We start from the raw sequence: 137,862 nt of genomic DNA, 5'->3' as shown, positions 1-137,862 counted from the left end.
TGACTACCGTAATCCAGAAAAACAGTGTGGAAAAAAAGCCTGAATATACTGTTGAATCTGTTAAATTAAATTGGTAGAAATTAACATTACGGTAAATTTGAACAACATCATATGAAAGGCACTTAGGAGATTATCCACACTATGTTTCCCCGGCCTTAATTTGAGGCCGGCCTTTATTTGAGGAATTACGTAATGTACGTATTGAGTAAACAGTTCTCCCTGCTCCCTGTTCCAAGTTTAGGGAATGTCGTAAGTGAATTTCTCTCAAAAAAATTCCTCCATTCGTTACACCCTGCAACGTCACCAACACAGATATTTAAATTTCAGTTTTCAATTTTATTTATAGTATCAAATCATAACAAAATTTACAGATAGAGTAGGTCTACACCTCACTCTTTAATTGACATGGACCCAACAATAAGTTCCCTTTTCTGGGATTAATAAAGTATACAGTATTACAGTATTTATCACTATTATTTACAAGATATCACTATCTATAAAGTGGCCTGAAGTTTCTCCTGTGGTAATTTCAATGTTTCCTGTCTGCAGACGACCAGCTCCAGAGCTGTTCTGGATCCCGTAGCAGAGGCAGGTTGTAGTCCAGTTTATCATCCAGACAGGGGACATTGGCTGCAAAAACAGTCAGAGAGCTGGTCAGTCTCGGTTAGCCTTTAGCTTAGCGAGAACATTAGCCTGGTGGTGTGAGAGGAAACATGAGTGAAGTGAGTGAAATCCGTGAGTGAAATCCGTGAGTGAAATCCGTGAGTGAAATCCGGCAACGAAGCAAAATGAAAAGTCAAGGATATAGACCATGGAAGGATTTATCCTGGAAATCTACTTCCGTGGATCCAGACTAACCTTCTGCTACACCTAGCCTAGACTGCGGTCCCAGTTCATGTTTCTGTCACCAGAGTCTCGATTCACAACATGTCATCACAAAGGGCTTTACGGCCATTCTCGTGGAATTATGAATAACGGCATTGGGATATGATGAATGATTGGCATGCTGCTAGTAAAATCCCCCATCTGGACAGAGAGAGGAGAGCTGAAGCAAGAGGTCTCACTCTACTACAAAATCCTTTTGAAATCTTAATGAAGTAAATAAACAAGGATATTATCGATGAACATTATCGATGAGATGTGGCACTGTATGCATTGCGGCAAGCAACAACATGCTAGCAATGCAAGTAATTGAAGAAGTTTGTATGATCACACACAAACACACACACACAAACACACACACACACCAAGTATTGATTTAGTTGTAGAAAACAGACGAGAGGATTCAGCAAAAAAAAGATACTGTACATGAAATATTCAGAAGCAGCCGTGAGTTAACCATCTATCAGAGAGGGACCTGGTTCTCCCATACTGTAGAAATGAGAGACAGAGAGAGAGAGGGAGAGAGAGAGAGAGAGAGAGAGGGAGAGAGAGAGAGAGAGCAAAAGCAAAAGAGGGAGACAGAACTGAAAATGAGTTAGGAAAGCGTGTGCTGAATGTGGTGGCGAGGTTGGAGACAGAAAGAAATTATTGATCAAGAAATTCACTTCCTGAGGACCCATTCCTGCTAAAAGCCATGGTGTGTGAGTGGGTGGGCTGTTTGTTCAGGTATAAGCCACGCCAAACACAAGCTGTGTGTCATCAGAAGGGGACGAGAGAAAACTACAAAAAACTCTCCCCACATCTCACCTAATTAAATTGGACGGGGATTTCTTTAGAGCTGCAGTGCTGGATCGGTGCATATTGTTAGGTGTGTGTGTGTATATGAACTTGTTTACTTTTACCTCTGTCCAACCTGTGTGTATGTGTGTGAGAGTGTGGGGGGGAACATTGGGTGGCTTTGTAGAGCTGTAGTCCAGAATTGTAAAAGGAAGCTTAGAGCTTCCTCATCAGCAACAGCATCCTGAGCTGAGGTGTGTGTGTGGTGTGTGTGTGTGTGTGTGTGTGTGTGTGTGTGTGTGTGTGTGTGTGTGCATATTGATTTACAAGTTCTGAGCCGACACGCAACTGTTTCCTGCAGGTCTGACAACAGTAAACCGGTAGAATGAGTAGCCTGATCTCACGATATGGCCAGTTTTTTTGAAGTCATTTTGCTTCATATTTCTATTTCTCGCTTTTGCTTTTTGCACATCATTTTACACCGTGTAACTGTGCCAGGCCTCTTAACTGTAAACCCATCCTGGTCAATTTTACACAGGTGATTACACAGGTCGCTGCAAAAAGCCCAGTTCAGCCCAATGATTCACCAGTTTCAGAGCGTACCGTCTCAGCTCGACTCCCACCGGCCGATGGTGTCGCTGTGACACAGCTGGTCTCCAGTGGCTGGTTTTTTGGTCAAGCGAGCTAGAGAGTGACTAAGAGAAGTAAAACCTCTCACTATCACTATCTTCATTCATATTCTAAGATGCTAAAACGCTACATAAATAAAGTCAATTTACATGTGCAGCAATGGCCACACATTAACTGTACTACATGAAACTGTAGTACAGTATGCCTAACTGAACAGAGATCTGTCTTCTAAAACCACAGAGATGCTCTCAAGGATATGTCTCCTTGTGAGCTGAATTTATGTATGTCAAGAGACACTGGAATTCTCCATGTCAATAAGCGTAATGATTCCTATCACTGCATGTCAATAAGATGAGCATCTCTGTGCAATCTGACAATCCAATAATAAAAACCAACTCATATGAAAGTGGTTCAAGGAGCAAACCACTTATTCTCATGAATGGTCCGTGAATGTAAATGGACTGTATTGATATAGAGCTTTTCTTTTTCTCAAAGCGCTTTCACATAGTACAGGAACGATTCCATGTACACACACATTTATAAACTGTGGTCGAGGCTGCCGTGCAAGGTGCCACCTACTCATCAGATAACGCTCACACACATTTACACATCGGGGGCAACTCAGGGTTCAGTGTCTTGCCCAAGGACACCACGACATGGGACTGCAGGGCCAGGGATCGAACGACTGCTCTACCACTGAGCCACAGCCGCCCATATTGTATGAAAATGTATGCACACCCAATCCTATGCTATCTAACGAAACTTGGTGACAGCCAGCTGGTCAGAGTGGCCGGCTACCAGCTCCCTGACACCGAGAGGCAGTTGCTAGTTGCTTTAAGCTGCTGCAGAGCTCTGCGACGCCGGCAACAGACATTCGTCACAGCTTGTTTGTATCAGCGTAGGTTAGTAGATGTGTTTAGCCGCTACAGAGCTCTGTGACGTTGGCGGTTGGGAGGGGAAAACGCTCCACTCCTGACACGCTCCTGGAGTGGTTGGTCGCATGGCGAATTGTGGAACAAAACCAAGGCGCAACCATCACACACATCATCCACGTCTGGTGGAACTATCAAGTAAACATGGGGTGTAGTACATGATGAGGAGCATCTTGCCCCATGTTACCAAAAACACAGTGAGGTGTGGATACTCTGCAGCACCACAGAAAGAAAGGATAGGTGCAGGTATTTGTTGTTGTGAAAGTTATACCTGAAGAATTTAACTTTGAGAGGTAAGCCGAACAGGCAAATGGAGCGGACTTGTCAAAGTGTTTATTCAAAAAAGCATTCCCTCTACTTTACCCCCGGCTCTCCCGAAACAAAAAATCATTTTGAGTTATTTATTCATGTGAAAAACATAATCTCACATCTACTCACAAACTCAGAGACAGAGCAGGATCCAGAGATTCTTTGTTTGAAAAGTTTACATTATGGATGCGCTTATTGGACTGAGAGTAAAGATCTTCTGTTGGCTTCTGTTATATCTGTTTTGCAGTTTCTAGCAGGAGAAAAACCAAACCTTCCACCATCTTCTTTTACATACTCTTACCTGATACTTGCAAGATCATAAGACATTATTATCTTGTAAAAATGGGAGATGTTTCCCCTCAGCTGGAGCAATATGTACATACTTTACCAATAGCATGCCCCTGCAAGTGTCTTGATGTGTTTCTATTTATCCCTATTTGTTCCATGGACTTTGGTACATCAGTCATTTGGTCTGTCTGTTGGCGGCCTGATTTCCATAAAATTTGGTTTGGAGAGTCATCGTCAGCAGAGGAGTCCTCCCAGACACCACTCAGGTATATTGGAAGGTATCTGAAATGTAAATTGAAGTTACTGAGAATATTTGTAAGGATAGGCCGACTTGTAATTAGCCCCTATCGAACAGTAGTAGCACGACGGTAGAGATGAGTGCGCTCATGCTGAGACTGTTGCTAAAGGGAAATACTTAGATTGGGCGTCTTTGACAGTGTAACGGTTTGAAATATCACCAGCCAATACTGGCTTGTTCTGATTGGCTATCAAATTGTATATATCCACTGGTAAATTGGCAATTGAAAGGATGATTTCCATTTTTCCTATGCCGCTACCAAGGCCATCTACCAGTAATTATGTATTTACGATAAATAACAATAATAATAATAATTTTAAGATTTGTTTAAATTCTAGTAGAGCAGCATGTCCACCTGCTTAGCCCCAATAATCTGCACGGGTGATGAGTGGATTTTAAATCAGTTTGCCGTCTCTTTTCCATGGTTCTCATGCTTTTCCATTCCCCAAATACCTGCTCACCAAATTTTGCTCAGCACTCCGTTAGAATAGTTAACCTTATGAATATGGATTCAGATTATGATATTAAAGATAATAATGTTAAAAGGAACATGATTTTAAAAAAGGGAGCCATTGTTGAATAGAGTACACATGCTATTAAATATATTTTTGCCTGGAAATAAATTGTGGTCTGCATTTCCTTCACTTACACACATCTTTTACATGTACAGCTCACAGAAAGCCTGTGTAATATCCTTAGTTAAAACCCACCATACCCCTAAATACAAGATGTACGTGACACCCCTCACCCCTCTCTTGGTGATCTTGAGTAACCACAGTTTGACCATATTCAAATCAATTCAATTCAATTTTATTCATAGTATTAATTCATCACAAGAGTTATCTCGAGACACTTTACAGATAGGGTAGGTCTAGACCAGACCACATCATTTACAAGGACTCAACACTCCACAAAACTGAACCCATTCAAGGGACATACAAGAACAACCTCAAGTGAAACTTGCACTTCATTGAGGGTAGGCCATATTTTCAAATTCCCAGCACCACCCTCAGGACAAAGCCAAACATATTGGACTACTGGGGAGGTTCTAGGCACAGCAAATTCATTGTTATTGTATGAAAGTAGCTGAGTCTCTAGGGACTTAACTCGGGGACCAGGTGGTTTAAGTCGTACACAGACCAAAGTAGGGACTGTGGACTGGTAGTCTACATCCACAAGGTTCCACTTCGGGGATTGCTCCGGTGTTGCCAGATATTCCACCGTCACCTTCTGCTTTCTTTGTCTTGAAAACTCACAGACATGCTCTCAAGGATGTGTCTCCTTGTGAGCTGAATTTATGTTTTAAGAGACATCGGAATCTTGCGTCAACATGCTGAATGATTCCTATCTCTGTGCATGGACGATCCATTTAAATCAGTTTCCGTTTGTTAACACAGCAATCCAAAATTGGCGCCTGATCACCATCAAAGGCTCAAGAACATTTCCATGCTGAAAAACCTCCTTTTTTAACACCTTTTCTGGGACTCATACAAGGATAGTCTATAGGAAAGACAGCACATTCACGGCTCAGATCTTGCATGTTTGATGTGACATTATTTCACCGACATTTACCAGAGTTTGTCCATATATAAAAATCAACTCAGACTTGACTTGTCTTCCGCTTTCTTTGTATTGACTTTGGCAATTTCTGAGGACTATAGTTAACTGCTCCTCAAATCTCTGCTAAATCCAGATAGATGTGAGCATGTGAAGCAAGGACAATTTGTATTTGCAGGATTTGAAGTGTTTTTGCAGTGCAATAATTATATTTAGGTGTTTTGCTCGATTTTATTGTTCCTATTGCATGCTTTTCTTTTTTTGCATGACCTGCTCACACAGCTAGCTAGACTAGACTATCTGTCCAATCTGAGTTTTCTGTTGACAACTTAAACTACTTTTGAACGTAAACGTTCCACCAAAATTAGTTCCTTCCCGAGGTTGTGTAGCAGAGGCACCGTGGCTCCATCAGGAGCTTAGCACCGCCCAAGACGATTGTGATATTTAAAGAAATATCAATAAACCAGAGCACGTGTTTCTCCCATCCCAGAATATTGTGTGGAGTAGCCAGACCTTCCTTTGCAGCACTGTGGAGGAAGTTCTGGCAATCCACCACTGAAGACATACAGCGGTTTTCTCAGGGTAAGTCATGTCCCCTTGACTAGTAAACAGATTTCTATGAGTCGTATTGGTGGAGGGCACTTTTAAGCCTAAAACTTACTGATCAATACTGCCACTTTGTGTCCACAGCTGAATACAACCCTTAAATTCCACATTCATAACTATATTTTACATTGCTTCCATAAGTAACTCTTCATGCACCTCTGCTCCTGAAGGTCGTCACAGAAAAGCCATAAAACCCAGCGCTGATGTCATGAAAACAGCAGAGGAACCATGCAGAAGCATATGGTAATACAACAGTTTAAAACAGCAACGCTTGTGCTTTAAACTTACTTGCCCATCTCTCTGTCTCTCCCTCTCTCTCACACACACACACACACACACACACACACACACACATACACACACACACAGACGCAGTCAGACTAATGTGTGTGACCTATGGTGCTAGCTTACGGCACTGGGAACATTAGTGGTTCAGATTGAAACAAATGAAGACAGCTCTTCACTTAGTCACAGTCAGATGGAGCCAGGCAATAATAACACAAAGAGGGAGTGTGTGTGTGTGTGTGTGTGTGGCCATACATATCCACATTTGTCTATGCAGGTATAAGCATTTACACATGCATACAGTTCCTGCTTAATATTTGTGTCTTATATTTGTATCCTTTTTATATGTGTATGTGCATTATTACTTATGGGAATGGTGTTAGTGTGCGTTTTGGTTGGTGCATGTGTGTGTCTGTTTGCATCTGTGTGTGTGTGTGTTTGTGCATCTGTTGGAATGCGGAGCATAGCTGTCTAATGTATGAGCGCTGTGTGAATGCAAACAGGCATGTTTATGCATGTAGGACGTGTGTGTGTATGTGTATGGTCTGTGCGTAGAAGCAGTGACGAATATATTGGGGTGGAGATGAGATGATGAGAACCTTCAGGGCTTTTCTGATGAGAGCCATGTGAATTAAAAACTGACAATACAAGTCTTACCCAAGACAAATGCCTTCTCTACGACTCTCATTATGTGGATTGCTCACGCACACACTTTTCTGTGGCGTTTGTGTGTGTGTGCGCGCACGCATGCTGCTAAGTGCTTTGCTGTTATTAAAATAACGCTATTAGTTGTGATCTATGATGTATTGGTGATTACGTTTTACATTGTTCTTCAAAACCATTTTACTGGCCATCAAACAGACCTGCAGGCATCATTCAGAGTCTGAATACTGTCGAGAGGAGAAACCCTGCTGGTAAATCACAGTAATACTGACATACTGCTACTGTACAATTCAAGCCCTTTCAGACATTCCCTTCATTATGTACGTGCAGTCATGTTCGATCAACACTGCAAAAAGGAACTAAAAGTGTCACAACCTAATCTTTCGCCATCCTTGGTTGCCATCGGACTGTCTATATGTTCTAATAAATGATAACCTTAATGAGAAAATGTATTGGAGAAACCCCAGGGCTGATTAGGCATTGAGATGTGAGGGCAAGTGACCCTCATGCTCCGGATGGCCATCCATTAAGCTCAGCTACTGCAACATAAGTTTGAAAATCAATCCCTTGATAATATTGCTCTCCATCTCACAGCTGCAGCAGGCCTACTGCTCCATCTGTCACACCATGTGCCAAATATGCATTTTAGCTCTATCCCCAATGGTCCTGCCATGTTGGAAAAAGCCATTACGGAACATTACAGGAACTTTGAATGCCAGCAAGCCATTACTTTAACAGTTTAAACCTAGTAAATAAATCTTCTTGCCATGGTGCCTCCTGTGATTGATTCTTGAACATGATAAGTGTTCATCCCCACAGCGTAGTAGTGTTCATTAATTTTAAAGATTATTTTTGGGGAATTTTTCTTTGACAGGACAGATGAAGACATGAAAGTGGAGATAGAGGGTGAATGACACGCAGCAAAGGGCCACAGGACGGAGTCAAACCCAGGCTCGCTGCACCGAGGAGTGGCGTCCGCTCTACCAACTGAGCCATCCGGGTGCCCAGAAAAAAAGAAATGTTCAGTGAAATTGTATTATACTGTGGCCTTATCTCACTTTTTGCCATGGATCCCACAGTTTTGCAAAATATTATCAAACTCAGTCATTGTAAGACCCAGCAGTTGGCCGAGTTGCTGTTAGCAGAATCCTGGGCACCGTCCATGTTTTGGCAGTTATGATCTCAAATAAAATAAGACAAGACTGAAAGTCCTTTAGCAGGAGGCTAGAGTAGTATTGGATGGAGCAAAGGACAGTATATCACGTTTCTGCTGAGAGCAGATTTAAGGCCGTAGGGTTGGGAAAATGAAAATCTGACAAATGGACTTACACATTTTTGTGCATAATTGGACATCTAGGCTTGATAGTGGAGAACTGGAAAATCAGAGGTTTGTCCAAAACGTTAGAATGTCCTTTAAAGGGATTTGGAGATTAGTTTTTTTTTTCTGGATTGTGGAGACGCTTCATTTCTTTTGCAGCGTATTGCAATTTGATGCATGTGGCCTGCACGTGTGATGAATGCATTTTTTGATTTCCAGTGCCCCTTCGAACAATCAGACATGCTATGGGTTTATGCTATAAAGAAATGGTTAAGTACGGATTCTGTTTGCTATTGCTCCTGGATAGGCACAGTTTGTCACTGTACACCCTGTATAATGGGCTACTGAGGGTGACGTGGGGCCAGAGGGGACTTGTTGTCTCTTCAAATGTTTGACAATCTCAGTTTGTGGACCAAAGTGCTGTCCACGAGTTTTTGCACTTGCAGTTGTGGTCATAAGGATGGCAGGAGGGGAGAACATAAGCTGGTGGGTGGACTTGTGATGGCTGTAAGAACTGCTGTGCTGAAGAGAAAACTCAAGAACGTATCGACTTCAGGAGGAGGACGGATCCGCAGCCTGTAAATGTCAAGGTAAAAGTGAAACGTGAGCTTGGTGGTGGCGAGTACAAACAAACCATGAATGTCAACATCGACAGCAGGCGAACTGAGGAGAGCAAAACGCTGTTTACAAGACTGGCAAGGTAAAAGTCTCTATCCGGAGGCCCCCAGATCCTTCAACGGTGTGCACAGGATGTTGTGAGACTTACCGGTGATGGTTGGCCATTGCCTGCTTCCTCTTCCAGCTGCTGGGGAGCAACATCTGGAGCCGGATAAAAACAGCGGTAAGCATAACCAATCCAGGAAGGCTGGCTCCGTGATGGCTATGCTGTAATGGACACATTTGAGCTTAGGTGGCAGAGGTCACTGAACAAACTGTTATCAATGAGGAAACCTGACCACCTTGCCCCACACTTGGCACCGAGGAGCGCTTCCTAAGCAGGTCCGAACTCGATGCCAGACGGACCGCCAGCTTGAAATCATTCAATCTCAAACTTAACTTTTAACTTTTCATTTACTGGTGGTTATGATGACTTTGGCCACGAATACTGCACTTAGCAAACTGGACTTTGGTTTATTTAAACTTTGCCTGTACATATTAATATAAAGTTGCCATTTGTTCCCATCGTTACATATTCTTAATATTGTTCTTTTACTTATTCGTATTTATTTATGTAATTAGTATTATATATTTTCCAAGTATTTCATTTACCTTATATTGGCTTTGTGATGATTTTTGCTGCTGTTACACAGGATTCCCATTTTTCTGGGATCAATAAACATCTATCTATCTATCTTCTATATTATTTATTTCTTCTTTTGTTCTTTTTGCGTGGTATGCCCTAATTGACATGGCATACTTTATCAAAATGTTACTACACCTGTGAAATAAAGACAGAGCCTAAACTAGTGGGAAGTGACAGTAGTAGGATGAAATCTGACAATTGTTGTGTATCTGTACAAAATGTGTTGGCAATGTGCTCAGTGGTTGTTGTGGACCAAAGGGCTGGCAGACATGTCTTGCCATTGTCACTGACGCTCACATTAGACTCTGAGTAGTAAACATAAAGGGCTGTGGTGGCACAGGCTCAATCCGCCTGCAGCCATGTGTCCTGCTGAAGAACTGCTGATAGACACTCAATCTGCTACAGGCTCAGTGCGAGTTGCTCCGAATAAGGAGATAAATGCCTGAAATGTCAAATGTCAAAAGTAACATCAATAGCTTGTGGCTGGCTGGCGAGGAAAACACAAACCAACAACAATAGAACACAACAAGTGACGGCAGTGAGTGAGAGCAGAGAAACGTTGTAAGTGGCAGGCTGGTCAAAAGGCTAAAATGGTTCTACTGCAGAGCAGAGTCCCCCCCAATCTTCCCCGGTTGTGGAACACACCGGTTGTGGAACGATTGGGGGTGACAGGAGTCTCTCATTACCAGACCTTCCTCTTGCACAGCGCTGTGAAGGAGAAAGGTCTGATAAAGGTCTGGAAAAACGTGCTCTGGTTTATTGGCATTTAACCAATCCCAATCATCTTGAGTGGCGCTAATGCTGTCAGTTTACTCTGTTGATCTTAATTTGCCACAAAAATTGAAATTTTAAATGTGGACAAACTCTTGTAAACTTAGCTGCTGGTGTGCACCAACCTTCGCCTCCGATGGAGCGGTACATCCACATTTCTACTCAATAGGCACGTAAATGACATCATCGCCATGCTTGCATTCTTCATACTTTCTAAACTTCTAAACTTCACTCAGTATTTTCATATTAGAAATGTGATTTATTGCATTGACAATAGCCCAGGGAAATATCATGACATTTAAAATGTTGGTGGCACTAGTAACCTTCTGCCTGTAACTAGTTAAAAAATATTATATGTCTATTAAAGTAAAAAGTGTATCCAAGTAATAGTACTTTTACTTTAAAGGTCCCATGACAAGGTGCTCTTTGGATGCTTTTATATAGACCTTAGTGGTTCCCTAATACTGTATCTAAACTATCTTTTATATAGACCTTAGTGGTCCCCTAATACTGTATCTGATGTCTCTTTATATAGACCTTAGTGGTCCCTAATACTGTATCTGAAGTCTCTTTTATATAGAACTTAGTGGTCCCTAATACTGTATCTGAAGTTTCTTTTATATAGACCTCAGTGGTCCCCTAATACTGTATCTGAAGTCTCTTTTATATAGACCTTAGTGGTCCCCTAATACTGTATCTGAAGTCTCTTTTATATAGACCTTAGTGGTCCCTAATACTGTATCTGAAGTCTCTTTTATATAGACCTTAGTGGTCCCCTAATACTGTATCTGATGTCTCTTTTATATAGACCTTAGTTGTCCCCTAATACTGTATCTGAAGCCTCTTTTATATAGACCTTAGTGGTCCCCTAATACTGTATCTGAAGTTTCTTTTATATAGACCTTAGTGGTCCCCTAATACTGTATCTGAAGTCTCTTTTATATAGACCTTAGTGGTCCCCTAATACTGTATCTGAAGTCTCTTTTAAATAGACCTTAGTGGTCCCCTAATACTGTGTCTGAAGTCTCTTTTATATGACCTTAGTGGTCCCCAAATACTGTATCTGAAGTCTCTTTCCCAAAATTGAGCCTTGGTGCCGAGTTACAGCCACTAGAGCCATTCCTAATGAGCTTTCTTTAGTACGTGCCATTTCTGTTCTGTAGCTTTTGGGGGGGGGGGGGGGGGGCAAGGTGGAGGCTAGGGATGCGGCCTTGACCTGTTGCCACTTTGCTCGTTTGAAAGCCATGATGCCTCTCTATCATGGGTGGCCCAAATTGTCTGGACGGGCAAAGCAGAGAAAGGGAGGTAATCTTAAACGGCCCATCTGAGCTTTCATTTTCTCAAAGGCAGATCGGGATACCCAGGGCTCGGTTTACACATATCTCCATTTCTAGACATGGGGGACCATAGGCAGGCTGGGGGAACTCATATTAACGTTAAAAACCTCATAAAGTGAAATTTTCATGCCATAGGACCTTTAAGTAGAATATTATTGTACTCTTTTCACTTCTGTTGACAACAACCTGCAAAAAAGGAATCCAAGAATCAATGATGGTAACCATGGTGAGGCAGCCTGCTATATACTGTACAGTAGTGAGGAGAAATATATATTTATCTCTGCTCATCATGAGGAAAAAAATGTTCTTCACTTTCAAATGAATCTTCCGAATTAAGACACATCAGTGGTTTACTTTGGTTTACTGTTCAGATGGAAATAAAATGCTATACTTTCACAGTTCTTTCATTATATATGTAGTAATGGTAATACACCATATTATCCACAAGGTTAGGTTTTACGTCTGGTATTGCATGGTGTTGGGTCTTTTCCGTATCAAATCATATTACAGGGAGTCTACAGCCGAGTGTGCAGCTGGTTCAGCCCACATTTCTGCTGCAGGGTTTGGAGCTCCCAACCAAGTGGCACCATTGCTCAGACCTTGGTCAGTAATGCCAGTAATTTAAATAGGAAGCAAGGTGTTTTTGCATTTGTGTGGCCAGTTCTACTTCAGGCATTTCACCAAGCAATTTTTGATACGGACATTGAGAACAACCTCTGAATATAAAATTGTGTCCGGTCTCTACCAGCACACAGAGCTCAGAAAAGTCTTTAGTACACTACATTTTCCACATAAAATGGAAAATAGTGTTTGGTTTGAAAAAGTTTAACATTTAACAGGCAAAGAGTCTCGTGCCATCAGGACCTGGTGGACCAAATCAAGGCTAATCAATGCCACTTTTAAAGAAGTGGCTACAAAGTTGTCCCCGAATGTTTCTGCTGGATGAATAGGAAGGGAATTATTCAACACAATGAACACCTTATATCATCATGGTTTTGGTGATTTGTTTTATTGTGGTGGTCTTTTTTGTATTTTGTTCTGTTTCCTGTTTAATTTTGACAGTCTAGTTTTCTATCTTGTCTTACTTCCTTAGGTGTTCTGCATCTCCAAGATGGCGGCCAGTCTAAGGTGTGCTCAGTGTCTCTCTCTGGATTGATTTCATTTAAATGTATTTTATAGTATTTATTTCTTCTAAGTTGAAGTTTTAAGTCGTATAAGTTATTTGCATGGAAATTTTATTTTGAACTTTTAAGAAGATTGTGGACTTCTGTGAGTTTAAAAATGACACTATACCTCTGCTGTGAGCCAATTTTGCTAACCTGAGCCTGATCCAACGGATCCTACTAGCTCAGGCTAAACAGAGCAAGGCAAACGGGCCTGAGCCTGCTACATTCTCCTGGAGCTTGGGCTAACCAGCCTGAGCCTGCTACATCCTCGTAAAGCCTGGCTAACCAACCTGAGCCTGCTACATCCACTTGGAACTTGGGCTAACCAGCCTGAGCTTGCTACACCTTCTTGGAGCTTGGGCTAATTAGCCTGAACTTGTTACATTCTTTTGGAGCCGGGGCTAACCAGCCTGGGCCTGTGAGCGGGCCTGGCTTGCTTCAACTTTTTGGAGCTTGGGCGGGCCGGCCTGGGTCTCACCCATCATCCTGGAGGCTAGGAAAACGGGCTTGGCCTACTACACTCTTCTGGAGCCTGGCCTAACAAGCCTAGGCCAGTAACATCATTTTGGAAGCTGGACTATACTCTACAAGATAACCTGGTACTGTTACTAGTTATTTTAAAGTTAGTAAATTAATGACAATGGCTTCTTTTTACATTTTAATTGTCTTGTACCTGTTGATCACTTGGAACTTGCAACTGGGCACCGATCCTAGGGTGAGTTGTTTTAATAATATGGTGGACATACAGGAAACCTACTATAGTGGCACAAAAAACAGTATTGACATGCACCAGGAACCATTACATTTTTGTTGGAACCTGGACTTCTGGATGGATTTGTATCGGGATTTGCCTAAACTGCAAAACTATAGATTACTATAGAATACTACAGTGAACTTTTACTGGCCGGGGACTTAACTTGGGACTGGCTAAATGTTGTTTTGATGAATTTAAATCTTTTTTGTGATCAGTCTTAGCCGGTTGGTAAATGTACCTACAAGGCCTTATCTCGAAATTCCTGACAAATCTACTTTAATCAATTTGATTCTAACAAATGTCCCTCATACATTTTTATCTATGGGTGTCTTTTGTAACAATCTGAGTGATCATTGTGTTATTGCTACTTTGAGAGGCAGTAAAATACCCAAATGTAAATTGCAAATTAATAGAAAGAGGAATGTGAAAAATTTTAGTAAACTGGCCTATCATCATGATTTATCTTTGATTAACTGGGGACAGCTAGGCCTGTTGTCTGACGTGGAACTTGCCTGGACACTTTTTGAGGAGAATTTTGAGAAAATTGTAAATAAGTATGCTCCTTGGACAAAGTATAGAGTGAAGGTACGGGAAAACCCTTGGTTTTCACCAGAGTTGTCAGACATTATTCATCAGCGAAATGTGGCATGGGCTAAAGCTGGAAATTGTGATTCTGCCACTGACTGGTCCATTTTCAGACAACTAAGAAACAAATGTATCTCTCTTATTAAAAAGGCTAAATCAGAATATTATTTATCAGTTACCAGTGAAAATCTCCATAATCCACAGAAATTTTGGAAAGTCATCAAGTCTCTCACCTGGACCAGATTTATTAGAGCTTTATTTTTTGAAAAAGGCGGCTGATTTCGTTGCTGAGCCCCTTACAATTATTTTTAATTTGTCAATTCAAAACAACGAAATACCATCAGTTTGGAAGTCAGCTTTTGTCACTCCATTGTTTAAAGGAGGTGATCCAGCAGTTTTAAATAACTATCGGCCTGTATCTAATTTATGTGTTTTGTCAAAAATTTTAGAATCCCTAGTTTCAGACATAATAAAAGAGTTTTTATATTCGAATGAACTTCTTTCTAAACTGCAATCAGGCTTCAGGATAAAGCACAGCACCATTACTGCTGTTACAAAAGTAACAAATTACATACTTGTCGCCCTTGATACAAAGCAATTCTGTGCATCACTTTTTCTTGATTTGTCAAAAGCATTTGACACAGTGGACCATGCTGTTTTAAAGCATAGGCTTCTTTGTCTGGAACTCTCTGATTGTGCAGTTTCCTGGTTCAGGAATTATCTGAGTGACAGGACTCAGTGTAAAAAATGTGACGGTCTATGTTCTGCATTAGTGAAGGTCCACTAAGGGGTGCCACAAGGTTCATTATCGGGTCCTCTTTTGTTTATTATGTATATAGAGGACCTGGGCCTAAATGTCTCGGCTGCTAATATGCATTTCTATGCTGATGACACGATTATTTATTGTTTTGGATTGTTCCCAGCTAAAGCGGTTGAGTCTCTGCAGAAAGCTTTTGATGTGGTTCAACACATGCTCATGCAGCTTAAACTGGTTCTCAATGCGGAGAAGAGTAAATCGATGTTGTTTAGTAACACTAAGAAGGTTTCTCAAGTTCTTCCTTCTGTGTTCACTTTGACTGGAAGTGTCAAAGAGGTGGTTCATTCTTATGAGTACCTTGGCATTTGGCTAGATGATGCCCTCTCTTTTAAGCTTCATATAGACAAGCTTGTGAAGAAACTTAAACTCAAATTGTCCATTTTCTTCGAAATGAATTCAGTTTTTCTTTTAAAGCAAGAAAGCAGCTAGTCACTGCAGCGTTTATATCTGTCTTAGATTATGGTGACATGGTGTATAGGACCACCTCAGCACAATGTCTGCATAAGATTGACACTGTGTACCATGCGTCTCTGAGATTTATTACAAATTGTAAAAATCTAACCCATCATTGCGAATTGTATTCCAGAGAGGGATGGCCATCGCTGTCAAACAAGAGATCAGGGCATTGGCATATGTTTATCTATAAGGCCATGCTAGGTGTGTTGCCATCCTACATCAGTAGTTTAATCACATGGAGAAGTGTTGGTTCCTATTTATTGCGATCAGATGATCACTTGCTGCTCTTTGTTCCATTTGCCCGTACAAATCTGGGAAAAAGGGCTTGTGTCTACTCCGCTCCTTTTGCATGGAACTCTTTGCAAAAAGACTTGCAATTATCTGGACTTATTTCCTTAAATGCTTTTAAATCCAGATTGAGAGAACCTGAAATGACCTGTTTACATTTAAAAAAAATGTAATTATCTGTGTTGTATAACTTTTATAAACGTATTTGATTGTGTTTTTGCCTGCCTCTTGGCCAGGACTCCCTTTAAAAAGAGGTTTTTTACCTCAATGGGACTTTCCTGGTTAAATAAAGGTTAAATAAAAAATAAAACTTCCTGTCTTTTGGTTTGTCTCGCGCTTGTGATTGCCTGATGTCGTTCACCTGTTTCCCAGCCCTTGTGTCACCTGTGACGTGTTACCTCGTTACCCTCTGTATGTAGTCTTTGTCTTCCCCTTGTCCTGTGTCACATCATTATTGGCTGTTCAGTTTGTTCTGGTTTGGCCATGCCAGTGGATTGCTTAGCCTGTTCCTTGAACACTACACCGACTGCTGTCTGTGGGTTGTGAGTCCATCACATTCTGTGGAAGACTGTGACACATATGGCCACTGTCTATCAAGGCTCTGAGCGGGCATTTTGTCTTTCTGACCTGTACCGCTCCAAAATCCATTAATACAGATTTAAAAGAACAACGACAGGAAAAGATAACAGAGCAGGGTTTGAGTAAGAGAACAGCTTTCATCAATATTCTGTGATACGTGTTCCAGAAGAGAACCTGTCTGCTCGCCCTCCCTCAGTGGCCAAGCTGAGCCATATCATTTGGACTCACAAACGCATAACATAGGGTCTTAAGACCGATTTGTTTTACATTAAACGTGACTACATAACAAAACTTGTTACATTGCCAACCCAAACCAAAGAGACATGTCCACTTCTGGGGTGCCTTATGGATTGTTTCAGTAAGGAAGATACATGCTGCCATGGACAGAGAGCCTGATCCATGTTCTGGATCTGGTTCATTCTCTTCATTGGTATTTCAATGAAAATGACTTTATTTAGGATAGACTACAGTGGAGACAGGGACAGCTTTACGCTGCAAGCAAAGAGGATATGAGTGCACATGTGATAGCGCCACTCTGCTGGCGACATGGAGGAGAGCTCTTGCTGCGATTTTTTTTTTTTTTTTTTTTTTTTTTTTTTTTTCTTGTTTGTCGTGGCGTCTGTTAACCCTTGTGTTGTCTTCCCGTCAACCTGCAACTTTTAGTTTTCTCAGTCTGAATTTTTAACGAAAAACCTTTATCGTTTAATCATATTGTCATCTTATTTTAGTATAGAAAATGGTCATTTGTAATCTGCAATTAGCACAGCTCTTTGAGTAGCCCATATGTTTTTTAATTGATTGAACAATAGTCTTTTAATTGTTTAACCCTGTGCTTATTGTTGTGTGTCTGTTGTAACTCTTGCAGAAATGTCACTCAGTGTCCAAAACAAATTTTTCCATAGGGAAACTAATAAAGATACTTGGACTTTGAGTCTCACCACTAAAAAAACAAGCTGTGGTTTGCAACACAAAACAGGAAATGACCTTTTTTTGCATAATTTTACTGATCAAAACCGACGTCATTGTTAACACTTTAACATGCTCAAACCGTATAAGACAGGCAAATGGATGTGCAATTTGCAAGTGACAGTCATTTGTGAAATACTCCCACCCTTTTGCAATCTGTGTGTCCACTGGAGACGGGAGGCAGACATGTCCTGTCTTACAGGGAAACCCTGGTAATCTACTTGTCAAGTAGGCCCCTCATCTGACCCCCAAAGCCCAAAGGTTTGTCATTTGTACATATCATGAGCTGCAATTTGCATATGGTTCATGATTCCCTGAAAGGGGTAACAGTCTCTGTAATAGACCTTAGCTGATATTGAATGAAGCATAAAGTAGAAAAGCGGAAGGGTTGTTGTTGTAAGCATTCATGGACACTTTGGATAAAGAGGAAAAGAGGATAGGAGACAGAAACTGTCAGCAGAGGAGACGAGAAGGAGCAGGATTTGTTTTGGAAATGTGAGTGAATGTATGACGTGCTGCAACTGGAGAGGCCAATTGTTGGTGTACTTTATTGAATGAAAGCTGAATTATGAGGGAAACAATATGAGTGTCTGGGTGTACGGCTTCCAAAGGATCTGTACTGGACATTCAGAACATTAATATAAAATCCAAGCAAACCAGAATTCATCACTACAAACCACACAAGAAAGTCCTCTTATCGGTCAGATGTGTCTGGGGGACGGGAGCAAGACAGTAAATACAGGAAGATGTCCTGAGTTCTGGAGTAGTGCATATTTCTCGTGTCTCCATCGTCAAACTAGCTCATTTTATTTAAATCATTATTCAGACATTGCTTTGCCAGCAACGTTACTACGCCTGCTCTGCTGGTGTGACAACTTCTACAAGTCCTCAAGTCTCCTCTAGTCTTAGTCCAGTTGTTTTGGTCCATTCCCCAGTGCCTTTTGCTGGGTTCACACCTGGCCAAACAAATATATGCAGGTTATGCGCCAATATTTAGTTCAATCCAAAAAATGACTTGACAACTAGAAATTGTATGTGTATTGTACTATTCCCTTTGGATGTATTCCAATCATCCCTATTTTTATTTTACTTTGTCTCTCTTTGGCAGTCTGTTAGCTGCATTACACCTTTGCTAATGTGAGGTCAGGACCCCTCTAACCTCTATAATCTATCAGTCTTGTTTGAAAAGAGTTTCTCTTGAGTTTCTCAGACAGACTTGCCCCCCTGTTGACCAGAGCTATTTCAAGGATTTTCAATTATCACCTCTCCCCTGACTTTGGTTTAATTTGCACCTTCACATACTGAAGTCTCCCTGCTAGAGCCTGAGCAGTAACTCCATCATGGTGATGCCTGGTCAGCTGATAGGGAAGATTAGGTCCTACTAGGTGGAAGGCTTGCTTCAGTGTAATGTGTCCATACCCAGACAAATGAAACATGCAACTAGTTGAGTTTTTGCAGACCACATTGTATAAATGTTTGCTTACATCAGCATCGCAACATACTCTGAGATCAAATCGTCATCATCATTGCATGATCTCCCCTTTACCCAACATTTCTCTCTTGCCTCCACTTGCAACAGTTTTTTATCTACATAAGAAGCTTCTTATCTTCTCAGCTCTTGTGAGGGATGGAGGTAGCCTAGCTGCGGCAAATGTAATATGAAGCCAGGGTCAGTCTGGCAACTCTCCGTTGGCTTGCAAGTTGGAAAAAACAAATTGTGGTCAGGCCAATCACATTGTGTATAGAGTCGGTGGGCGGGCTTAACATATTGACGGCAGAGTTGCGACGGTTCCACGTGAATTTCCTGCTACTTGGAAACAAAGGAGATGGCTGCTGCTGCTGGCTTTCCAATTGGATTTGGCAGCGGCTCTGCAAGACTTGGAGTTAAGCTCTGAAGTCCTTCCTAAAAAAGCAAGATGTGTTCATCGTAGCGTTATCCTATTGTGTTCAGAAGGAATTTAAAAGACAACTGTATCCCACCCCTCGGATTGAGCCCTGACAATTATGAGTTCCTGTTTTGGACAAGCCTTACTAGATTTAAATCATAACTTCAAAGGGAAAACATAAAAAAAACATTATTGTTGTATCTCAGGACCAAGAAGACATTTGAAAATGACCCAAGGAGTACAAACACCAAATGGTAGCACTGTCCTTCTGTGTACTGGCACTAATCACACAGTCAGTGGTAAAACTGGTTAATATTGGGCCACGTTAATGGATAGTTAATGGATGTTAAGATGATACACGTCTCAACGTCTCTCAAACATCCTATAGCTCTGGTAGTGTTATTGTCTTGCTTTGGAGAATGAAACTTGTAACCCTTAACTAAAGCAAATCTTTAAATCCAACCAACAGCAAGATATGAGGTTAGACTGCCCTTTATGCTCTGAGAAATGAGTGTCAGACATATTGTTGTCACCTTTCTTTATAGCATCGCGCATGGGAAAAGAATCTACTTGTCTATATACATATGTGTGTCAGAGTGAGGGTGTGTACTTAAAGCCCCCCACTATAAATCAATGTCAAATCACGATGAATGCTATAAATGACTTTGAGGTAATTATCACATAGGATGGACACCTATGTAGACGCATAGAGTGACTGAGAGTCAATTATCACTGTGTCACTGTTTAATTTTCACTCTTGGTCCGACCTAGCACCTGAAATTACACAACGTCGGGAGAAATCAAAAGGGAGCGACAGGAAGGGATGAAGTATTGAGGAAAGTTATCAAAATCAAAAGAACTTTTATTTTTCCTGTGGTCAAGCACATTCAAACACAACATACAACAATACATCATACCAGAGAATGAATAAATGCTAAGTACTAAAATAGTAAAAGAAACTAAAAACCCTGGGGGTAGGAGTGGAGGGGTGGGTAGGGAGAATAGGTCAAATCCTGGATTGATTGATGGGGGGGGGGGGGGTAATGTTTGTTCAACTGTCTGATGGATGCTGGCACAAAGGTGGACATGGCTCGTTTGTATCCAAGGGGAAAGGGAAGGGAATCTCGCCCCTGAAGGTAACAGATGGTGCTGGTTATTGAGATGTTGGGTGGGGTCCAACATGATGACTTTACTTTTCCTGATGGCCTGTTTGTCAAATATGGCTGTGAGAGCGTTTGGGGGTTGTCCAATGATCTTCCTGCTCATTTTTATGATTCTGTTAAAGGGACATTTGTTCAACTCAGTCAGCGAACCATACCACGCCAGTATGCTGACGGTGAGGGTGGACTGGATTCAACAGTTATTCCTTGTGTTTTTTTATGCAAATCTTCAAACTAATTTACACTTGATGTGTAAATTGCCCGCTTTAAAACTTAAAAATGTAATAAATGATCATCATGCTGCATTGATTGGTGATTGAGACCGTAAACTCATGAAAATCTTCCAGGCTAATTATCTCATTGACATGTACAGACAAATACTTAGTTTTGTAGCCAGTGGAGTCTCACCCTACGGGACATTAGATAGAATGCAGCTTAAAGGCACTTCCGCATTGGCTTCACTATCCAGGCCTGAAAGCTTTGTCCATATTTTTTTACAGGCTAAGCTTGCAATGCATAGCCCTCACACCTATCCCTCTTAATTCCCTTTGCTGTCTTGTAGCATAAAAAAATCACACACTGACTGCGGCTGACAGCATCTCCACCAACTGCAGCCGTTCAAAGAAGCCAACATAAGGAGTTGCCCGGTCTTTGTGAAATAAACAGAAAGAAAAAAAATAGTCCCTGTGACAAATCCATCATGGTTAGAGTGTGTGGAAATTTGTTTTCCCATAAATAATATAATATAAAATAATAAATAATAGAAATAATCAATTTCTCTCTGATTAGGAAACTGTAAAGAAATATCTAAATGCCTCCGTCAATTGTTTCATGTCTGTGAATCCTTTAAATATCCAGTTCGCAGTAGAATCCTATAGTAGGGTTTCTAATTCTAACAAGGCCAAGGGAGAGAAAGAGTGAGACAGAAAGGCAACACAATGAGGCCTGTCTGGGCAAAGACTGTTCTTGGAGATTCACACATGCGTGCGCACACACACACACACACACACACACAAACACACAGTTAGCTTGTCAGCAGTGGGATGAACAGGGCAACAGGGTTATTGATTTTTGCCTGTTGTTTGGAAGGCTAGCTTGTCGTAGCCGCTCTCCAGATGATGTCCAGATAGACGGCACACAGCAACAACACAAGTCATTTATTCTGGAGGGGATGAGGAGCAGATTCAAAGATAGAACACTCAAAGGCAACACTTTCAAAGGTTAAACCTACAGCTGGCCCCAGTGTAATCAGTAGTTCATTTTTCTTTTAGTTCAAATTGAAGCTTCTGTCGAATGTGCCCGAGAACGAAGACTGAAATCCCATTGGCTGTGGACAATTCAAATTCAAACACCTTAACCCTCTATTGCATGAATTATTTTTTAAACATGGTTAAAAATGTAAAAATGTCAATCGTAAAAAAAAAATTAAAGGGGGACGCATTTGTGGAAAGTGCCAGGAAATCCATTATTTGGTTAAAAATAAGCTTTTATTGAAAAAATTCCAAACAAAGTCAACTTATGTACCATAAGGCAACTAATTAATTTTAGCCTTTTACAGAACACTATAGCATTTTAACTGGTTTAAGTGGTTAAAATTAAAAGTGTACTTACCCCAGATAACAGATTATTTATTTATTTTTCAAAGAAATGCTTCTAAAATTAAGAAAAAATGAAAATTTTGGCTGATCCTGTAAATTGATCTTTAGTGTGATACATGCACGGAAAAGGGGCAGGGAAACAGGATTTCCTGGTTATGTAAAGTCATGAAATTAAAATACCTATTTACACAATTAAACAGAAAACAATGCATTTGTTTGCATTTTTGCCATATGGCAACACCATGCACTAGAGGGTTAATGCCAGGTGTAAAGTGGCTGCATATTTCTCATATATGATTTGATTGTTTTATACTTATTTATATTCCACCACTGGGACAACATCCTAGCGTGCTAGCTGGGCAAAACCTGTCCCAATGTCTTCCTTTGTCGTGTCTGTTCTTGCCCGTTCTGCTTTTCTTTGCTGCCTGTTTCAGTTTTTTCACCCTGTTCCAGACCTTTACCTCGGGTAGATTTCCCTTTATCTTACCATCTTTCCCTACGTGTATTTTTCTGCATTTTAGTCCTTCTCCTTTTCTTTCTGGAACTCACCGGACGTGACTGTCCAATCTGGCAGATTGACAAAGCAGGTGAGACATTTTTTGTGGACAATCAGTGTTTTATAATCTTCTACCAAAACATCTCCAGTAGAGAGCTGAAGGAAACAGCTTCATCACTCTAGCAGGTGACTTTCAAGGCATGGTTGGTGAAGGTGCTTTGATTGGCAGGGAAGTTAACCATCAATCCAGCCTCCTCTGCACCCCCGCCAGCTTGCCTCTAGCCTGAACCCCGGCCTGTGTGTTCTGATCTTGTATCTCCTGAACCCTATGGGCCCTCAACAGACCATCCTGATGTCTGGCAGCCATCTTTTATAGGCGTCTCCACTTGCCATTTCAAAGGGTGCCTCTCTTAAAATAAGACTGCCTTTTACCATCTCAAGAACATCTCCAGACTCCAACAGTGGCTTTCCAATTCTGTAGCTGAGACCCTCTTCCACTCCTTCATCACCTCCCGTCTTGATTACTGCAACGGTCTCCTTTTTGGTCTGCCTAGCAAATCTACTGACAGACTTCAGTACGTCCAGAACTCTGCGGCTAGGATGCTCACCCACACAAAACCTGGACTTCACATCACTCCCATCCTGAAGAAGCTACACTGGCTGCCAATTAAGTCCCGGATCAAATATAAAATTCTCGTACTGACATACAAATCTCTCCATGGACTTGCACCTCAGTACCTAACAGATCTGCTCCACCCATACTCTCAGTCACGGTCTCTGCGGTCCTCTGACAAGGACCTGCTTGCTGTCCCAAAATCCAGACTCCGGACATTTGGTGACAGAGCCTTCTGTGTCAGTGCACCATCACGCTGGAACCAGCTTCCTCTTGCTATTCGCTCTGCCTCCTCTATTATAACCTTTAAAACCCAGCTTAAAACACACCTCTTCTCTGAGGCTTATGGAATTTAATCTCTCCTGGCCACTTCTTAACCCCCCCCCCTTGTTTGTTAAGCGTCCTTGGGTTTGTGAAAGGCGCTACATAAGTCAAAATTATTATTATTATTATTATTATAAAATGGCTGTATGAGTCCCCATAGGAAGGTGTGGACCCCAAAAAGTACAAGCATTTTGGAAGAAAAAAAGGTTTAATCTCCCACAAAGTGCAACAGAGAATGTGACAAATGTTTATTACTCATAAAAGTCTCCTCTATGACGTGAGAAGAAAAATTCCTAAGAGATCCAAGTGGTGGAAAGTAATGAACAATGCGGACATTTTCCTTGCTCAATCCTGGACCAAAGATTTCAAATATTTCATGATTTGAAAAATGGTGGTTCACATTAGTCACTTAGACACCAATTCTTGGGGAAATAGGGGACACATTGAAAAATACCGAAACACATATTTAATTAGACAATGTCTCATTTGAATAAGTAAACATACGCATTCTGAAAATGTGTATTACAAAAAAATAATATCTTAATGTAAACAAATCAACTGCCAAAGTCTCAAGGTGATATCTGTTAGTTAAAATATTTTCCCTATTCCCCTAGTAGCTGGAGTGGCTCCCCTTAACATGGGCTGCAATGGGAAACTCTTTGATTCCAAGTATTTTCAATACTTCCTCCCACATGGATCTTGCAGGACTTTTTATATGATATGGAGGAGACTTTTATGAGACTCGTTGAAAGAGTTTCTGTTGCAATTTGTGTGAGGTCATGTTGCATAATGGCTGTACTAATAGCTCCCAAGGCCATTGGCTCTCTCTGCTGCCCAGCGCCACAGATTCTCAGCCCATCAGCTTCCTGATCCTCAGTCGGCGTCTCCGCAGACGCCCTGCAAGATCTTCCTGTCATTGTTGTGATTTTCTGTTATAGGTTTTCCTGTTTTATTGTGTTAATTCATTCCCTGTTTCGTGTTCTCTGTTGCGTTTTTATTTTGCAGTCTGGTTTTCTCCCGTCTCATGGTTAACTTCTTGCCTTGTGTTTTGAATGTCTGCCCCACCCTGATGTGTTTCACCTGTTCTTGAGCCCTCGTGTCACCTGTCCCTTGTTCCCCCCTCGTTACCTTGTGTCATCTCTGCATTATGGGTCCGTCATTTCACTAAATCCTCACACTTCCAGCTCTGAAACTAATCAATTCTTGCTTTTCTTTGTTGCCTGTTCCTGACCTGCTCACCTGTCGTACCTTCTTGAATTGATTGTTTTGACTGTCATTCAGTTGCCATTCTGAAAGCCTGTTCCTGACCTTTACCCTGACTACATCTTGTACAACGTGTATCTGTCTGCATTTGACTCATACCTCCATCTCTTGCTGTAAATTCTGTGGATGTGACAACAACAGTTTTGTCAGTTAAATGCTTTATTAACGGCGTTCATTTTTTGTAACGCGAGACTAACATTCTTATTTGCCTAGCAAACTTTGTAGTTCTTTCACATGCTGTCGCAATAACTACTAACATTAGAAAAACTACATCACATCGGATAACTGTGACATTAATGTGATTAATCACGATTAAATATTTTAATTGTTTGAAAGCACCTTACAAAAACTAAAATTAATGTCTAAATGTTTAAATGCATTAACCTTGATGTATAATATGCCTTCTGTTTCTAAATGCATCAGGGGATGTTTGTAGTTGCAATGTGTTTTTAGTGAACCGTTTCAATAAAAGGAAATAATTCATTCTGCTGGTATGGACTAGTGTTGACTTGCGTAATCTCTTTTGTATGTTTTTTCATGAATTGTTCTAAGGCTGATTTATACTCTGTGCACTCTCATGCCTCGGGCACCAATTGTTGCGATAAAGTTTGTGAACGCAGAATCTGCTGTATTTCAACTGTAATTACATGTGACATGAAATGTGATAAGATCTTCATTCAAGTCCTGAAACTAGATTAGAGGACCCAGTTTAACAAATAACAAAAACAAAATAGAATACTATAGGTGACTCTCTCTCTTGGGCAGGGCCCATTTGAAATAATACGAATGTGGGTCTTTACCATCAGTCTGGTCTTCACCAGACAGGTTTGTGGATGTGTGCCATGTCTCGATCAAAGGAGATTATTGTGGAGCTAAGACAAGAAGTTGTTAATGGTCCACAGGCTGAAAAAAACTTGCAAAACCATTTACAGAACAGTTTGGCCTTTACCGCTCTCATAGTCAGGCACATAGAGGGGCGGGTGGGGCTCAGTGGTAGAGCGGTTGCCTGCCAATCGGAAGGCTTGTGGTTCAATCCCTGGCCCTGCAGTCCTATGTCGAAGTGTCCTGGGGCAAGACTGAGTGTCTGAATGTTTATCTGATGAGCAGGTGGCACCTTGTACGGCAGCCTCGGCCACAGTGTATGAATGTGTGTGAACGGTAAATGGCTCCTGTACTATGTTAAAGCGCTTTGTGTGTGCGTGTTTATTTGTTTATTTGTTTATTTGAAAGGATCCCCATTAGCTGACGCCGAGACGACAGCTAGTCTTCCTGGGGTCCAAACAATACATCCAAAAGACAATAAATACAACCAAAATTACTCACAAATATATCATATATAAATTCACAAACAAAACTGACAATGCAAAAAGTACTAACGCACTAAATATAATAAAGAATAATATAGCACATGATACAACCTCACTCAACCAATCCAGACAATATTATGATATCAAAAACAAATGTAGTCTAAGTCTTTTTTTAAAACCAGTTTTTCCCTTGTTGTCCCCAATCCCAACTGGAAGATTGTTCCTATATACAATTGACCTATAAAACACAGTCCTCTTCATCCAGTCAGATTTAGGTAGTGGTAAAGAAATCTGTCGACTATTCACCCCTCTTGTATAATGTGAATGCATATCTGAGCAATAAGTTATATTATCATGAAGAAATTTAGGAATCCCAGTATTAATAATTCCATGAAAATATACTAACATATTAACAGATAGTCTATGCTTGACCTCCAACCAAGCATCTCTGCAACCCTAGTTCTCGAAGAACAACCAAGAACCCGTCTTGCAGCCTTATTTTGTGCAACTTGTAATTTTTTTAAATGACTGCTTGATGCCGCAGACCATACAACAGAACAATAATCCAAATGACACAAAACCAATGAACAAACAACACGCCTAAACAACTGTAATTTTAAAAACTGTGCACATTTACGAACAACTGCCACCGCTCTACCCATTTTAGTAACAACATTGTTAATATGATCCGACCATGACAATGTGGAATCAAGCCAAAGTCCCAAAAGCTTCACCTTTTTTACTTGCTGTACATTTGACCATTTACGTGTATATCAATTTTGGGATTATCAGATAATCTATACTTAGAACCGAATATTATACTCACAGTTTTTAAAATATTAAGGACAAGTTTATTTGTTTTGATCCAATTATACAATTTGCTAATCTCACTAGACAGAACCTGATTAATCTCTAAACATGTAGGGGCTGCATAATAAAGAGTAGAATCATCAGCAAACATAGTCAGTTTAGCCTTACTGAGTATAAAAGGCATATCATTTGTAAAAATTGAAAATAACAAAGGTCCAAGGCAACTTCCTTGAGGAACACCACAGTCCAGGGACTTGCTACTAGATAAAGCACCATTAAAATAAACTCTTTGCGACCTCTCAGACAAATAGCTCTTAAACCACTTGATTGCAAAGAAAGTAAAACCATAACTAATAAGTTTAGAAATCAAAATTTCCAGGTCAATCACATCAAAGGCAGCGCTGAAGTCTAGTAGTAGTGTACCCACAAGCATTGAGTTGTCAATAGATGTTAGCCAGCTATCCGACATTTGTGTCATTGCAGTGCAGGTGGAATGACCACGTCTATAAGCATGCTGAAACATCGTAGTCAAATCATTGTTCGAAAAGCGTGTGTGTGTGTGAGTGTGTGACCTTTGGGCAGCATGTTCATTGAAAGTGGCTTTCTGTCTTTGATCAGACTTAATAAAATAGAATAGAAGTATTTTGGTAGAAGTATCACTGCTCCATCATTTGATGAAACTATGAAAATATGTTTTAACATTAATCAACAATGATCATGAAATTGATCAATGTGAGATAACAATGGTATAGAGTAGAATGAAAGACCGCAACACCCACCATCTTTTACTAAACTTGACTATCCCATTCTTGTGCCGCACGTCAGTGAAACATACGTCCTGACCAAAAGCGTCCAAAGTGGCGTCAAGAGCCCCAATGCTACAAACAAACAAAGAAACACACTCTGATCATGAATCTATTAGTCTTCATCCACAAATTTGTATTATTTGGATTTCTGAGGAATATGGTTACCTGGTCCTCAGATCTCTGCAGGGTAAATCCAGACAGCTAGCTAGACTATCTGTCCAATCTGAGGACTATGGTTACCTGGTCCTCAGATCTCTGGAGGGTAAATCCAGACAGCTAGCTAGACTATCTGTCCTATCAGAGTTTACTGTTGCACAACTAAAAACAACTTGTGAGCGTACACATGTTCCACCAAAACAAGTTCTTTCCCGAGGCTATTTTGCACCGGCACTGTTGCTCCATCCTGCGCTAAGCAACGCCCAAGTCGCTTGTGATTGGTTTAAAGAAATGCCAATAAACCAGAGCATTTTTTTGTCCCATCCCAGGAGGCTGTGTGGACCAGCCACACCTTCCTCCACAGTGCTGAAGAAAGCTGAACTTACATGACCCTATTTGGTAAAACTTTATTACATCACACCATCTAGTGGTGTACGATATATCGGCCACTGATCTAATATCGGCCGATATGGTCAATTTTTTACACATCGGTATCGTTCTGATGTCAAAATACAGCCGATGTGAATGTGTATTTGATGTGTGTGTAGGCTTAGATGTAAGTGTGTGTGTGTGTGAGAATTTAGATCTAAATCTGACCTGTTAAGGGCAGTAATACGCTGAAATTTGAGTAGTTGTTAAGACTAGAAAAGCGCTGTACAAAATACAATACATTTACACAGTGCTGAATCTCCTCCATTTTTGCATTATCATTACGGTGGAGCTATCGTACAACAAGATTCCCTTATGAGCAAGGCGTGCAACACATTCTCTCTCTCCCATTGCCTAAAATACGGATGCTTGGTTATGTGCCTTAAAAGTCTCCTTTAGCATTGGGGCTCTTGACGCCACTTTGGACGCTTTTGGTCAGGACGTATGTTTCACTGACGTGCGGCACAAGAATGGGATGGTCAAGTTTAGGAAAAGATGGTGGGTGTTGCGGTCTTTCATATTACTCTATACCATTGTCTCACTTAATAATACGTCATCTTACAGTGCCACCGTGGCAATTTAGGGAGATTTTTGCGTGTTATCTGACATTGATCAATTTCATGATCATTGTTGATTAATGTTAAAACATATTTTTTCATCAAATGATGGAGCAGTGATACTTCTACCAAAATACTTTTATTCTATTTTATTAAGTCTGATTAAAGACAGAAAGCCACTTTCAATGAACATGCTGCCCAAAGGTCACACACACACACACACACACACCCACACACACACACATACACACACACACACACACATGACACTTTCTTTGTGGGGACCCTTCACTGACCTAAAGCATTCCCTATTCCCTAACCCTAACCTTATCCATAACAACTTAATGCCTAACCTTAACCCTTACCTTCACCCTAACCATGACCCAATTCTAACCCTAATCCTAAAACCAAGTCTTAACCCTCAAACAGCCCTTTAAAGTTGGGGGGTCCAGCATTTTGGCCCCACAAAGCTGTCTGGACCCCACAAGTATACTGAACTCCGGATTTTGGACTCCGCAAATCTAGTTAACCCTTGTGTTGTCTTCCAGTCAAAATGTGAAATTCAACACTTATGTTGACGCTTTTTATTGACATTTTTAACATTTTCTTATGTTTTTGTTCCTTTTTTCATCACTTTTGATGCTTTTTTTTCAATGTTTGTCATTTTATTTTTGACGTTTTCGACACTATCAATTTCAGTTTTACAGTTATTTTTGGAATATATGCTAATCTAATTTAAAGGAAATTATACCTACCGTTTGAGTTATAAAAGCAGAAATTATTTACACAAAAATTAAAGGACTGTATGTTGATGGATAATCACAGACTAGAATACGTCAACTTTTACTCAATACTCTTTCAAAACCACTTCAATGTTTCTTCCAAATGCTATAAAATTGAATAAGACGCCCCAAAATTAATGAAAGTAGAGATGTGTACTTGCCAAAGAGCGTTATATGGAATCAATCATGTTTTTTTAGGTAGTTAAAAAGAACATTGATATAGGAAAATGGGTCAATTTGACCCGAGGACAAACGAGACCACACACAAACACACCCACAAACACACCCACACACACATATGGAGCGTGGCACTATATTTGTGGGGACCCGTCATTGACGTAATGCATTCCCTGGCCCCTTAACCTAACTATTACAACTAAATGGCTAACCTTAACCCTTACCCTCACCCTAATCATAACTTAATTCTAACCCTAATCCTAAAACCAAGTCTTAATTTAACTGGACACTCAAAGCTTCCATCCATAAGGTTATTGCACATTAACAATCAATAATACTTTAATCCTCCACATCTCCACTGAGAGCTGTGCAGTGTGTGCATGTGTGTTTTTCATTTCCATGCCGTGAACTCTCTGCTCTACTCGCCAGGTCGTTTGCTTCTGTATTGACTCATCCGCTTAGACAAAGGTTACATGAAAAAGACAGGATTTCAGCGCGTAAACAGTCCTCCTGCACTTCCCTGGAAGACAATAAAGGGGTTTGAATTTTTAAACATGTTGGCATAACGATTTGTCAGGGTCTATGTACTGGAGTGTTTCATCATCGGGGTAGCTTACAGAGCTGTGGACCTAAGAGCGAGCAGAACGAAACACTCCGCACACACTGACAGCTGAGACTTTTGTAATTTAAACACTCATTTTTAATACAGGAAAGGGACATAACATGAGAAAACCACTGTCATATTTTGGTTATTAGCCATGAAGCATGGTTTCAAATGGGACTCAATCTAAAGTGTGTCTTTTCCAGATTGGATTACTGTAACCTGTAGTCAGACGTGTGCTTTCAGAGGTTGTGCATGCTTCCACTGTTTTTGTCAGCTAATCGGGACACACATGCCTCTAACATCCGAATAATACCGGAATATCTTTCAAGACAAGACCCACGCCGTCTTTGTGCACATCTTAAACATACCCACAGAAAAAAAGAAAACCTCAAAAGTCAACATAGTTGGGCATAACATTTGCAACGTATTTTATTTTGATAAATGGGTATCCATCCTTCCATTAAACTGACAAAAACAATATATGTTATTAAGCTGCTGTTTTTTAGTAGTAGATAGTAGGGGGTGCAGCGTTATCTTTATCCTCTATCGCAGTAAGCACAAGGCAAGCAGTAAAATGACTGTTCACGTCTGAACGTAGTCAGTATTCAGATGATGATGATGATGATTGAATCAAAAGTTGAGGCTGGTTTGAGCTCTCTGCTGGACGACGCTGTGTTTTTCCTGCTGGAACCCACTTTGTCAGTTCATTGGAGGAGCTGTGTATTTTTCTCACCCTGAGCCAATGTCAATCTGGCCTTGGCCTCATGCTTCATCACGGATGAAGCTGAGCTACAGTAAGAACAGAGTGAATCAGCCGGGCTCAGCCACGTTAACCCTGCCTATGAACAGGTTTGGCTGAAAGGAACGGTCCCAGTAACAGAACGAACAATCTATGACTTATCTAATCATACTCATATACTGCTCGAGCCTTCTCAAGTACCTACTTAAAAACTGCTTTGGTACATTTTTGTTCACCTACTGTTTTCATCAGCGTAGGGTGAAGCTGTCAGTAAGAGTGTTAAGGCAAAACACACAAACAAAGAAACACACTCTGATCATGAATCTATTAGTCTTCATCCACAAATTTGTATTCTTTGGATTTCTGAGGACTATGGTTACCTGGTCCTCAGATCTCTGCAGGCTAAATCCAGACAGCTATCTAGACTATCTGTCCAATCTGAGGACTATGGTTACCTGGTCCTCAGGTCTCTGCAGGGTAAATACAGACAGCTAGCTAGACTATCTGTCCAATCTGAGGACTATGGTTACCTGGTCCTCAGATCTCTGCAGGGTAAATCCAGACAGCTAGCTAGACTATCTGTCCAATCAGAGTTTTCTGTTGCACGACTAAAACTACTTTTTAGCGTCCACATGTTCCACCAAAACAAGTTCCTTCCAAAGGCTATTTTGCAGAAGCACCGTGGCTCCATCCTGCGCTAAGCAACGCCCAAGTCGCTTGTGATTGGTTTAAAGAAATGCCAATAAACCAGAGCATTTTTTGTCCCATCCCAGGAGGCTGTGTGGACCAGCCTCACCTTCCTCCACAGTGCTGAAGAAAGCTGAACTTACATGACCCTATTTGGTAAAACTTTATTACATCACACCATCTAGTGGTGTAGGATATATCGGCCACTGATCTAATATTGGCCTATATGGTCAATTTTTTACACATCGGTATCGTTCTGATGTCAAAATACGGCCGATGTGAATGTGTATTTGACGTGTGTGTAGGCTTAGATGTAAGTGTGTGTGTGAGAATTTAGATCAAAATCTGACGCTTTTAAGGGCAGTAATATGCTGAACAGCGTCTACACTGCCAATTATGGGGGCATAATCTAAAGAGAGCATTTGTGCCTCCTTGATAGACACAATTAACCCTCTGAGCCCGAGACACTCGCCCACGAGTTTAAAAGTACCTCTGATTCATAGTTTAATAACTTTTGAACCATACAAGCGATTTACTCACTTTCGGTTTCGTTTGAATCCTGACGTTTTCCGCTTTCCGGCGGTCTTTTCCGGGTCTTTCTAGCCTCTACAGGGGGTTTTCTATCCAGCCAGGAACTTCAGCCTCTTTGGGCTTTAAATCCATACTGTTATATCCAAGATTGATCCACTTTATATCCATAATTCATTGCGTTTTGGCTCATTTCTGCCACTGGCTCGCTCCTCCTCTCTCTCTCTGTCTGTCCCGTCTATTGTTTCAGGAAGTACATGCCCATAAATGGGAGATAAAGGCACCCCTCTTGTATGGAAGGCCAGAGGGGACAAAAATGCCTATATACTCTATGGAAGGCAAAATAATGCACTATTTAGACACACATTTGCTTGTATAACATTGCTGTGGGTGTAATATCAATAAATATGACATTATTATGTTATTATTGGCATAAGTAAATATCATGAGAGCAAAACATTCTTGACTTTTTTGGAAAAAATGTACGTATTTTGTCAACTGTATAAGTTATAATGATTATTTCTTCACAGTGTGACTCCCAAGACATATGAGAAGTGTTTTAGAATGGAAAATGACTTAGGTTTTACTTATATGTCTGTGATATCAATACCTATCTGGAAGATTAATTTATTTATTTATTTATTTATTTATCTTAAAGGCCCTACAACCATTTTTAACATGCAAGTGACCTCACTGCAACCCAAATATTCCAATAACCCAGTTTGTCCTAAAAAAATGATATCATAAGATAAATCATATCTTGACTGTAGACAACAGGGTTGATGTTTTACAAGCTATTTTATAAAATAAATCCAGACGGAAATTAAACTGTAAAAATGGCCTCAGGGCCCAGAGCGTTAAGGAAACATAACAAACATAATTTTCACATCGGTGTAACACTGTCATAACCTGTAAGTGACACGACCTCAACACAAAGTCTTTATGAATGTTTATGACTGTCACTGGCATTAAGTGTCATTCCAGAAATGATGACGCTTTTATTGCAAACTTAGCGTGGTTTGAGATGTTTTTGTTATGACAAATTGACATTATTGGGGCAAATGTTATTCCCCCTGGCAGATATGTTCGCTAAGAAACAGCAACGCATTCTCCCTACCCACCATGTAAAACACGGGCGCTTGGTCAGGTGTCAGTGGCATTGGTTTTGACGTTTCAGGTCTCCTTTCTAAATGCATTTGGTCGGGACTCAGGGCGTCACAGGGCGGACAAAGATGGTAGGTGGGGTTCCAAAATGGGACACAAATTCCCAATCTCCTGGGTGAAAGTCCTGTCACACCCACCCCCCCAGCCCAGCAACCTCGTTTCAGTCCTTCATACTACTCGCTACCGTCTCATTTAATACTACGTCATAGTAAAGTGCTACTTTGTTGTATCTGACGCTGAGAGACACTGACCAAGCGTCAGTGTTTCACGCGTTGGGAGTGAGAACTGGTTGGAAACAGATGTTTTTGTCTGAATTACATTACTTGCTATGTAGGACATTCATTGCAGTGTGTGCGTGTGTGTCCTGTTCCATCACTGTGTTCTTCATAATTTAGCAGTGCAGGTCCCCATGCCAGTGACCTGACAATGAATAAGACATGGTTGCCAGGACCTTTCTCTGCTTCATGCACCCACCCTCTGTCTCAATATATTCTCTCTGTAGCCTATTCACAGACCCTTCTTTGTTTTCTCATCTCTAGTCAAGTCTTCCATTTTTCATTTCTGTCTCTCCTTCAGCCTCTCGTTGTTCGTATAATTCTGTGAACAATGATGCCCACTAGCCCTTTAATGTCCTCACTAAACAACCAAGTCCGGGTCAAAGCTGAATCATTATTGATTTTATTACAAACCACTTGACTCATAGCCAAAGGAGATGCAAAAAAAATAAATTAATTTAACACAACTTCAGACATCTATTTCTGGTTCACACAGCATTTACGCATCAGATTGCCGACATTACAGCCACACACGCCTACGTCTGCTTACAGTCGGTAAGGTCTTTTACAAAGTAAGATCCAAACCTCCTGTATTGTAGGGTACAGAATACATCACATTCCAACCTGTATGAAAAAATATTATTTTTTCATTTAATGGATGGATTCATCTGAGGACAGATAAAGCTTGGACCGAGGAACAAATTGTGTTACTACTTTTGTTCAATGGTAGTAGTGTGTAGTGTCAGCTATTTTTATTTTTTTCTGGGTTGGTGGTGATAATGAAGGGCATGGGGGGGTGTTCATGCTGTGATTTATTTGTTTTGTATGTTGTTAAAAAATAAGAATTGTTAAATCACAAAAGAAAACGTGCCCCCGTAAGTTTGGTTATCGGCTGACCAACACAACACTGTGTTTCTGTGCGTTCTGTTTTACTTGCTGGTTCCCGGGACTCCTTTGGTTTTTTTTGGGTGCATTTTTGAGTTATACTATCCTCCGTTCATCCGCATATCTCCAGCCCTCCCTGACATCACGTTCGCTGTGATGAATAACCAAACGAATGCAAGATTCACGACTCTCACAGACAGCTGAATCATTTTTGCCAGGTTGTTTGCTAACCCTCCGTTTTCCTCGGGTCAAATTGGACCCATTTACAAAAAGAAATTCCACATCAGAACTATGACAATAGAACGTTGAAAAACGTGACAAATGTGGGGGAAAAAGCTACAAAAATGCAGGAAAAAATCAAAGAAAACATTCATTTTTCTAAATGCGGCATTTACCAAAGGTGACAACAACTTTTTAAAAAATGACAAAAAAATTGGAAAAAAAACACGTGAAAAAATGCAAAAAAATGGACAAAACATAGTTAACCCTCCTGTTGTCCTCCTTGTTTTCCTATATCCATGTACTTTTTAATTGCCCAAATTAACATGATTGATTCCACACAACGCTCTTTGGGGTGATTTTGATGGATAATTTTGGGGCGTCTTATTCAATTTCAAAGCATTTGAAACAGAAAACTTGAAGTGTTTTTGAAATAGTATTGAGTAAAAGTTGACATATTCCAGTCTGTGATTATCCATCAACATCCTTTCCTTTAATTTTAGTGGAAACAATTCTTAATTTCTGCTTTCATAACTCAAACGTGAGGTATAATTTCCTATAAGTTAGGTTTATTGACCATATATTCCAAAACTAATAATAATAACTGTAAAACTAAAATTGATAGTGTTGAAAACATCAGATATAAAATGACAAACATTGGAAAAAAAGCATCAAAACTGATGAAAAAGGAAAAAAAACGTAAGAAAAAGTTAAAAACGTCAATAACAAGCGTCAACATAAGTGTAAGTGTGATTTCTGCTTTTCTAACTCAAACATTAGGCATCATTTCCTTATTTATTGACGATAAATTCCAAAAAAACTGTTATACTAAAGTTCATAAGTTGGTGTTTAAAACGTCACAAATAAAAAACATTGAAAAAAAGGGTCAAAAGTGTTGAAAAAAGGGACAAAAGCGTAAGAAAATGCTGAAAACATTGGGGAAAAAAAGGGTCAACAAAAGTGTTGATTTTGAATTTTGACGGGAAGACAACACAAGGGTTAAAAAAACAAAAAAACACCAAAACAGTGAATAATTTTTTTTCAATAAAACCGACAAAAAAACTGAGAAAAACAACATGTTGAAATTTAGACAGAGAAAAACAGAAAGTTGCATGGTTGAGGGGAAGACCACACAAGGGTTAAATACTTCATCCCCAATAAGACTTTTTAAGTTCCTTATAAAAACAATTTTTTTCTAATTAATGACAATATGTGATTATGGCGGAACAGCGGGAGTGAAGGGTTTCTCTATGAGTGAAATAGAAATAACACATCATTTTCTTGACTTTCACGACTGAACCCTGTTTGTGTGTTTTGTGTATTTTGTTCCAAAATGACTTTTTTTGAATATGATGATGCAAAAAAGAATCCATCAATGCAAGTGAAATATAAATGTAATTGAATGATTGAATGTAGCTTCCGGAGCTGTCTGTCATCCAGAGCCCATCCATGATGCAAATGACTAAAATAAAATAATAAATGAGAGACGGCTGCTGCTGTGATTTGTGAATACTGATAAAGTTATTAATATAAATGCAGGAGCGCTATGCCATTCATTTCCTGTTATGGAAGGGATCGGGGCGGTGGACCCTGAAGTCGTGAGGCTGTGACACCGCCGAGGCGGGCGGACAGACTGATGGAGGGAGGGGGGGGGGCACAGCTGGCTGGAGAACAGAGGTGTTCAACAGGGGGTCCGGGACCCCTAGGAGGTCCTCAGAGTCACTGCAAATTATCATGAGTTATTGTTAATTAGGCTAAAATATCTCAACATGAATCCAACATATTATTAGCAAATCTAAATCAGAAAAAAAAATTGATGATAGGCTGACTGGCCTACATAAGTAACCTCGGCACTAAGTTAGCCATCCAAAGATAAAGTTATGATTTATGAAGTCATACTAATAATTATTATTTTAATTGCTCAGTATTTTGATGTACTGAAAAGCTATGTATGAAGCTTTAAGCCGCCCACATGTTATTGTAAGCCCAGTTTAACATGTAGGTTAATTTTATAAGATGTACAGTATGTAGTAGAGCAATGGTTCTCATTTTCTTTTCAATAATATCAATAAAATATTTTTTTTCCTAGTACACCCTAACACAGCATGTTTGGTGGAGAAAAAGCTTCATTACTGTAACTGGAACCACTTAAATGTTCCATTTACATGTCAAATGTGTCCTTGCAATTCATTGTTACAGTGTAATTATTTTAGGGATTTATGCATGATTGATATATTTTAAATTAACATTTCAAAAAGCAATCCCACATCCCCCCTGCAGTACTCCACAGGACCCCTAGGGGTACACGGACCCCCGTTTGAGAAACACTGTAGTATAGCACTTTAGTGGTTTTTTGCACCACGTTTGGAAATAATAATAATACCACTTGAACTGCGCTGCATTGTTCATAATATTTCCCTATCCAGATGTGACAGCATCATTTCATTACTTAATAATGTATGGCATTAAGTGTCCATCTCATTATAATGTTCACATTTATCATAATTATTTAAGCATGCATATGTATTGTAAGTTCCATTAAAGGGGGGAGGGGAGATCACATTTGAGCATTTGAACATTTACTGGAAAGTAACGCATTAGTTACTTTCTGAAGGAACTACTTACTTTCATCATTTGTAACTGAGCATCTAATTTAGTTACTTTTGGAAGAAGTAACTAGTAACTGTAACTAATTACTTTTTAAAAGTAACTTGCCCAACACTGGTAGGTAGGTAAGAAATAGACAGATGGATAGATGGATAGATAGATAGATAGATAGATAGATAGATAGATAGATCGATAGATAGATAGATGATAGTAGATAAAGAGATAGATAGATAGATAGATAGAAAAAGAGATAGATAGATAGATAGATAGAAAAAGAGGTGATAGATAGATAGATAGATAGATAGATAGATAGATAGATGATAGTTGATATATAGATGGATCAAGAGATAGATAGATAGATAGATAGATAGATAGATAGATAAAGATAGATAGATAGATAGATAGTAGATAGATAATAGATAGATAGATAGATAGATAGTAAAAGATAGATAGATAGAATAGAGATAGAATAAAGAGGTAGATAGATAGATAGATAGATAGATAGATAGATAGATAGATAGATAGATAGATAGATAGATAGATAGATAGTTTAGATAGATGATAGATTGATAGATAGATGGAATAAGAGTAGATGATAGATAGATAGATAGATAGATAATGATAGAAGATGATGGGATAGATAGTAGATAAGGATAGATAGATAGATAGAGGTAAAGGATAGTGATAGATTGTAGATGATGGATAAAGAGATAGATAGATAGATAAAGAGATAGATAGATAGACGATAGATAGATGGATAAAGAGAGATAGATAGATAGATAGATAGATAGATAGATAGATAGATAGATAAAGAGATAGATGATAGATTGATAGATAGATAGATAGATAGATAGATAGATAGATAGATAGATAGATAGATAAAGAGAGATGATAGATAGATAGATAGATAGATAGATAGATAAAGAGAGATGATAGATAGATGATAGATTGATAGATAGATAGATAGACTCTGAGAATCACATTGCTAACATAACAGAAAAGGCTCTGGCAGCTCCTGACATGGACAAAGTCCCGTAATTAAAAAAAAATTGAAATGATGTGTGTACCTCATATGAAATACAGAATTTGAAAAATCTTTACAAAAACAAAACACAGAAGTAGACAAAAAGCAACTAAAACACGGGAAACAGTGTCACAGAAGGTCTAAAGAAAAGTCACAAAAATGTGAAAAAAAAGAAAAAAACTCGAAATAATACATTTGTGGGGGGAAAAAAGATCAAAAATGTTGTAAAAAAGCGAGAAACGATAAAAAACAAAAAAACAAAAGTGAAAACGTGGACTTTTGTCTCCCAAAAACCAACAAAAGGTGGCGGAGCAGAAGGGATGCAGTTCCAAATACAAATGAAATGCAAGTACTATGGAAAATTTCTGTTGAAATACGCAGACATAAACAGATATTTCTTAGCTAGATGGAAAGATAGACAGAAGGACTCCTCATCTCCATGGGATCACCAGTGACCCGAAAGTTCTTCTGAAGGAGAAGAAGACAGCTTTTCAGGGCATGGGACAGACAGGAGCTTAGGGAAGTACAGCACCGACTGCGGGATAAACTGAGGGAGTGTAAAAAACACCTACAGGAGGAAGCTGGAGGCCAGTCTCAGCAGAACAACATGAGGGAGGTGTGGACAGGGATGAAGGAGATCACCGGTGTGGGAGAAGAAGAGGACAAACACCAGCAGCCGTGATAGAGCAAACGAGCTGAACTGTTACTTTAAAAGGTTTAGCTCACAGCATCCCCTGCCTCCTCCACCACACCACCACCACCCCCCACACCCCTCATTGTCTCCTCCCCCCACCCTCTTTTGTTCCAACATCTCCCTCCTCACTCTCAGCCCTCCTGCAGTCAGCCAACTCCCCCACACTACCACTACACCACATTTCTCCTCCCCCCACTGACACTTCAAGCTCCCCCCCTGCTTTGCATTCACACCTGGCCAGGTGAAGAGACAGCTGGAGAGGCTACACCAGCGCAAGGCTGCTGGCCGGATGGCATCAGCCCCAGGGTCCTGAAGACCTCGCCAGTCAGCTGTCTGGTTTCTCAGTACCTCTTCAACCTGAGCCTGAGCCTGCAGAGGGTGCCGCTGCTGTGGAAGACGTCCTGCCTTGTCCCGGTCCCCAAGAAGTTGACTCCATCTGGCCTTAAGGACTACCGCCCAGTGGCTCTCACATCTCATGTGATGAAGGTGCTGGAGAGGCTGGTCTTGGCCTACCTGAGGCCGCAGGTGAGTTCTTCTCTGGACCCTCTACAGTTTGCCTACCAGCCTTGTCTGGGAGTGGACGACGCTGTCATCTATCTTCTGCAGCGAGCTATTTGCACCTGGTGGATGGCGGTGGCGGCACTGTGAGAATCACATTTTTTGATTTCTCCAGTGCATTCAACACCATCCAGCCACTGCTATTAGGTGAGAAGCTGGCGGGTGATGGGTGTCGGTGCGTCCATAGTCTCCTGGATCATTGACTACCTGACAGACAGACCACAGTTCGTCCGCCTGGACCGTGTTCTGTCTGATGTGGTGGTGAGTGGTACGGGGGCCCAGAGGGACTGTGCTGTCTCCTTTCCTGTTTACCTTATACACCTCAGACTTTCAGTACAACTCGGAGTCATGTCACCTACAGAAGTTTCTGATGACTCTGCAGTTGTTGGGTGTATAAGGGATGGACAGGAGGGAGAGTACAGGGCACTGGTGGGTGACTTTGTGGAGTGGTCTGGTAAGAACTGCCTGCTGCTGAACGTAGATAAGACCAGAGAGATGGTGTCGACTTCAGGAGGAAGGGAACGGCTCCGCAGCCCCTTTGCATCCTGGGAAGTGACGTGGACATGGTGGAGGAGTACAGATACCTGGGTGTCAACATCGACAGCAGGCTGAACTGGAAGATCAACAGCACTGCTGTTTACAAGAAGGGGATGAGCAGACTCTATTTCCTGAGGAAGCTGAGATCCTTTAACGTGTGCAGCAGGATGTTGGAGATCTTCTACCAGTCTGTTGTGGCCAGCGCTCTGTTCTCCTCCGTCATCTGCTGGGGCAGCAGCATTGGAGCCAGCGATACAAACAGACTGAACAAACTGATCAGGAAGGCTGGCTCCGTGATCGGCTGCAAACTGGACACATTTGAAGCTGTGGTGGAGAGGAGGTCGCTGAACAAACTGTTATCTATCATGGATAACCCTGACCATCCTCTCCACCCCACACTGGTCCAACAGAGGAGCAGCTTCTCTAAGAGGCTCCGACAGCTTCGATGCCGCACGGACCGCTACAGGAAATCATTCATTCCACAAACAATAACACTTTTTAACACGTCATCACTGGGTGGTAGATGAGACTTTTGGACACCACACTACTGCACTAATGCAACCTGGACATTTGGTTTATTTAAATTTACATTTTAGCATATTATTTAAGCAGTTGCACATTTGTTGTCCCCATCCTGTACATATTCAAATATTTGTTCTTTTTACTTTATTCGTATATTATTTCATGTATATTGTATGTATGTATATTTTTCCAGTATTTCATTTACACTTATATTTGTGCTTTGTGACTGAGTTTTTGCTGCTGTTACACAGGAATTTCCCATTTTTCTTGGGATCAATAAACATCTATCTATCTATCTATCTATCTAACCGCTTGAGGTTCTTCTGATAATTGATTCATGATTAGCGATTGATAAATTCAAGCAGACGTGTCTCCTGTAAATCGCCTGCATCCATAAGAAAATATAAAAACCGGAGAATAAATGCCACATATAGTCCTACCTTATTCTTAGTTATTCTTCTTCTGCTAAATGAAAATAGAATGTACATACAGTATAAATTATGGAACAAAAATATATATATGGAACACTAATAATGTCTTGTAAGACAACACAGAGGCAACACAAATAATACCTCGGCCATGCTCGTCACCATGTCATCATATTCATAATTTTATGATTTAATAAACAGACACACAACTGCTGTTAAAGTCTGGGTTTCGTGGTTAGGAAGGATTGCTCCATGGCACATCCCAGTCATTAGTCAGTGTCCCATCTACTATAACTGTGAAAAAAAATGATGGTGTGTGATTAATTTTGTAATGTAAAAGTGTGTTGAGTGAGTCGTTACCACGGGTTACACCCAGCGAGGTAATATAATAATAATTATTTTTTTTTTCACTTCTCATTTGCGATGTAAACTGCGAGCTTTCACCAAGTGGATGTCAGAGGTGGGACTTTTGTCAGCCGGATGCAAAGATGCAGTGTCGAGAAGAAAAAAAATAAAAAAAATAAAAAAGATTCTGGATATTCCATATCCAGCGACTGTGTATTCCCACAAATCAATTATAGCATCTATCGTCTTTATATTTCTATCTGATAAATATATTCAGTCGGATCCTACGTCTGGAAGCGTGGCAAAAAGACCACGACGGACCTATTAATCCTGCACTCAGGTAGGAGTCTCAACTTATTTTATGTTTTTTGGGGTAAATTAATACTTGGTGATGTTGTAACCTTGGTTCTCTGAGTAGAGAGCTAGTCTCGCTACGATAGAGAAACACCGGGATTGATTGATTGATTGACAGGTGTTTCCGTCCTCCCGGCTAAAAAAAAACGCTGACACTTTTTTTCAGATTTCTTGAAGCATTTTTTGAGTTGTTCTGATGTTTTTCTTGTTCTGCCCTTTTGTCGAATTTTTCGGCTTTTTTTTGAACTTTCTGTTGCTCTTTTCAACGCTTTTTCTGACTATTGGCCTTTTCCAGTATATACACACCACTAACATCACATTATGATGACTAGTTTTACACTTATTCTTGGAATGCATGGTCAATAAACTTCATTTACATGAAATCATACAACATTTTTGAGTTTAAAAAGCACGAATACGCTATAATATTAAATAAAAAACCCACAATTTATTACAGTAGTGAACTGATCTGTATTTTTACTTGTGGCGAGTGTTGTGTGGAACCATCCATGTTGTTTTGGGGTAATATGGTTGAACGAAACCCATATTTCTGATATAGAAACTTTAAAAACAGGTCAGATTTGACAACATGAAGGACAAAGCTGTCCTATCCAATAAAGCCTAAAAAAATCGTTTTCAAAAAAGAACTGGAATTATAATATAGTAATATGCAAACTACAAACCCTGACCAGGCTGGTGGAATTGAAGTATTAGTACAAAATTCACACTCGTGTAATGCCACGAAGAATCTGGACATCCATTCAACACGGCGCGTGTGAGTGTGTGTGTGTGTGTGTATGTGTGGGGGGGGGGGGGGGGGGGGCAGTCAGCATGCCCAGAGGCAGCACTTATTTTCTCCAAACAGAATTTATTTTCATAATTCAATTCCTGGTGGCTACGTATGGCATCATTTTGAACTCCAGTATTTAATATTAACATTGAAAGCCCGGTTATATGGTATGTGTAGTAAAGTATAATTGGACTGGCTTGTTTCAGTAGAGTACTCGTTTGTTTGTGTTTTGATTACAAAAGTGGATTTGATGAGGACAAGAAAGCGCAGCTAAATAAAAACTCCACTCCTCCGTCCCTCACCACAGATGGTTTTGGCTGTGTGTATTAATGTTTCATATTAATGTGCAATATCTGCGCCTGTCTTTTCGGAGGACTCTTAGGATGCCATGTACTGGGGATCAACATGTGCACATAGAAATAATGTGTATAATTACTTTAGTTTATTTTGGCTAATATGGCTATTATTTTTTCATCTCAAGCCCGTAGACAGAGGGGTCTGAAATAATATCATAATATTCAATACAATAAAATAGAAGACATAGAACACACTGTCAAAGGTCTATAGTTGAAGTCCGATTTTGTTGTTGTTGTAGTCTCAAAAAGCGTGCCGGTTTAATGATACCAGCGTATTTGAACTTCCTAAAATACATACAAAATGAGAGAAAAACTACAAAAAGGTCCACTTAAAACGTTTAAAAAAATAAATAAATACCAGTATTATTTGTATATGGGAGTGGGTGATGGCGAGTTGTGAGACGCAGTTTTTGTGTTAAATTATTTTCTAAAAATTAAAAAAAAAAAAGATTTAAACAATAAAATTGATGTTAATCTCAAAAAATATATCTTCCCCGGTCTGGGAGGCCTGCTTTCAGATGCTGACCCTAGAACTGCAGCCGCAGATCTGTGTTTCATGTCCTCCTCCCTCTCTCTCCTCTCTCTCTCTCTCTCTCTCTCTCTCTCTCTCTCTCTCTCTCTCTCTCTCTCTCTCTGTCAGCTCCATAGCATCATGTAATACAGGCAGAAATGCCCCCCACGTCCTTTCACAAATAGTCAAAGAAAGACATGTAAATGACACCCATTAGAGTCAAATCAATTCACCATGCTGTAGGGCGCCCGGGTGGGTCAGCTGGTAGAGCGGGCGCCCGCCAGAGTGGCACCCTAAAAGACAGATTTACTCCTCGACGCGGCGGGCCTGGGTTCAACTCCAACCTGCTGCATGTCATCCCCCCCCCCTCCCCCTTTCCCCTTCCATGTCTTCAGCTGTCCTGTTGAATAAAGGCCTGAAATAAATACAAGGTCCGTAGAAATAGGGGCTAATATTGCATGTTATTATTTCTGTAATGAGTTTTCACGGATGGTTTTTCAGTATTTAGATTTTTTTTTATTGACAAAAAACATCGGAAAATGAGACGATTTAAGAATTGATTCTTGTCAGTAGAATCGCGACTGTTTTTCTTATTGTTTTGAACCAATGATCCACCTGAGTATGTTCTGTGTCCACGGCGACTACATCACATCCGTTTCTATGTTGTATTTAGTAAATAAATGTCTGTAGGACTGATGTGTGATGTGCATTCTTCTAAGAAATCAATCCGTTTTTTAGAAATGTCTCACGATATATTGTCTCTAGACGTGTATTATCCAACTTTTGTTTTGGTTCAAGAAGGAAAATAAGAAAATCCCAATTCTCCATACCGTCGAATCGCAATGACTGAAAATCGCAATAGAAATCCAACCAGCACCCATGGATCGGGACAGAATGGAATCGAGACTAAATTGTCCCAGCCAGGTAGCGAGAGACAAGTGAGCAGAAAAAGTGCAAGACGTTATTTTAGCAGAGACTCGATACCATGTGCACGGACTACTTCTGGCTTCATGACCTTGTGTGAAACGTGTAAGCGAACGCACCAAAGGTTGAGTGTGTAAAGGCAGCAGGAATAGAGCGTCAGTAAGGCTGCAAAGATCAAATATTTTGGTCTCTAAAATGTCCAAAATGCAAAAAAATGTGGATTATTGTTTTCCAAAAAGCCCAAAATGACGTCCCCAAATGTCTCGTTTTGTCCTCAACTCAAAAGATATTCACTTTACTGTCCCAGAGGAGAGAAGAAACTAGAAGATGTTCACATTTAACATGCTGACATTCACAAGTTTACCTGTTTTTCACAAATAAATGACTCAAAATTAATTAAATTAATTTAACAGTTGACAATAATGGATGAGTTGTTGCAGGTGGAGTTTTTAGGGGATTTCTTAAATCAAGGGGAAGGAAAGAAGAAAGGAAATGTGTAGGAAGGAGGGAGGGAAGAGAAGAAGAGGAGGGATAGAAGAGAATGATGGCAGGACGGTGAGGAAAGAAGGAAGAGGAAGAATAAATAAGAGAGGGGGGAACAGGGGAAGGAAGGAAAGAAGACGGAAGAAAGGAAGTGTGTATAAAAGGAGGAAGAGAAGGAAAGAAATGGAGAGGAGGAAGGAGGGATTCAGTTTCCCGTCCCAGAGGAAAGAGGAGACTAGAAACTATTCCCATTTAGCGAGCTGACATCACTCAGGTTTGACTGTTGTTTTTTCTTCATCCAAAAAAAGACTCAAACTGATTCATCGATTCTCCAAATAGTTAGGAGATTAACTTAGTTGTTGACAGCTCATCAATAAATGATAAATGATAAATGATAACCAGCATCAAACAGCGTTTAATAAATGACGAGGATGTTAAAACTTAAGAGCAAAGGTCAAAACCCAATTCCACTTTTTGCCACTTTGACAGTAAGCGTCACTTCAGTCACCCTTTCATCAACTGCGGGATGCCTGTCGCAGGTAACAGCTGGAGGAAACTTTGGCTCGGCAGCCCTCTGCCAGCTGTTCCTCAGCCAGATGTTTTGCCTCTGGAGCCGGCTGACCACAGCAGCCTGACCTGGAAGCTGCGACGCGGAGCTCTCCAATTAACGGCAGCCAATGGGAACCACACTTCCACATCCACTCACTGCAATTAAGCCGGGATGCCTCCACATCCGGACTCAGCGGACAACTTCTCACACGCGCGCGCGCACACACACACACACCCTCACACACACACTCTCCTCTCTCAGGAGCAAGCAGCCGAGGCTATTCATCCCCATAAAGTCCTCACCGTGAGCAGGGAGCCGGGCTCCTCTCCGCCGCGTCGCCGCTGCAGCCTGACACAGCTGCGCCTCCGGATCTGCCGCGCCGCTGCTTCTCCTCGGCCAGCAGGTGTGTGTGTGTGTGTGTGTGTGTGTGTTACCGGGGGCAACGCAAGCCTGTCGGTATCTGGATGTGGAGGATAACGGAGAAGGATGGTTGTGTCATTATGAAGGCTTCTCTCTCTCGCTCTCTCTCTCTCTCTCTCTCTCTCTCTCTCTCTCTCTCTCTCTCACTGTCTATCTTTATCTCTTTGTCTCTCTCTCCCCCCCTTCCCTCTCTGTCTCGCTCCCTCTTACTCTCTCTCTCTGTCCCCCCCCTTGAAATTGCTTTATTGGCATGAATGTCAGAAATAACAATATTATAGGATAATGAGATGAGAAGAAAAATACAGACAGACAATTCATTGAGTAAATAAAAATACATACATTTAACAACTAAAAAAAGAAAAACTAGAAAACAACAAAAGTATTTGAATATAAAATCCTGAGAAATCTAAAATCCAAATTTAAGAGTGGAAACAAAGACAAAAAAACACATTGAGTAGAGGTCTCTCTCTCTCTCTCTCTCTCTCTCTCTCTCTCTCTCTCTCTCTCTCTCTCTCTCTCTCTCTCACTGTTGACCAGAGAACAGTGCAGTCTGTCAGGGCTAAACATATGTCTGTTGATCAATATGTAAAATACTTAAAACTAGTAAGTAATATAAAAATAATGTAACGTGTGCAGACACCTTAATGTGTAAAGTAAATTGTAACTAAAGCTGTCATGTTTGCAGTAAAAAGTACAGTATTTCTCTCTGAAATGCAGGAATAAAAAACATAAAAAGTTGATTAAAAAGAGGAATAAAAAACATCTTTTGGAAAGTGATCTTAATGCCGTAATTAAAAAATAATAGGGAAATCCAAGCTTTTAATTCCAAAAGCCAAGGGAACTTTATTAGGATGCATGGTATCCCTGGATCCATGAAATTAAAAATAAAAAAAACAAAAATCTGCCTGCTTCTATGATAATTTAACATATGGGTGTGTATACTTATGCCCCCTGTATTTTATGAAAGAACATTTATTTGTTTACAATACAGAATTCATTCACAGAGACAATTGGTGTCCTTAAAGGTTGGCTTTTCCTATTTGTTTTGTAAAAGATGCTTTTTTTCTTCCTCTTTCAACTTTAGCACGGGTGTGTAAACTTATGCAAGCCACTGTGAAACGTGTGATTGACAGGCCTATATAGTAACTTGGTTCATATACCGCGTACTCCCATCCTCCAATGACTCGGTTTCTCTTTATGGTGAGGTGAGCCCAACATTTACAGCGATTTGCAATACAAAAGACAAGTAGATTATATTACAATGATTATAATAATATCCAAAGGATAAAGATAAACACTGAAAGCAATGAAAGGATGTGAAGACGCGTATCCCTCGTGTTGTCCTCCCTGGTCCTGGTCTAGTTTAGCACAGAAGAGTCTCATTAACAACAGTGATTCTCAGAGGCAGACTAGGACAAAAAATTCGGCCCAGGCAATTCAGTCCAACTCAAGTAATTAATTTCTCTTTTTAACGTGAAAGATGCGTGTATAACACCAGCCAGGGAAGTAGATCAAGGAGCGTCAGTAAGTCTCCAAGTTATTGTTCATTTTTGAAAGTTTTTTTCAGTCTTCAAGGCCCTGGACACCCACACAATGTTTTTCTGGCTGATCGGATCTCTTCCCAGGACTGTGTGGGTGCGTTTAAACTGATTGATTGACATCTCCCTGAGTCCCTTCAGTGGGCGCTGCTGCACCTGATAGGGCAGGACAAATGACAGCTTCATCATTCTCAATTTCTCAAATATCTGTAATGAATGTCCAAGAGGCACGTTCAAAATAAAGTATTCTCATTCTTATTAGTGGGTGCAATTTGTGATGGAATAAATTCCCATCAAAGCTCCGCCCACCTTTGACCTTAGCACTGGTCTAATAAGGGAAATCCCTTGTGTGGGTCTTCAGAGGCTAAAACATGAATTATGAGTAAATATAAATCCCCAGCTGATGATAGGTCATCCTGACGATTGACCGGGCCAATCAGGATTTATAAAAGCATGCCAGCAATCATAAGACTATTTGAATAGCTTAGTATTCTAGCACTAAACATGTACATGTTATTGTAGGCCTGGTTTAATATGCAACTTAATGTTATGCAATATATATTAGTGGGGGGGTCCCTGCTCCATCTCTCTTTCAGCTAAGGGGTCCTGCAAGAGCCCTGCGTTAGAGGGTTTACACTACAGAATTGTCATAATTGTTGGAGTTTTGTTGTAGTTTTCCATATTCTGTCATTTTGTAGTCTCTTCGTTCTCCCGTGTGTTGTCTTGTTTTACTTCCTGTCTTTTGGTTTTCCCTCCGTTGGGATTGTCAGCCCCCCCCCATGTCTTCCACCTGTTCCCAGCTCTTGTGTCACCTGTCCCTTGTCCACCGTCCTTTACTGGTCTCTGTGCTTTAATTGAAATTCTTTATTAGGAATAATCCCTTGAGATCTTGTTGAGGGGGTCCTTAAAGGCAACAAAAAAATACAGTACATTCACAATTAGACAAAACAGTTTGAGGGGACATAACTAAAAACACACACCCCAAACACACACACATACTGACAAACAAAAAACCAAAGCTCTCCATCACACCAAAACCACCCATATCCTCCCCATTCCAACCAATAAATATTAAACAATAAACAGTTAAGGTTATTAATCTAGACAGTTTGAGAAAAATGAATAAATAAAATAACAGTAAAAAAATAATAGTATGTACAAATACACACATACATACATACGTACGTACGTACATATACACAATTACTTACACACATATATTCATATATACACACATACATACATACTGTACGTGTTCATACATATACACACAAACAAACAAACAAAAAATAAAAAATACAAATAAAAAATCAAGTTTTCTGTCTGTTGTTGGTTTGTCGTGTGTGTTGTGTGTGAGTTCCTTCCAGCGTGAACTATATTTTGTCTTCTTTGTTTCCCCGTCCCTTCCTTGGCTTTTCTTTTCTTTGGACTTTACCAGTTTGCGTGTTTGGCAAGTTCTCTTTGTGTTATTATTATTATAATTAAATTAAATGCTAACCTGCTCGTATTTCTGCACTTGGATCCAAGCCAGATTAATGACAACATGTGCAACGACAATAAAGTCAAATCTAATCCAATGTAACTGGGAAAAAAGCCCAAACCAGAAGAAGTAATTAGTGTAATAAAGTTACTATTAGGATATAAAGACCGGGATGACCAATGTTAGAAAAGGGGTTACACCGCTGCAGAAGACAAGATGATCACTTTGGGTGCAGCTCTTTTTTTATACGGTGTACTATGTAATATTTGTCTTTTTGTTTAATGGTTTCAAAATGCGTTTTCCTTTAATGTAACAAAAAGAGGGTGTTAGGGAGTGGGTTGTGGGTTGGCTGGGGATCTGCTTACTTGTCTGTCACATACCATTAAAAGTAATAAAATAAATAGGGGAATACCCCATACCATACCAATACTGCTACTCACTCCTCGGTCCAAGCTTTATCTGTCCTCAGATTCATAGAAATCTATGTATTCTCTACCCTACAATACATGATTTTGGATCTTACTTTGTGATGCTGGCCCTCGGATGCATAAATACTGTGTGAACCAGAAACACATGTTCACATCTGAAGATGTGTTAAATCGGTCTTTTTTTCCCATCTCGTTTGGCAATGAGTCACAATTTATTTAGACGCAACAAACACAGACAGTAATGGATAACCTGCTCAGCATAAAAGGACAGGGGAGGCTGTGTGTGTGTGTGTGTGTGTGTGTGTGTTTTCTGGAATGAAATATGGACTCAGAGAGAGGTGAGCCTGGTTTAATTCACTCTAAAAACACACAGTCAAAGCAATGAGTTCATTATCTTTCAAATGAGGGTGATGAACATCATCATAAATAAAGATAAGTAAGACATGGAGCCAGAAAATAACTCATCTGTGGTATTATTAATTGTGGTTTGTATATATATATATATATATATATATATATATATGGCAACAACCTACGGATGGTATATTTTAGGTACACATATGTGCATGTTCATGTACATACAATAAAATGCATATGTACATAATACATATAAATAAACACAGTACATAAATTGTACATACACATATTGTGTAATTGTATGATAATGATGTGATGCATTCATGTTTTCCACCTGTAATAATTATATTTTATGATGTATGGATGGATAGTTGCGTAATAGTATTAGACATCTAACATAAAGTTTCCATTATTGAGTAGTATTGCATTTGAGTATTGCCACCTAATATTACAAAATAATAAAGATGTAATAGTGTTCATATTGGTGATTCTGATTCTGTACTGCAATGCTTATGATTGTGTGTTCTTTTTATGAATTCATTCATTTCTGTTCTATTTAAGTTGCAAAAAATTGACGCACTTCATGACAATGCAGTTTTAATAATTAATATGTTTATGTGTCAGAGGTATATCTCCAACAGAGTGGGATCTAATCGCAGTAGAGGGGTACTGCCTCTGATGCTTTTTTATTGTTTTTGTCACTTTTCTCAATGTTTTTTTTTTGTTTTTTATTCATGGTCAATAAACCTAATTTATCTGACATTATACCTAATTTTTGAGTTGAAAAACACAGAAGTTATGATTTTTTCAGACTAATAGTTAAAGATCAGAAGATGTTGAGTGAATCACAGACTGGTATATGTTAAAGTGATTTAGGATAACGTTTTAAAACCATTTTTTTTAAATTCTAAATGCTATGAAATGCAATAAACCCATGGAAATTCAATGGAAGTAATAATTCAATTTACCTGCAGAGGATATTATATTTTTTGGGCAGTTGGTTGTGAGAAGGACAACACAAGGGTTAAACTTCTGACTGTATCAATTCATCTCTTTTCTCTGCTTTACATCTTAATATCCAGACCCGGTTCAGCTTCTACTAAAAAAGCAATGCTCGTGTAAATGATAACATGTATTAACAATAATATTTGATATGATATGTGCAGTTTAAACAGAATGCATGCAAGAAACAAATCCCAAGCACACACTTAATGGTATCTATGTGTATTAGTAATGTACATAAACATTAAAACAACACACTATGCTTGTAATATGTATGTGTTAGTTAATGTTAGTTTGAGTAATATATAATTTAAAACTTATAATATAATAATAATATAAAACTTGTCAGTGCTCACTATACATTAGATGAAGTTCATATTTATAATCTCCATTAGATAGTTCATATATATAATCTGCAGTAAATATAGTTCATATTTATAACCTCCAGCAGATATAGTTTATATTTATAATCTCCAGTAAATATAGTTCATATTTATAATCTCCAGTAGATATAGTTCATATTTATAATCTCCATTAGATAGTTCATATATATAATCTCCAGTAGATATAGTTCATATTTATAATCTCCAGTAGATATAGTTCATATTTATAACCTCAGATTATCTTATACTCGTAGTATAGTTCATATTTATAACCTCCAGTAGATATAGTTCATATTATAACTCTAATATGTTCTATTAAACCTCCAGTAGATATAGTTCATATTATAACCTCCAGCAGATATAGTTCATATTTATAACCTCCAGCAGATATAGTTTATATTTATAATCTCCAGTAAATGTAGTTCATATTTATAATCTCCAGTAGATATAGTTCATATTTATAATCTCCAGTAGATACAGTAGATATAGTTCATATTTATAACCTCCAGTAGATATAGTTCATATTTATAACCTCCAGTAGATACAGTAGATATAGTTCATATTTATAATCTCCAGTAGATATAGTTCATGTTTATAATCTCCAGTAGATATAGTTCATGTTTATAACCTCCAGTAGATATAGTTCATGTTTATAATCTCCAGTAGATATCGTATTATACCCGTAATAGTATTTATAACCTCCAGTAGATATAGTTCATGTTTATAATCTCCAGTAGATATAGTTCATATTTATAACCTCCAGTAGATATATTCATATTTATAATCTCCAGTAGATATAGTTTCATATTTATAATCTCCAGTATAGTTATATATCCAGTAGATATAGTTCATATTTATAATCTCCAGTAGATATGTTCATGTTATAATCTCCATAGATATTCAGTTTTTCATAGATTGTATTTATAATCTCCAGTAATATCGTCATGTTTATAACCTCCAGTAGATATAGTTCATATTTATAATCTCCAGTAGATATGTTCATGTTTATAATTTCCAGTAGATATAGTTCATATTTATAACCTCCAGTCAGTAGATATAGTTCATATTTATAATCTCCAGTAGATATAGTTCATGTTTATAATTCCAGTATATATAGTTCATATTTATAATCTCCAGTAGATACAGTAGATATAGTTCATATTTATAATCTCCAGTAGATATGGTTCATGTTTATAATTCCAGTATATATAGTTCATATTTACAACCTCCAGTAGTTATAGAAAAAGTAACAAAGACATTAAAACGGAACAAAAAATGTTGGAAAAAGACCAGTTTAAATTATTGAGGATGGGGACATGGCGATGTTGTAACCCCCCCCCCCATCCTATGCCTATAGTAATAAGTACAGTAATAATAAAAAATATTATCATAGTAAATTAATATGAACACTAGTTCAATTTTCCGCAGTCGTTTTGCTTTATGAAGGTAGGAGTGACTTAGTAATTGGAATCCATGCAATATGAAATTACAAAGATTTAATATAACTTGATTAAGAACGGCAACTCTTATTGATCATTGAAAATAAACAACGTCTCTGCTTTATGTCTCCCTGCCTCATTTTCATAATCTGCTCTGCTGGCAGACAATAGAGGTGGGGAAAAAAAAAAGAAACGCTCCCCAACTTCCGTGCTTTGATCATATTTTACTCCTGAGAATCCACCTGATATTGTTTACCAGACATAAAGACGTCACGCAGACAGGAAAAAAGCATGCTGGGAGACGGAGGAGCTGGCGAACGTGGCCGGTGTGCTGGGAGTAAGGGAGATTTTTAATATTGTGGGGTAGCACTGGGAGAGCGAATGGGTGTTGAGGAGGAGAAATTGCCAAGACGGGGTTTCATTTAGTCCACCGAGAGTGGATGTAATGGGATGCACACACACACACACACACACACACACACACACACACACACATCTGACTGCGTACAAAACTTTGAAGTTTTGGATGAAAAAGTGTCTGTGTATACTCACACAGACACACACATATTCTAGTGTGCTAATGAAAAACTATAACTCATAAATAGATACAAGCACGGACTCAGTTTTCTTGCATAAAAAGGGTCTTTTGAGCGTGCAGGCACACAAACATTCACACACACACACACATGCACACACACACACTTAATGTGGAGGTGTGCACACACAGTCCATATGCACAGCAAGTGCTGCGTTTCTGTAATCAGCAGTAAGTGTACCATGGTGAGTCATTGACAATCTCTCGGTCCATTTACCTATGAGCCTCAGCAGACTACAGCTGCCTGCTGTGTTTATTAAAAATATAACGGCTCTATTATACTCATTGGGTTATTGCTCGCACTGACACAGATAGGGAGACACACAAACGCACACACACAGACACACACAGCCGTGTACACACGGAGCGCACAGAAATGGAGCGATACATTCCCAAAATGAACAAAGTGATCATTGCTTTGATACAGGTCTTCAGAAAAGAAGATGGCCACTCTGTTCCATCTTGTCCCTGACTGCTACAGTCAGTATGGTTTTTGTGATTATGATTATCACATGGTATCGGACCCCCCCCCACAGGGCTGTGTGGAAGGGTTTAATTCAGCAGTCTGCAAAACCTGCACTAACCCTGCTGTGACACAGCAGAGGCTAGTTTCAATGAAGAGTCCATGATGGTTGAATTCATTGAATTATGAACGTGGAAAATGAAGAGAGTTGCAAAAAGCTAATGAAGACTATCAGCTCCACAAAACTCTCTCTGGATTTCTCAGTATAACTTGTGTCCTCCTTGGCTACTAGCAGCTGTGTAAAGGGGTTAGTGGAGGTGGTGCGCGATCACAGAAGGCTTGTATCATGTGGACGCGCCAACAGTTTGGTTGTCATTACTTAGAATTTCTCCCGGGGGAGACAGAAACTAGGCAGTATAGCTTTAAACTCAGAGACACCTGTCATTTCAGTCAACAACTTTTGACCCCTCTAGTTACTCTTACTTCTCTCTTATAGTCAGTAACCATAGTTAAACATTTCTTTTCATTTGTTCAACAATAAACACAATACAGCAGAGGTGTAATTTATTTATACGATCTTTAAATATAGATGTGCTACGGTGACCAGTAGCTAATGCTAATGCTTGGTGGCTAAACCGTGCCACACCATTATAAGGTTAGAACAACGCTCAACATGCTCAAGAAGTTATTTTTAGTATGATTGTTTTGCCCAGGGTTAAAATCACTGGGCTAACCCACAATAAAGTTGGCCATGTAAAGTTAGCTGTAAGGGTATGATACAACGTTAGCATTTTGACACCCCTCGGTTTCAAGTAAGCTAGCCTCCTCCTAGGTTTTGAGGGCTGTGCACCCCTTCGTCTTAGCCCTCGATCGAAGTGAGTATTAGGACATGCCTCACTCTCCCCAAAACTTAGGGGAAGGGTTAGGGGTAAGACAGGGAAATTAGATTCAGCCTAAATCCAGATGATTTAATGACCGCAATGACCTGCTGGGCCCACAAAGGCTTAAGATCCCGGACAAATACTCCGAGACCAGGCCAATTAAGGCATTAAATCAGACATTAAAATCTCAACATCAATTCTAAAACGCACTGGGAGCAGAAGGAGGGTGTGGATGAATGACAATGAAGACAACAACTTCACAACGTCATCAAACGTCCCTAGCGGCAGTTACTGACATGTTGTCACTTTAAGCTGAGCCTTAAGGCCATTTTTACAGTTTATTGTCCGTCTGGATTTATTTTATAAAAAAGCTTGTAAAACATCAACCCTGTTGTCTACAGTCAAGATATGAACATCATTTTTTTTCAGGACAAACTGGGTTATTGGAATATTTGGGTTGCAGTGAGGTCACTTGAATGTTAAAAATGGTTGTAGGACCTTAAAGACAAATAAATAAATAAATAAATAAATGAATCCAGATATGTATTGATATCACAGACAGAGAAGTAAAACCTAAGCCATTTTCCTCTCTAAAACACTTCTCACATGTCTTGGGAGTCACACTGTGAAGAAATAATCATCATAACTTATACAGTTGACAAAATACATACATTTTTTCAAAGAAAGTCAAGACGCTTTTGCCCTCATGACATTTATTTTTTGCCAATAATCAACATAATAATGACTTATTTATTGATATTACACCCACAGCAATGCTACACAAGCATTTGTGTGTTAAAAACAGTTCTCATATGTGCAAAAATAAACTTGATAAACATTATAACTCATATAAAGCACATACTATTTACATTTCTTCAAAAAAGGCCCAAATACGTGCCAAATCTCAAACCAGTGGGGCCATTTCCACTTTAAAACGATAGATATCTATCTTGTTCTGCTACAGCATCTTTGATCGCATGTGAGACTAGTGTGATCATAGTGTGACTGGGAAGATTTGACTTCTTTAGGACTCCATACTCTTTGTGTGACGTTGTCTCCCATATATGGGCATACTGCTTCCTTTTCTTCCGTAAACACAGAGCAGACACGGAGCAGCGGGAGCTAGCGGCAGAAATGAGCCAAAACGCGATGAATTATGGACATAAAGTGGATCAATCTTGGATGTAACGATCCAGAAAAAAGCCAAAAGTTCCAGGCTGGGTAGAAAATCACCTGTAGAGGCTAGAAAGACCCGGAAGCGACCTCCGGAACCGCTAATGCGTTACGTTTAAGCCGCAATTTATGGTGAGTCTCCAGCTTTTATGGTTATTAAATAATTAAACTATGAATCAGAGGTGCTGTTTTTACTTGTGGGAGAGTCTCTCGGTCTCAGAGGGTTTTGCAATGTTTCACAGGGAGCACAACTTGAGAGGTCCCTGCATGGTGCTACACCAAACCTGAGGACCATGGACGCCAAGGAAGATGGAAGATGCCATGCGTCTTGATGTCCTGGGTGTCAACCGAGAACAGATTAAAAAGGTTAGATTTTTATATATGCACCAAAACCAAGAGCAATATTTCATTCTTAGCGTTAGTGACACGCGATGCTATCTAAAGCTCCAAACCGGTCTTTGAAAGCTGTATTACTTATTCTAGGGCTGGGCAATAATTCAATGGGATCATTTATTGTCTTTCAATGGCATCATATTATGATGAAATCATACATCCAGATGTCGCGATATACAATTAGGTTGTCTAAATTGCTAATAACAAGCACATAAGTCAATGTTTTCCGTAGATCTGTCGTTAAAAGTTTTGATTTTAACATTTGAAGAACTGTAGATTGGTTTTTACATCACAGTATCTTTGTACATGTAAAGATAGTCAGTATATAGATGACTGTCATATTATTGATGATTGTTTATCCAAAATGTAATTGTGTCAATATTTTGTGAAAGCAGCAATAGTCAGCCTTACAATATCGTCGCAATATCGACATTGATGTATTTAGTCAAGAATATGGTGATATTCCCGGCCCTGATTACTCCATGGTGTCCCTTTCATATTCACCACTTATTAAAACTTCTGTACAGAACATTTACACAGCAGCAAACAGCTGTTTGCTCTGTGACGATACAGTGGCGTAATGGCGTCCTGAGCAGGGGATGAAGACACACTCCTTCTGTGTGTGTGTGTGTGTGTGTGTGTGTGTGTGTGTGTTGCAATCCCAGCTCTTCTTTGTGTTTATAACCGGTCCAGTGCATGGGGTTGTGAAAAACACAGGTATTTCACAAAGTGAAACTGACTGGGAGAGCTGTGGGGGGGGCAATCCTTGCCCGCAGTTATTTCCTTCCGTATTTCGAGTACAGCGCCTTTTAATGTTTAAAATCAAGGAACTCTATTAAAGATCTACGATTTCACCATTAACAAAACCCCAGTGTGCAAATATGAAATATATGTAACCTTAATATTGAACTGCTCTTTGTGATTACAATCATCGAGACAGTCACTCTGTCTCTCCATCTCTCTCTCTGTTAATCTGTTTTACACACACACATACACACACATACACACACACACACACACACACACACACACACACACACACACACACACCACTTGTACACAAGACCGCCTGCTGTGCTTATTAAATAGTTGTGTTTGCTAAGTAGTGCAGACCCAGTGGCCTATCTGCTGATAAAAAGAAAACAGCAGCCCCACACACACACACACACACACACACACACACACACCACACACACCACACACACAGAGTTGCTGTCTATGTTAAATATTGAGGGACTGTGGAAGGCTCTCAGCTCATAAAGTGAAAATGTAACAAGGCAGACAACACTCCATGTAATAACTCTGACGATCGCCCTGGCTTTCAGAACTGCACACAAGAGGGTTTGTGTGTGTGTGTGGGTGTGCGTGCATGCGTCCACATGCACGTGTGAGGGGTTGATTGGCTGAGCAGGTTGGAAAGTGGCATCAAGGGGAAAAGGCAGTCGTCTCACCTCAAACAGAGAAAATAAAGTAGGTTTTATGATTATTATTGGAATTCCCCGTTCTGCTGCTACTGAGGCTAAATGAGCGTGGCACACAGACACACTCACACACACACACACACACATACACACACTTGATGTTTTGAAACTAAATTCATGAGCCTTTGACACACAGTCAAAATCACACAGACAGACACAAACACACACACACACACACACACACATACACACACACACACACACACACACACACACACACACCATGTAGATGTTACACAAAAGACAGGTATTTACATATTCGCAGTCCAATATTTTGAGAGTAAATTAGGGTAGCTTATGACACACACATTGTGTATTTTGCTATATCTCACTCTCTCTCTCTCTCTCTTATAGAGACACACACACACACACACACACACACACCACACACAAACCAATATTTTGAGTGTAAATGAGCGTAGCTTCTGACAAGCAGAAGAGACATTCACAGGAGACAATTACCGTTCCTTAGTGTGTAAGGGACGCCACACACAGTCACACAAAAACAAATACACACACAAATATGCATGCGCATACATATACACACAAATGTATATGTATATGCATGCACATACATACACACTTACACACACACACACACACAGCAAAATATCTGTCCTTTGCTGTGCTGACAGGAGTGTCCGTAGTGGGCCTTTGTTAGTTCTGGTTGGGCAGCCTTATTTATTGTGTGTGTGTGTGGGTGTGTGTGTGTGTGTTATTTATATACCCACAGCCTTAGTGAGTCTTGACAGCAACCTGGAAGCCTACTATCTTTTCACTTTGGCCAATTTATATTATTATATTTTACCCTCCCGTTCAAATCATGCAAAATCACGTTTAATGTGGTCTCATTTTCAAATCAGGTCTCGGAAAATCTCCAGATTTCTCCTGCATTTGTTCATGAATTTTAATGCCCTTTTAATTCAGCTTTACAATCCACAGAATTCAACACTCCTTCAAATAATTGAAATATAAGTCTAATAAAGACAAGTCAGCCTTCTTCTGCTGTTAGTAATCATATATTCATTCATTATGAATACAGAAATAAACTAAAAAATGCAGGTTGTGTGCAGGTAATGGAATATGCGTATGATATTATATGTGCTTATTTCAATATCTGTAATAGAAAGTAGTAGTTAGTAATAAGGAATTGATAGTAAATGAGAGAAGAATACAATAGCGCTGGACCTAACATCCCACCAGGTCAAGTAATTTAGAATATATATAGAATATTAAATTAAAATCTGTGCTGGGAACCATGTTCAGGCCATCAGACTCTTCAATAAGATTCTTTAATTAGTGAAGGTCCTGTACATGAACGAGGTTTTTTTTTTTCTTTTTTCTTCTTCCCCTGTTTTTCCTGGTCGGCCCATCCCCAGTGGAAATGACACCCTAGTGCGGAGTGATTTTCTTGACTTTTGTTGTAAAAAAAATATATATATATGTGTGTGTATGTATGTATGTATGTATGTATGTATGTATGTATGTATATATATATATATATATATATATATATATATATATATATCAGCCATTGCCGTTTTATCACCTACTTTAGATCTCACCATAAATCACTGTCACAAAAGTAACACTTTCTAGGAATGTGCCTTGCTTGGAATGTGCATGCGCAAAAACGTTTAAACATTCATATGAAATAAACAAAAAATAAATGCAGAAACAATTTACACAGCACATATAACTACACAAAGGAATTGGTTCATGTGTCTGAGGTATTGAGAGGCCCAATAGGGTGTGGGAATCACCAGAGGCCCCACGATAAGATATTATCACGTATGGTCACACGATATTATTGCATTTTAAACATATTGCGATATTCTGCGATATATTGTCACTTATTACTTTTCCAAAAATTCATTTTTTTGCCCCCAAAGAAAATCGTCAACATCTTTTAAATCTCACATGGATTTATTGCTGAAAAATTTGTGACTGTCAAGTGAAACAACAAACCATTTTCAGTGTTGTTATAAATGTTATACAACGGGCAAATAAAATTGCATTAAATTAAGGGGATGATCAAGTATGTATATATGTCTTTTTCAAACTTTCCTGAACTATGAGTTTAACTATCTTAGGACCTTGGGTACGGCTGATGGAATAAAAGCGCTGGACCATACTCCCACCAGGTCAAGTAATTTAGACAATATCTAGAATATTAATATTAAACTCTTTGCTGAACCGATGTTTCAGGCCATCAGTCTTCATAAGCTTCTTTCAATTGGAAGGTCTTTAACATGACAGGTTTATTTTTTTTGTTTTTCTTCTTCGCCTGTTTTTCCATGGCTTTGACCATCCCAGTGAAAGACACCTAGTGCGGAGTGATTTGCCTGCTTGGTGTGTACAAATATTATATTGTGTGTGATGTATGTTTATGATGTATGATTGTATCTATGTTATAATCGATATAGTTAATAATTATTATAATAATAGCAGCCATTTGCGTTTATCACTGTACTTTAGATCTCACCTAAATCACTGTCACCAAAAGTAACACGCTTCGGTAGGACTGGAGCCTTGTTGGAATGTGCATGCGCAAAAAGTTTAAACATTTATGAATAAACAAAATAAATGCAGAAACAATTTTACAGACATATAACACACAAAGGAAATTGGTTCATGTGTATGAGTAATCTGATGAGGCCCAATTCACTATTCATGGACATGTCCTTTGGAGCAAATACATACACATTGACATTTTCAGGCATAACATGAAGTTACATAATGATGTTTTGTGTCATAGTTGTTTTTATTGAATTCAATATTCCACCATTGTTAAGCCATTTTAAGGATCCCACAGCAGCCGATAATTGTAGTAATTAGGTGAGTAAATATGAACGAGCAGCCCAAATATTAGACACTTCTGGTTTGGATTTGTTGTTGTTTTGTTCTGGAAAGGACAAACGCACTGAGACAATCTGGTAAAGGACTAGTGGATTTGTGCTGTACATGTTTGTTTCCAAAGTGGACCAATGCATCTTGAATTATTTTAGTTGATTATGTTTTTATATTCTTTAATGACTAATGAATAATTTGGGAGATTTGTACAATTTTAAGAACATACCCTACTTGAACAATCCTCCCAAATTCTAGCATTAGTTGACTGGACCGATAACTATCTAGTGTTGCAGTGTACTGTACGTTCATATAACAACAGGGAGAGGACACCCCATTGGTTTTTGACCTAATATTTTGCTGGGTGGAAATAACATTCATGTTTATAGTGTGCATGGAATTTATCACATAATTATCTTTATAGCTTCTAGATTTTAGAGTCCAATTTCTTCAGTGTCTTTCTTTCTATGTCCATAAATATGTATATATACAGTATATACATTATATATATATATATATATATATATATATATATATATATATATATATATATATATATATATATATATATATATATAAAGTGGCAGATAGTAGCAGACCGACTAAATGATATATCTAAAAATATACATTTATGAACTACTTCTCTTAACTGAAACCATTCAATGAGTCATTTTTCATTTGTAAAAAATAACAGTACACTTTGCATGAAAAGTGAGCAGTTAATATGACTTAAGGAATTTATATTTTAGTCAATGAGAGAGGGAGAAACCGAGTGTTGTAGAAAATTGATCTTCATGGTAAATTACCTTCTGCTTACTTTTAAAGCAAAGAGTACAACCGTTAATGTGTGCTAATGATTAGCAGCCTAATCCTTGAATGGTATAATTATGACCGTTTCAGAGCAGTGGTCAGTAGATGTATATAAAAATTATTCAGGCGGTCCGCAGGGCATAGCTGGACGTAGCAGGGCACAGCAGGGCACAGCAGGGCACCGCAGGGCACGGCAGAATGTAGCAGGGTGTAATGCTGCAGGACCACGGCAGCCGCTGACATCAAGATCTTGGTGCCATCTAATCCTAGTAAACTACCCAGAACTAGGTTAGTAAAAGGCATTTCTGGGACTGGACGCACACAAATGGAAAGGGAGAGGCGAGAGGAGCTCAGGGTGTCAAAGGAAGGAAGTCCCCCGGCAGTCTAGGACTATAACAGGATAACTTAGAGAGACAGGGTAAAGAGAGGAGCCTAGTCGGGCTAGAACTCTCCCCTGCCTGATCGGGCTGTACTGGCCTGCCTCCCTCTAGTTTTACTATATAATTGATAGTACGGTAAAATAATCTGACGACTATGAAGAGAAGCAGGTGGGCCGGGCTAGGCGGACGCTGCGACTCCTCACTCCCTAACTATAAGCTTTATCAAAGAGGAGAGTTTTAAGTTTACTCTTAAATGTGGTGACGGTGTCGGCCCCCTGAACCCAGACTGGGAGCTGGTTCCGCAGGAGAGGAGCCTGATAGCGGAAGGCTCTGGCTCCCATTCTACTTTTAGAGACTCTAGGAACCACAAGTAAGGTGAAGGATTTTAAATTCAAATCCTGGATTTTACAGGAACTGTTTTTTTTCAGAAGGTGTTTTATCACAACTACTTTTAATGACTGCGGTACATAACCTGTAACTAAAGACGTATTGATCATATCTAGTAATGAAGTATTAAACCACGGGTAACGCTTCTTTAAGTAGCCTCGTTGGGATGGAGTCTAATAGACAGGACGATGGCTTAGCTGAAGAGACCTTTGACATTAATTATAAGGACTACTAGCCAGTCAGAAGCAAAGTATGTGGGCGTGCTACGCCAGCAGCTAGGTGAAAAGCCAAAAAGCGTAATATGAGCACTTTAAATCTGAAGTGGTCTTCAAGTTGTATTATTTTCTCTTCCTTCGGTATTTGTACAATTATGATTATTATTAGGGAAGAGAGTAGACAAGAGTTAGACTTTGCTGTAATTTCTACAGTTACTACAAAATGCCCAGTAAAAAAACATAATTTTCTTTTCCGGTTCATTACTGTAATAAACATTGCATTATGGGTATTAACATTTCATTTACTGTGATTTACTGTATATTTTGAATTTGTGATATATTAGAAGCGACATTACCATGCAATGTGTGTATGTCATGTTTCATACTGTATCCCTGTATCTGTGTGTGAGACCATAACAGTGTATTATGCCACACACACACACACACACACACACACACACACACACACACACACACACACACACACACACAAGTTGACATCACCTCAATGATAGCTGATTTACCAAACATTTGCATTATTCCCCTCAGCTCTCTCTCCCTCACGCACACACACACACACACACACACACACACACACACACACACACACACACACACACACACACACACACACACACACACACAGACGCAAAATCACTTTTACCCAACAAAACCCTGCCTTTCAACCACTCTCAGAACTGAGAATAAATCCATAGCAATGAGACACATAGTAAAATGACGGTGTTGACTATTACTGTAACAGATTGTATGGGGGACAGAACAGCAGCCGTTCAAATATTTTTGAAGAACTTTGTCAGTGTGTACAGTAAAAGTTTAAAATGCTCTTGAATTATATATGAATTTGGGGGACTTCTTTTTTTCTTTTATTGGACAAAAGATTTCCCTCGACTCTCCTGGAATACATTATTCACACCAGTTGATCTTGAGCTGTTATCAGGAAATTGGTCAAACGTAGACTATAATGAGAGATATTTTATCTGAAATGATAGCTTTAATGTTTTAGCCCTTTACAAAAACTCGTGTAAAAAAACATATTTGGAATTTTTTCTTTGCATTGACATAAGATATGGACATTTTTGTTTGTGAACGTGTTAGCACACTTTTGACATTTGTTTTGCAGGTACTTTTTGACTCATTAAAAACAAATCTTATTATTTACTTGAACACCTTTTGTGTGTCCTCATGCATACCAGGTTACTTAAAGCATTGCTTTTTCAGTGGACAGGTCATATGAGATGGGCATGTGCCATAAACAAAAGGCACATTATTCAATGCATCATTTGAACATTCAAAATGATTCTTTTACATATATTCATTTATTTACAGGGAGACCAGGGACAGTCAGGCGTAGAGTCTCAGGTAAGGGACAGTAAGACCAGGGACAGTCAGGTGTAGAGTTTTAGGTAAGGGACTGGGAGACCAGGGACAGTCAAGTGTAGAGTATCAGGTAAAGGACAGGAAGACCAGGGACAGTCAGGTGTAGAGTCTCAGGTAAAAGACAGGAAAACCAGGGACAGTCAACCGTAGAGTCTCAGGTAAGGGACAGGAAGACCAGGGACTGTCAGGTGTATGGTCTAAGGAAAGGGACAGGAAGACCAGGGACAGTCAGGTGTAGAGTCTCAGGTAAGGAACAGGGAGACCAGGGACAGTCAGGTGTAGAGTCTCAGGTAACGGACAGGGAGACCAGGGACAGTCAGGTGTAGAGTATCAGGTAAGAAACAGGGAGACCAGGGACAGTCAAGTGTAGAGTCTCAGGTAAGAAACAGTGAGACCAGGGACAGCCAAGTGTAGAGTTTCAAGTAAGGGACAAGAAGAACAGGGACAGTCAGGTGAAGAGTCTCAGGTAAGGGACAGGGAGACCAGGGACAGTCAGGTGTAGAGTCTCAGGTAAGGAACAGGGAGACCAGGGACAGTCAGGTGTAGAGTCTCAGGTAAGGGACAGGAAGACCAGGGACAGTCAGGTGTAGAGTCTCAGGTAAGGGACAGGGAGACCAGGGACAGTCAGGTGTAGAGTCTCAGGTAAGGGACAGGAAGACCAGGGACAGTCAGGTGTAGAGTCTCAGGTAAGGGACAGGAAGACCAGGGACAGTCAGGTGTAGAGTCTCAGGTAAGGGACAGGGAGACCAGGGACAGTCAGGTGTAGAGTCTCAGGTAAGGGACAGGAAGACCAGGGACAGTCAGGTGTAGAGTCTCAGGTAAGGGACAGGGAGACCAGGGACAGTCAGGTGTAGAGTCTCAGGTAAGGGACAGGAAGACCAGGGACAGTCAAGTGTAGAGTCTCAGCTAAGGGACAGGAAGGCCAGGGACAGTCAGGTGTAGAGTCTCAGGTAAGGGACAGGGAGACCAGGGACACTCAGGCATAGAGTTCAGTTTCAGTTCAAAAATAGTTCATGAGCTTTAAGCGCATGACAAATCAACCAGACCGCCGACCCTCGGTAGAAAAGGCAGTTGGACTGATCAGTGTCCCCGAGTTGGTGAAAAAAGTGCCACGGATCACACCAAAGAGACCAGACATAATACGTCTCCATAACAACAAGCTGCGCTAATCTGTATTGTCGCCCAAAAATGAAAAACGGCAGCTGATTGGACAAACAAGTAACGTGGGTCTGGTTTTCTCCGAAAACATTCAAAGCCAGACTGTCATGGCAGCTTGTTCAGAATACAATCATCATGTTCAACGTGTTTCTGAAAATATTTTAAGCGAGAAATAGGCCGTGCTGTTGCTGAATCTGTCTTCATTTCAGATTGACAAAGGTCAGTTTTCTCAGATTTTGAGAGACTCTAGTCAGCAGTCTACCATTCAGGTTGGTCATTTGAGCCTACTTCTTCAGGAAAAGGGGACAGGAGCTTCTCTACTTTTTCAAATTAAAGTCTTTTCCTGTTCTCTAAAATATCAAGAGCATTTTAAAAAAATTGCAGCATTTTAAAACAATGATGCCTCAGAGATAAACGGTACATAATTTAAAATATAGGACACTTTACAATTATCTTCCAATAAAGGTCCCATTACATGGTGCTCTTTGGAGGCTTTTATATAGACCTTAATGGTCCCTTAATATTGTGTCTGAATTGAGTCCAAGGTGGAGGCTGGGGGTGTGGCCTTGACCAACTGCCAATTTGCTTGTTTGAAAGCCATGATGTCTCTTTCTCATGGGTGGCCCGAGCTCTCTGGGTGGGCAAAGCAGAGAAAGGGGAGGTAACCTTAACAGACCTTAATAAAAACTCAGATTGGCCGATCTAGAATCTTGCCCCTTATGAGGTCACAAGGGGCAAGATTCCAGATCGGCCTATCTAAGCTTTTATTTTCTCAAAGGCGGAGCTGGATACCCAGGGCTCGATTTACACCTATCACCATTTCTAGCCACAAAGGCAGGCTGGGAGAACTCATATTAATGTTAAAAAATCTCAAAGTGAATTTTTCATGCCATGGGACCTTTAATGTTGCTGACTGCATTTACTCAAATTAACTGACAAAGAGCAATACATTTGTAAAAGTATGTATTAATCTATATAATTAGGACGGACCTGGCCACCCTGAAATTCAACAAATTGTTGGTTGAATTCAAAACAGATTAAAGGAAGTCATTTCTAACATTCTTTTATTAACAAATTGAGCACTGCATTGAATATAAAAGGCAGCACAAAACAAGTGCCAACATCTGTTTCAGTTTTCAACAGATAATTTCTTTCAACTAACAAAAAATCTTGCGATTTCTTGATAAGTGGTCGCCTTTCGGGATGTATTTAATGCTCCAGATGATACTGCGATGACAATAAAAATAAAAAAAACTTGATTGTGCGGCCCTAGTCTCCATCTCCAAGCGTCTTTCCCAAATCCAACTCTCGTCTGCGCTGCTTTTTCCCTACATGCAAGGAGTGATCTTCATTCTGTGGATCAAGTCCAGTCGCGATGCGGTGATGGGGGGGCTTGGAGTCAGCCTGACTAAATCTATGCTGACAGCCCTTTAAGAGTGCACTATTACTTGTTTTCACTCCGTGACCTGTTTCAGCCTCTTTGTTTGGAGGACGCTTTAGAGCTGCATGTAAGGGGATAACGTCTGCCACAGATGCCTCAGATGGACTTATCTCCTTTATCTGCTCACATGGAGCGAGAAGAGAGAGGACAGTCTCTGGTATGCGGTCTGCCATGTATGCAGCCCGGACTTGCTTTTGTGCAAAAAGGCTTTCCGGCAATAATATGTACCGTTCCATCTTTTGCTCACATCTCCTTGGAGACGCTTTGGTGGCATTCCAAACTGCTCTTGAATAGAGTGTAGGCGTGCACAGGCAAGAGGTGAATGCTTAAAGTAGCCAGCAGTTTTCCTCCCTATCGCTATCACATCTGACTCAACAATCCCCGGTCGCCTGTTGAATTGTATGTGCCATGTCTTCCATGGCTTTGGCCATATACTGACTACCGCATGCACTTTAGATCGGTCGATACGCCAAGTGTCAAACATGTTGGCAAATGCCTTGGGGCTTGCGGAAGCTATATGAGACCCCCTTTTGTAAGGAGCCAAAGAACCAGAGGACTTTTTTTCCTATTCCGGAATGCTGTGTGAGCTAGCCAGACCAGTACCTGATCAAGAATCCACTTCTTTGCCAGATTATCCTGTTGCAAGAGGTAGTGCAGTGGCTCTTTGTTCCATTGTTGCTAGTTCAGTAGTATTGTTCCTACATTTTATCAACTCCCGGCCTCATTTTTTTCATGGGCAAAGTGTCCAGTGTTCCAGTGTTCTCCAGCTATCACGTGATTTTTCAGGGCAAACCACTTTCTTCACCTGCTACTGCAGCCAGCCTTCAATTGCCACCATCTGCCTTCAGCCAGGTTATCAATACATTTTAATTTTTCTAAGAAACACCAACATAAAATAAACACCCTTAAGACAATGTCTGTCTCGTCTCTGCACTTCTGGGTCTGACCAAACACAAGGCAGCGGGCCCGAAGGCAGAGAGGACAATACATACATACATACAGTACATACATACACATACACACCTGGATTTACACTGACACTTTTGACTGATAATTTATGGTTAATGTCGTTTTATAGCCGAATGTTCTCATTGTTATTATTAGACCTCTTCAAACGTCCCTGAACCAGGCTGTTCTCCCTTCATGTTTCAAGACTGCTACTATAATACCAGTGGCCAAAAAACAATTACATGCCTCAATGATAACCGTCCCCACTGTTGACTTCAGGAAAAACCAGCACAGTTACACCCCCAGTCCTCATCAACAACACAGCGGTGGAGTAGGCCAGTAGCACCAAGTTCCTAGTGTGCAGATCCCAAACAGTCTATTGTGGTCCCTCCACACCACCTTTGTTGTTAGGAGAGCACAGATATCTTAAGGAAACGTAAACACACCAATGTGTATGATAGTATAGGGCGGGCAGGGTAAGTTGCAGTTGAGTTTAGCCGACAAAAGGTGTCTTTGCGCCGGGTACAGGGCACAACAAGGTCATGGTTGTTTCAGCAGCTGTTACAGTTATGTGAAGCCGACAAAGTGAGCTTCATGCTGCAACAACGGTTAAGTTTAAACACCAAAACTAGAAAAAGATTAGACTAGAAAAAGATTATGGTTTGAACAAAAATACTGGTCCACTTAAAGGATAATTCTGGTCAATTCCAACACGTAGCTCTGTTGTTTGTACATTTGGAGGTCTGTCAGTAGTGAGGTAAACCAAAGCAATCGGTGCTGCCTACACCGAGTTATCCTCCTGCTAGAGTTAGCACCCAACAGGCTTAAACAGGGCAAGTTTTGAACTTGTTTTTAGCTTAAACCCCTTGGAAGAAATCACTGCAAATGGGTAGGCACTTTTAGTGACATTTTGAACATGTTTAGACGCTAAAAACATGTTTATAGCGTGCCCTATTGAAGCCTGTGGGGTGCTAACTCTAGCAGGAGGATAACACGATGTAGGCAGCACCGATTGGTTTGGTTTTCCTCTCTACTGACAGCACGCCGAATTTACAGAAAACAGTTTCCTGGATGAAAGGTGACATGAAACTCGACACCCCCGCTTGAAACCCCTGTGTTTTATGAACCTTCTATCCCCCACGACCTCCGCTCAACGTGGATCTTCGCACTCTAAGACAGCAGCATTCAGTGTGCTGCTGACAGTAATTAACAGGGGGAATACATACAAACTACAGAGTATTGCTGTTCTCAGATATACAGTATGTAGGAATGGTTCATGAGAACAGCCTGATCGTTGAGTCTATGAGTCACGTTCCCAGCAGTTCTTCAAAATAAAAGTTACTATGCTTTATTTAGATGCCATAATAATTTGGATAAGGCATTTTGTTCTAATGATATATGCTAAATAGACAGATAATCATGAAATCTGAATATAGATTCTCTTCTACCTAACAACTGGAAAAAGTTAAGGGGGGCGGTCCAAAACATTTCATTCGGGGTTCGCTTAAAATTGCTTAAATTCTTATATATCTATATTAGTTGCAGTATTTAAGTTTTAATCATACAGAATTATACTGGCAATGTTTACAGTGTTTTTTTTTTTATTCCTAATTTTATTTTAGTTAAACTATTTAATATTTAGGATTTAAAATTATTACATTTTTGATTTTGAAGTTTGTATCAGTAGAACATATGCAAAAACTCAAGCCATACAAGTTGTGTATATTCTACAGAGTAGTACTGTGTATGCATGGCATAAGTACTGGTGTGTGGTGTGTGTGTGTGTGTGTGTGTGTTGTGTGTGTGTGTGTGTGTGTGGTGTGTGTGTGTGTGTGTTGTGTGTGTGTGTGTGGTGTGTGTGTGTGTGTGTGTGTGTGCGCGTGTGTGTGTGTCAGTTGCTATGTGGTGAGGAGAGCTTGTTATACTCTGACAGGGCGAGACCATTGGGGTGAAATGCATGATGGGATCCTGTGATGAGCAGGAAGAGTTTGAATAAACATGGTTGATTTCAGCTCACCCGTGTGTGTGTGTGTGTGTGTGTGTGTGTGTGTGTGTGTGTGTGGTGTGTGTGTGTGTGTGTGTGTGTGTGTGTGTGTGTGTGGTGTGTGTGTGTGTGTGTGTGTGTGTGTGTGTGGTGTGTGTGTGTGACCATCAGGCCTGCCTGTTTGTGCTGTGTTCACTGAAGCTTTTTATTGAAGCCCTCATGAATCTTTTTCCTCTCAAATATTCAGTCCTTCCCTCGCTCTATCCTGCTTCCTCTCCTTGCTGACTTCTCAGCTTCATCTTTCACTCCCTCCCATCTTTCAGTCCTCTTCAGACTGCATCACTCATTCCCTCTTATTTCCAACTCCCATTCACCACCATCTTCATCACTCTCTCCATTGGTTTTTTTCTTTCTTTCTTTTTGTTTGACAAAGGGGATCTACACCCATTTTATAACTGTATACTGCTATTCCTATGATCTAAGACAGTCCAACAATGGAAGAAAACATGAGCAATTGACTCCCAAATCCAAAATGTGTAGTGACTATTTGTGATGTCACCAAGTATAAAGTATGGACCTGCCCATAGACAATGAATTAGGAAAGATGTTATGGCAGACACTGAGAGTACCCAGGGGAATGTCCAGAGTATAAGGCCATTTTTCAGTTTTACAACTAGGAACATTACATAAGGGATAATGTAGAGTGAGCGGGTCATTATTGCGAATTGAAACACAACAGGGTGTTATGGTTTTGTCTTGTCTTATTATGGTAGTCTGTTTTCCTGTCTTAATTTCTAAGCCTGGTTTTCTGTCATGTCTTGAGATTGTGTTATTTTTGGTCTTGTCTTGATGTTCTGTTTCCTAAGGCTTAGTTTAATCATGGAAAACTTTGCAAAATCCTGAACAGCTCCAACTGTTTCTTATATGAAATCTGTCACAAATTCTCAGAAATATGTTTGTTTCCTGTTCAGAAATACCCCTAGAATGGCCACAACCCTAATCTCACAAATTGTTCATCAGAACAGTCAAATCACTGTCTAATAAAGGCATTTAATTTTGATCTTAACCTTGCTGATTGTCACACAGTTTCAACAAGAAATTAGCAACTATTTAAAGAAAGGCCACATCAAAAAGAAAGGTCTTCAGTCTTGATTTAAAAGAATCGAGAGTAGCAGCGGACATGCAGTTTTCCGGGGGTTTGTTCCAGATATGTGGAGCATAGAAACTGAACGCTGCTTCCCCCTGTTTCGACTCTGGGGACAGAAAGCAGACATGTCCCTGACAACCTGAGAGGTCTGGGTGGTTCATAGTTTACTAGCAGATCAGAAATGTATTTTGGCCCTAAACCGTTAAGAGATTTATAATCCAGCAGAAGTATTTTGAAATTAGTTCTTTGAGGCACAGAAAGCCAGTGTATGGACTTCAGGACTGGACTTTAGAATTGGAGTGATGTGAGCCACTCTCTTGGTCTTAGTGAGGACTCGAGCAGCAGTGTTCTGAATCAGCTGCAGCTGTCTGATTTCTTAGGGAGAGGTGTAAAGACACTGTTACAGTATTCAAGTCTACTGAAGATGAAAACATGGACTAGTTTTTCCAAATCCTGTTGACACATAAGTCCTTTAACCCTTCATTTATTCTTAAGGTGGTAATAGGCTGACTTTGTAATTGTCTTAATGTGGCTGTTAAAATTCAAGTCAGAGTACATGACTACACCAAGATTCCTGGCTTTGTCTGTTGTTTTTAGCATTGTTTTTTGAAGCTGAGCGCTGACTTTTAATCATTCCTCTTTACTCCAAAAACAACCACTTCAGTTTTTTCTTCATTTAATTTAAAAAAGTTCTGATACATCCAGTCGTTAATTTGTTCAATGCACTTAGTCCGTTTTTTTTATCGGACTATAGTCCCTTGGCGACAAGGTTATGTGAATTTCCCTAGCCATGCATTGCTAGGGTAACTTATTTTGTTGTTTTTTATAATCTGCGCCAGTGGAAGCATGTAGATATTAAACAGAAGAGGCCCCAGGATAGAGCCTGGGGGAACTCTACACGTCATATTTGCATGCTCATGTGTATAATTACCTATAGGCACAATCTAATCCCTGAGCCAGAAAGGCCAACCCAGTTTTCCATTCGGTCTGATAATATGTCGTGGTTGACCGTATCCTATGCCTCACTGAGAAGTAATATAGACAAAATAGTCTGCTGGTCTTGGATTAATGTTGATAATTATTGACAAGCTCTGATGTTACCAGGTCTTTTTATCTGCAGTTTAACTTTATTCTTTACTATGTGATGCCAGGTCTAAAGCATTTTGGAAGAGTTGCATAAGGCTGGAGCCACATTTCTGCTTTAAAGGTTCAATGGCATTCAAATTTCACTTTTATGAGGTTTTCTAACATTAATATGCGTTCCCTCAGCCTGCCTATGGTCCCCCAGTGGCTAGAAATGGTGATGGGTCTAAACCAAGCCCTGGGTATCCTGCTCTGTCTTTGAGAAAAAGTAAGGTCAGATGGGCCGATCTGGAATGTGCCACTTATGACAGCCATTTAGAGTGAATACGTATAAGGCCAGCAATACATCTAGAGAAGGATCTCATTGTTGCGTGACTCACGCCATGGATGGCAACAGCGTGAACAGAGGAAGTTTAAGGTATCCATAAACTTTTACTTTAAACAACCCAATACAAACGCTATGCTGGAGAGTCGCGGTGTAGTTCGTTCCAACAACAATGCATCAAAAAACCTCCATATCTGATTTGTTCCCCTGCCATTCCCTAAAAATAGATAGGCTTTGGCTCCAGGCTATAGACCCAACCACTGGCATCACCGAGGCTTCCTTTCGTTCTCAAATAAGGAGAAAAATAGGAAAATGCAGACAAGCTGTTGTGCAGCAGGTTACTCCAGACTTTCACACTGAGATTTGAGTCTCATAAGCTACATGAATATTCATAGTCAGTGTGGTAAATTACTAAATGATGCTGCTGACAGTTACTACGGATGGAAAGCTGGAAACGTTAGCTTGTCTACAATTAAATCTCAGCCTATAGATGAAACAATTGGCTATTGATAACAGGTTGGTTAAGGACCGACAACACTTAGCCTAACCAAAGTGATTAAATAAAATATTTTTGTTCAGTTTACTGTGTTGGGTTGTTGATCCACGTAAATGGGGAAAGACTGACAAACGGCAATCAACCTGAATATATATATAATATATATATATATATATATATATATATATATATATGTTAGGGTTATTTTTTGGGCGTTTTCCCTTTTATTATAGTGGATAGAGATAAAAGGGAGAGAGAGATAGCGGATGAGACGCAGCAAAAGGCCACAGGTCCGATTCCAAATTATGATCCAAACACGTCAAACTGCATTGACTCCTACAGGATTTCCTGTTTTCTATCCCCCCCTCCCAAAGGAGGCATAGCCTTGACGTTGTGTCGTATGTGCCGGTCTAACGTATGCGGGTTGGCCCCACATTGCTGCGGTCCAGCCAAAGAGAAAAGCCATGCAGGGCAGACATTTGAAACAAGGCTATTGTTATCACTGAACCACAGTTTCATTACCTTTAATGTCCTCCTAAATGTCTTCAAACTCATAATATTGAATCAAAGTATCTAATATGTGTTTGTTATTGAGACTTTGAGTATGACGTATTGCATTTCAATAAGCAGTGAAAGGTTATTGCCCCATGCCGCAGAGATCGGCTCTCTTGGCATTCCTTCAAATAAATTAATGTGTGTATATATATAACAGTGAGAGAGAGAAAGACGTTGTATTATATTATAATCACAAATAAACCAGTTGATACTTGGATGTGGCTGGGAAATCTCTGGGATTTTCAAAAATAATAATTGAATAGTCTCTACACAATATCTTGCCCATAATATATTAAAGCTGAAGATAAGCCAGTCAAAGGTTATTGCCCTTCTGACACTCCCGTCATGATTTTAATATGGTTAAATTTCCTTTCACTCTAACTAAAAATCAATTATAATAGCTAATATAAAACGTTGTTATCCTTTTCAATTGGTGTGTGTGTGTGTGAGGGGAGGCAGCATTATTTTTCCAGTCAGTACAAGAATGGCGAGGTGTTTTATAAAAACTGGTTCATCTCTATACTACAAAATATGTTGGGAACTTTGGAAGATTGGCCTATTGTTGATATAAATATATTTTACTGCGACTTGATGGATTAATTAAATATCAAGAGGCGGAAAAGGGATACACACGTGTTATCAATGCAATCAATACTCTTTCACTTCCTTTTACCTCAAAATGTTTATAATATTTATTTTTGTTGGGGTTTAATACCTCAATACCAATGTTTTACACTGTATGAATAGGCACGTGTGGCCCGTAGTGACCTTGTACAGCTGTTTGAGTTGGTCTGGGCTCAGCACAGCTGCTTCCAGCAGCCGCCACAGGAAAGTCATCGTATCTGTGGACATTGATTGTTATCGTCGTATCATCTAATTTTTGGGGGGTTATGATTAATTTACTGGATTTTGTGTATTTCTCTCTGCGTCTGGGTGAATGAGGGTATAATTTGAATACTGTATATAATATACGGTGTCTATAATAATATAATTAAAAGATCAATCCTTTATTCAATATTTCCTAGAAATTTGGATATTTAGATAATGTCTTTTTACAAAGTGTGACATCTGATAATAAAGCCCATACATCCTGCAGAACTCCATTGGGACACAGTTGTTTATTCAATACCTGGTTTGGATGGGAAAACCAAGCAGAGTGGATTGGTAGGTGTTATAATTGTCTCCCATTGCCAGACCTTACTTCACTGTGCTGCAGAGGAAGGTCTGGCTAGTCAACACTGCATTCCGGAATGGGAGAAAAACAAGCTCTTATTTATTGGCTTTTTCTTTTTTAAACCAATCACAATCAGGCAATGGTGCCGCTGCAAAATAGCTTCGTGGAGGAACTTGTTTTGATCGATTTACCTTGCAGAGATCTGAGGACCAGGTAACCATAGTCCTCAGATTGGACAGATAGTCTAGCTAGCTGTCTGGATTTACCCTGCAGAGATCTGAGGACCAGGTAACCATAGTCCTCAGATTGGACAGATAGTCTAGCTAGCTGTCTGGATTTACCCTGCAGAGATCTGAGGACCAGGTAACCATAGTCCTCAGATTGGACAGATAGTCTAGCTAGCTGTCTGGATTTACCCTGCAGAGATCTGAGGACCAGGTAACCATAGTCCTCAGATTGGACAGGTAGTCTAGCTAGCGGTCTGGATTTACCTTGCAGAGATCTGAGGACCAGGTAACCATAGTCCTCAGATTGGACAGATAGTCTAGCTAGCTGTCTGGATTTACCCTGCAGAGATCTGAGGACCAGGTAACCATAGTCCTCCAGAGAGCTTGAAATAGTATGTTGAACTTGAGGATTTATTTAAGAAAACAAAGTTCATACCAATAAAAGGAGTCCTGAATGTGGTAGGAAAAAATAATTCCAGAATGTGGATAACACAAAGAACAGTACATGCAAAATGGAAAACCAAGACAACAAGGTAGACTCCACACTAGAACATGGTAGCCTGCCAGCAAACCTCCATGAGCCTAGCAAAGGCGGGATCCTCCTCATGAATATACCGGTAAAAAACAATCATCTGTTCCTTTTCAGGGTCCCTGGGATTGAAGAGGGGCATAAATCTGACAACTGCTGGGTCCATTTTGGGTCGGATGATTCGTCGCGGGCGCTGCGAGGTCTGGACCCAAATGCAGAGAGGAGGCAAGGATTTATTTAACATGACTTTGTGTTATCCGCTCACCGCGGCTTAATCGGTTGCATGTTTGCCGAGCCAGGATGAGAAGGAGAAGCTATGTCCAGCCAGGTGTAGACAGCTGGGATAAGGGCACGTTCACGGCTTTCTTAACTAGACCACGGTACCCATCACAGATGTACTGATGCAGGATGGAGAAGACCTTTGTTCAAACTTTATACAGAGTGAGAAGCAACTTCTTGTGGAAGTATGATAATGTGAAACACATCATTTGTAAAAAGGAAACAGGGCCGCTGTAATGAAACAGTGAGAGAAAGCGTGGCAGATGATCGTGGAACGACTGAATGCGTAATATATACATCTTCTGACCACTGCTCTGAAACAATCATAATCATACCATTCAAGGATTAGGCTGCTAATCATTAGCACACATTAACGGTTTGTACTCTTAAAAGTAAGCAGAAGATAATTTACCGTGAAGGTCAATTTTCTACTCAATTTTCTTCTTCTCATGGGCTATAAATTCCCTAAGTGATATTAACTTCCACTGCTCGCTTTTCATGCAAAGTGTGCTGTTATTTTTTACAAATGACAAGTGACTCATTGAATGGTTCCAGTTAAGAGAAGTAGTTCATAAATGTAGATTTTTCGATATATCATTCAGTCGGTCCGCTACTATCTGCCACGCTTTGTCTCATTTTTTATTTTTTTACAGAGGATGAGTTACCTTCTCTAAATAGTATGATTTGCTCCCTCGCATATATATATATGGACATAGAAATAAAAGACACTGAAGAAATTGGACTCTAAAATCTAGAAGCTATAAAGATAATTAAGTGATAAATAAACAGGAATGTAACAGTCTATTCATCTGTTATTCTTCCCCCAGCAAAATATAATGTCAAAAACCAATGGGGTGTCCTCTCCCTGTTGTTACAGGAATGTACAGTACACTTCAACACTAGATAATTATTGGTCTAGTCAATTAAGACAATAATTTTGTTTTGGAAATGCTCTTAAAATTCTACAATCCTTCTGACTTTTGGGGTTTTAAACAGGAGGTGTCAGAAAAGTTACCTTTGGGATTCTGACTTAGAGGCGTTCAGTCTTTATTAATAATGATAATCATAATATTGTTCGTAAACAGAGTTTTTCCACCTACGTTTAAAAAAGAAAATGTCATCTACACAAGCAAGGTTTAAAAAAAACCTCTGTCCACATTAAATGCAAAAACACGCTATGAAGCGCTGTCAAGAGCATGCTGATCCAACAGGTGGCAATGTAACCATGTTGGCCAATCAGAAGCCTGAAGTTCCAGAAGGCTAACAACAAGGCACACTGAGGACGGGGAGAGTCAAATGTGTGGACTGATGATGGCGTTCAGTTATTCCTTAATGGCAAACTTTAATACAAAGTTAGCAAAACCCAGGAAAAACATGTTCTGGGAGTCTTGCCGATATCCTAGCTCTTTTTCTTGAGCAGCCATTAAGCCTTTCTTTGGCTTTGTCTGCCACTGCAGATACTCGCCTCATGCAAACAAAGGAGACAACGGTGCGCACTCTGACGTCACGAGCCAAAATCTCCGGTTTCACCGGCTACATAACACCGATGCAACCAGAGATTCTGAAAATCTTCACCCTGGCAGGAAGGTTTTTAACCCTCTGGGCCCTGAGGCCATTTTTGCAGTTTAATTTCCGTCTGGATTTATTTTATAAAAAAGCTTGTAAAACATCAACCCTGTTGTCTACAGTCAAGATATGAACATCATTTTTTTTAGGACAAACTGGGTTATTGGAATATTTGGGTTGCAGTGAGGTCACTTGAATGTTAAAAATGGTTGTAGGGCCTTTAAGATAAATAAATAAATAAATAAATAAATGAATCTTCCAGATATGTATTGATATCACAGACATATAAGTAAAACCTAAGTCATTTTCCATTCTAAAACACTTCTCATATGTCTTTGGAGTCACACTGTGAAGAAATAATCATTATAACTTATACAGTTGACAAAATACATGCATTTTTTCCAAAAAAGTCAAGACGTTTTGCTCTTATGACATTTACTTATGCCAATAATAACATAATAATGTCATATTTATTGATATTACACCCACAGCAATGTTATACAAGCAAATATGTGTCTAAATAGTGCATTATTTGGCCTTCCATAGAGTATATAGGCATCTTTGTCCCCTCTAGCCTTCCATACAAGAGGGGTGACTTTATCTCCCATATAAGGGCATCTACTTCCTGAAAAATACACAGGACAGACACAGAGAGAGAGACCAGAGATTAGACAAACGATTCAGCGGCTAAATTGAGCCAAAACGCGATGAATTATGGACATAAAGTGGACCAATCTTGGATATAACAGTATGGATTTAAAGCCCAAAGAGGCTGAAGTTCCTGGCTGGATAGAAAATCCCCTGTAGAGGCTAGAAAGACCCGGAAAAGACCGGCGTAAAGCCGAAAACGTCAGGATTCAAACGAAATAAAGTGAATAAATCACTTGTATGGTTCAAAAGTTATTAAACTATGAATCAGAGCTACGTTTTTACTCGTGAGCGAGTGTCTCGGTCTCAGGTTTTTGTTTCAGTGACCTGAGACTGCATTTGCGTGTGGACCAATGGCCAAACCGCACTGAAAATTCCTCGGTTTAAAAAAAACTACCTGCGTTCGTGTGGACATGGCCTTCCTACCTGATTCTGATGACTGAGCCAATCAGATAAACTGCCAACACTGACATAGGTTACAGGTGTCACATCCATCTCCCGTTCTTCTTTTGTATTTTGTTTGTTTTCATGGACTTCCTGTTTTATTTTGTTATTTATTTGTCTTCCCATCTTTTGTCTGAGTTATTACCTGTCTCCGCCCTGTGTGTAGTTGTCTTCCCCAGTTCCAGTGTATATACACTCCCCTTGTTTCACTTACCCATTGCCAGATTGATGGAGTACCTCATGTGTCTCACTTTCCAGCATTTTTCCCTGTGTGTATTTTTTTCCAGTGTTACCAGACTTTTTGTGATGTACCTTGGACCACTTCTACTGCCTGCACATTTTGTACAATTGCCTGCATTGTTGCCTGCAACAATAAACACACTTACCTTTTTACTCCTTGTCCAGAGTCAGGCTTTTGAGTCCGCCATTGAACCCTGACAACAGGTTACAATCCCTCTCCATTCACCACCTCATCATAACATTGCCTTTTTCCCTTTGTAAATTGCAAAGAAATAGTTTTTAAGGGAGACTGGTTTTTGACTTGACAAAGGAGCATGCCAAATTGTAAGATTCTTGACCCAGCTTTGGCAATAATCAATCAAAATTGGTTGATTCATTGATTTTGGGAAGATTCCATCAAGTTAAAATGGTCAAATATCATGGTAGATCAAAGGAGGGTGCACATGAAAGAAGGCAAAGAAAGTGTCATGACGGGGCTGCGAGAATTAATTAGAAAGAAAAGAAGAGGATAAGAGAGGGTGAGCCAGAGTGAGGGATGCAGGATCAGGTGGATGGCCTTACCCTGGTTGTAAATATGGTTTGATTTGGTGATTTATTCATAGCGTTGATTTATTTAGCTGCGGTGCAAAACATCGCCCTCAGACTGCTTCTCGATCAATAATACAATGCTTCTGGAGACAGGCGTGTGTGTGTGTGTGTGTGTGTGTGTGTGTGTGTGTGTGTTGTGTGTGTGTGTGTGTGTGTGTGTGTGTGTGTGTGTGTGTGTGTGTGTGTGTGTGTGTGTGTGTGTGTGTGTGTGTGTGGTGTGTGTGTGTGAGAAGTGAGTCCCATATTGCATATACCGGTAAGATGACACCATTTACATTCGGCCTGAAAGCCCAGTGTTGGGCAATGGTTAATTACTTTTAAAAAGTAACTAGTTACGTCTTCCAAAAAGTAACTAAATGAGTTACTCAGTTCCAAGTAGCTAGTTACTTCAAAAAGTAACTAATGTGTTACTTTCAAATACATTTTTTTAAAGCTCAAATGTGACCCAAACTTCAAATACATTTGCATGTTCAATTATTTATGATAAATCTGAATATTATAATGATATGGACCCTTAATGCAATACATAATTAACAGAAACAATGTCCACACATCTAAACTCTTTTAATGTTGCCGTGGGACAAAGTGAGACTAGCCTCCAATCAGATTTATGTGTATAAATAATAAATAAATATATAAAAATAAACCTTTATAATCAAGAAACAGTGTCAAGCGGATTCCGTATCAACACATCATCCAGCATTGCTGTTCGAGCACCACAGCCGTTCTTCCCATCACTGTTGAATCCACTCAGAAACCCTCTTGGAATCATATTTACAACTGTAAGAAGTCAAAGCACAGAGTGATGAGTCACCAAATTAGTGACCAAATTACGCCACAAGGGTCAATCAACCCTGATTGATTTCCACAAGAAGTGTTCCTTTCAGCTTCTCACCTGGCATCACCAGGCCTTTCATGTGCCCATTAACTGGAAAAGTTGTATTTCTCACCCCATGCCCTACATTTATTCAACTCAATTAGATCAAAACTATTCGATTTCAACTGTGACTAATGCGCGGCTGTGGGACTCCAGATTTTAATTCGCTGTGCTCAGGGCTGTAGTCAAGTCCACATTTGTCAAGTCCAAGACCAGGACTAGTCGAGACCGAGTCCAAAGAGGTTTGAGTCCGAGTCAAGACAGAGTCCAAAGTAAAGGCAGTCAAGACCGAGACAGACAAAAAGAAGGGACATATTCCTGCATGCCTGATCCACCCCTGACACGCATTCAGCAAAATATCTAGGCAGGATTCCTCCATGGCCCGGAAGAGGTGAACATGGATTTTGCAGTGACACTTCAACAAATCTGAATCATGTCTCAGAACAGGAAAATAGGGAAAGCCCAAAAACATAAGCTTAAAAAAAATAAAAAAATAAAAGCAGTCTGTGTCTGTCTAAGTGCCGCTGCTTTCAAGTGCTGCTCCTGTCACAGCACCTCCTCCCCCCTTCTTGTGATTTGATGTACCGTCATATGACTCAGCGGCACCGGGCGAACAAGCAAGCAGTCTGGCCCCAGCGGCGGCCAGCAACACACACACACACACACAAACACACACACAAGCAGGAGAGAGACGGTGCAGAAGAATGGCGATGAAGAAGATCGCTGTGTGGCTATATTTTCAGTCTGAAAATCAAACAATGGCAAGCTGTATGATTTGTAAAAAGGCTACTTACGCAATATACAAGGCTAAGATACACAACAAATTTATAAAAGCAAATGCAAATTCTGTCCTGGGTTTCAGTACTCCAAGGTAAAGTCACAAAAATACTTGAGGGTCATGAAAATTCATTTAGATTTCAAAATAAAGAAATCAATAAACGTCAAAAAAAGTATTCTATTAAAGGTTTTTATGTGTATAATGTGTTTATGCGGTTGAACATTGTTTGCTCTTCCGTTACACCTGTTCACCTCTCCTAAATCAAAGGTGTCACCACGCCTAGATGACATCATCCTATCAGATTTCCCATCATATCAGTTGTCACAGTAATATCAATGATGAACAAAACAACAAAACCTAAACACAAGGCATTATCATCACAATACATAATAGAAAATGCATGATGTCTAAGCATTATTAGGAATTAAAAAAAGGCAAATCTGGCCCCAAATTTTTATTATTCAAGATATGATCTCTTATTTTGGGCATCCTATTACATCTTATTATACATCTGTAAACATGTGTCCTCATCCTCTATGATAACTTTGTCTTTCCACTCGGTAGAAAATTCAAAAACAGTGTGACAGAGTGTGTGCAGTAGTTACTATGTTACAAAATATTGCAATACAGCATGATAACCAACCTCATTCTTACAATGCAGTGCAGTAAATGAATGGCTTAGAGCCACAAATGCCTTTGCAATACTCTATATTTTACAGTACAATACTGTAATGCTGAAAAAGTTTACCGGTAGCATACCTGTTCTAATTTCTAAAGGTTCGAATTCTGAACGCCACTGCAAAACCTGTTCAGCTTCTATTATATGTCAAACCCGTGTCAGAGATTGCGTTTCTGTCCTTTCCTTTTAACCCTTGTGTTGTCCTTCCGTCAACCATGAAAAAAAGTTATCGCTTTTTCTGACATTTTTGTCACTTTTCAATGTTGTGGTTGCTTTTTTGATGTTTTTTCCAAAGTTATTTTTATATTTCTATCGTTGACATTTTCAGCTTATTTCGAAGAGACATTTTTTACGATGAAAAACCTGAAAATGGGTCAAATTTGACACGAGGACAACACACGGGTTAAGAATGTTTTCCCTCAATTAGCAATTAGTAGTCTTTCAGGCTAACTTCACAAAGACTGGATTGCAGCTGCTGTTAGCAACCCTGAATTGTGCATCACTTGCAATCACTATCTGCACAAAGATTCCCCAAATTCCCCAAATATATTGTTCTAATTATATTACAGCGCAAACACGGCAATAATGATTTGCATCTGGATACAAGTATAAATGTTGTCGTTGTACAAAGAACACATTCAGCAGAACAATGGCATAGAGAAAAGGGAAAAATGAAATGTTTACACGTGAGCTACAGGTCCTGACTGCCGAGGTGCAGAAGCGTTCCTCAAAACTGGGATGATTTCATGTCGAGGACACCCCTTAAAATACGCTTCATTACCACCAACTCTCCGACACCGCTAGTTATTTCACTGTAACTGCGTGGCTGAAATTGCTCATCTTTTTTGCAACATGGCTCATTTGCATAGTATTTTGCACCAAATGTTGCATGTTACATTTAAATGAGTGTAAATGGCCCAACAGCACGGAAGTAATATCTGCTTGGTAGCACAGTTTGCTTTGAGAAATACACACTTTCCGTTGGCTTATTTGTGCAGGTTTACCGTCCTCTGCATTAATGCTTCATTTTAATTGTGAGATTTTGATAGATATATCAAAATATTTCCAATGGCAATGCTGTATCAATACACAGGCACCAAGTATGGATCTTTTATTGTATAGGTGTTGGTCAGTTTGTCTGCTTGACAGTCCCATTATGCAGCGATAAAATTAAAATGATATGAAAAAAACAAGAAATGTATCTTTTTAGATAAAACACATGTTGACAGAGTTTCCTTTTGGGGACATCATTGGAAATTGGGAAAAAATTAGAAGTTTGAAAAAAGGTTAGAAATTGCAATATTGCAATGTGTTTAGAATTGCAGTAATATCGTATCGTGGCATAAGTATTGTGATGATATCGTATTGGGAAGCGTCTGGTGATTCCCCCCCCCGACACACCTGCCCTTACATGGAGCTTGAATCCCTTCAGATAAGATGAAAACAGGGCCCCTCAGCATCTGTGGAGGCCCCTACTGCTCCATCTCAGGCTGAAAAAACCTTACATCTTTTGTTTGACACTTCCTACAACTTACACTTACCTTGTTATCTCTACATCAGATTTTTTTTAGCATAGTAGTCTCTATTTTATATCTGTTTTCACTTAAATCCATTCCATCTGTCAGTATGGTTATCACCTTCAAAGACCCTCATGCAGTCAACCTTGACTCAAATCCCATCATGTTGTGTGTTTGTGTGTGTGTGTGTGTTCATATGTGTGTGCATTAGAGAAATAGAGTGATGGGATTACTCTTGTTATGTGGGATCAGACGTGCTCTGTTTGTCTGCTTTGTGTCAGTGGGAGAGGCTGGTCCCAGTCAAAATGTGGGATCAGTGTCAGGATCAGTGAGAATCTCCAGCAGCTACCACACACAGCATGCGGGTATCACACATGGCCGAGTTACCATTGGATGAGTTCTGTGTGTGGTTGTGTGTTGATGTTTGCACTGGTGGATATGTAGTATTTGTCTGTCTACCAGTCTCTGTAAGCTTCTCTCAGTAAGTATTTCTCACTGTGTGTGTGCATATCTCAGTGTCTGTTGTCATTGTGTCAATCTATCTCTTTGTTTGACTCTTTACTGTGTAATTCATTGCTTCTCTCATCAACCAAAATTAAAGTTTGTATTTGAAAAACAAAGAGGATCAGATAACCATACATTGTTATAGAAGTACTGTTACTTGTACCCGATCCTGACTGGAGCTGCACAGCTGGCTGAATAAAGTTAGCTACCAGCGCTACCAGGTGACTGTCCAGCGTGTCCACACCTGTTGTAACAACAGGTCGCTGCCCGGCTGTTGACTGCTACTTTCGCTGATGCCATAGTAACGCTCTGCTTGTGTTAGGCCGGCAACCTGCAGGCTGAAGACATTATGTGTGATCAAACTGAAACTGGATGTATTGAACATCCTTTTCCAGCAATCTTCCAGTTATCTCATCCCATATATTGCATTACTGCCTCCTACTGGAACTAACCATCAGTTATTATTCTATCCCATTACAATCATTTAATTAGATTGGTGTTTTTTCAAAAATGTAAATACATTCTTTCTTCTGTTTCACGGTGACCCCACTGTCAAGCACGTCTTTGACCCTGATTTCCACTTGTCCTAACTTCTGTCACCCTGTAAACATGACTCTTCCTCCTTGTATATACTTTCTGCATGGAATCAGGACAAGCTGTCTCTCTCCGTGACGCTCCACTTCCGGGTTAGTTAGGTACAACCCAAAATTTGCCGGATGTCCTTTTCGACCACATGTCTGTTACTTTCTGCTTTCTTTGTGTCGTAATTTTATACTCCGGTGGATTTCTGGGGACTATGGTTAACTGGTCCTCGGATCTCTGCAGGGTAAATCCAGACAGCTAGCTAGACTACCTGTCCAATCTGAGGACTATGGTTCCCGGGTCCTCAGATCTCTGCCGGGTAAATCCAGACAGCTAGCTAGACTATCTGTCCAATCTAAGGACTATGGTTACCTGGTCCTCAGATCTCTGCCGGGTAAATCCAGACATCTAGCTAGACTATCTGTCCAATCTGAGGACTATGGTTACCTGGTCCTCAGATCTCTGCAGGGTAAATCCAGACAGCTAGCTAGACTATCTGTCCAATCTGAGGACTATGGTTACCTGGTCCTCAGATCTCTGCAGGGTAAATCCAGACAGCTAGCTAGACTATCTGTCCAATCTGAGGACTATGGTTACCTGGTCCTCAGATCTCTGCAGGGTGAATCCAGACAGCTAGCTTGACTATCTGTCCAGTCAGAGGACTATGGTTACCTGGTCCTCAGATCTCTGCAGGGTAAATCCAGACAGCTAGCTAGACTATCTGTCCAATCGGAGTTTTCTGTTGCATGACTTAAACTACTTTTGAGCGTACACCAAAACAAGTTCCCTCCTGAGACTATTTAGCAGCGGCACCGTGGCTCCATTTGGCACTTAGCCCCGCCCATGATGATTGTGATTGGTTTAAAGACAATAAACCAGAACACGTTTTTCTCCCATCCCGGAATACTGTGTGGACTAAATGGAAGAGGGTCTGCAATGGGAGGCTAGGACATGCTCTACTGTCTTCTTCTCTTCACAATGAGTGCAGTCCCCAGTATTATCAAAAGTAGTAGTATTCCACAGTGTGTTCTAGCACTGTGAAGTTTTTTAGGTAATGCATCCGCTTGTGTTGAAAATTGCTTGTTTTCACCTTTCATCATTAATTCAGAAAAACAGCGGCAAAAACAGAGCTCTTTTTTGAAGATAATGACTCATTATTAAAGAAAAACATGTTTTGTTTTTTGCCTGTTTTTTCTGAGATAATAACTGACTCATGACTGACAGCTGAAGTCTCGAGGACCCACGAGATCTCGCAAATTCACGTAGAATAGAACCAAGAATACTGTGTGTGTGTGTGTGTGTGTGTGTGTGTGTGTGTGTGTGTGTGTGTGTGTGTGTGTGTGTGCTCTAAAGACAAGCCAATGCTCAGAACGAAATATCACATCGGCTACGACCCTTTTTAACACCTCTGTCCAATACTGGCACTCAGTCAAACTGTTGACACATTTTAAAATGTGTCCCTCTTAGTTGTACTGTTGGTCCACATGACATTTATGTCTTGCAATGGCCCTTCAAAGCGTCATGTTCAACAACATGCACGCTTCTGGGATACAGATTCACAGGTTGACAAGTTTTTGGGTAAATAAAAAGTTTTTCTAATGCTTGTTTTGTTGTTCAGATCATAAAAAGTCAGCCTTCCGATTCTGGCACTGGATCAGTCCTTACCTAACCCATTTTGATGTAAAACAATATCAAAGATGAAACATGTAAGATCAGAGATAAAAATCATTACATTTTAGAGAGCTTAGTGTCATGCCCAAGGTAAAAAATAGATCAAGGGTTTGACCCCGGTTATGGTGGACCCTTTACATGTGTTAAAAGGTTAAAAGACTCTGTTAGACTAATAAAAGCACCTGCTGGTGCATTTGTTGCATCATCTACATGGAAATGAAATTCACCAACCATCATCACTTGATCAGACTTGACTACCGCAGCAGCAATGCAATCACACAACTCAGATGAAAATGTGCTGTTCAGTTTTGGTGGACAGTAAATGACAATGCAAGATATAGGATTAGTGCAGCTGATAAGAAACCTGAGAGCCTCAAAGCCGAGAAGAGGTTGATAGAGTATGTGCTGTGGTGGTTGGAGTCGGCTGGCTGTTTTGTTTAGCAGTTCTTTAGTTCCTATTTGTTTTGCTTTTTCTCTCTTGGTCCTGCCTCTCTCTGTGTCTCCTGTGTTTTCCCCCTTCCCCTACTCCTGCCATCTGACTAAGCAAGACCAGTACTCAAACTCAGCATCTTTGCTTGATCGTTGTCCCAGCCACCCAGATCAGAGAAAACCTCGTACTTACCCGTTTCTGTCCATTCGTGACTCTTACCTCTACTTGTGTTTTTTCCCTCCCCATCCCACCCCAGCCCTGGGATCCTCGCCATCCTCCCCCAGACTTCGGACCCTTCGCCATCCTACCCCAGCCCTCGGATCCCTCACCATCCCACCCCAGACCTCGGATCCCTCGCCATCCCACCCCAGCCCTCGGTTTCCTCGCCATCCTACCCCAGACCTTGGGTTCCTCGCCATCCCACCCCAGCCCTCGGATCCCTCGCCGTCCTACCCCAGCCCTCGGGTTCCTCGCCATCCTACCCCAGCCCTCGGATCCCTCGCCATCCTACCCCAGACCTCCCAGCTCTTTTTCCCTCACTCCTGTTCTTGGCGTCCACCTCCCCACACCTCCTTCCTTGTTATTATTTAATAAGTTCAGTCTTCAGTTAAGTCTTGCATTTGGGTCCATTCTGTCTCCCTAATAACATGTACCGCATATTTAGATACATATTTTGATGTGTACATATTAAAGAGACAGTGTGATATCAAACTATGTGATACAGTATACAATTTATAACGTGTAGTTAGAGTGGATCTTAGTTTTACAGCTTAATTACTCAGGGATTGTTTCTGACACCATGTGACTAATGTGAACTCTTTATGATGGTCACTTTTGATCAGTGTTGAATACCACCCTTGGGAGTTTATATTATAAATAAATAGATGACATTTCTGCCTCTGTCCAAGTCTATCCTCCATCAACTATCCATCTAAAGTTCATTTTCCCTTTCTTCTCCTCGCTATTGGAATTCCATACCTGCCCCAACACTCTCCCACTTTGAGGATGATACCGTGCAATGTCTTTACCCTTTTCTCCCTTTCTCTGTTCTCTTTTCCTCAATTTTCAACCCCTCTATTTGTGCTTAGGTAGCCTCTGCTGACTTTCTCTGTTTTATCTCTCCTTTGCTCCCCCTCTTTCTCTTGCCAGTGATTGTCTCTCTTGCTGGGCACCAGATAAGAGCTTTTCATAGGCACACAAGAACGGCACACAGGAGGGGGTTCATTCCATTCGCAAACAATGATCTGTAAAAACACACTCGATGAGATGTAAAACAAGCACTCTGCCGAGACCGCCTGGGCGGACCTGGAATAGACAATTCAGCGCACCACTTACAGACACATTCAGTCAATTTGTACTTAAAGGGAATATGGACAAGGTGGCAAAAAGCACTATTACAACAAATGCTGTATACATAGGCTGTATATAGGCTTTAATCAACTTGAATCATGGAGTAGCTATTATAGCCCATAGAAAATAAGGGTTGTCACATTAGTTCAAAAGTCAGAGGCTTAAGAGCCCAAGAAGGTTACAATCTGACAACCTGATGTAATAAATACATATTTGCATTTACATACTATACATAAATATATCAGAAATCAAAATTAGAATCAGAAATACTTTATTGATCCATAAAGTGCTCATTAAAAGTGCTCCTGTGATTGAGCAGCAAGCCATGGAGTGGGTGTGACACATTGTCCAAGATGGCATGCAGTTTGGACAGCATCGTCCTCTCAGACACCACCGACAGAGAGTCCAGCTCCACCCCCACAACGTCACTGGCCTTGCGGATCAGTTTGTTGAGTCTCTTGGCGTCCGCTACCCTCAGCCTGCTGCCCCAGCATGCAACTGCAAACAGGATAGCACTGGCCACCAACGACTCATAAAACATCTTCAGCATTGTCCTGTAGATGTTGAAGGATCTCAGCCTCCTCAGAAAATAGAGACGGCTTTGTCCCTTCCTGTAGAGGGCTTGAGTGTTCTTGGCCCGGTCCAGTTCATTGTCCAAGTGCACTCCCAGGTATTTGTAGTCCTCCACTATGTCCACACTGACCCCCTGGATGGAAACAGGGCTCACTGCTGCCTTGGCTCTCCTTAGATCCACAACCAGCTCCTTAGTCTTTGTCATGTTGAGCTGTAGATGGTTCTGCTCACAACTTGTGACAAAGTCCCCCACTGATACATCCAACCACAGCAGAGACATCAGAACACTTCTGGAGATGGCAGTACTCTGTGTGGTAGTTGAAGTCTGTGGTGTAGATGGTAAAGAGGAAGGGAGAGAGGACAGTCCCCTGTGGGGCCCTGGTGTTACTGACCACGCTGTCTGACACACGGTGTTGCAGGCGCACACACTGTGGTCTGCCAGTCACGTAGTCAACAATCCAGGAGGGGATCCACCTGCATCGCTGTCAGCTCCTCACCCAGCAGGGCCGGCCGGATGGTGTTGAAAGCACTTGAGAAGTAAAAAAACATGACCCTCACCGCGCTCGCCGGCCTGTCCAGGTGGGCGTAGATGCGGTTGAGCAGGAAGATGATGCCGTCCTCAACTCCCAGTTGGGGCTGGTAGGCGAACTGGAAGGGGTCCAGGAGAAGTCTGACCATGGGCCGCAGCCACTTCATAAAGTGGGGGGTCAGTGCCAGGGGTCTGTAGTCCTTGGAGTCACTGGAACCGTGGCGTCTTTGGCACAGGAACGAGGCAAAACGTCTTCCAACACAGGGACCCTTTGAAGCTAAGGCTCAGGTTGAAGACTGGTGAAGGAATCCACATAGCTAGGGGGCACAGGCTTGAGCACCCAGACTGGAACACCATCAGGGCCTGGGACCCTTATTAGGTGGAGTCTGATCAGCTGTTCTCACCTGGTGAGGCACACAGAGGTCACAGGTGGGTAGGGGGAGGGGGCGGGTCAGCTGGGAGAGGTGTTTCACCTGAGGGCCAGAGGAGGGGGAGGTGGGATCTCCCAAGGAGAGGGCAAGGGACAAGTGGAGGGGGGGAGGGGGTAGGTAGTAAGGGTGTTGGAGGTGACCAGCAGTTAATGCGGGTATGGGCAGGAGCAGGTGCATCAAATCTGTTAAAGAACTCTGGTCCAAGCTGCCTTCAACTCCTCTGCTGCTCTGTTTATTATTAAAGGTGAAAAAAATCCAAACCGTCATGGCCCTGTGTGAAAAAGTGATTGCCCCCCTTGTTAACACATACTATAACTGTGGTTTTGCCACACCTGAGTTCAATTTCTCTAGCCACACCCAGGCCTGATTATTGCCACACCTGTTCACAATCAAGGCATCACTTAAATAGGAGCTGCTTGACACAGTAAGGTCCACCAGAAGATCCTTAAAAAAAATTACCCCAAGAGTAATTAGGACAATTCTGCAAAGATGAGTGGGCCAAAATTCCTCCAGGACGCTGTAAAAGCCTCATTGCACGTTATTGCAAACGCTTGGTTGCAGTTGTTGCTGCTAAGGGTGGCCCAACCAGTTATTAGATTTAGGGGGCAATCACTTTTTCACATAGGGCCATGATGGTTTGGATTTTTTTCACCTTTAATAATAAACACCTTCATTTACAAATTGCATTTTGTGTTTACTTGTGTTGTCCTTGACTATTGTTTAAATTGGTTTGATGTTCCGAAACACTTAAGTGTGACAAACATGCAAAGGAACAGGAAATGAGGAAGGGGGCAAACACTTTTTCACACCACTGTACACTCAGTCAGTCCATTGATGTCCTCTCCATGTGACTCACAGAGTGCATCCTAGTTTGTCACCTCAAAACATCCCTGAAGTGTCTCATTGGCCTCCTCTGACCATCTCCTCACTGTCCTTGTGGTCACAGGCTGCCTTTTCACCAGAGGCACATAGCAGGGGTTGATGTGGACCAGGTTGTGGTCGGATCTGCCCATTGGGGGAGGGGGGAAGAGCTGTATGCGTCCCTAACATTAGCATACAGGAGGTCTAGGGTCCTCTCCTTTCTAGTATGGCAGCTCACATACTGGGTGAAGTTGGTTAGTGTGGTGGTCATGGTGACGTGGTTGAAGTCACCCGAGATCACTATGAGGGCACTATCCGAGTGTAGCCAAGTCTCTGTGAAGCACATTAAACTACACTCTGTTAGCTGTTAGCTCGTCTATCTTATTAGCCAGTGACCTCACATTGCCCATGATGAGAAAGGGAAGACACAGCTTAAATCTCCTTCTTCTAAGTCTCCATTGCCTGGCCCCCTCTCCCTCACTGTTTTGTTCCACCTCTGCAACCTCGATGTGTCCTCCTCCAGATTTCAGTGGGGATGTCTGTGGGGACAAAAAGACTGTTAAAAAGTTAAAGTAAAAAGAAGAAAGACGGAGCTACTGCAACATATGTATATATATATATATATATGTAACATGAAACCTTGGGTTGTTCTTATTTACTTCCAGATTAGATTCTTCCAGCTTGGTGGAACGCCATTTACTTTCAAGTTTTTTTTTTTTTTTTTTAATTTGCAAGTTTGTGAGTTATATCAAGGGGCTAGTTTCCTTTGCTTCATCATCTTTTATTTGAGAGGAGCAACAGAGTCTAAAGTCGTCCGTAGGCAGGTTGTTACACTGTCTACAAATGTATCAATTTGGTCGGGACTAAAATTAACATAAAGGTCCTCTGTTATACAAAGGAACAGAATTAAATTAAATGTTGTTGGAATACAGTATATTCCTTAAATTTAGCAATAGCACTGTCAGATAGGCATCTAGTGTAGAAGCTTTAATTTAAATTATTGTGTTCGGGTAGTAAGAATTTCAAAAGTTATTAGAGAATTGTTTGATGATAAAGGATTCTGCAGAAATTCAATTACATCTTCAATTTCAATGTCATATGTCAGCACAAGGTCGAGGGTGTGGTTAAAACAGTGAGTGGCCTTAGGCACACTCCTACTGAAACCAATTGAATATTGAATAGTGAGTTGAAAGCAATACTAAGGCTATAGTTGTCAACATCCACATGGATATTAAAATCACCTACAATGAGTATTTTGTCTAATTTAAGGACTACACCTGACAAAAACTCTGACAATTCAGATAAAACTTCAGAGCATGGTCCTGGAGCTCGGTAAATAACAACAAATATAATTGGCTCTAAAGTTTTCCATGTTGGATGTTGAATAAGAACAAGGCTTTCAAACGAGTTATAATTTAGTTTAGGATTAATTAACATACTTGAATAATAGATGGCAGCAAGCATCTAACATTTAATAGTCCACATCAAATTTTCCTATTCTGTTTTATCATTGCTGTGGTAGTTTTAATTCCAATTAGGTTATTAAGTATAGCCCCTCTTGTGTTAACCTTTGATTTATTCGATCTGAGTCGGGGGACAGACACCATGGTTATTAGAATATGAGTGGGTGACTGACCCAGTGGAAGCACAGAGGAGCCCACTGCACTGCACCTCTGATTACTGATATCAGACTCGGGTTGTCATGGTTTATGGCCGATAATAGACTCGGGGGCGCAAACTCAGATTTTTTTTATATGAGAGCGGCTCCGTCCAAAGTGGGATGAATGCTGTCTCTCCTAATTAGACCAGGCTTTACCCAGAATGCACTCCAGTTGTCCACGTAGCCCACATCATTAGCTGGGCACCACCCGGACAACCAGCTGTGGAAGGATGACATGCGGCTGTACATGTCACCGCTGATCAGGTTTGGCAGGGGTCCAGAGAAAACTACTGAGTCCGACAATATCTTTTCACATGCACAAAGTGACTCAACATTATTTTTAATGATCTCCAATTTGAATAATCAGGTATCATTACCATCTACCATCTACGTGAAGTATGATCTTATGTTGACCATCGCGTTATGGTTACCTGCTTGTCAGACAGTAAAGTTTTAAAGTGCTCCTATTATGCCATTTTCAGGTTCCAATTTGTATTTACAGGTTGTTCCAGAATAGGTTTGCATGGTTTCATTTTCAAAAAATTTTTTTTGTTGCACTGCACATTGCTGCAGCTCCTCTTTTCACCCTGTGTGTTGAGCTCACTGTTTTAGCTACAAGTGAGACATCTTACTTCTCTTCCATCTTTGTTGGGAGTCACACAGGAAAGGACAACTAGCCAGTCAGGAGCAGAGTATGAGGGTGGGCCCTGAAAGTACCAAGGTAAGGACTACTAGCCAGTCAGAAGCAGAGTATGAGGGTGCCCTGACAGTAGCTAGGTAAGGACTACTAGCCAGTCAGAGCAGAGTATGAGGTGTCCCTGACAGTACTGGGTAAGGACTACTAGCCAATCAGAAGCAGAGTATGAGGGCGGCTACGCAGAGCTAGGTGACATATACGTGTTCCAAGGACGTCAGTTTGGTCCGACAGTACAGGTAGGACTCTACTATAAGAGCTGTTGAGCGTTGGTGAACAGGTTTCTGGAGAGGCTAAGTCCCCGTTGGGGGGGACTCTTGGCTTTTTACTTTTACAATTATCACTTTGCACAAGTAAAAGATACATAACACATAAATGGAAAGGGCGAAAACAGCCCAAAAAGCTATAAATGAGCTCCTTTTTAATAAACATCACATAACCTGGCTCAAGCTAATGCTAGTTCTCCTTGCTCATGCTGCTATGATGACACACACGTGTGTTCTGTGAAAGACGTGTTAAACTCTCTTCAGTCCCAGTGTGTCTTCTCACTTCCTCGTCAGTCTTCTTGCAGAATTAGAGTGTGATGGTGAAAATGGTGTCGTCGACGGCAACTTTCCCATGCAGAAGCTCGAGTGAAGATAATTACGTCTTCCGTAGAATCATCTTATTTTAATCCTCCGTTTTCCCCTCGGTTCCAAGCAACTGTGTGGAGGGGGGGGGGGATGAATGCAATTCCTTATGATGTGTAACGTTTTCTGTTTTGAAACACATTTTATAATTGATCACTAAATTGTTAGGGATGTTCCATATGGGGGGGATTAATTGCAAAATTGAAATCAAGGATCCAGAATCCAGTGCAAGGAACAAGTGTGGTTCTACATTTCAAACCTTAATGCAGACAACGTTTCTGCGATATAAACCGAGTAGTGAACTTGCATTTATGTTGCTCAAAAGTCTGAAGTGAGCCGATTAACTGATATTTTGCCAATCGTTACTCATAACTCTGACCTTGAATAAAAATCACATGCGGACCTTTGAGTAATCATTTTGTGTTGTGCTGTTTCTGTGGCAAATGGAACCTGTCCCCCCCACCCCCCCCACCCACCCAAACCCACAGCACACACCCACCACACACACAACTGGTATACCAACTAGTAATAACTGAATGTTGCATTGAGTGCACAAGAGATTTCCACCAGACTTTGATGGAAGAAATACACTCCTCGCTCAAATGGCGTGTGTGTTGGTGTGTGGTGTGTGTGATGTGGTGCGGTCCACGTCTTGCCTCTGGAATGAGCTCTTTCATGTGGATAGAACTATAGGGTGTGAAGTGCCACCTCTTTCCATTGAGAAGAAGTTTCCGCTTGTCTGACTCCTGGATATTGTTCTTCTTTCTCTTACACCCCCCCACCCCCCGTTTGGCTCTAACTTTCTCCCTTCTCTCTACTCCGTTTTAGTGGCGCTTGTTTTTTTACCTCGCCTTCCCTCATTTCTGTTTTACCCTTCGTTTCTCTCAGCATCATCTCTGTCTTTGCATTGTTCTACTTAACACCCCCTTCTCTCTTCTTCCCACCCTTTGTCTGTCTTTGACTCCATCCCTCTGTCCTTCCCTTTTCCTCCTCCACCCAACACCACACAGGTTGGATGAGTTAATGATGTGCATGTGCTTGGATCTGCCTCGACTGCATATTCACCACAATATTTACCATATTTTATTTATTTACTGGGATGTTTTACATATCGCAGAATCTCCAAATCATCTCCCGTATTTGCATTATAAGTTTTTTCTCACTTTTCTTCGGCAGCTTTGCCCCCCCCTTATAGAAATAGAATGTGCTGACTTGTTCCACTGTTAAACACCCGGCCAGAAGTCAGGCTGAGAACGTCAGCTAAATAACTAAATTGTAAACAGTGAAGGCGCAAAGGGGGTGGGGGGGGGTGCCCACCGGCAAAGCTCGCTGGTAACACAGACTTGGCTCCAATTAATGACTGTGTCCTTTATAATTATTAGTGATGCAGTTTGTACCATACATCCCTGTCTTGTTCTAGACAAAAATAGAAGTTGTTGTTAATCTCTTGGAAAAGCAAAATCTGAAAAAAAACAATATAAAAAAAATACTGACCATATGAACAAATAAAATAGAAATGAAGAATTAGAATGTGTGTACAGTATACAGTATTGCAAATTAATAAAACTGGATGTAAAATGAATGTAGTAATGTACATATACAGTATGCATCTTGAATAAAAGAAAGAACAACTGAATGCAATTGGCTATTTAAGGTTAAAAATGGGCGTGTTGAACAGAGAGCGCCATCTAGTGGGCTCAGAACATAAAGACACTGGTTCACCCAGCTTCATTTGGCCATCACTACTGGCTATGTCATTAACTGCGTCTGCAACATGGTACAGCTTTTTTAGTTCTAGTAATGCCCACACTGTGCCCTCCAAACGTATGTTCCTCTTTTCCACCTCTCTAACAAGAACTACAACTTCACATTGAGTGAAAGTCCTTTACATTGTTTTCCTCTGTGCACATGATGTAATGATCGGAATGATGAATATTACATTTGGGGAGTGTCACGGACTATTTAAGGGCAACTATGGGCGTGACATGAAGCCGCCAAAGCTGGGCCACATTTACAGTCGATTGTGATTTATAAAGGGAAACCGAGGTAGGATGTGCGGTTTTATAGATGTGATTATTTGGACCGGCCTCTAGCTCACCCAGTAGAGTGTGTGCCCAATGTTGGCTGGGTCCTTGGCAGCGGCCCGGGTTCGAATCTGACCGGTGGTCCTTTGCTGCATGTCGTCCCTCCGCTCTCTCCCCTTTCCTGTCTTCAAGCTAGCCTGTCAATTAAAGGCCAAAAAAATCTTTAAAAAAAAAAAAACTGCCATATATTTCTCTGTTTACTCACATCTTATTTTTTATTTATTTATTTATTTTATTAATTCAGGACAATGCACATTGAAGAACAAGCACAACAGTACACATAAATGTGCCAGATTGTAGCCCGAGGGCTAGTTTCTATCTGCAGTCCAATAGGCAGGTTGGAGTTACAGTAAAAAAGACATAGGATAGTAGCATTTAGTATATAAAAACAAGAAGAAACAAAAAGAAAAAGAAAAAAACAGGACAATTCATTAGTAAAAAAAAGAAAACACAAGTTAGCGGTGATTACATGTTTGATGAGCTCTAAGCCACAGCTTTACCTGGCTCTTATAGGAGGCCAAAGTGGGACGCTCCCTTATAGCTGGAGGAAGTGTGTCCCATAATGCACTGCCTGTAATAGATAGAGCATTATGACTGAATGAGGTTTTTCTAAATGGAACCTCACAGTCCTCGTTTACAACGGCTCTTGTGATCCGAGTGTGTCTATATTTAATAAACTCCAGCCATGGAGGTGGCGCCAGACCATGTAGTACTTTATAAATTAAGCACAATGAAGACAATTTGCAATAACTATCAAAACTCAGTAAGTTATATTTCTCCAAGATATTGCAATGATGATAAGAGAAAGGTTCTTTATCTAGAGTCTTGAGCGCCTTCTTGTACAGAAGCTCAGCTGGTTTTAGGGTAGTATACCTGACATGAACCAGCTGGTTTTAGGGTAGTATACCCGATATAGACCAGCTGGTTTTAGGGTAGTAGTACCCGACATAGACCAGCTGGTTTTAGGGTAGTAGTACCCGACATAGACCAGCTGGTTTTAGGTAGTAGTCCCGACATAGACCAGCTTGGTTTTAGGGTAGTAGTACCCGACATAGACCACTGGTTTTAGGGTAGTAATACCGACATAGACCAGTTTGGTTTTAGGGTGGTAGTACCCGACATAGACCAGCTGGTTTAGGGTATAGTACCGACATAGACCAGCTGGTTTAGGGTAGTAGTACCCGACATAGACCAGCTGGTTTAGGGTAAGTAAACCCGACATAGACCAGCTGGTTTTAGGGTAGTAGTAACCCGACATAGACCAGCTGGTTTTAGGGTGGTAGTACCCGACATAGACCAGCTGGTTTTAGGGTAGTAGTACCCGACATAGACCATCTGGTTTTAGGGTGGTAGTACCCGAAATAGACCAGCCTGGTTTTAGGGTAGATGTACCCAACATAGCCCAGCTGGTTTTAAGGTGTGTACCCAACATAGACAGCTGGTTTTAGGGTAGTAGTACCCGACATAGACCAGCTGGTTTTAGGTAGTAGTACCCGACATAGACCAGCTGGTTTTAGGTGGTAGTACCCGACATAAAACCAGCTGTTTTAGGGTGGTAGTACCGACCTATAGACCAGTTTGGTTTTAGGGTGGTAGTACCCGACATAGACCAGCTGGTTTTAGGGTGGTAGTACCCGACATAGACCAGCTGGGTTTTAGGGTAGTAGTACCCAACGTAGTCCAGCTAGTAGACAATAGTTTCACATGTGAAGTATCATTGAATGCAGAAACATCAGCGTAGCTGAATCTGATAGAGATCCTCTGATTTGTTTAAAATTATGAAGATTGAATTGGATTCTTTTGGATATCATTTTAACATGGTTTTTAAAAAAGAGTCTAGAGTCTATAATCACACCTACATATTTACATTCATTAACAACTTCCAAATCGTACGTTTTGTCCGCACGACACTGCTGGAAGCAGTCGTTTTACGAACGTGGCCCCTGGACTTACCTCTACCTTTTCAATCACAATTACCACTTCTTTTGGTCCGACTCAATACACGTACATTTCTGGGGTTCAATCAGCTGATCACGTTAGAAGTGGAGAATACTCTGCTAACATTGCAGTCCCAAAACCTGAGCACCCCCCTCCCTGGAGCAGTCTACACCGCTGATGACCAAACATCAATTAAAATATCCACTACACAAATGATTTACACCATAGTCCCTTATTGCCACATTAGTACACGTGCCTAAATAATAGTATAATACGTGCAATTACCACAAGGAGAAATAAATAGTCCTTCAGGAAAAAACCTGGGAAGCTGGGAAATTCTTCAGTTGCTTCAGGCCAAGCCACATTTACATAAAACACACTAAGATGGAGGTTAAAGCACAACGGGCTGGAAGGAAATGCTCAGTGCAGTCAGTGTTACCCCCTGGTCACGCACCGGGTCTCCGAGCACAGCTTCCCACTGATGGCTTATAACAAGCAGCAAACAGTGGAACGGCCATTTACAGATGATTTAAAGTTCATCTCGCTGGGAACGGTGCGACAGGGACGACAGAAAAAAAGAATGACTTCAACAGCTCATTTGATTGGTCAAACAATCCAATGTAAAACCCCACAACCACCCCCCATCCCTTCCCCGTTTGAGGAACATATATCCCTCCTATTTCATATTACCATTCCTAAAATGGAATATAGAGTGTCCGCGTGCATGTCATTTAAGGCCTAACATTTTCTAGGAATAGTGAAATGTCATTATGTAGTGTAGTATATTATTATGTAGTGTTATGGCCATGGGTAATGATGCACGGTAACTGCTCCCGCACTGTTGGAGAATAATGGCTGACTTCACAAAGAATCCATTTCTCCACATGGAGGAATAGTGTTTAGAGAGCCTAATATGTATGCTGATCTCTTTTTTGATGGCACGTGCACTTTAGAAGTTTCCGCTGTTATCTGACATTTTTCCTATGATTGTATCTAACGGAATGTATGACAACAAATGATTTCTGAATTGAATTATACAGCACTTTTCAAAACAGTTTTAAACTAAATACACTGACTATTGTTCTTCAGTTATACACATGCACGCCGCCACATCAAACATAGAAAGACGATCAAAAGTTCATATTAGATCATCTCATAAAGAGCCAACAGTCCAGAGTTTTCCCTTTGCCTACCCAGGATTTGTATAACTTTTACGATTGAGACAATATCTTTACAAATATCAAGAATAGGAGTGTATATGTACAACCTGCCGAACTGGAGAAGTGGTTGATTGCTTTTGACAGCGAAGGGGTGAAAATAAATATTCCAATAGTCCAAAAATGGGCAAAGAGGTGGAGCGTGAGTGGAGCTGAGGCAGCCTGGAGACGGGGTTACGTAGCGTCTGCAGCAGCTTGGATTCAGGCAGCACAAACTGCAGCGGGGGTGTCCCAGCGGGCTGGAGGCCAGGCTGTGTACGGCAGCAACAGAAGGTTTGCCAATGGAATGTAATTATGTGGGAACGTACTCAATACATGTATATGATAGTAAGTCATCAGACGTCTATAATTTTACAACATTTAGAGTAACCAATAACCATTTGATTAGACTCAGTAGTAGTAGTGTTTCCTTGCTGCCTGGGAGGTGGATGCCATTCCCAGTGGGATAGAAAACTCAGCATGCACATGAATGGTCGGCGCTATGCGTTTCCTGACGTTAGAATGGACAAAAATTAGTTATGAGACGGTGCGTGAGCGCTTAGCTTTAAAACGCCAGTTTCTCTCCTTCCAACACACACAGACACACACACACACACACACCACACACACACACACACACACACACCCAGCTCCTGTCACTTTCGGGTTCCTGCAGTTCATTGCCTGCGTTATGACACTGCTGACATCTTGCACCGAGCCCCATAGTGTACACACCCCTCCTGCATTAGCAATGACAGGTAAGTCTGTGTGTGTGTGTGTGTGTGTGTGTGTGAGGAAGTGCGGGACGTATAAAAGGCCAGTCTATCTTCCACCCCGGTTAACGTGTGTTCAGGGGAAGGTCTCTCTCTCTCTCTCTCTCTCTCTCTCTCTCTCTCTCTCTCTCCCTCTCTCTCTCTCCCTCTCTCTCTCTCTCTCTCTCTCTCTCCCACACACACACACACACACACTTGCATATACTCCAAAAGTGTGTGTATACTGTATGTGCCATGTATGTTCTAATTGTGTGTCAAGTTCAGTATAGGCTAAGCCTCCTGCCACACTGTCCCTTCCTGCACTTCCATTAGACCTCTCTCCCATCCCACAGATTGTCACCCCAAAACCCCTTAACCCTATGCATCCGCTCCACTCACTCCATGTCACTCTATGCTAAATAGTCCCGCCTTGGAAGCTGTGGAAGCATCTCCTCTCAGTAGAAGTTGATAGCACTGCGGCGTACTTTGGCTTAAGTCGAGTTCAGTTGGAAGTTGGAAATGTCAGTTGTGGAATAACTAGCTGCGAGCTGCACTGAGTCTTGGTGCAGGAGTTCAGTCGGGGGCAGCCGTGGCCCTACCGGGGGCCCTTCTACCCTACAGTGTGATGTGCATTGTTCTGTGTGAAAATCCATCCCTCCGGGGGAACACTTGCCATTAAAATCAGCTTTGAGTGTCGCACAGATGTCACACAGCTCCACATCCTCAAAATCCCCAGACGCTAAGGGGAAGCGCTGGTGGATTAACAAATAAATGATAATAAATCAACGTATTTTGCCAATTTTTTTTGTCCATAATTGTATGTGCACAGATGTGCTTTTATATATAAATCTCTCCTTGGGCTAATTCCTATAAACATAGAGCTGTAGAAACTAAAGCTAACATGGCCTCTATTCTCACGATCCAAGTACAGTTGAAGGGACTGGGAAGACAGTGCTGTTGGTCAGTATGTAAGATTTAGACTTCTAACTTCACAACTTTAATATGTGCAAGTTTTGGAAAAACATAACCGTTCATAACCTGACGTACCAAAGAGTTTGTTACACAGAAAAACGTGAAAAAAACATTAAGGTAGTCACCAAGCCAGCCACACACAGATCCAGTTCACTGGGCCATGTGTGTTTAACATTAAAACATGAATGGTAAAATCTGCCAAAACCAAAAACAATACCTCTCATGTGACTGGATGAGACTCCAAATATACAGACACATGAGCAGAATGGAGAGGGACTGAGACAAGCTAAAAGTCTTACTGTTCACACACACACACACACACACCACACACACACACACACACACATACACCATTCAGCGTGTTGATGCCGGGAAAAGACTCAATTCAAGTCAAAGGTGCTTTATTGGCACACAAGTTATATGAACATTAACACAATATTAGGATGTATTTATTGTTTTTTTTTCCATTTACTAAAACAAGATTTTGCAAACTAGGCTGGCTTTATCAAATTATCTATTACAATACACGAAACCATACACCCAAATTGCAAATTATCTCATATATCCTGCAAAATAAAGCACTGCAACATAAACTGTATATACCATTATTAAAATCAAATAATTGCACCAAATAGCACACACTTCATTCATATTAGCAGATTTTTGTCTAACCATCTGCAGAGTGTTGGCCATAATGAAAAGCACTCTCATCTTTAGTATGCTTTGCCATAATACTAAAATACTTCAAATTAGTAGTAGTAAATTCTTCAGATTGTTCACATGCACAGAATTATTTGTGCACACACACACACACACACACATTTACATTGGACTGAACATAAATATGCCCAGAAAACAGTAAACTGAAAAAGAAAATTGCACCAAAAAATGTAAAAATGAAAATCTATGAAAAATAATTAGGCAGCATTTTCCATTGTTATTGTAAAAAAGGGGCTCACCCGGGGTCTTTTCATAGTGCTTACTTCCTGATTGAAGTGGCCAATCAGCTCATGAAGTGTCATTTTGAATGGCAGTGTTTTGAAATGGCAAACATGTGACTTTAAGTCAGATTGTTGTGTCTTATGCAGAGAACCGTGTTCAGTGCATTTAAAAAGTGCCATTTTGAATTGCAAAATGTGTGTACTTGTGTGTGTCAGTTGAAATAATTGTGCAATGCATGTTATTTTAGTGTATTAGCAATTTAATCATTAAGTCATTTAATGAATCTATTTGTAGGCAAATGTGAATAAAAAGTTACTACGTAATATAAACCAAAACAAGTTTATTCTAATACAAATGGAAAGACATTTAACATGAGATATTAAAAATACATACGTACAGAGATTTAATACTTAACAGGTAGCGGTTTATTTTATTTTTTTAGGGATGTGTTTGTTTGAGAATGTTTTGTGTGTGGGTGTGTGTGTGTGTGTGTGTGTGTGGTGTGTGTGTGTGGGTGTGGTGTGTGGGTGGGTCTCTCTCTCTGTCTTTGTCTCAATTTTCAATTTCAAATATTTTTTTCTGCAATTTCAAATTGCTTTATCGGCATGAAAACAATCAACACATCGGTGTTGCCAAGGCCTATAGGAAAAAAAACATCCACTCAAACAACAACAAGTAACACATCTGATATAAAAATATACACAGTATGTATAATATGAATATTTGCAGATAATAATCTCTCTCTTTCTCTCTCCTCCTGACTCTGTCCAGGGTTTTGACATTTCATTGCTTGCAGGATTTGATACATTTTGTAAAGCCTACAAGCAAGTTTTGTAGAATTCCTAGTCTAGTCTGGCATATCCAGACCTTCCTCCACAGCGCTGTGGATGAGTGTCTGGCTCTGGTTTATTGGCATTTCCTTAAACCAATCACAATCGTCTTGGGTGGTGCTAAGCGCCGGACGGAGCCACGGTGTCGCTGCAAAATAGCCTGGGGAAGGAACTTGTTTTGGTGGAAGTTTTGGTTCGTTTTGGTTAGTCGTCAACAGAAAACTCTGATTGGACAGATGGTCTAGCTAGCTGTCTGGATTTACCCTGCAGAGATCTGAGGACCAGGTAACCATTGTCCTCAGATTGGACAGATAGTCTAGCTAGCTGTCTGGATTCACCCTGCAGAGATCTGAGGACCAGGTAACCATAGTCCTCAGATTGGACAGATAGTCTAGCTAGCTGTCTGGATTTACCCTGCAGAGATCTGAGGACCAGGTAACCATAGTCCTCAGATTGGACAGATAGTCTAGCTAGCTGTCTGGATTTACCCTGCAGAGATCTGAGGACCAGGTAACCATAGTCCTCAGAAATCCACGGGAGGTTAGAACGACAACACAAAGAAAGATGAAGGTAACGGACATCCGCCGTGAACCCCAGGAAGTGGAACGTCCTGGACATAGACAATAGCATTCCTTTCAGACCGCCTGGTTTGCTGGGTGAGAGACTGCACTGCGCTCTGTGAGCTTGCAGGTCGGCTCGTAGACCTCTTTCTTTCTTCTCTCTTTTTCTCAGACCTAACAGACCTAACCCTCGTGTTTTCCTCAGGTCAAATCTGACCCAATTTGAAATCAACATTTTAATACCCTTGCTGTGATCAATTTGACTCAATATTTTAATACAGTTATCTTTTATCTGCAACATTACAGTTAGTGTGTTATATATATATACATATGAACTTGAATCTCCCCAGGAGGATCAGGCCACAAAAGAAATTAGACATTGAAAAAAAGTTGGAATTTTGAGATTATCTTATTACCTATTTATCCTCAGACGTTTTTTTTTTTAAACAAAAAAAACATTAAGCCAGCCACCCACAGATCCACGTCATCCTAAGGATACACTGGCCCACATAATGTTCAGCATTAAAAGATAATTTATAAAATCATGCCAATAACTGTTATATTAATAGCTTGGTGTTCTATGTGCTAAAAAAGGTGTGTGCAAAGGCTTTAGGCTACCCTGCACATTATTGTAGGCCTAGCTTATTAAGCAACTTCATTTTATACAATATAAGTAGTAAGCGGTCCTTGGCTGAAAGAACATTGAAGACCCCTGATTAAATGAAAATATTCAGATTTTTATTCTTTGGAATTTGAAAGTGAATTTTATAATATTCTTGCAGAGAAGGTAGTTTCGTTAAAATGTGGCTCATCATACCACAATATATCACCCCGGTCCCTGCGCTGCCTGGTTCCCAACGGTGGCGCCTGGTGTTTGGCACCTTCGGGAGCTTAGCCTGCTGTCACAGCTGTCAGCGCAACGCTCAGGGCTGCTGCAGAATGAGAGGAGTGGATGAGGCCGTCCCTAGCAGAGAGCAGGGGGGGGAGAGCACGGGACCACGGTGGCAGTCAACGAGTGGGAGGAGGACGCCGCCGCACTGGATGGAGCACACACAGGAGCGCTCAGAGTAGAGATGTCATTAAACCACCACTGTCATTCTAAAGTCTAATTCAGCCTGGACCAAAAACATCTGGGGACTGAATGCAATTTAGAAATGTACCTAATGTAAATAGACGGTATTTATAGAGCGCTTTCTAGTCTTAACGACTACTCAAAGCGCTTATACCCAGGAGCCTTTCACCATTCAAACATATTCATACACCGGGGGCCGAGGCTGAAGTGCAAGGTGCCACCTGCTCATCAGATAACCATTCACACATGAATGTTTTCCCGTTTGTTTTTTTCCCCAAATAGGCAGATTTATAATACTTAAATAATACTTTTGTGCCCACCCCCCGCAGTAACTCTGAAGTGCCCGTAGAGAAAATCGCTTCTTCAGATAAATGTGTTGAAATATTGAGTTAAATTCCAGCATAGGGTACAATTTGAGTCACGTGGGAGTCTTGAATGACCAAAAGTCGTTAAAAAAAATTAAGGGTAGAGTTTCTCGCCCGAGGACACTTGGATATGTATGCTTCAGGGCCGGGGATCAAACCACCGACCTTCAGATCGGTAGGACGGCCGCTCTACCAGCTGAGCCTCAGCTGTCTTCTCACAGGTGTTAGTACAGGATGAACAGAGTCAGGGTTTGACTCCGATTGAGTGGTTGGTTGGGCCTCCTGAAGTCGGCGCTAAAATGACGTCAACATTTGATTTTGATGCCGTTGAACGACAAAAACAGACTGAACTAGCGCGCGCATTGGAATTTACGATTCCGATTCCAAACAGATTCTTAAAAAAACTGAAAAATGACATCAAAGAAAATCTCTTTCATAGAGTTTTTTTTTATTGAAAATGATTACATTTAAGCATTATATCAACATTTTAAAGTACTTAAATATAAAATAAATAAAAACCTAAGTCACCTTCCACACAACTACAATAATTTCACAATAAATAACACATACTCTATTAACAAGTAACAACAAAATAAATGTTGAGTTGGTATGCTAACCAGACCCCAGAAGGAAATATGGCATTTTAAAAGTAGCCTACAATTATGGTAGACTACAGAAAAAGGGGGATATTTTTAAGTGTGTTTCAGAGCGACACAGGGAAAACATTTCAGTTGACACATTCAGTGCAACCGAAATTTGCATTGTAACCCGGTCCGATTCCTACCAGATGCAAAGGAACCGGGTCCCTAGTTAAACCGGGGTTTCGGTACCCAACCCACAAACACAGGGGTCCAACAGCGGAGCGCCTTGTCTAAGAGCGTCTGATTGGCTGCTACAAGAAATCATTGGTACCACGGACAATACAACTCATTAACACTCTATCCCTGAGTGTAAGATAAGATGTGTATACATCACTATACTGTAATATAGTGCAACTTGCACAAATAGGTTTTACTTACATCTTCATTAATATGATTTAAGTAGTTGTATATGTCTGTTTGTACATTCTTTCCTCTGTATATTTTTGGAATATTTGTTCCAGCATTCTATCCTGTTTATATTTCTTGTATGTTCGGGGTGTGTGCTGTGTGTCTTATAGTTTGCTGCTGTAGCACTGCAACTCAATAAAGTCTGTTGTGTATCTAGTCTAAAAGAAAAGAAAAATGGGAAAACGTGAAAATTGAAATCAAACTCTCTAACAAAGCTCAGTGTCGGTTCTTTCAGGAAGCCTTCTAAATGTCACTCACCACTCTATTTCGCTCTCTCCTCATGAACTGATCGGCTGAATCGGGGAGTTCACCTTTCAGTTAAAAAAAGACCAGAATTGGCCGTGAATTCCATCAGCCAATCACAGCACGGCATCCCTGCTTTAAATCTGTTGTTCCCGCTGTTCTTCCATCCAGTCTTCAGGCTCCTTCACCACCACCAGTGTCTAGACCCCATTGGGGGATTTGCCCACTCATGGCTTCTCTACCCATTATAAATTATTTACAAAGCAATGGAGTCTAATCGCCAAACACTGTGTACATTTCATATTGTGTGTATGTGACAAATAAACTGATTGAATTACTAAACCGTAGATAGTAGTTTCCAGAATACAGAAATGGCAGCAGTAGTTGTTATAAAGACATAATTATCTATAATCTGTGTTTACAGTCATTGTGGAAATGAAAGCACTGTAGGCGGCCAGGTGCAAACGCGCACACACACACACACACACACACAACACACACACACGCTAATTATGAGCGCTCTAGCCACAGTGTGGAATATACAGTATAGCTGTGTTTGGATGCTGAGCAGACAATAGCATTAGCATATGTTACACAGCTGACATCTTTGAATTGTCAATAGCCTATCCATCACTAACTGATCTTATCTATTCACACACACACACACACACACGTGTACAAAACAAGCACACATATATGAACATGTCACTGTCTCTCCCACACAGCATGCTGTCAGTATGTGGTCATTTCTTTTGAATCCTCTTGGAGAAATAAGTGGACTTTTCTATTATTCTCATTATTATTTTATTTTAAAATATATATACTGTATATTTATCACAAGATTGTCCAATTAACTAGAGCTCCGCTCAATGAATGTACATTACTGGGATACAGCCTGACATGGGCTGGATGTCCCGCCCCTCTCTCTATCTCCGCCATCGGGGATCAGCGCCGCCCAGGACGGTTGTGATTGGTTTAAAGAAATACAAACATGCCAGAGCGTTTTCTTCCTATCCCAGAAAAGGTATGCGGTGTAGCCTGACCACACTCCAGAGCTGACAGCGCACTGCAGATAAAGGAACTATAATATAAATGTAGTAGATATACCACGTTTTATTGAGCAACTTCCTTAATAATTCCTTATTTTGAAGTTTGGTTATTTTCTGTGGTGTTGCATTTAAATAATTTTATAACGTTTTAATATAAACACTAGTGCTGTCACAGTTAACTTGCAATTAATCGTGATTTATCTATTCTAAATGTTATGTCAATGTCAATGTCAATGTCATATTTATTTATATAGCACATTTCCAAGGCCGAGGCCTACCAAAGTACTTTACAGTAAAAAGCACAAAAAATAAAATAAAATGAAACAGATACAATAGAAGACACAGTAAATAAATACTAAAAAAATGGAATACAACATTAATCTGAGCCAAACGCTTTTTCAAATAAACAAGTCTTCAGCAATGATTTAAAAGTGGACAAGCTTCTAGCAGTCCGCACAGCTAGAGGCGAGTTCCACTGTATTGTACACATACAGGTAATTTACTTTTTCTTTACTAAAAATTCATTTCATTTTAACATTATTGCGCAACCTCGCCCCTATTTTCACCTGTTGCTGAGTAACGTACATTAACATCCCATGGTCTCTTGAATGTAGCTCACCTGTAGCAAGCTCCTTTGTAGTAACTTTGTAGTTGCTAGTTGTTTAAGCCGCTACAGACCTCAGTCACAGCTCGGCCGTATCAGAGCCATCTAGTAGATGTGTGGAGCCGCAACAGAGTTCCTCAACACCGCCTCTGGTGCCCCGCATGGTGCTCCTTCAGGTCAGCGGTAGTAGGTGGTTCAGAGTACTGTAGGTGACTGTCAGCCGGGGTAAGAGCACCAAGAGCTGCTGCTCATTTCGGCGGAGATTACGGTTAAGTCAGTAATGAAACGATTGTGTGGCGCGCCTGTTGTTTTGTTTCTGGTCTAGCTAGATCCGGTGTGGTGTTGTAGTTTTTCTAACATCAGTAGTTGTTACGACAGCATGTGGAAAAAACGACAAAGTTTGCTAGAGAAAAATAATGTTAATCTAACGGAAAAAAAGTGACGCCGTTAAAATGGGTTTGCATTAACCCCCCACCCAGAGCCTTGGTTCTGCTCGAGGTTTCTGTCTCTTAAAGGAAGTGTCTCCTTGCCTCTGTGTCCTAGTGCTTGCTCTTGGTGGGAACTGTTGGGTTTCTGTAAATAACATCAGAGTACGGTCTAGACCTGCTCTTTATGGAAAGCTCAATGAGATAACTGTTGTTGTGATTTAGCGCTACATAAATAAAATTGAATTGAATTGAATTGAATTAGCGGCATTAATAACGTGACCAGCTCCGGTTGCGCCGCCACCTGCCTGGACCTGCGCCGGAGGAGATGCATCCCCCGAAGGTCCCGTCGGAATCTCCACCATAACAGCTCTCATCGCCCTCCACGCTCCACCCAAGCGTGTTAGCCCGCCTAGCCCGGTCGGCTAGCACCACCACCAGCTAGGACAACACCTCACTCAACTTTGCTCTGCTCAACATCCGCCCACTGACAGGCCAGGGACATCTCATCCAGGACTTCATCTCCGATCGTAATCTAGACTGTCTTTGTTCAACCGAGACATGGCAACAGCCCAAAGACATTTCTCAACTGAATGAATCCAATCCTAGTGGGTTTGTTTACATTGGTCAACGCCGTGGCTCTGGCCAGGGAGGAGGTCTCGTGGTAATCAACCGCAAGAAGTGGAAAGTCTCCAGCTCCTTTTCTGCCATCTGGAAGTTGTCTGGTCCCACTCCAACCATCATTGCTACTGTCTACCACCCCACTAAAACACATTTTTAAATGAGTTTTCTGCTTTTTTCACCCACTTAGTCTTTCACTCACCAAACATAATACTGTTGGGTGATGTTAATATCCACATGGACAACATCAATCTGCCTCTCAACAAAGACTTCACCTCCTGAGTTTTGCATGTCAACAACATACCACATTTCCCACACACTCCAAAGGACAGGTTCTGGACTGAGGCTGAGTCTCATTTCTCTATCTTAGCCCTACCCCTTACCCCTTCCCCTAGGTTTTGCACGTTCACATGAGACTAAGGGCTGTCCCAATACTCACTTTGATTAAGGGGCATGGCCCTTGGAACCATAGACAGTGAATGAAGAAATCAAGGGAGGACGCAAGCTTACTTGAAACCGAGGGGTATCCATATATTCACTGTGCAACAGCCAACAATGACTGCAAGATCAACCACAGAGTATTTTCGGCTTAAATAATCAAAAACGGGTCTCACTATTCACACAGAAAAGTACAATAACCACATCTTAAGTTACAAGGACTCCATTGCTGGCACAAAACCCCACTACTACTCCAGTATAATCACTGCCAAACAAAGGAAACTCCAAGTCACTGTTGTCCCTACTGAACAACCCCAAGACTCCCCCCCCCCCCCTCACTTGTATACAACCTCTTTCTGCAACTCCATTATGTCCTTTTTCACAGAAAAAAATCAAGAAAATCCACAAGCACCTTGGATCAATTGCTCAACTCAGCATCTCAGACAAATTTCACCCGTCCACACATTCATTCTCCTCCTTCGAGCTCCCCGCTATCTCAGAAATAACAGAACTCACCCGGAAATCCAAGCCATCAACTTGACCCCCTCCCCACACAACTTGTTAAAGCCTGCCTTCCCTCCCTTGTCCCATCCATTTCTGCTATCATCTACTGCTCTCTCTCCACAGGAACTGTGCCTACATCTTTCAAAACTGCTGCCATTACCCCAATTTTCAAAATCTCCAAAATCCTTGAAAAAACAGCGTCCTCTGGTGGGCTCAGAAAAGAAAGACACTGGTTCACAAAGCTTTGTTTGGCCATCACTAGGTATGGGTTGATGATTTAAGGTATTTGATTTGGATGCCATCAAGGCAATTCCGCAAATCCAAGTAATATCAGTCGTGACTTTCAAACAAAATAAATATTGAAAGAAGCCACTGAGGAGCGAACAGGGGAACTGGTTTTGGTTAAAATTAATGCATTGACCGGTGTGCTGTGTAACTTTGGATTTAATGATCCGCTTATTCACAGTTCAGTGAACACATGCTCACAGTCATTTCACGCATCAGACCCAAGAGTAAAGTGCTCGCATTAACCGGTTTATTAAACCAATTAGACAGTGCCATGAAGTACATTATCATTATTGGTAGTAGATGTGTTGTCTCACAGATTATTTTTTACACACATGGTGTGTACATGACTGCAGCTTCCGTGAGCACCTAATATTCTGATTAATAATGGCTAAATGGTGATACGTTGCTTTAAATTATGCGAAATGGCATGAAAAATGGAAATATATAGACATAAATAGGCGACGTAAAGTAATTCCTCTAATTGCAACTATAACAATACACATTCGATTGTGTACTACCACAGGTTATGTTTATTAAATGAAGCCCAAAATGTGTTACTGACTAGAAATCGCTAATATTACCTGGCGCTAGCTAACTCTAACGCTAGCTAGAAGGTGACTTTGCCTGAAACGCCACCGAGTCATGAGTCGTGACTTGAAGTCGTAATTTACGACTTCCTGCCATGTGTGATTACTGCCCCTCCCCTAATGTGCTGCACCTGTGTCCAATTGTCTCCCCAGTGTCCTGTGCCGATTGGTCTTGTATCGTTTGTCTCAGCCTTCCATCCTGTTTTCCCATAATGCATCTTGTGAGTTCTATGACACTGGTTCTTCCACTGGCTTTGGATCCCTGCCTCTGTGTCCTTTCGTCTGTTTTTTGACAGTTTGTGAATAAACTGTTGGACGAACATGTGAGTCCATTACCCTGTGTGAGCTGTCTATCAGACATTATCAGGGGTCCAAGCCCAAGGGGGCTGGGTTCCCATGTATGCAATGCAGCGCAAGACAAAAAATTACAAATCCACCAGCAGGGATCATTGAAAAAATAAGAAAAACCCTTTGCCCCATAACTCCCACACTGTACCTCATACATCCCATAATTCAGCTGAATGTCATGATACAGGCCACACCCGTTTCCACAATAATTGGAAACCTACTTTTTCACACTCCTTCCCGGCCTGACAGTTTGCATGGACCCTCATGACAAAAAGTTATTAAAAGGAATTTTGGTAGTCCAAAACATTTATAGAGGAACAACTTCCTGAGGGTGGTTGTTCCCGATGCTCCACTGAGGCTCTCAATCAGCCACTACTAGCAACTAGCTGGTGCTGTAAATGCAAGATATATAACATACTTATTATACCTTAAATCCAATCTGTATGAAAAAATGTGCATGTGACCTGTATGGAAGATACAAATTATCAAAAGGTTTCTTGGTTAATAAAAGCACAAATTACATATGAACACATTTGTACTATAGCATATATCATTCAAAGTAAATGCTATCAACGCAAAACTTGGGATTTGTGTTTGTCGTGCCACTGCGAGTCTCTGGACCAAATGTGGCAAAGATCAGTCATTAGGGGGCGCTACAAATACGAAAAGTTGATATCTCATGAAGGGCTCAAACTTGGAGGCTACGATATAGGGGAACTAACGAGACCTCATCTATAATGGTGTATTGATTGGTATAAATGGGCTTGGCCTATTACACTCAAAATAATTGATGCATAAAATGAATGTAAATGTAAATGTGCTGTATTTATATAGCACTTTTCCAGTCTTAACAACTGCTCAAAGCGCTTTTACATCTACAGGAAACATTCACCATTCACACACATTCATACACTGTGGCCGGGGCTGCCGTACAAGGTGCCACCTGCTCATCAGATAAACATTCACACACATTCACACTCCGATGCGCAGCACCGGGGGCAACTCGGGGTTCAGTGTCTTGCCCAAGGACACTTCGACAATGACTGCAGGGGCAGGGATCGAACCACCAACCTTCCGATTGGCAGGCAACCGCTCTACCACTGAGCCACAGCCGCCCTGAATGAATGAGAAGTTTACATTTTCAATTCACTGACATTTATCCTCGCCTCCATCACGCTTGGGTTACGCTTTAGTGCACTCAGTGGGTAGTCGGAAGCGACTCTTGCAGAGAAGGGTTAGACCTTGTCATAACTTCTTGCATTTTTAGATTTGTACAGTATTTTGTTTACTTAAAATCTTTCCGTGCTCAGTAGCTGAATCGACAACGCGTGCACTTCTTTCTTAGTCTGAATTCCCTCCGCCGGCTCGTTTTATTCATTAGCGAGTCCTCCAGCTGTTTAATATTTGTCCTTGTTTACTTTTCTCAGCATATTAACTTTTTATAATAGTTATAATTAGCATCACTATTGTTTCAAATTGTGATGTTTTCAAACCAGTTGGGATTGTTTAATTACACTGCAAATTATTTGGTTCTTACCTAAAAAAAAAAAAAAACTTAGATTTAGAAGTGTTAGAATATTTATCTGGTTTTAAGGGTGAAGTGTTCAACTTAACACTATAATCTTAAATAAAGCAAGCTTGGCAAGTGAAAATATCTTGCTGCATGGACAGATGATTTCACTGTTTTGAGTACCTTTGGCCTCAGATGTAGTGCTTTTATCTTGTTTTTAGACCCCCCCCCCCTTTTATGCAGTGTAGTAGTTGTTTTAGGATTAGCAACAGAGCCCGAGAATCCACGTCTGCTCACTGTGCCGCCATCATTTTTGTTTTCCTCCAATTTATTTATTTATTTAATACAGGGACAGTGCATTATAATGGACATTTCTGTCAATACACCAGAGTTAACCAAAAGGCTATTTTTCATCTGCAGTTGGTAGACAGATGGCAAAAGTCACCCTAAAAGTAGTAAAATTACATGTGTACCTAACAATTGCAATACACTGGGTAAAATTATTAAAGTTAAATATACACTAGGAACATAACTTATCAATAATCAGACAAGCATCAGACAAAGACGTGAACCATGCACACACACTGTCATGTGGCCAGCAGGGGGCAGCGAGGCAGGTGGATGGAAATGTTGGCAGCTCTTATTGTCAATGAGCCACTTTTTTAACTGGATCTTGATTACATGCATTTCATTTTCTGATGGTTTTAGTGGTGAGGTTCCACTTATTGGCAACTCAAACTGAAAAAAGCAGTTTAGCCTAATACAATTTTCCTGAATGGAATGGTACAATCTCCCCATGCTGCACCTCTGGTTCTGCTCTGATCGGATGTATGAATGTTGACAAACTGGTCAAGAGGAGGGGATGATAAACCGTAAATGATTTTATAGACGAGACATAATTTGAATATTTGACAGTGTTTTCCCAGTTTTGTAACATGTGTTTTTGTAGGTTATTGGACAATGATGAGAAATGCTTGGTTTCTTGTCCAGAATTTTAACAGTTTGTTGGTAAAGGGATTGCAGAGGTTTCAGAGATGTAACACCAGCTTGTGACCAGATGGGTAAACAGTAACAGTAAGTATGGGAGAAGATCATAGAGTGCATGTACATTTTTGCTGCCTGTGTGGACATTGGATGGCAGATGTATCTAAAATTACTGATGTTGAATTTGATTCGATTACACACACTTTTAATGTAAAAATGACACCTTTCAATCAATTAAAACCTCCAGAAGTTGTGTATTCTGACATTATATGCAGCCTTTCCCCTAACACCAAAACATCTGGCTCAACGTTGAAGTTTACGGGACTCGGTGAAGAACGTTGCTACTGTTTTTGTTGTGTTCAACTGCGGGCAAGATTGTTTCAGCCAAGCTGTAATATTTACCATGGTTAGTGAGCTTCTCCGCCCCCTGGGAGATATCACTACCATGAACATATACTATGGTGTCATCAGCATACATCTGGACAGAAACATCAGAACAGACGGAAAGGAGGTCATTTATATAAAGTGTGGTGTATAAAACGGTCCTAAATTTGATCCTTGGGGAAGACTGGTGGACAGACTAAGGGCTCCTGAATTAAACGACTGGACTCTGACACGTTAGGTAGGACTCAATCCATTTAAGAGCATTTGAGGAAACATTGAAGCTGCGTAATTTCATCAGCAAGACTTTGTAACTGACAGTGTCAAAGAATCTCTTTAGATCCAAGAACACAGCACCCACAACCCCACCTGGGTCCAACATAGTAAGGAAGCAGGTCACAGTCTCAGTGGAATAATTCACTCAAAAGCCAAACTGCATATGAGGAAGTGCATAGGGTGTGGTATTTAGAAGGTCAATAATTTGTTTTGCTATCAGTTTCTCACCAATTTTAGCCATTGTGGGAAAGATCCTGATCTAGTCTGAGAAGGAATGAGGATCTCCACTTTTGAAGATGGGACTGACAATAGCTGGTTTCCACTTGCTTGGGAACATGTTGTGAAATGGACAGATTGATAATTTTGGTAATGGGGCATGTGACTCCTTGAGCATCCCTGTGTTCATACCAAAAATATCTTTACATGCTGATGGTCTGAGTGATTTAATGGGCTGTGATACCTCTGAAACAGTGATGGTTCTTAGACTGACATCTGAGTCACATGTATCTACTGAAGGAATGTATGTCTTCTCAGGTGTAAAAGTAGTTTTCTATGTTAGCCATCGATAAAATAGTGATTGAACGTCTCTGCTACAACCTCACTATTATTTGTTAGTTGTTTATTTACTTTAACTTCAAGAATAGTTTGGTCTTTTGGGTGATCGTCCGTCATTTTTCTTAGCTGCTTCCATATTAATTTAAGAATTTCCATTTGATGTTTCAGTTGTAGTGAGAAAGAAGTCTGCCTTTTTATTTTCCTAATGATCTTACAACTTTATTTCTCACCATGGTAAAACGCCCTCTGCCATGAGTTAATTCAGTTTTATTTGCTATTTTTAGGGCTTGGTCTTGCACTTCCATGAGTTTTATGATGCCTGGGTTTATCCAGGGTACAGTGTTTTTATGTTGTTTATACTTTATTTTTTTGTAAATTCTTTGATAGTTCTTTCCAGTGTTTTTAAAAAGAGTTGGCTGTCTTTTTCATAGTCAACTAAAGGTAATATTTCATCCTATTGAATTTAACTAGCTGCAGCTACAAAAGTTTGATATTTGCTTTTAGGCATTGTAATATTTTCATTTTTCCCTCTAGCACAAGAGGGAAGTTTTCTAGTGTTAGATTTTGTCCGATAAAGCTGTTAACATATTAAATGATTTTACAATTCTTTCTGGTCAATTAGTAAGTATGATATTGATTTGTGTCTTGGTAGAGTTTGTTATTCTTGTTGGCCCACAGATAGCTTGTTTTAGATCAAACCAGTCTGTGTTAATGTTAAAATCCCCCATAATGATAATTTCCTTATCAACATTGCATTGTTTTAGCAGTATCTCAAAATTTTCATAAAACTTGCTATTGGCAGAGGACAAAGGACAAAGGACATTTGTGGTGAAAGGGTGACATTGAGACCTAAACATTCTAGTGGAATATAATTTGTATAAATTAGATAAATGTATCTAATTTATATAAATTTTATACAGACCATCACTCCTCCCCCTTTTTTTGATCCCACCCTGTCTTGCCTGTATGTGTTATAACCAGGAATATTCAATGCTGCTGAAAAAAGCATTTTGATTGATAAACATAAATCCCGTAACAGATTCTGTATATGCTCACTTTTAGACAGTATTAGTGTTAGGATCCCACACTGCTCATGAATGATTGACAGTTTGCACTTCCTGGATTTAGCCGTTTCTCTTGACATTCTGCGTTCCTACTGGGACGCATAGGGCGCAACTTTCTGAAGTGGTTGCAGAGGGCCCCGAAGAAACATAGGAGCCACCGGATGTCGCCGCAAAGTTATAACCGGTAGTCGTTTACATAAATCTTTCATGTAAATGTGTACACACGAGTCATATTTATCATGTTTAAGAACTGATATTGGCTATTGCAATTACTCATACTACTGTAAGCTCAACTTTACTTTTTTTTAATGAATTGAATTACGGATAATTTAATGATACCCCGACACAAAACAGTGTTCACGTGTTCATTTAGTTAAATTACCATATCATATAGTAATATTTGTCTAGGTGCAGACAGATATATTAAGTGAGTCACAGCATTGATTGGCATTACTCACAGTGTTTTAATAGCTCATCTTTACTGAAAAATTAATCATTATAGTCTTTGATAATATAGTGCTGAAGTAGATTTTTAAGTATTGACTGTTCCAATTTAGCAGTCATAAAATTGATATCTAGGGAATTTAAATAATCACTTTTCACCAAAAATAAGAGTGCCCTGTGGTAAAAGCTACTGTTCTCCGGTTTTTACCTAGAGTCTCTGTAAGACCCCTTCACAGGACACTTTTAATGCTAGTTGGGGTGGGGGGCGGCTAGACACCCTATACCCTCTACAATTATTGCATTTCTAATCTTTTTGTAACTGTGTTTTATCTGTATGATCACTGCACAACAATTCTATTTTGTTTCTATTTGTGCAGTCTCCAGTAACAGCTTTCCACTTTACAGTAAAGGCTCAGCCTTCTTACTGTCTAACACTGGTCTGAATCCAAGAATCACTTTCAGTCACAATAAATTGTGTGAGTCTGACATTTGTCGTGTGTTTGAGATTGCACAAATGGAAAAAACAAATACAACCACTTAAGCTCGGCCATTGCAGTGAGTACAGGGAGAGATTTTGCTGTCCAGATGAGGAATGCCTTGCTAATATGACAGACGTATTACCCGTAAAAACAAAAGATGCAGCAGGGCCCATTCAAATTTTCCTCTAAACGGTTTTTGATGTGATTTAGGGGGTCCCCGCACAGAATTTTCCCCCCCTACACAAAAAACGGCCCCCATAAACACAATGCACATGCACTTTCCCTTCCCAATTAGCTGAGTAACACTGAATTTCCCCGTTTTTTTTTCCTCCACCTTTTTTCCCCAACCCCAAACAAATTATATGGGCGCGCACAACCCCACAAAACACTCTCTCAGGCTTTTGTTAATCCTGTGAGCAGAGCGGCGGAGAAATGAGAATAATGGGGGAGTCTGAAGAATTTGAACCGTTTCCCAAAATTTTGTTCCCCACCCCGGGTAGCATGCTGCAAAACCCTTACGCAAACCCCCCTGTTTGGTTTTCAAAGAAAAAAAAAACAAATTTTTTTTTCATCCCGAGAGGGAAGACACGACATTTTTAGAGGGATGAAAAGATAAAAAAATTTCCTTTAATCCTGTCTAAACAGTTTCCCCCCCCCGCCAAAAAGCAATTAAGGTCCAAAAACTGCAAACTTTAAAAGACATTTTGTCTGTTATTTTTGACTGATTTTTGACTGCATTTTGCTTAAAAAAAAATTAATTAAATGAAAATTTAAAAACTTGGGAAAACCCAATGCGTTTAGCTATCCTCAAAACCTCCAAAATTTTTAAATTTCATTAAAGATTTTAAAACCCTCACCCTGCTTGAACTTGGATTCATTTAAATTTTATTTTGTATGGGGTTTGGGGGTTTTTTCTTATTTTTGGGGTCTGTTTTTTTGTTTTGTATTTTGCTCCATTTTTTTGGGTTTTAAATTTTAAGTGGGGTTTTTTGTCGGGGGGACTTCCCCGCTTTTTTGGTTTTCTCCCGCCTTGTGATTTTGCGGCTTGCACCGGGCTTCCAAACCCCTTTTGGCCCGCGGCTTGGTTTTCCCGGGTTTCCCCCTTGTATTTGTCCCGTTTTTTCCCTTTTCCTGTGCAAATCTTGATTTTTTCCCCCATTTTTAATGTAACCCTGGGGTTTGCCCTTAACCACTAACTTTCAAAATTAAAATTTCAATACTTTTAGGGCGGGATAGAGGTAAGAAACACGGAGGGCAGTTGGGGCGGGGGTAACTTTGGGCCGTTTTCTCATGTAAACTCAAGTCCTAACAAACCGCTTACATCTCATCAATTTCCCCCGCCAAACCCTTTTTTTAAAATTTCCGGAGGCAGGGCCCCAACCCCCTTTGATTTGCTCCCTTGTTAACTCAAAGGGAAAAGAATACCTATGAAACTACCAAATTTTTGGGAAAAATGGCCAAAATTTAAATTAATATCCCAAAAAAAATCTCACTTACATTTTTCTTCCTGGTTAGGTTATGTTGCTGGGCGGTTTGTTTTTCTTTTTTTTTTTACCCGTTTTTTCCTGCTGGTTTTCCGGCTCCCCTTTGGGGGTTTTTTGGGCATTTTTGATTTTTTCCCTAAATCATCTAAATATGCTCAAATTTCGCCCCCGCATTAGGGGGCCGTTTTTCCCCCCTCCCCTTCCCGCCCGTTTGGCCACTTGGGGCCAAGGGAACCAAATTAAACCCCCCAAAATGACATATTATCAATTTCAGCTTAGATTTTTCCTCCACAGGTTAACAATTTTGGTTTTGGGGCTGGATTTCTGCCCACTTTATGAAGTTTAAAATTTCCCCCCCCTTTGGGTTTGTCTGTGTGGAAAAGGGGTTTATCAGTTGGAAATGGGTCTTTCCCCCTTTTGGGGGCAATGAAAATAATCTTTTAAGGGAATTAAAAATTTTTTTGCACTTTAGGGGTTTTTCACGCCCAAGGTTTTTTTGTCTGGTCCCAAAAAAGTTATGAGTTTATTCCCTACTTAGCGGGAATTTCCTATTTAGCCATACCGGGGGCCCTGCATCATTTATTTTGAAAATGAAAAAACCCTTTTGGGGGGTTTTCTCGTAAAAAAAGTTTTTCATTTCCCGTTGGGTTACTTTTAAAAATTAAACGCGTTAGAGATGAATTGTGGGTTGATTGTGATTTCACTTGGTTGTATGTGAGAGGCTGTAGGGAGCTCAGTTTACCTGCTAGGATGAAGACTATGGTATTTAATTAAATGGGAAAACATGCATGCATGGGTACCACTCTAAATGTGCTAACACGTTTTCATCATATCACAACCTTAATATGAATTAAAAGTATAATATGACATTAATAAAATATTAAATAGGTTATCCAATGCTAATTCTTTTACACAAAACAACACATATTATATCATCAATAATAGCTAATAACCCATCTTTAAATCATTTTTATCCAACTTTAAGATAATTTGGTATAGGCCTACAGTATACTGTATATCTACTCCCCATGTTCAACTACAGCAAGTAGCCTGCATTATCTCTGAAAGTGAAGCTAGTGTACTTTTTTATAATTACAAGTTTTGCGTAATTTAGGGTTTCTGTAGCCAGTGACAGTTCACTATTTGTGTTTTATTTCAAGGCAGATGTAATGCCATTTTACATTTTCTGTTTTTATTTGAAGGCCGAGGTTTCATTTATGAACACAATCCCAATTATCAACATTGGTTGGTGTTGCTTTACTTGCTTCGTCCTGCTCGTGACCAGTGGCCTTCAGACTTTTTTGTTATTAATGAATAATATACTGTGTTTAAGACTGTGTGACAGCATTTTTTTAGTTTCATTTATTATGTTTGTAAACTTGGAGCAATTTCCCCCTTGGTTTGATTCAGTTTCACACAAAGAAAAATCCAATTGAAGCAAAATGTATCATTACGAACGTTCACTCCTCTTATTGTTAAAGTAAATACAGGAAGTCGGTCCTGTGTTCTGGACAAGTTTATATTCCTGGCATCTTCATGGTCAAACCAGCTCATTTCATCTAAATCATTGTCCAGATGTTGTTTTGCGAACGTTACTACATTTGCTGTGCTCTGCCAGCGTCTATCTCCAAATTTAGCAGCCAATTAAATATGAGACATGGCGAGCTTCACTGCTGTCTCTTTCTGTGAGCTGCTACAGATTGCATGCTCTGCCGTAAAGCAGATCTGAATAGATTGGGTGTTGTGTTGGTCAGAGGTAGAGTGGTTCCCCCCCATAACAACAAGGTTGGCAGTTCAGTCCCAGGCTTCTCCGGCCACATGTCAAAGTGTCCCTGGGCGAGACAATAAACCCCAAGTTGCTCCCTGGATGCTGTATAAATAGCTGTCCACTGCTCCAGATACTTGGGATTGAGAATGCAGATAGAAAATGTCACTACATTGTACTATGTTGAAGAAATGTGTTTGTTTTGAGGTCTTTTGACTACGGGAGCCATTTAGCTCGGACTTGTGGAGTACACATACTGTAGATTGATGCGGTTTGAGCCCTGACAAATGAACTGGTCCAGAGTTGGATTGAAAGAGTCCTGACATCACCTCTTTTGGTGCACCAGAGTGGGATTGCTGCATTCACACCTGCCAAAACAAACCGAATGCCACAAGGCAGGTGTGAATGCTCCCTTATTTTCTTGAGGATTGTGTGTTTTGGGGTTTTCTGTTGCCATGATCCATTCATTTTCTGTGCTTGCACTGTGTGTACCTTCATGTAGCCCTGACCAGCATGTCTTCCCTCCCTGGTTCTGTGTCCAGCCTCGTCAGCCTGCCTTTGTGTTGCCAGTCCTGGTTGACTTGTTAACCCAATCAGAATTTCCCTCCCTATTCCAGTTGCCGGCCCACCGCAGCTGCGCCTTGTCCGGTGATTCGCTCCTCGTGTATTTATTCCGTGTGCTCCTTTTGTCTGGTATCATCTGATTTCGTGTTGAGAAGTTTCTGGTGCTCTGTTTCCAAGTTTTGTGTTTTGGATTTACTTAGTCTGTAAGTTCTTCGAGTCATTAAATCACTGAAACTGTCCCTGCTACCTCCTCATCTGCCTTCTGTGTTCGGGTCCTAACCTGCAACTCCTGACTTGTGACAATTAGTGATGATTGAGAGGGATTATCAATGTATTAGTGTATACATTTCAGGAAAATTCTACATATTATATATTTAAATGAATAACAATTACAGGTCATAAAGAGGTCTCTGAATTAGTCATCAAATACATTTTAGTTATAACTATTTTAATATAATAAACTATGTGATCTGGGACCAACCAGTTCCTCTAGATGACATCACAAAATATACCCATATTTCTTCTTCTGTTAATATATAGAAGAGAAGCCCTGGAACCCCCACATTTGAAATGCTTCCTACACCTGTGATATAATGTGCTAAGCTTTTAGTCACACAACATTTGAATTATTATGTTTTTTATATGTAGATATTGTGATTGTAGTTGATATAATGATATCATAATAAATATTGGCTATATCAGATTTTCAAAAGGGGGTCCCAAGAGATACTGCAGGGGAGCCACCAAATTATTGTTATTGAGTTTTTTGGAAGTTTTTTTTTATGAAAATGAAAATGTCTTAACATGAATCCAACATATTGTTAGCAAATATAAATAAGCTTATTTGTGAAAAAACTGACATTGATGATGGGCTTACTGGCCTATAGGTAAGGCCATCACTGAGCCAGCCATCCACGGGTCCAGTTCATCCTAAGGATTCACTGTGCTGTGTGTGTGGTTAACTTCCCGTCAAAATTGAAAGTCATACTTTTTTTCGTACGTTTCTGTCCCTTTTTTCAACACTTTTTTCAATGTTTTGTCACTTTTTTTGACGTTTAACACCACGTAACACTATCTTATTAACTTTAGTTTTACAGTAATTTTTGGAATTCATTTATATTCTCCTTTTTAGGAAATTATACCTAATGTTTGCGTTAGAAAAGCAGAAATTAGGAATTATTTAGACTAAAATTAAAGGAATGGATGTTGATGGATAATCAAAGACTGGAATATGTCAACTTTTACTCAATACTATTTCAAAAACACTTCCATTTGTTTTACAATGCTATAAAATTGAATAAGACGCCCCAAAATTAATGAAAGTAGAGATTTGTACTTGCCAAAGAGCGTTGTGTGGAATCAATCATGTTATTTTGGGGAATTAAAAAGAACATTGATATAGGAAAACGGGTCAATTTGACCCGAGGACAACATGAGGGTTAAAACATGATTCATAAAATCATCCCGGACCACATGTTATTGTATTGTAAGTGTTATACAATGTCTGTCTAGAAGGGGGTCCCTGATCCGTCTCTCTCCGTTCAGCCAGTCTGGTCTCACAGAATTCTGTGAAATCAACCAACACAGGACTTTCACCCAGGAGACCGGGGATCGTGTCCCGGGTGTAATGTTTCCTAAAGTCGCTTTCTTCTTTTCATAAACCCATCCGTACCGTTCTTCCCGTGTGTCACGGAACCGGAAGCCCACCCACAACCTTTTCCTTTGCATATCCGTGAAACTGCCACAGATTTTGAGTTGAGGGGTCGTGTTCATTTTATGGAATTCTGTGAGATCAGGTTGGTTAAGGAGTCCTTGGCATGAGTCTTGTTAAAGAGCTGTGTGTTAAATGAATTACCTCACTAGCATAATATATCACTGTGGGCCATTAGACAGATCCGCATTGTGTTTGCAGTTTTGCACAATTTATTTATTAGGATTAAAAATGAAATTACCAACATTTATTTATCAGTTCTTTTCTCTATCTGACCTTGGTGGAATAGGGGAACCACCAATTAAAGTTCACCTTTATTAACTTTAAAAACCTGGACTCATAATATATAATAGTGGATATTTTTCCACTTCCCATTTTATATTTATTTCAATTTTTCATATTGTTTTACATATTTTAAGTGACCCCGAGGTTGTTGTGCTGTTTTAACACATAACAGGTGGAAATACGGCAATACATTTTTCACCTCCGTGTTTTCTCATCAGCCCAGGCGTGAATTGGTCCTCAATCCACCCATGCTGTCAGTCTGACTCTGCTATTCTTAGTCGGTCCGTCTGCCACCGTGGTCCCCCCGGACGCCGCGCCTTCCGACAGACAGTCCCCATATGACAAACCGTTCTTACCTCCCATCCAGACAGGACGGATTAAATTGGTCATGGTGGAATTCAGCTGCATTGTGTTTAATTAACACCGGGCGTCATTCTATAAGAGCTTCTGGGAGATGTAAACATCCTGGTGTTTCCATTTCCCCCCGGGGAGTGACGCTAGATGACAATGTGCAATATGGAAACTGTCTGACGCCTTCGCCATGTGACAGAAACCCAGGGGAAGGCAGAAAGGGACTCAAAGTGCCACCATTAACATGTGAATGCGGGTTAACTTTAAGTTTCTTATTACAAATTGACTTCTACAAATGGCCCAACACGCGTTAGACAATCAACAGCGTGTCAACTCGTGAGTGAGGTCGCACAATGCGAGACTAGATTACAGTAAAATCACTCATGGTTTCTCTTTCAAAAGAGCCTATTTTTATTTAAATGGTGGCAAAATAATAATAAGAAATAGCCTCGACTAGGAAATGTAAGGTGTGCTTCCCCTGTTTCCCCGTTTTCTGATCATGCTCATAACAAATAACCCACTCTGTGATAACAATAATAATATTAATAATAATAAGAATTCTTACAAAAACAATAGGTTGCTAGCACTTCAGTGCTCAGCTCCTAATAATAATAATAATAATGATGAGGATGATGAGAAAAAAAGCATTTTTATAGTAATGTCTGTCAGTGATCAGTTCTTTATGCTGGCTACATTAATAAGTCATTTTGGTTTAAATTGTGTTTTCATCAATATGTGATTAAAATAAAGCAACACTGTTTAATATATCAGAATTATTATTTAAAGTGTTCAATATCACATCAATGAAAGACAACTAATAGAATTACAATGAATCCTAAATTTAGCTCAAAAATAATTTTGTTATTATAATGTAATTCTATGCAATTTGATTTATATTGTTATAACAGTAGTTATCTCAAGACACTTTGCAGAGTAGACACAATACAACACACTATAATTTACAAAGACCCAATAATAATAACAATACCCCCCAATGTGTGAACAATACTATGTTTACATGCACAGAGACTTGCTGAGTACATTCATGGTTTGCGAAATAAACAAAAACGAAGGGAGTGCAACTTGTCTGACCGTTTGATAGACTGTATTTCATTTGGTGCCGTGGATGTAGCATCTGCTCCTCCCCGGGCTGGACAGCTTTCAGAAGAGCCAGCGGAGAGCAGGTGCAGAGGGGAGGACAGAAAACTGGACGTCTCTGACCCTCTCTGGCCTCAGCTAGGAGATGACAAAAAGAAAGAAGAGAGCATAAAGAAAGGAAAAGATGGCAGAGACTGTGGAGACAGGGGAACGGAAAAAGAGAGAGGAGGTTGTGAACAGATGTGGAGAAGGAGAAAGAGTGACAAAAAAAAAAAAGAGAGCGAAAAGGGGTGAGTGACTTTACAAAGACAATCCCTGGGGTTGTCTTCGCTCTGTTTGAGTGTATGAATGTGTGTAATGAGCAGAGTGGGCTGAGGCGCTCATGTTGAATCCCTCAAACAGACAACAGTGGGGCTGCGAAGGGAGGAGAGAAGTCGTTGTGGACACAATAACACATACATATGTAGGCAGACCCACGCACACACACACACACACACACACAACACACACACACAAATTCTTAGTGAATCAGTGAGCTGAAACTGTCACAGTGAGAGAAGGTTCCAGTGGGTGCCAAGTTGTGTCCCCGTGGATCAGAAAAATGCTGGTGGCATTTGATATGCACACACACACACACACACACACACACACACACACACACACACACACACACACACACACACACCACACACACACACACACACACACACCACACACACCCACACCCACACCCACAGAGCTTAAGGCTCAAACTATTGTCCATAGCAAGAGTCACAAACCCCCAGCTGCTTCCTCTCTCCCCCCTTCAGTCTGCTTTCTAATTAGTTTAAAGGTTTTGCTATCATCTTAGCACGTGCAGCCGTTTTGGCTTCTGTGTTAGAACAAATCTCATAAATCATAAGGAAGTTACACATGCAGTATCACTAACCACTCCATTATACCTATGTATTAAAATAAACGTGGACCTCAGTATATATTTGAAGGCAACCTTTTTCTTTCCAGTATCTTTATGTTTAAGGCCTTCACACACTGTGGATGTTTCTTTTGTGTGATTAATTTAGTACCACACATTGATATATTTTTAAAAATGAGTTCTGGAAACTGTTGTGCCCATGCAGCAGCCCCAGCTTTCCAAGTTCAAGCCTTGTGTGCATCCCTTTGACTCAGATAATGAGCAGAGGCTCACATTGTTTGGCTCCCTGCATGAAGAGGGTCCTGCCCTGGCTTGACCTCTCATGGAGGTTCGCTGGGAGGCTACAGAGTGAGTTTAGGCATCGTTTCTCCAAACCTATTAGCCCCCAGCATCCAGTCAGCTATCCTGCTTCCGAGCTGGCGAGCGCCCCGGAGTCTATGCCGGTGACCAACTCTCCAGAGTCTTCTTCACTGTCCATGCTCCAGTCTTCACCAATGACCAGTGCTCCAGAGTCTTCACCAATGACCAGCGCTCCAGAGTCTTCACCAATGACCAGCGCTCCAGAGTCTTCACAAATGACCAGCGCTCCAGAGACTTCTTCACTGTCCATGCTCCAGTCTTCACCAATGACCAGCGCTCCAGAGTCTTCACCAATGACCAGCGCTCCAGAGTCTTCACCAATGACCAGCGCTCCAGAGTTTTCACCAATGACCAGCGCTCCAGAGTCTTCACCAATGACCAGCGCTCCAGAGCCTTCACCAATGACCAGCGCTCCAGAGTTTTCACCAATGACCAGCGCTCCAGAGTCTTCACCAATGACCAGCGCTCCAGAGTCTTCTTCACTGTCCATGCTCCAGTCTTCACCAATGACCAGCGCTCCAGAGCCTTTCTCAATGGCCAGCGCTCCAGAGTCTTCACCAATGTCCAGCGCTCCAGAGTCTTTGCCAGTGACCAGTGCTCCAGAGCCTTCACCAATGACCAGCGCTCCAGAGTCTTCACCAATGACCAGCGCTCCAGAGTCTTCCCCAATGACCAGTGCTCCAAAGTCTTCACCAATGACCAGCGCTCCAGAGTCTTCACCAATGACCAGTGCTCCAGAGTCTTCACCAATGACCAGCGCTCCAGAGTGTTCAACAATGACCAGCTCAATGACCAGATCAGTGGCTGTCGCATGTACACTTAAACTTGTTCATCATGTACTGAATTCTACTTCTGCGCTACTGGTGTCTGAAAAGTCTCTGATCTTGTCTTACTACTTTCACTGTTTTTAAACCTTTTATGAATTCTGCTTGTGAACTGAAATATCCAACATAACTAATCCTTTACCCACACTAACACCACTAATCACGTATCAAAACAGCAAAAGGAATGCTCTTTTAACCTTTATGATGCTCAGTCTGTGGCAATAGCATATACCAATGATTAGCTACCATTAGCTTGGCCTGCTAAATAACACACAGTTCAACAGTTTCCTACCACATTTACTCGGCTCATCCCGTTTCACACTTATTTTTTTATGCTGGCTAGTTTTATACATAATTTCGGTTTAAGTCATCATCATTCATCATCAATAAAATAAAGCAACACTGTTTAATATGTCAGAAATGTTATTTAAAGTGTCATCAAAATAAGAAAACTAATAGAATTACAATAAATCCTAATTTTAGCTCAAAATCTTTTTTAGTGTAATGTAATTCAATGCAATTTAATTTATATAACAATAGTTATCTCAAGACACTTTGCAGAATAGATCTACAACACACTATAATTTACAAAGACCCAATAATAATAATAATAACCCCCCCAATGTGTGAACAATACTATGTTTACATGCACAGACACTTGCTGAGTACATTCATGGTTTGCGAAATAAACAAAAACGAAGGGAGTGCAACTTGTCTGACCATTTGGTAGACTGTATTTCATTTGGTGCCGTGGATGTAGCATCTGCTCCTCCCCGGGCTGGACAGCTTTCAGAAGAGCCAGCGGAGAGCAGGTGCAGAGGGGAGGACAGAAAATTGTTCGTCTCTGACCCTCTCTGGCCTCGGCTAGGAGATGACAAAAAGAAAGAAGAGAGCATAAAGAAAGGAAAAGATGGCAGAGACTGTGGAGACAGCAGCCCCAGCTTCCCAAGTTCAAGCCTTGCATTCATCCCTTGGACTCAGATAGTGAGCAGAGAATCACATATTTTCGCTCCATGCATGAAGAGGATTCAGCCCTGGCTTACCATCTCATGGCTGTTTGCTGGGAGACTACAGAGCGAGCGTTTTGGCATCCTGTCTCCAAGCCTGTTGGCAAGCCAAGCAGCCAGTCAGCTATCCTGCTGGGGAGCGCTCCAGAGTCTTTGCCAATGACAAGCGCTCCAGAGTCTTTGATGATTTACCAGCTCTCCAAAGTCTTCGCTGAGTTACCAGTGCTCCAGAGTCTTTGCCAATGATCAGTGTTCCAGAGTCTTTGCTGATTTACCAGTGCTCCAGAGTCTTCGCCAATGACCCGCGCTCTAGAGTCTTCGCCAATGACCAGTGGCCCAGAGTCTTTGCCAATGACCAGCGCTCCAGAGTCTTCGCCAATGACCGGCGCTCCAGAATCTTTGCCAATGACCGGCGATCCAGAGTCTTCCCCAATGATCAGCACTCCAGAGTCTTCGCCAATGACTGGCGTTCCAGAGTCTTTGCCAATGACCAGCACTCCAGAGTCTTTGCCAATGACCGGTGCTCCAGAGTCTTTGCTGATTTACCAGCGCTCCAGAGTCTTCGCCAATGACAGGTGCTCCAGAGTCTTTGCCGATTTACCAGCGCTCAAGAGTCTTTGCTGATTTGCCAGCACTCCAGAGTCTTCGCCAATGACCAACGCTCCAGAGTCTTCGCCAATGACCAGCGCTCCAGAGTCTTTGATGATTTACCAGTGCTCCAGAGTCTTTGCTGATTTACCAGCGCTCCAGAGTCTTCGCCAATGACCAGCGCTCTAGAGTCTTCGCCAATGACCAGTGGTCCAGAGTCTTTGATGATTTACCAGCGCTCCAGAGTCTTCGCCAATGACCAGCGCTCCAGAGTCTTCGCCAATGACAGGTGCTCCAGAGTCTTTGCCGATTTACCAGCGCTCAAGAGTCTTTGCTAATTTACCAGCACTCCAGAGTCTTTGCCAATGACCAGCGCTCTAGAGTCTTCGCCAATGACCAGTGGTCCAGAGTCTTTGCCAATGACCAGCGCTCCAGAGTCTTCACCAATGACCAGCGCTCCAGAGTCTTCACCAATGACCAGCGCTCCAGAGTTTGCTGCTGTCCAGTGGCCCAGTGCCTATGCTATCCAATGGTCCAGAGACTTTGCTGCCTTTCCAGCAATCCTATTCCTCTGCATACTCCTGCTCCAGATGCCCAAACTGTTATTGAGATGGAGCTGGTCCCTAGCCTTGCTGACCAGTCACCTGCCTCGAGTCCAGCTGATATGTCGCTTGCCTCCAGCTTGCCTGTCTCAGGTCTCTGGGGAGACTGCTTTCCTTCGGAGGGCCTTTGTCGCCAGCCGCCTAAGGTTGATATATTACATTTTTGATTCAGAACTTTTGAACATTGAAAATTGATTTTTGATAATTAAAGAAAAGATAATAAAAATTCAGATACATAATTTCAATGCAAAAATATTCAGTGCTTCACGGCTTTTTGATTTCAAAATCCGATCAAATGGACTTCCACACTTCTTGCTGCTATCTTGTGAAGAGTATCTTCAATAAAATTACGCTCCCAAAGTCAAACATCAAGTTTAGAGTAGGCAAGCAAACCCTCAACACTAAACTATTCAGATACTCACTGGATGAGAGGTAAACTTATTCTAGTGAGCTTACTTCCATATAAATATATCATATTGACTGTGAGACGGGGAGAGGGAGAGTGTGCAAACATGGATGAAAGGTAGAAGACATCTTCCAAAAAAATGCGGAGTTTGTTTTCCCGAAGGTGATGAAACCCTCCGCAGGAAGCAGAGTGGAAAAATGGAAAATAAGCACTTTACAGTTTTTTATGCAGCTGAGGAACTTCAGCCATCCTGCTTCAGCCAAACTGTGTGTGGCTGTAGCAGTGAATACCGATGCAACCAAACACACACAAACACACACATACACACACACACACACACACACACACACACACACTTACTGTAAAATGATCTTGGGGGCGAGATTTCAGGAGTCATGTCTTTGTTGAATTGTCACGTTCACAGATTCCATTCAAAAACACACAGTGGTAGATTGTAAGATGTCTTTTTTTTCTCCTGCTTTGCTGACAGCTTGTCAGCTAGGGTTCAGTGGTCATGGAAATTACAGGTGTGTGTGTGTGTGTGTGTGTGTGTGTGTGTGTGTGTGTGTGTGTGCGTGCGCAGTAACACTGCTTATCAGTCTACCTAGTGATATGCTCCAATAAAGATACATTTTCTTTCCGTTTCTCACTCAAGAATAAACCTGGCGTTTGTGTGTGTGTGTGTGTGTGTGTGTGTGTGTGTGTGCGGGCGGGCGTGCCTGTGTCTACTGATCTGACCATTTTCCGTGTGAAGGCCAGTTCATCTTCAATTCAACCAGTCAGGAGGATTTTAAATTTTTAGAACAAACAATGAACAGATATCATAAAGGACACTAAGTAAGCTATCTTGAGTCACAGTCTAAATATTAAATGACTATTATGAGTCAGTGTCTTTCGCAGAACCTCTCCCAATTTATATATTCAATATATCTGACAAGCTTTTTCCTGACTATTTGTCAAACGATTTCATCCAGATGAGTTCAAACTAACATCATATTTTTATATCTTTTAACCCTTGTATTGTCCTTCTGGGTCAAAAAGGGTCCCTTTTTCAGACTTCAATCAGGAAGTTAGCACCATGCAAAGACCCCAGGTGAGCAAAATGGAAGATGTTGCCTAATTATTTTTCTTGCCACTTTTTTTCCATATATTGTTTATGCTGATTTTTTTTTCTAATTTTATTTTTCAGTATACTGTTTTGGGGCATATTTAGGTTCAGTTCAATGTAAAGAAATCTGTTGTGCATATGTTGCACTGACTTGGTTGGTGAAAAAAAAAGGTGTGTGTGTGCGTGTGTGTGTGTGTGGAAATATTTCTGTGCATGTGAACATTCTGAAAAATTTACTAGAATTTGAAGTATTTTAGTATTATGGCAAAGCATACTAAAGATGAGAATGCTTTTTATTATGGCCAATAGTGTGCAGATGGTTGGACAAAAATCTGCTAATATGAATGAAGTGTGTGCTTTTGGTGCAAAATTTTGATTTTGATGATGTTATATGTAGTTCTGGTTGCATTGCTTCATTTTGCAGGATATATGAGGTAATTGGCAGTTTTGGTGTATGGTTTTGTGAATTGTGTTAAGTATTTTGTTAAAACCGGCCTACAGTAGTTTGCAAAATAGTGTTTTAGCAAATGGAAAAAAAAACTGTAACACAATATTAGGATGGGTTGATATCTTTTTATTAATCTATTTGCATGGCAAATGCAAAAAAAAGGGTTAGAGGGTTAATTTATTAAGAAAAAGAAATATAAAAATGTAGAAACATTAAAATGTAACATTAGATATAAAAAATGTACAGATATTTAAAAGTTGGGATCTTAATATGTGTGCATGCGTGTGTTACTATGTGTGTGTGTGTGTGTGTGTGTGTGTGTGTGTGTGTGTTTGTGTGTGTATGTGTTAATTATTATTATTATTATTATTATTATTATTATTATTATTACAATATTTTTATTTTATTTATTTTAACTTCCCTTCCTGACCCTCAGTGCTGTGGAACACTCCCATGGAACAATATACAATTTGAATGTACACTCCATATTCATATATACATCGACACTGGCATTTACATGTGCATACACACACAAATACATACATATACATGTACATTTACATACATACATACGTATACCCATTTATATATTGGGCTCACCTTTCTGTAATGGTCATGTTCTGTTTCCTTGAATGTAGTTTTTGAACTTTTGTTTCTCAAACAAATGCATTGTACTAATTCTATTGTACTGCAGTGTCAACATGAATACAATACATACATAAATAAGTACAGTGTGAATATAATTAATACATAAATAAATAACACATATTGCACATGTAACTGAGACATTATTGCACCGAGTGATTGTTGCACAGGTGTGATGTGTGATCTCACAGCTCTGCTACAACGCTCCATGTCTCTGCCTTCTGGCCAGCTCAGCGCGTTAATATTCATCTACGGAAATGCACTCAATAACCCCCCCCCCCCCCCACACATAAATATGTATCAATATCAACAAGCTAAAACACAGAGTTAGTTTCTCTGCTGCTGCAGCTCGGAGAGGAAAGAAAAGGTCTAATCCCGGCCAACAAGCATCACACTGGCTTTGAAATGCTTTTTTTTTCATAATGCACATGGACACTCACCATGAAAAAACCGATTACATAAATTAAAATATGATTTATTTGTCCCATGATAAAGTCTCACAGCGGTAAAAGGAGGCCCACAGACCGATGCATGGTATTAATCCTCGTGTTCTCTTCTCGCCGACCTGCAACTTTGTTTTTTTCTGGGTGGAAATTTCAAATGAAAAACCTTTTATCGACGATATGGTTGTTTTTCGACACTTGTGTGTCTTTTCCCTGATGTTTTTTGTCACTTTTTCAATGTTTGTCGACTTTTTCTGAGCCTTTTTGAAGTTTTTGTGTTTTTTCACCAAATTTGTAAAGCTTTGTTTGCCATTTGTTTCACTTTTTTTAGTTATTTTTTTTACATTTGTTCACATTTTAGTTACTTTTATTGACTTTTTTTTTTACCTTTGTCACACACAAGTTCTTTTATAAGTCACTTTTTCTCCAAATGCTACAAAATTGACAAAAAACACCCAAATTCAATGAGGCACTGAACTGATTACTTATTTCACTAGTGAGGAACGGTGTAGGGATCCATCCACGCTACTTTTTTGGACAGAAAGAACCCCAAATTTCTGACATAGAAACCTTTTGAAAAGGGGTCAAATCTGACCCAAAGACAACAGGAGGGTTATCAAGTAACCTCCAATCCTGCAGTAGTAGCAAGTAGCAACATAAAGCTTTCAAAATAAAATAAATCAATAGAGGCACTATACTCCCCATAATCACGGAAATGACTAGAGACACAACCAGTCACAAATGAAATGAAGAAAGAAGCTGCGATACAATAAGTAATACACAAAAAAATATAGTTCATAATGATTTCTATGTATTGCTTGAAGTTGTTGTCTCCATATTAATACGCAACACTGCTCATTAAGAATGAATGGCTGCAGGTTTTCTGTCACTTTTTTTGTTTTACATTTTTTTGGCCTTTTTGTGACGTTTAACGCTTCTTTTCACTACCATGTATGAACACCACTAACACCGGGTTATTACTAGTTTTACACTTATTGCTGAAATTCACGGTCAAGAAAACCTTATTTATGGCAAATTATACCTAATCCTTGAGATAAAAAAGCCAAACATTATGAATTATTCAGACTAATAACAAAGGTAGGATAAATCACAGAAGGGTATATGTCAACGTTCAGTCCGTCTACTGTTTCAAAACATTTAGATTTATTTTTTCAAATGCGAAAAAATTGAACATATCAGCCACAACCCTCTGAAAGTAGAGATGCAATCTTTTGTCGTACTTGTGAAGCGCGTTGGGTGGAATCATCCGTGTTATTTTTGGGAAATTAATTACAGTTAGGTAGTTAAAAAGATATAGACATTTACAAAACGGGTCAAATTTGAGCCGAAGACAACACAAGAAAAATAGTGTCACAATCTAAATAAATACAGTTATAATAAGTTGTATTGCCAAAGCACACAGAAATAACTAATGTAAAACAACAGGATAAAAATCAAACACCCAGCTGATCAAAAGCCAAATGACTGAATATTACCGCATTCATCATTGTATTTGTAATGCAACATATTTTTCCTATTGCAATACAGACATACTGTACATGTCAGAATCAGTTTTTAACATCCAAATTTGTCGTTGCTGAATGTGTTTAATTGAACTCATTTGTGTGTATGTGCTGGATGTGAAAACATAAACATGCTGCAAAAAATGAATAGAAGTCAATGCAACATCTGTACATTACAACATCTTAATATATGCTGCAATCATCTCGTCTTTCTCTTGCACTTTTTGGTTTATTTGGGTCAAAATATAATTTTGAAACCTAAATATAGTCCTTATTTCATTTATATACGCAAAACCATATCACCCCATGTTTTGAGTATCTTCTGTGATATGCCTCAGCCTTTCGCCATATGGTTATTGCACCAGTTGATATCGCAATGGTGAGATTTAGCGCCGCCCTTATGTTTAATCCCGCGAGTTTCCGTGAAATCACACGTTTTTGCCCCATCCGGGATGGCTGTGTGGACAAGCCGGACCCTCCTTTGCAGCGCTGTGGAGGAAGGTCTGGGACTGCTCTAAGGACTACGAGGAAGAATCCCTCCCCCAGAAATCCATGATGAGGTCACTATAATACAGCGCGTGCTGGAAAGGATTCAGCTGTTCTCAGTAAATCCAATTTATACTTGACACGAGTTGTTTTTTTGCATTCCCACAGTGCATTTGGAGTCTTTACTACATGTGTGGAGAGCCGTTCCCATCAGTGACCACACGCAGCTGCATTTGGGCAAATTGGGAGTGATTACTGGGATGCTCTTTCCTGTTGCAGCCTTGTGATTTAGCGCCGCTAAAGCCTCATTCAGAAACAATTTTAGGCCTTTATTGGATAGAACAGCGTAGGCCTGAAGGGGGGGGGGGGGAGATAACATCCGGGAAAGGGCCGCAGGTCAGAACCGAACTTGCTGCTCCTCTGTATACGGGCACACGCTGGTGAGTAGTACGTTTGAGGCCCATTCAAAGCAACTTGGTGGCAACACATTACAGATGAAAACAGGAAATTTGTTTTATATCAGCAAAATAAGAAATGCGATTGCCCCCCCCCCCCCCCCCCCCCCCCCCTTGTCAATCTATTGGGGCTAGAGTGCTGTCAATCTGACAATTGTGATTTCCGTTGGATCAGAGTACTGTCACTTGGCTGCCTGTTCTGCCAGCCATCTTCCCAGCCCTTGTCACATGACCAATTCATGTTTCCATGACGACTATCCAAAATGCTGATACCATGGAACCAGCACTGGAACTGTTTTTTTTTTAAGTGTCAGACTGAGCCCGTAAAAAATGTCCATTGTATTCGGATATACAGTGTGTTTAAAATGAAAACAAGTGAAACTAAAAATGTGATGTTTCATTTAGCAGAATGACATTGCGTTGTTCTATATTATCCAATGATTCCTATGTTTCAAAAGCAGATTTTCTATGCTGTATTCTGATCTAATCTGAGCCACCCCACTGAAAAAAATACGGCAATTGCCCTGCTTGTAAGGAAAATATGTTTTTCAAAAATCCTGTTTTTTTTCCCCCTTACCAGGTTGTGCCCCAGCTCTACTTCCTTGTAGTTTTTGTTGCTTCTTTCTTTCTGTATTTGCTTCTGTGAAGCCAGGTGTTATTGTTCAGCCACAGTGGGTGACGGTCTCTCTGTTCTCCCCCGGCTCCAGGCGCCTCCTCTGGGCTGTGTCCTCGTCCGCAGACGCGTTTCCTCCACGTGTCCTCCATCGCCCATTCGCTCTTTGTCTGAGTCTCCCACAGCAGTCTGGTTAGGAATGATCTTTGCTTCACTTTATTAAAACCCCCCACACCGTTGTGAAGTGCTGAGGTCTAAAGGGCCTTCACAAATAGTTCATCCTTCAATGAAATAAATCCACCATTCAGCACACTAACTAGTAAGATGAGTAAAAAAAAACCTTCACTTTACGGCCAAAATGTGCGTGCATTGATTTCAGCCATTTCGCAAAGGCACAAAAAGAAGCTGCCATGGTTACACCCCAACTAATTGGAAACTGGGTGTTATGTAATGTAATGCAAATGTAACTGGAAAACCGTGCATGTCCTTTCAGCTTCCAACAAAGTAGCATGCACATGGGAACAAAACGTCTGGATGCTACATTTAAGCTCTGGCTTCCAGCTCGTGTGTGTTTACATGTGTCTTTTTTTAGTTATACGTGTCAGTTAGTAACTGTGCATATTCTTTCATTGTTTCCTTGGAGTTTGTTTGGCTATGAAACTGTTCAAAATGCATAATGTTAAAAATATACTGTATATATGTTTATTAGCAGCTTCCCAGCATGAATTATTTCCATCTCTTGACTCGATTCAATACACAGACAGGAAACTTGCAACGAATGTCCCTGATTGAAAAAAAAAAGAAGCTAGTAAAGGTTTTGTTGATGTTTTGCTGGCAGTCTTCACACATTTAAAAGAACACCTTTTAAAAAAGAGATAAATGAATGGATCCGTACTGTAGTTAAAGGCTCTGTGGCCTTTACGTTAAGAGAACTTTTTCTTAAATGTCAATACAGCTGATCACTCAAAATCAATGGGTGACTGAATTTCTGTTTGTTTTTTTCAAACTTCAAAATCATAAAATGGCCATTTTCTCATACTTTAAATATGTACATAGGCGTACACGCTTGTATATGTGTGCATACTGTATATATTTTCTTATTTTTTCCTTATTTGTAATATCTTTTTAGTTGGCTAAGTTATTCTGACTGCAATGTAAATTAGTTTTTTTATTATTATTTGCATTCCTAATTATGCATAATTAGCCTTATCTCGCTTACTTAGAAACTAACGCTTTAATGTCTGCAGTCTGGTAAAAGTAGAAAAGGAAAGCTTAAAGGATCCCTGCAGAGACAGACCTTTAAAACTTCTTTGAGACCTTTCTGTTGAACCAGAAACAGCTCTGAACTCCTAAACCCACCAGACTCCATTTAAAAAAACACCTCTTTTAGCGTGTATAGAACCAAGCCAAATTCACATGTCAATTGGTGTTTCAACCAAAACCAGAGGTTGTGATGGTTGGAAAAGTGGAAAGACGACCCAAAACAGCTTTTCATAGTTTAGTTTTGTTTTTGTGCATCTTAAAAGTGTATTTTATTCTGCTAAAATTACTGTTTATTTGCATGGAGTCTGGTGGCTTTAGAGAGCATTTTTCCATAATGTTTTCAGTATCATGTTTCCTGTTCTCGGTTCTGCCTTGTTTTACTTCCTGTTGTAGATTTTCTCTCCTTTGTCTCAGTTCAGTCTTCAGTTCAGTCTTCCCCATACCCCAGGGTGAGATTGTCAGCTTCCATGTGTTCAGGCTTTGTTTTTCCTTGTGTCCTGTATTCCGAGTTCCTGTTGTTTTCCCTGGATTTTGACCATTGCCTGTTTTTTCTGGATTTCCCTTTGCCTGCCATTTTTAGACACTGTTGCCTGTGAGTTTATTAGCTTGCTAATGAAACCACTGCATTTTGTGTACCTTAGTCGTGTATCTGTGGGTCCATTTTCCTGTGTGCGTGACAGTCAGACACTTGTGGTGTAAATTCTGCACAATTGCCCTATTAACTTGCATTATAGCTCACGAACAATCACAATTACAGAAACCTTAACCTCACTGAGGATCACCAAATGTCATTAACACAACTAAAAAAGGCAGACAATATTTAGATTTAAGACATGTATTGGACTTATAATTCAATACAACTGATGAAATGTATACACTGTAAAAGATGTGTGAAGTTTTTACAGCATTAACAATAATGAACAAATGAAATGCTGTTACAGTAGTCAAATAGAACTGAACTCCTCAATGCTACCGTGCGCCCTTGTTTAAGTATGCTGCTTCATTGAGTGCAGTTTTTGCAACTGGATGCAACAAATTCCTTGTCTAAAATATGAACTGAATGCACAACTTCCGGTTTCTTTGTGTTGGCGTTCTAACCTCCGGTGGATTTCTGAGGACTATGCTTACTCTGCAGGGTAAATCCAGACAGCTAGCCAGACTATCTGTCCAATAGGAGATTTCTGTTGCACGACTAAAACCTTTGAACGTGCACGTGTTCCACCGAAACAAGTTCTTTTCGGAGGCTATTTGGCAGAAGCACTGTCATTGCACCGTCCAAGATGATTGTGATTGGTTTGAGAAATGCCAATTAAACAGAGCATGTTTTTCTGCCATCCCTTGATGCTGTGTGGACTAGCTAGACCCTCCTCCGCAGCGCTGTGGAGGTAGTGTGTATTGTTTCTGCGAGACGATGGTTTCAGTAAGCCGAGAATAGGTGACTTTGAGCCGGGTACAGAGCACCGTGAGCAGCTGTCGTTCTTGTACATCAGCCGTCAACGTGGTGGATTATAGGGCTCACAAATTATATTGCTTATCTTTTCGTAGATAGAACAGGCTGGGGGGGTGGCTGTCAGCCGCGGGACACCTTAACCACCGGCCTTTCCAAGGCGACCTAGAGCTGGTAGCGGCCAAAGGTTGTGGCTGACCACCACGGAGGCGAGGGGAACCGCAAATGCTCAGCGGCCGTGAGCCGAAACCATATATCTTGCAGCCCATTAAAAAAAAAAAGATTCACTTTCAAAATACATTTTGCAGCTGTACCAAGATCCTGCTCTCTCAGAAATGTATACCTATAATCTTCAATAGCATAGGGATTATGTTTCATCAGTGTTAACAATCACATCATGTGTGCAGAGTGGAAAATGAAGGAGCTGCAGAGGTTATTTTTTCTGTACAGCAGACCGTTGACAAGTGCGCCGACCGCCTAATTGCTGCGGCTCTGCACTGGGCCCTACCCGGGAGACACAAACCAGACTGGAGGGGTTCAATTCACAATAATGACCAGCTCACTCTTCGGTATTCCTTACATGTTTGATCAGATGATGTTCAAGTTCCGGCTGTGAAGAAATAAAGGATTTATGGAGATTTTATAACTAACGTGCTCCAGGGAGTCTAAACTGTGTTTACTTTGCTGAAGTGAACTAGAAAGGGGGGGATGGCACTGTGCAGCCATCTCTCCTGGCAGAAGGTGTCATGCAGATAAGGAATTAGGTTGGTGGACAACTGTTGTGTTGGACATCAGAGGCAAGCCAGTCCTGCAAGCAGCTGTCTGTGAAGGATTTAGTCGACTTTAAGCTGTAAAGTTTATTCAGTTTTCTTCACCTTCTACCAATGGCTTCAGGATTTTTTTTCTACCATGCAACAGCAGATAACACACATTCATAAGGCCTTGCCTATTTGGATCTCTCTCTGTATAAATTATGCTTTTATGATGGGTCAAATAACACAGGACTTTCACCCTGGAGACTGGGATAACGTCTCGTGTGTCACCATTCCTGAACCCAACCGTCCCGTTCTTCTTTTCCTAAACCCAACTGTCCCGTTTTTCTTTACCTAAACCCAACTGTCCCGTTCTTCTTTACCTAAACCCAACTGTCCCGTTCTTCTTTACCTAAACCCAACTGTCCCGTTCTTCTTTACCTAAACCCAACTGTCCCGTTCTTCTTTTCCTAAACCCAACCGTCCCTTTTTCTTTTCCTAAACCCAACTGTCCCGTCTTCTTTACCTAAACCCAACCGTCCAGTTCTTCTTTACCTAAACCCAACTGTCCGTTCTTCTTTTCCTAAACCCAACGTTCCGTTCTTTCTTTTCCTGCAAACCCAACTGTCCAGTTCTTCTTTCCTAAACCCAACGCTGTTCTGAATTGCCAAGCCATTTTTTTTTACCAATACCATTTTTTTTTCATTTTTAGAACGACAACTGTCCTTTTCTTTTTTGAGACCATGTGTTTGTTATACAGATGATTCGAATTACAATGCATTTTTTTACATGTATTTTATTGTTGGCTTCATTGTTAAATAATACAGATGTTTAAGGCTTATTTTTTTATAGGCACATAGTGAATTAAAATTGTCATACTGTGAACTAAAGCATGTCTTTGTCATTTACTTTTCAATATAGTTGATCTCTAACCTCTTTACAAAAAATCAAATGTGTGACAAGGCACATAAATTTCGCTTATTGAATGGACCCTATGTGAATATAAAAATTGTGCCTCACTAAGACCCTGATGACAAATATCTAATGTCATTATATTTTTTTAATATCAGTTCTTCTTAATTGTACACCACACTAAACAAAAATCCTCCACAATCATATCAATGTTAGTCACAATATAGAAAATGAATATCGCAATATATTGAATCGTGACCCATGTATAGTACATATACATATACATATCGTGTAGCCAGGTTCTTGCCAATGCACAGCCTTAATTGACAAATAATTAAAATGGATTATATTTTTTCTATATATGCGGAAGGTCTGCTTAATTTTTGGTACAGCCACCCCTAAAATCAACCCCACAAGCCGTCGCTCCATACATAATTCAGTGTAATAATGTTAGAATAAACCGGGTCATCATTTCACAAGGAGAAATGGAAAGAATGTCCAGTACAGCAATGTCTTCAAAGATAATCAATCAGTCATATCGTCACAGCAAAGACTTTGTGACATTTTGTGATAAGCTTTCCTGTGTCATTTGGCTTGTTTAGCTGAGCAGTGGCCACTGGTTGTTTTTACCCATCTGTGTGTTTAAATGGCTTACAAGGCAGATATTTCTTCTTATTATTTTTATTGGGCAAATATAAATTTTTAGTGCACATTCACAGTGATTTAAAGCTGTTTTTTATTGCATCTGATGAATGTGTTTAATATGAAAATGGAACGATTTTAGGGCAAAGAAAACCAAGATAAAGGGACAGAGTGGTTAAGTGAGGAGGCCTTGGAAAAGAAGACTAGTCTACAGAGCGGGGT

The 137,862-nt window shown here is 40.5% G+C and overlaps 5 long non-coding RNA genes across 5 annotated transcripts; 1 reads left to right on the top strand and 4 right to left on the bottom strand.

Annotated features, from left to right (window-relative positions):
• Positions 1 to 19,232: 19,232 nt before the first annotated feature.
• On the bottom strand, positions 19,233 to 30,885 carry LOC116702382 (uncharacterized). Its single transcript, XR_004335141.1, has 3 exons — positions 30,876 to 30,885; positions 22,170 to 22,175; positions 19,233 to 19,410 (listed from the first exon to the last, which is right to left on the bottom strand). It is a non-coding gene; the product is annotated as an uncharacterized LOC116702382 (long non-coding RNA).
• Positions 30,886 to 35,789: 4,904 nt separating this feature from the next.
• On the bottom strand, positions 35,790 to 56,915 carry LOC116702409 (uncharacterized). The gene is made up of 3 exons (XR_004335158.1): positions 56,839 to 56,915; positions 47,031 to 47,036; positions 35,790 to 35,800 (listed from the first exon to the last, which is right to left on the bottom strand). It is a non-coding gene; the product is annotated as an uncharacterized LOC116702409 (long non-coding RNA).
• LOC116702333 (uncharacterized) lies at positions 55,771 to 76,870 on the top strand. Its single transcript, XR_004335128.1, has 4 exons — positions 55,771 to 56,006; positions 56,117 to 56,240; positions 74,973 to 75,403; positions 75,860 to 76,870. It is a non-coding gene; the product is annotated as an uncharacterized LOC116702333 (long non-coding RNA).
• On the bottom strand, positions 60,931 to 77,311 carry LOC116702388 (uncharacterized). Its single transcript, XR_004335144.1, has 3 exons — positions 77,297 to 77,311; positions 67,184 to 67,186; positions 60,931 to 61,063 (listed from the first exon to the last, which is right to left on the bottom strand). It is a non-coding gene; the product is annotated as an uncharacterized LOC116702388 (long non-coding RNA).
• Positions 77,312 to 113,554: 36,243 nt separating this feature from the next.
• LOC116702400 (uncharacterized) lies at positions 113,555 to 130,157 on the bottom strand. The gene is made up of 3 exons (XR_004335147.1): positions 130,087 to 130,157; positions 114,902 to 114,905; positions 113,555 to 113,564 (listed from the first exon to the last, which is right to left on the bottom strand). It is a non-coding gene; the product is annotated as an uncharacterized LOC116702400 (long non-coding RNA).
• Positions 130,158 to 137,862: the final 7,705 nt, after the last annotated feature.

Source organism: Etheostoma spectabile, chromosome 2, assembly GCF_008692095.1.
Source record: "Etheostoma spectabile isolate EspeVRDwgs_2016 chromosome 2, UIUC_Espe_1.0, whole genome shotgun sequence".
NCBI classification, from domain to species: domain Eukaryota; kingdom Metazoa; phylum Chordata; class Actinopteri; order Perciformes; family Percidae; genus Etheostoma; species Etheostoma spectabile.
This window is presented reverse-complemented; position numbering and strand designations above follow the sequence as displayed.